Genomic DNA, 131566 nt, shown 5'->3' with positions numbered 1-131566 from the left:
GCAATGACTGGCACTGGCTTTGCAGCTTGAAAGCTCCCCAACCAGTGGGGCTCTGGCATGACTTGAGTGGGCTCCTTGTGAAGTATTTGGGGGGCCTCAGCATAGCTGGTTGGGCTGGGCCTACACTGGCTGGGGTTGGCAGGGCTGTGCTGGGTGTTAAGAATAGCTCTCTTTTTTGTTTTTATTAGTGTTTTTATTACTAAAATAATACACTGTCATAAAATTTCAAAGAGTACAGAAAGGCATAAAGAGAAAACTCAAAAGTAGCTTCCCACTCAGCCCACACAAACCCACTTCCTAGACGCAGCCACTATGATCAGTTTCATGTGAAATCTTCCAGATACTTTCTACATGTATGCAAATATGACAGATATAAAAATGGATTTTGAACACTATTTTCTTAAGAAAAAGGAAAGAACACATATGCACAGTTTAAAAGCCAAAACATTATAGGAAATACAAAACAAAAATCTAACAACCCAAAACAAAAAATAAATTTTCAAAATCCCTCTCCTAGACCATAGCATTCTCTGAGGTATTTTTCAATACCTTTACATAATTTTGCAGAAATGAACCCTATTTATGCTATAATGTATCCTCCCTTTATGCAAAATGATTTCCCCTCTTTCACTCAACACTATGATGTAGATATTTTCCATGTTCATATCTAGAGATCTAAATCTATCAAATCATCATCTCAACCAGCCATTGTAATATCCTGTTATAAATTTCTTTGGAAGTACTGGGGATTCAACCGAGAGGTGCTCTACCACAGAGCTATATCCCCAGTTTTTTTTTTTTTGTTTTTTTTTTTTTTGAGACAGGGCCTCGTCAAGTTGCTGATCCTAGCCTGGAACTTGTGATCCTCTTACCTTGCCTCCTGAGTCACTGGGATGTCGGGTGGGCACCACCATACCTAACTATTCTCTTATAAATTTCAGATATACTTATTGATAAAAAATTAATTTGAAAGTAGTTTTTTCCAATATCGTGTACAATGTTGTAGTGAGCGTATTTTTTTTCCTCCCTGGTGCAGTTATAATCTGAGGATAAATGTCTAAGTTTGGGAGCATCAGTAGCACAACTCAAAACCACAACGAGCTAGCAAGTGGAGCACTTGGGAGTCTTGGGAAGGAAAATCAGTGTTCTACTATCAGGTTAAATATGCTGGGTCCTGCTCAGACCCACCAGACGGAGAACTCTGGGGATGAAGTTCAGTACTCTGAGTTTTAATAAGCCTTCCAGGGGTTCTGATGCTCACTGAAGTTTGAGAACTGTTGGTCTAGAGAATCTCTTGGTTATCTTATGTGGTCATGATGTGTGTACAATTTTTTTTTTCAGAAAAAAAATGTTGTTCATAACAGCAAAAGAACTAGACACATTGCATTCCCTGGCCAAACAGTGGGGATAGGGAGAACTGTTCAGATTCTAGATTTATTTTGGGAAGGTCAAAGAAGGTTTTGGTGATGAAGTGGATATGGGGAGGGAGAAAAAGTGAATAGTCAAGGGTGATACCAAGGTCTTTGGACTGAGCTACTAAAAAGTATTATGGCCATCATCTGGGTGGAGTCAGCAAGAGGAGGAATATATTTGGAAAAGCTTGGGGCATTGAATATGATGCCTATTTAAAAGAAATGTAAAAGTTGTCAGAATCAAAATGGAGTTGCTTGTGACAACCCTAAACCCCAAAAATGTAAATTCAGGAGGTTATGAAGGATTCTTTTATAAAACTGCCTAATGGTAACTATCTCAAAAGACTTTGTCAGGACCATAAGCTTGCATGGAGGCCACTGCAACCTTACTCAAAAAGTACTTCTAAACCGGGGGCAGAGGCACACTCCTGTAACCCCAGCAGCTTAGGAAGCTGAGGCAGGAGGATTGCAAGTTTAAAGCTAGACTCAGCAACTTAGTGAGGACCTGTCTCAAAATAAAAAATAAAAAATACAGCCTGGGGATGTGGCTCAGTGGTTACGTGCCCTTGAGTTTAACTCCTGGTAACAACAACAAAAAAGTACTACAAGGACATCTGCCCACCAACTGTCTGTTTATCCTCAGACTAATGACATCCTTGTTATTAATCACTGTGGCCAAGGATTATTGTTTCAAAATATCACCTAATGAAATCATCATCAACCTCAAACTCTTTGAATATGCCCATAGATTACTAGGACATTTTGAATTCCCATTGCAATGCTTTGCTATTCCTAAATAAATATCAGAATTCTTTGGAAATGTTCTTTCTGATTGCTTTTTAGTTAGGTTGACACCTGATAGACTTGTAGGTGGAGATTCCAAGTAGGCCATGGGATATAAGAATGTGGTATTCAGGGAAAGGGTATGAATTAGAGATGTACATTTTGAAGTCATTAGCTCCCAGGTGATATTTAAAGCTACAAGATGGATTTGAAATCAAAATCACTATAGAAATTAGTATAATAGAGCAGAGTTCTGCAAACTGACTCCTGGATCCCTACAAAGTTAAGAAGTTTACTGGGAGAGAGAAGGGGGCCAAAGGAGACAGAAAAAGATTTATCAGTTTCAAATGCTGCTGATGTGTCCAGTAAAATGGGAGTTGAAAATTGACCACTGGATTTCGCAATACACAGGCCATTGGTGACCTTCACAAGAGCCATTTCTGTATAGTGGTAGGAATGAAAGAAAGATATATATAATGGGAAGAAGGGGTATAAATGGAAAGTAGCTAGAAGGGAATGTAGGGTGAAAAGAAAGGGGGATTTTATGGTGGGTAGAATTACAGCATGTTTCACACACTGATCAGAATGACCCAGTCAAGAAGGAGTAATTGATGATCCAGGAAAAAGGGGAAAATATTAGTGGTTGTCCCTGACTAGGAGACAGGAGATGAGATTTAGGGTATAAGAAAAAAAGTTGGCCTTTCATCTCAGACAGTATAAGTCGTGCCCAAGTACAGGGACAGAGGGCAGAATGCCTAGCTAATGGTGCTGGCTGTGAGTAGATGTTTATATGCATCCATTTTCAGTTGTACATACTTGAGGCAGGGGTGGAAATTCCTGCTTTCATTTGCATATGTTAATTGGTGACTCACAAGTCCCTTCCTTTGCTGGCCTATTTTCCTATTGGATTTATTTTAGGAATATTAAGCCTTTCCCTGTCATATCCAATGCATAATAACTCTTACCCATTTTTCATTTGTCTAATGACAGTTATGGAGGGTTTTGCCATACAGAAGTTTTTAATTTCTCCGTCTTTTCTTTTATGGTTTCTGGTTTTTGTGACATACTTAGAAAGGCTGTCCCCACCCCAGGATTCCTTCTAGTACTTTTATGGTTTCATTTTTTTTACATTAAATTTCTGAGCCATCTGGAGTTTATTTCAGCATGGAGTGTGAGGTAGGAAATCCAGCTTGTTTTTCCAAATAGCCAGTTGTTCCAACATAATTTCTTGAATGATACACTTTTAATCCACTAATTTGAAAGGCCACCTTAATCATACACTGTGTTTGAAATGAACTTTTATCCCTTTCCTCATGCATTCAGCAGATATTTTCTGCATACCCACTCAGGCATCATACCAGGGGGTCAGGGGAGGGTAAGTGTGAATTGTGTGACCTATGCCTGGGAGGAAAGGAGAAGGGAGGCAGAAGATAGTGATCCTGCCAGGTAATGAGAACTGGAGCATAAAGAGGTGAGAAAGACACCCCAATAGTTCTTAGTGGCTAGGAACATCTTCTTGATATAGACAATGACCTTGAACTGAGACATGGGTATGGTGATTAACCGGGGACCTAGCTTAACACTAAGGTCTAGAGAGATGATAAGGCTTAGATAGGAATCGGCAGGAAGTCAAATATAGACTCAGCATGCCAGGAGCTTGGAGTTTGAAGAGGCTAGAGCTATAGCTGGAACCAGACCTTAAGGGGAAAATGGAAGCAGGAGTCTCAGATGGTACCCCATTTTCAGCTTGGGCAGAGAGCTTAGGAGAAGACTGCTTGCAGAAAGTAGATGCACTGGTGCAAGAGCAGAAGCCGTAAAAGAAGGGAGGAGATAAACAATGATTCCAGCATGGCCTGGCATGATGGTGGCCATGGAACAGCAAGCACAGTCAGGTTCTGGATATGTTTTGTAGGTAGAGCTACAGTAGGGAATTGCTGATTGGTTGGATGTGGGTGTCATTGATGATAATCAAGACATGGTGAGAAGAGATGTTTGGAGGGCCTATAATGGGGGAAACAAGAGTTTCATTTTGAACAGTTTTTTTTTTGAGTGAACTCTTAGACATCCATGTGGTGATTTCAAGTAGCAAGATTTGCAACATCAAACATTGAGTACCTATTAGTACTCTATTCTAAGCTTATTACCTTAACAATCACCCACAAAAGTAGATGTTGATATTCTTACCTTTATTGTACAGGTGAGAAATTGAAACCCATAGAGGGAAAGTAACTTGCCCAAGGTCACAGAGTTGTTAGTTGGCACTCCTGGGATTTATACATAGATAATCCATTCCCAGAGTCTGTGCACCTAACTTTCATACCTTCAGAAAAGTAGGATGTCAAGAAAAGCAAGTTTTTCCAGAAGGAAAGAATGATCAACTATAACTAAGAGATAAGTGAGTGCAGAGATGTGAACTGGGTTTGGCAACATTGAGGTTACTGGTGACAAGAGCAACTTTAGGGGAGTGGTAGAGTTGAAATCCTGATAGGGATGAGTTTACGAAAGAATGGAAGTAATAGAGATGGTGAGTCTAGACAACTCTTTTGAGTTTTTCCCAATAGAGAAGTAAAGAAATGGAGAAGTCACTGGAGGTGGCACTGGGGTCAAACAATTTTTTTTAAAGTGTTAATGAAAATTCTCCAAATGAGATGGATTTTGTGTGTGGGAGGGTTCTGGGGACCAAACAAACCCAGGGATTTGTGTATGTTAGGCAAGTGCTCTACCACTGAGCTATACGCTCATGGAGACAGACATTTTTATGATCCAGAAGAAAAGGGAATGATTATAAGATAGAATTCCTTACAAAGATCTTAGGAAGGAGTAGGATCCAGAAAATCATCCATGTGGTAGATATGGGCTCCATTCTGAGTCCTTTGGACTTTGCCAGCCTGGTTCACCAACTTGAGGCAGGTGTCTAGAAGAGGGAGATGTTTAGATTTGTCCAGATTTGATGCTACATAAAGCAGAGGTGACAGAAGGAAAGTGGGGCAAGGAAGATTAGGATATTGATAAGACAGCATTGAAGTGATGGGTCATTGATGTTCAGTTGGATAGGGAAGGAGATGAAGAGAGGAAAGGGCTAATGAATGGAAAGAAAGTAGAGGCACAGAGCCTAAAGATCCTTGAGAACCTGTAAGCTGGTTATCCCAGAAGTAGTTGAACAAGCCTGCTGGAAAGAGAGATGGTTGGGGTAAGAAAGTGGAGACCTGCATTAAAGATTCTGGAAATAATGACAGCATGCAAGCTGCAGCTGGAGGGAGAGGTGGCTGCAGTGGAATTGACAGGGTCTTTGGAGACATGAGGGTGGGAAAACTGGGAAGCCTGCAGGTTGGAAATGGCTGGTCCACAGGCATGGGTGCCAGAGTCATGTTCCCACTAGTCTGCTTCACTGGCATCACCCCTCCTTCCAGTTGCTTTCACACACCCAGTGCAAAGGACAGGGGATCTGAGTCTCAAATAGGCAAGGTTTTCATCAAAGGACAGATTAGCCTCTCCTGAATTAGATGGGCATGGGAAAGGAACAGTCTCCCCTGGAGAAGGCTGCAGGGAGAACTCAATTGGCAGAGGGAGCCCAAATTCAGTTAAGGAGGCAGTAGAGAGCCCTCTCTCCAAATGGAGCACATAGAGTAGCACTGTGCTATAGAACTTTCTGTGATCTGGACATGTCCTCTGTACTATCCAACAAAGCAGACACGGGCCACATGGGGTAATCAAGTATGTGAAATTTGGCCAGTGTGATTGAGGAACTGAATTTCCAATAATATTTCACTGTAAATCCTTTAAATTTACATAGCCGCATGTGGCCAGTGGCACCTGCCGATGACCAGAAGAGCTGGTTACATATTACAGAACTGCAGTCCCCAAGGTCTGGGTTGGGACAGGTGAGGAAGGAAGAGGAAGAGTAGCAGAGGCCATGATGCCAGGAAGTCTGGAGCAATGTGGTTAAATTTATGGTCCCCAAGTATAGGTTACTAGGGCCATGTGCCATGAACAGGGGCCAAGTGCATACCCCCAGTCAGACTGGTCCTCTCCTCTGTGAAGAAAAACAGGGGCTGGCTTCCCTTGTGTTGAAGAGATTTGAGTTTCTATCAACAACAAGGGCTTTGGCTAGCAGCAACTGGCTGGAAAGGGGAGGAGGAAACCTGAAGATCTGACTTTGCTGCTGGTCTCTCAAGGTTGCTCCTTTGAGGAAATCAAGACAGCTTAGCACCCACAGACACTTCTGGAAAAGACTAATAAAGCCGGCAGGAGGTGAGTCACAATAACCTGCCCTCTCCTGTGTGGCATTTCCCAAGCACAAGGGCAATGCTCAACGAAAAGGAGTGAATCTGCAAATTTTGACACTGTGCAGCCTCTCAGGTGGCTATGGATTACCAGAACCCCTGGATTCAAAGTTGCCTCCCTCACAGGACACACGTAGCTTTTCAGAAGTTAGTGTTACTGTGTAGCCTGAAGCTCTCTGGTAGGCCTCCCAGTCCAGTGTCTCAGTCAGGTCTGGGGCCTCACAGACCCCAATACAAACAATGGCTTTCCCATTTCTAAGCAGGTAGCAGCTGCCACACCTTTCCTCTTCAAAGCCCTGGTTCACAATACCCAGAGGGTCCTAGGAACCTGGGCTGCTTCTGAGGCAGCAACAAGGCCCCTGGGGGGGGGTGCACATTTGGACCAGGTTCCAGGGAGGAGTCCCAACTGAAGCCAGACAGCCTCCAGGCTGAGGACAGGCCCTCAGCATGTCCCCCCCCCCACCCCGGCTGTCAGTGGCTAAGCTCAGCTTGGGGAATGAGGGGGCGCTGGGCAAAGAGCCCACTGTCTCCTCCTCATGACTTCCCTTCCTCCTCATCCCAGGAGCCTCCTTGCCGGCCAACTGTACTAAAACTCCGGAAAACCATGGCGGGGAGGTTTTCCAATTAGAACATTCTTTTTCCGATCTGTGGATGATTCTTAAAGCAGAAAAAAGCCATTCTTCAGGGCATGTGGGGATTATCTGCCAGCGAGGCCTTGGCTCAGCTTGTGCACTCGTGCTCTGGAGGCCTGGCCTGGGGATGCTTCAGAGCCAGAGACAAAAGGCAGAGTCTATTCTGGGGCATCAGGTCACGCAGACCAAGACTGATGGTGGAGTGCTTCCTGGACTTATTTGAAGCAGTGGATTTGAAGGGCAGCCAGAGTCAAGGTGCATCAGAAGATGTTAGAATGTGGTCCCTGTGAGGAGGTGCACTACTTCCTAGTCCCCTTACCATAAGATAAGGCCACTGGTCCCAGTGGGGCCATAGTCCACAGAACAAATGATCCCTAGGCATGGATACTGCACCTTGGAGCAGGTATGCTCTGCCCCCTCCCCAAACTGAGAACTATTCTTGTTCCAGACTGGGTCTGACTTGTCTCCAGGCAGGGCGGGGATAGCAGTGTGTGTGACGGGAGGCATTTGGGAAGTGAGAGTGTGTGTGCATGCCAAACAGGGGAGCCACGACCTAACAGTTGGGAGTACAAGCTGAGGATGTGGCAGGCAGCTCAAAGGCAAGACCTGATGGGCAGAGGCTTACCCCATATACTGAGACTCCCTAGGGGCCCACTCTGGGTGAGCCCCACCTGGCCTGAGGACCCCTGCCCCCAGGAAACCCACCCTGTTGGTTATCAGCAGAGTCACACAGTAAGTGGAAACTGGTCCAAGAGCTTAGGAGGATGAGGCAGTCAGGGTAGGTTCACGCCCTGGAAGGCAGAGGAGAGGAGCCCAACCCTCTCTATACATGAACCTGAGCACCCCAACTTCTATTCAGCTGGACAAATGCTCCATCCAAAGCAACAGGAGCCCCAGATTTTAGGCCCCTCAGACTAGCTGCAGGATGTTGGTTAGATCCTGTCCCACTCCAGGCCTACATTTCACCATTTGTATGACTTCAGTGTTCAGGTTTATGTTTTTAATCCCCTCTGGTATAGGGTCATTGCCTGGGGAAGCTTTGGGGCCTGATGACTTTCAGGATCCCACCCATCTCCTCCCACCCCAAGCCTGGGAACTCTTCAGCTAGACTGGCTGGACTGAGCCCTGCTCTCAGCTTCACAGATGGGAACAGGGCCTCTCTTGGAGCTTAGGAGAGCTGCTAGCCTGTTCTTTCAGACAGCCACCTGTCTTTTTCTCCAGCTGTTGGTTTCAATCTGGCCTTCTAGAATCCATCCCAGTTGACTGCTTCTGAGCTATGAGCCCATCAGCACAGTATCACCACTTGCTACTCCCTACCTCTACCTTTTAAGCCTCTTGCCTCCCCTGGTAGCCTAGTCTGCCCCTCCAAGCCTATGCCTCTTAGAGCCAGCACCTGTGCCCTAAGAATAGTGCCTTTCTGAGAGTCTTCTTAGTGAGAGGGCTGCCCAGTCCCATGAAAGTGGCATTGCCACCCAAACTGGGGTCTTCAGGAGAACTCTACAAGAGTCAGGCAGTGGATGAGAAGGCTGACCAGTCCTGAAGTTGGAGCTAGGGACAAAGGCACAAAAAAATAGGAAAGTAGGGAGGGACAGGGCCAAGGTCAAGCAAGGTATGGAGTAGAACTCAGTCTGGAGGCAGTTAGCAGAACCTTGGACTACGACTTGAAGGGGCTCCAAGGAAAAGTTCATGAAGAAGATGCCATGGCAGCTGAGCGTGAGTGGGAAGTCACCTGCTATCTCAAGAGAAGAAATATTGGGCTGGGGATATAGCTCAGTTGGTGGAGTGCTTGCCTAGCATGCACAAGACCCTGGGTTCAAACCCCAGCACCACAAAAAAAAAAGAGAAGAAATATTATTCCAAACAAAGGGGACATCTTGTGTAGGGGCCTAGTGGTATGAGAGCACTTAGTATATTTGCATACATGTCACCTGAGCATGTGTGGTGCCCAAGGAGGCTGAAGAAGCTGGTAGGAGTCTGGAACCCTGGCTGAGGTGACTGGAGGTGGCCCCAGGCAGGGTATGGGGGTTGAAAACATCATTGGAAGATTCTGTTTGGGCAGTAAACAGGTGGGCAGGGCAGGGCAGGGCAGTTACCCTTCGAGTCAAACCCGTTTGTAGGCAAGATCTGCTGCAGGGCCTGGCAGCCTGGCTGGGAGGGAGGAGCTGAGGAAAGGCTGGTTTCTTTGGCTGGAGTGGTTGTGACCAATCTGGTCAGGGTAGGAGTTGAGTCACTTGGGACATGGGAAGAGCTCAAGGCCCCAGGGCAGCTCAGCCTGGGGCAGCCCTCACTGACCAGATACTCTTGGACACCACCACTCTTGCTCATGTTCTTCAGCTGGCCCACCCTGACTCTCCCCCTGGTGACCTTGGGAGAGAAGAGGTACCATCTTCCCCATCCCTACGTCTTGCCCATCAATGAGCTCTACGTTTTACCTTTGTAGGCTCTTGATGGGGCCAGCGGAGTATGATACACCCTAGGTCATATAGTGAGTATGTTTAGGAGCTAGGATGCTAAGCTGAATCCATGGCCACCATAGCCACAGTTAGAGAAGGGTAGACTTTAGATGCTGGCTACCAGACTGGGTTATTCCACATTAGAAGCAGAAAAACACTTGTTGGCAAGAGATAGAGAAGAGCAAAAGTGACTTTATGTAAATCTCTACCACGAAGCACATAGGGTACCTCCTCCCTAGCTGATGAACCCCATGAAGAAAAAAAGGAGTACAGCTTCCAAAATCTCAATTACCCCCCATCTCTTCCTTCTGCAAGTGCCTCAGATCTTCTGGGTTGGTCTTTAGGACCCAGTGATGAATCAGACAGGCCCTGCCCTCCCAGAGTTCACCATCTAGAACAATAAAGGGTGATGGCCACTGTTGTCAGATGGAACTAGGGGAATGCACTGAAGAGTTCAGGGACACTTGAGTGAAGTATTGATGCATGACTGAGTTCATTAGCCAGATATAGGCTACAGGGAAGTCACTGCAGGGAATGTGAGTACCAGGAACAAAAACCCACCCAGAGGTGACAGGACACATGATGTCTTCAGAAGACAGGGGGAAGCTGGTGTGAGTGCTAGTGACAGCAGCTGAACACCCTCAAGTCATCTTAAGGAGTTTGTTTCCAAGAGCAAGGAAAAGTCACAGAAAGGTTGTAAGCAGAGTAGCAACTTGGTCTTATTCACACATGTAAGTTCCTAAACTGACTTTCGTGTAGAGAGTGGAGTCTGAATGGGAAGGAGAGATGGAGACAGGAAAAGAGCAAGCAGGCTCATCCTGTGGACATAGAGAGAAGTGGGTGAATTTGAGGGTCACTAAGTTACAGAACTGGCAGAGGAAGGAGGAACTGTTGGTCGGTTCTTTCCATCCTGGCCAACTCTATGACCCTGCTTAGACTGACTTAACCGCCCCCTCCCCTGGGAGCCTTACCTTGCCTCACAGGCAGGGTCAGGAGCTTGTTTTTTTTTTTTCCCTAAACATTTATTTTTTAGTTATAGGTGGACACAATATTTTTATTTTACCCTTATGTGGTGCTGAGGATCGAACCCAGTGCCTCACACATGGCAGGTGAGTGCTCTACCTCTTTGAGCCACAACCCCAGCCCCAGGAGCTTCTTTTTAATACTCCCTCCATCCTAGTTTCTAGCTCAATGTCTTGCACATAGTAAGGAGTCAATAGCATGAATGAATGACATTTGTGAAACTGTACTGGCTCTAGGGACCTAGATGTGTCTCCTAGCCCACTTTACGAGGTGGCCCCATTTGCTGTGCTTTGGGAGCCCCAGGTGTCCCTAGGATGGCCTTCCAGGATGAGAGCTATCCTTATGCAGAAGGGAGCAGCTCCCTCGCCTTCTCCTCCTTCCCAGCCTCGGAGACTTCCTGGATGATCTCAGCCGCCAGCCCCCCTCCCCTCTCCCCGCCCCTGTCTGGGATCTCCATCTGTAAAATGGATCTAGGAACAGTAGTTCTCGACAGAATTAACCCGACAGCATCTGTAGAAGTCGTTGGCCCAGAGCCTGGGCCAGATCTCGTCGGGCGCGGGCAGGGGCGCAGCTAGGCAGCGGGGGCCCTTCACGTGGCGGAGGCCTCCTGCCCCGGGGGCCCTGAGCCCAAAGGAATTTGCCTGGAAGTTTTCCACCGCAGCCAGGCCTTTTGGAGATTGTTCTGCCCTGGGCGAGGGGAGCCCCAGCCTTGATTTCTCCAGCAGCCCCGCGGGGCGGGGCTGGAGAGGGGCGGGCGGACAGAGGACACTGGCGGGAGAATGTGCGGAATGTGCCAGGCGCATCTACCTACCCCAGGAGAGGGCAGAGGAAGGGGGCCGGCCGAGGGGAGGGGCGAGGGGCGAGGCTCCGGGCGGCTGGAGAAAACCTGTTTGTTCTCCTGCGGGCGGAGCCCAGTCCGCGCCTCCTCGCCTCCCAGCGCGCTCCCCGCTGCGCCCCGCGCGCCCCACGCCTGCTGTCCCGCACTGCCCCGCCAGGCGCTGCCCACCCCAGGGAGCCCGCGCCCCGTGCGAGCCCGACGCTCCGCCTTCCCCACGAGCCGGGCACCTGTGCCAGGTAGGGCTGTCGAGTTGCCGTCGGATGCGGCTCTGAAGGAAGGCATAGAGGGGCAAGGGGCCCCTCCCTGCTGGAGATGAGCCAGGGCCTCAGTTTCCCCATCCATAACCCTTACCCTCTCCAAGCATCCCTCCTGGAGTTCCCTCAGGGAGGCAGTTCGCTTGGTTTTCTGTTTTCCACTGTTGAGTAAAGAGCCGAACAGGCAGAGAAGGCCAGCGTGCTGACTAGGGAAGTGGCCCCTCCCTGGCCTAGTCCCTCTGTCCTCACCCGTTCTGCATGAGACGATTTGATTGTTAGGGCATGGTGTGGGGGGGGGGGCGGGCGGGCAGGGTCTTCCAAGAGGTGGTCGTTGCTAGAGTCAGGAAATCTCAGATCCCTCAGTACCCTTGTCCATTTTCTAGGTGAGAAAACTGAAACCCAAAGACTGGCTCACCCTGAGGATCCCTTCATGGGCCTGGAGACTAGGGCAGGAAGCTGTCTGGTGGCTTGTGGTGGACATGTGCTGGGCATAGGGCGATCTCAGGGAGGGCAGTGGGGACTGGAGCTGCTCATGCTCAGACAGAAGGCGCCGAATCAAGTGTCTTTGAGGTGTTATCAGCCGGATCTGCAGTGGACCAGCTCTGTGGCTGGATTGTTTTGGTGGGAGCAGGGGGAGCCAAGAGGCTTGTCCTCTTTAGAAAGGCAGAGTGATACCTTGCCTCAGAGAAAAGCCAAAAGCTCAGGTCCTCGGTCTGTTCAACTGCTTCCAAGCTGCAGGCACCTGGGCAGCTGCATTGGTCCAAAGGGGTAACAAGGTAGACTACCTCTTACCCAGAGTTGCTGGGGGCTCAGATAAGGTAGGTGGTGTGTGTGTGCCTGGGCTTTGGAACCTCTGAGGTGCTGTAGGAGCTGTGCTCTCTGTGGCCCATTTGCACATACCCTTGTCAATGTGAAAAGTGGTACAGGAGCATTTCAGGACCTGAAGCTAGCAGGGTGGGCAGCTCTATCTAATACACTCTGGGAACCTTGAGAGACAGTTTCTCCTATACCATCTGGCAGTGGGCCAGGTTTCTAACACTGGTTTTAGTCTTGCCTTGCTCTCATGTCCCTTCAGACTTCTGGTCTTGGCACCTGGATGGGCATAGGCAGCAGGGTGTCACAGGCTGATAGCCCTGAACAGTGGGGAGGCTCTAGGGTTAGAGTGGCCTAGCTCTATACCCACTGCTTCTTCTCTAGCTCACAAAGAGCTTCAGAAGAGACTGGGGGGGGTAGTTTCCCACCTTTCCAGGGTTTCCACTGCTTCATCTGAAAAAACAGGGCCTGCCTGGAGGCCAGCATGTGGCTGGACAGATGCTCAGACCAGGGGAAGCTTGGTGATTGTGCTTTCCCCTACCATCCCCAGAACACTCACTTTAGGATCTAAAGGAGCAGAGCCATCTCATCAGCCCTGCCCCTCCTTCCATCAATTCTCAGTTCCTGGCTGGGGCTCTGTACTCATGGGGTGGAGCTGACAGGTCCAGGCACACAGCAGGTGCATAAAATCTCTTCATATTCATGAGTCAGCGACAGAGGTGGCCCACGACCACATAGTGTGCTGTAGCTCTGAGTGGCATAAAAGCATTAAGGGCTTCCTACACCTAGAACAGGGAAGCAACCATGGCTGGGAAGGTCAGTGAAGGTTTCCTGGAGGAAGGGGACTTGGAAGCAGAAGGAGGAACTCAGCAACTACAAGGTCAAGACCTGTGCATCCTTTCAGACTACTTGAGTCTAGCCTTCCCTGTATTCCTGAAAGACCAAAGTATGTTCCACTCAGAGCCAGGCAGTGGGGGCCAGAAGAGAGATTAGCCCTGTGCCTTGCCTGGAGGAGTGACAGTCTATTGGGAAGATGGAACACTCAGTGAGAACCTGCCATCTGAACTGAAGTGCTAGCAGTGATTGCCTCACTTTCTGCTCAGCTCAAGTTCAGATTCCATGCAAAGCCATCCTGACTTGAGGGAGTGGTCTCAGGGGCAGCCAAAGCCTTCCCTCACACTCCCTCAGTGATCTTTGTGCTCCCACCTTTCTGTCTGACTCCCCATAGCCTTCTGAAGCCAGGAGGCCTAGGGACTCTGAGCCCACAGCATTGTGCTGATATTGACCTGGCTGAGGTAAATATCAGCACCTGTTACCTGAACTGTCTTCAGTCGCATGTCAAGAAAATACCCCCAACTCTAATGCAGTGCATTCTGAAAGCCAAAGGCCTTCTTCTTCCTTTCCTGCTCAAACCTCCACAGGTAACTGATCCATTTAGTCTGGACCTTGCTTCAAGCCACACCCCATAAGATGCCAGGTCACATGTAACACTTCTTGCCTTCTGCTTGCTGATATATGAGGCTACCTTCATTGCCAGGCTCCTGGAGGCATGAGGTAGGACTAGAGCAGAGGAAGAGGAAAGTGGCTTTCTAGAACGCCAGCCCCCCATAAACCCCCCTGGTTGGGAGCAGATCAGTGGCTCTGAATTCATCCCCACTGTGCCCACGGAGAACCAGCTGATGCCAGGACATGGGAAGTGCCCTGGGGGAACTGGCAGTGAAGCAGTGGGATGCAGTGTTCAGCATCTTGCACCTAGTAGGGTGTGTGGTTTGTGAGGGCAGCATCTTTACAGCCTAGTGGATAAAAGAATGACCTAGAGGTCAGTCTGGGTTCAGACTCCAGCTTAGCCACCATGTAACTGTGCAAAGCTGAGAGTGCCACATGACCTCTTTAGACTTCGGTTTTCTCACTTATATGAAAGTGCAGCTGATGTCACAGGCAGCTAGGTGCCTGGCATAGACGTGGTGCCCTCTTAGGGAGACCTGCTGAGCCAGGACTAGAGTGCCTTCCTCCAGGGTTGTGGGGGCAAGGAGGGGGGGTGCTAGGTTGGGAGAAAGAAGCTGTTTGGGATGTATGTTCCTACCTGAGGAGAACAGTTTCTAAATCTCTGCTAGTTAAGGCTGGAGATGCATATGGTGTCTGCCCAGTTACACGATCTGCTACCAAATGCTGAATTTTCCTACTAAAGTCTGATTTGTTTTCTTTCTTTTCTTTTCTTTTTTTTTTTTTTACATTTTATCCTTAACTTTCTTATCTTGGATTAATTTAAAACTCACAGTCAGGGGCTGGGGTTGTAGCTCAGTGGTAGAGGTCTTGCCTAGCATGTGTGAGGCACTGGGTTCAGTCCTCAGCATCACATAAAAAAAAAAAAAAGAAAGATACTGTGTCCATCTATAACTAAAAAATAAATATTAAAAAAAAAACTCACAGGCCCCAGTGGTGCCTGCCTGTAATCCCAGCAGCTACAGAGGCTGAGACAGAAGGATTGCAAGTTCAAAAGGCAGCCTCAGCAGGGCATGGTGGTGCACATCTGTAATAGCAGCAGTTTGGGAGGCTGAGGCAGGAGGATCGTGAGTTCAAAGCCAGCCTCAGCAACAAGGCACTAAGCAACTCATTGAGACCCTGTCTCTAAATAAAATACAAAATAGGGCTGGGGATGTGGCTCAGTGGTTGAGTGTCCCTGGGTTCAATCCTAAGTACTACACCCCTGCAAAAACCAAAAAACAAAAACAAAAAAATAAGAAAAAAGAAAAAGAAAAGTAAAACTCACAGAAAAAAAAAAGATGTAAGAATAGTGCATGGAATTCTCAAAACCTTCCTGCTGCTAACATGCTGCCCATTGCTTGTGGCTGCTGAGAGCTCAGGAGGTGGGCAGGGTTGACATCAGTTCATTTTTCCAAAGGGAAACTGAGGCACAGAGAGGGACTTGCTCAAGTTTTCATTTGAGGATCAGGAACAGAGTGATGCTAACTTCTCATGGATACATAAGCATTTGGCAAGCACGTTCTGTGCACTTTCCCTGTTGGGCACTGGGCGCAGGGATGATGGAGAATTGAGAGGGCTTGGACAGGGAAGTGGGAAGGGTAGGTATGGGTAGAGAAGAGACTGGAAAAATGAAAGGACAAGAGGCCTTACAGGTGTCCTTCTCCAGGGCTAATGTGCAGACTCATACAATGAGGTGGGGAGGCCGGAAGGAATCTGCAATTTAAGCAGATGTCCCAGGGTATTTGGTTGCTGGAGGGACCCAGAGGCCACTTTCAGAAACACTGGGCTTTTCCTATGGGGAGTGTGCTCATTTTGCATCTCAAGAGGGAGTTGGGAACTAGGAAAGGTCCCACCTAGAGCAGGAACTGGGTAGTCTCTCACCCAACATCAATTTTGTCAGCTGAGTTGCCCTTCTTACTACAGAGCTGTCCTTGGGGTTACTGACAGTGACCTGAGATGACTATGGAGCTCTGGAGCCACACCCTGGGTCCAGAGAAGAACTGGTCTCTGGGGACAGTGGTAGACAGGCCCCAAGCTACTGGTACTGGCTGCTGGTGGTCCCCAGCCTTGGCCCTATCTGTGGGCACACTTTTGGGGCTAGATCCAGCCCCTGTGGTCTGGTCCCTGTGATCCTTGGCTCAGCACACCACTTTCTGATGACTAGGTCAGTTTCCCAGAGAGCTTGATGTGGCAGAGGGTTGCTATGGAGAGAGCAGGCACAAGGATTCCAATCAGAGGAACGGGGATCCCAGCTGAAAATGCTTACATCAGGCACTGCCTGGTTTAGACTGGAAAAAAAGAACCACAACAAAAACTGAAAAGCAGAACTTGCTTCACCACTTCTGCCCGCACGAGCTCCTACTCACTCTTTAGTACTTTAGGACCAGAGCCAAGGGCAGGCACATCCTCAGGAAATATAGTGCTCTGGCAGGGCCCCTCAGGGCTGGTCTCCCCTCCTCTGGCTCCTGTATGTCTCCCCAGCACCCAGCCTGGCCTGTAGCTTTCTGTAAATGCTTGTTGCAGAAAGGAAAATGTGACCTTGGGAAAATGCTTTCTCCTCTCTGAGCTTCCATATTCTTATCCAAAAAACGGGGCACTGTGATAGAGGGAAGGGTGGAGTCAAGGGTACTCTGGGTCTGGGCTGGACTGCAAGGTGAGAAAGAGACACAAAGGAGCCTGGGAGGGGAGGAGGCTGCAGCCCTGCCTTGGGGCTGGGGGAGACATTTTGTTTGGGTGGGAGAGGGGAAACTGGGCAGTTCCTTTCCTTTTGATACTGACCTGGTGATCACCTGCAACTAGGATAAAAGCAGTTAGTTTTGGCCAGTGTTAGTCAGGGTGACTTCCTGTCACCAGACCTGTTCTGGCAAAGGCTGAGCAGGTATAACAGTGAGAATGTGGGGCATTCTTGGAGTTAAGGGGAGAGGGAGTGACTTTGGGTGGGGCAGGCTTCTTGATTCCTCAATCTCCATTTGACCTCATTGGCTGCCTTGTCTGCAGAGGGGATAGCATCTCTGTGTGACTAGGATTGGCTTGAGACCTTGGTTCCCAAGGGGCAGAGACAACTGGAAATGTGTGGAGGACAGAGATATCAGGGCCTTGTGGGAGGGCCTCCAAGGTCCTCTGGGCCTCTGTTCATGATGAGGAGGTAGGTTCTAGCAGCAATGGGAATAGCTTGGGCCAGGGGTTCTGTTTGGAATGAGGGCACATGGACTCTGCCGTCCCCAGAATGTTGGCCTCATCTGTACTCCTCCACAAAGACACCTCAGAGGGCTCTACCCAGCAGCCCTCGCTGGCCATTGAGTCCCAGCCATTTCTGAGAAGTTGCTTTTATCCAGCTCTCTGAGAACCAGGATAAGTTCCAAGGCCCCAGGAGTGGCAAGTGGCTGTGGCTGCCTTCACCACCTTGGGAGGGAGCTGACCTGCCTTAGACATCTTCCTCTCTTGGTCCTTCCAGCACAGACGCCAAGAAGTCTAGATTCTGGGGTGTTGGGGGTGGGCAAGGGGGAGGTGAAATTCCAGACTTTCATGCAGAAGTCATTTACCTGTAAAGCACATTTACAAATACCACCCCCCATGCATTCTTTTTCCATATAACATTTTTTCCCTCTGCAACCCAAGTCTCTTCCAGCTCTTTTTTCCACTTGTGCTTCTCCTTCCTGCCTCCGCCTCCTTGGCCTCCAGGCAGGAGCCCCAGGGACTGGAGCATCACAGGCAGTTCATGTGCTCCAGCAAGAGGGGTCCAGCCTGTGGCTCCTGGGAGACTCCAGACGTGATCCAACTGCTCAGCAGTTGCTCTGGAGGACCTAGCCCTGCCTGAGGGCTCTGAATCTTACCTTTGAAGGGCCCCTTCCTCCTGCATTGCTGTAAAGACCCTCAGGATATCTGGGTCCCCTGGAGTGGGCAGCAGCAAAAGTGGGGGTGCTTTTTTTGTCCCCATCTAGGGGCAAAGAAACATATTTGCCAACTGCTACTGAGACTCAAGTGCAGGAGACTGGGAATCAGAGTGCCTCAATTCACAAGACCTGGCCTCAGGAGGCTGCTTCATAAAAGGGACATTTCATCATTCCTGATCTTTTGGCCCAGAGAATTAGGCTGGCTTAGGTCAGCCTGGGTCCAAACTGAGTGGGCCAAATACGTGCCTGAAGAAAGAACTGGATGAGGGTGTCCAAGCGGAGGTTGGGGATTGTGCTCTCTGACTTTTATCATTCCTCAGCCTCCTCGCACTCCAGGCCTTGACCTACACCTGAGCCCCAGTGCCTTTCCCACTCATCCTAGCACATGGATCATGTGGGCTGGTCCTTGCACTTCCCACTGTAGCCTCTGGGGGAGTGTGTGCCACAGCCCAGGATTTCCCTATTATACTGGGTGCAAAGGCCAAAAGCAACAGTGCAGGATAAGCAGAGGGGCTGCTTTGAAGCCTACCCCTTCCCCACAAGACGAGGTGCTGGCATCAGGGAGCATTTTGAAAACAGGGCTTCTCTAAGGCCATCCCCTCCTCCTGCTGGCATAGGTTGAGTTTGGCAAGAAGTGGTGTGGGGGGCCCTTGGGACTTCGGTGAGGGAGCTACCTGGGCTGGCTGGGCTATAGGGCTCAGGAAGCTTGGAGCCTCAGGCTTTTGTAAGAGGGCCAGGGTGATATATATATCAACCGGGATCTCCCTTGTAGATTTTCTTTGTTCCATTGTTTATCTGTGAACTCTTATCCAGTGGTGAGGAACCAAAGACTCATGGTGGGGAGAAAGGATTTGCCCAGGGAGACAAAGCTGAGATAGGAATGCAGTTTCTTTCCTACAGGCCAGCCATCTTCTCTGAGGTATTGGCACAAGCTGAGTCCATCTATCTCTATGAACAAATTCCTGGGAGACAGGGGCTTAGTGTCATTTTTCCACTGCCCTCGGGACCACACGGGACTGTGTATATTTCTGCTACATGGAAGGGGAAAGCCTACAAGCTTGTCCCCAGCCATATTCTGAGCCTCTGCCTCTGTCAGGGCAGATAAAGCTTTTGCCCCAGAGCCTCATGCAAATGCTTACAAACACAGTTTCCCTAAAACCTGGCCTGTAATTGGGCAGCTCAAGTCTTGATGACTTCATCCAGATGCCACCTGCTACATCTGTATTTGGCTACTGGACTGCATGCTCTTACCCTGTCCCACCACTTCCTCATGCCAATTCTTGGTCCACACCTAAGGATTCTACCCATAGTTGAGCTGTGTACTGTGGTTCTAAGACCTAGACCTGTGTGTGATCCTTTAAGAGCCTGCCTGGCCCCTCTGAGGGCCTTGCAGAAGATTGGCACACATGGAGAGGTAGAGTTGGGCTCCCTTGCTCCTGGGGGTGCTTCTACAAAATCTGCCTTTAGGAAAGAAGTTATTTGCCTTGCACCTCTGCCCTTGGCACACTTCTTGCAAGCATCCAACATCTATGCCCCCCCCATCAGCCTCTTTTTCTTATGACAGTACTCTTTGGTTCTCCTGGACAGCAGTGCTAAACCTGTTTTGCTCCTCCTCCCTCCCACTTTATGTAGAAGGCCCCTCCCTGCCTGGCTGCCAGCATCCCCTCTCTATAACCTGGGATCCATCCATTTCCCTGCCACCCAGGTTGGGAGAAGGCAGTTATTCAGTCTTCTCTGTCCTTTCACCTGAGTCCTTGCCACAGAGAGCCCATGTCAGGATCTTATGGACCTAGGGGCTGGCATGGGCCTGGTGGGATTGAGGGCTAGCTATCAATTGGGCAGGCCTAGTTTTCTTGTCCCTCCCTCTGTGTTTACTGCAGTTCTTTGCAAGAGGCCAGCCCATTCCAGCTGTGGAAGGGGGTGCCCAGGAAGTAAGGGGCTCTTTATCTTGGGTGTGATGGTATGGAGGCAGCAGCAGAACTTGAGTGAGGGCCCCAGGATGGGGTGACCCTGAGAAGGCCACTAGGACAGATGTTCCTCTATGTACATACCCACTGAGGTCCTGCTCAGCGTCCAGCAGGAAGAGGCCTGTGCTTGGTCTGGAGGCTGGCCCCTCAGACTACTTGATCTCTCTCCCTAGACACATGTCCCTTTTCTCCTGTGGTTTCCTCTTCCTTACATGTTTAGTATAGTATGATCAAGAGTGGGGCTCAGCTGTATTCCTGAGCCAGGGAGCTGTAGGATATAAGAGGTCCTCTGGGAGTTGCCCCTGCCCCATGGGGAACCAAGTGGCAGGGGGAACTCTACAAAATTTTTTCTGAGTTATTTTTGAAGACAGAGCATGTCCTTTTGAGGTGACAAGGTACCCCCTTCTGCTTCTGTCTCCATCTCTGTGTCCTTATGCGGCAGCCAAGCATTTGTGTCATTGCAGATGCCCCTGATGACCTCCGTGGGCTTTAATCTGCATATGTTACCTCCTGCGTGTGTCACTCTCATTCTGACTCTCCTCCTCTGACAGCATATGATGGCATCAGTCTTGCAGCCCCATTCATTGGTTCCTTGTCTCTACCTATCCAATAAGGGTGAGGGCCCCTTCCCTAAAGAAGCCACAACAGCAGGGAGGAAGGTGGAGAGAAAGCATGCTCACTGGTACTGAGGCTATCTGAATTCCCATCTCCCTCACCCAGCCCTGCCAAGGACACTTCCCTGATTGATCCCTTGGCTACCTCTGAGCCTACCTGCCTCAAGAGGTATCTGCATTGTAAGGCTTTGCTCAGAGTTGGTACAGAAGGGGTACTGTGTAGTAGGCCCATATCTAGTGGGGCTCCAGGGGTATGTCATAGGGGACAGCTGGTGTGGAAGGAGTCAGTTACTTGTTCCTTTGATCATCCAGGCGAGGCCCTGAGCAGTGATATGGCAGCTCTCAAAAGACCAGTGTCTTTTCCCAATCAAGGTAGAAATGTGGTCTATGGTACTGAAAAGGTCCAAAGAATGGCTGAGTTGACTATATATGTGCTGATGACCATGGGCTTTGGAGCCTTCCCTGAGTGTATGTGTGAGGTCAGGGCATGACGGAAGGGATCTTCCCAACCTGGTCAGCAGGGAGAGGAGCCTTCAGGGGGCATCATGTTCACTCTAACTCCATATGTCTCAGTGTGCCCCCTTGCATGTTTGAGTGAAGAAGCTGCCTTTCTCCTCTGAGGGGTGCCTCTGCTGCCACTGATACTGCTGCAACCACTGCACAGATCAGGTGTCAAATGAACCCCTATCAAGATCTGTAGATGCTCAAGTCCCTTATATAAAATTGAATAGTATTTGTATACCCTATCTACATTCTCCCATATCCTTTAAATCATCTCTAGAATTTTTCTTATATAATGTCATTGTGTAAACAGTGTTATACTGTTTACAGGAGGAAAAGGACAAGGAAAAAAGTTTGTGCATTTTCAGTACAGCATTTTTTTTAGTGTTTTTGATCTGAAGGAAGTTCAATCCACAAATGTGGAACCTGTGGATATGGAAGACTGAGTGCTTATGAAGGCACGTTAAATACTCTGTGTATAAGTTGTAATAGCTTCCTAGTGTTTGCTTGATTGAATCAACTATTGGGCTTTTAAATTATTGCCAAGTTTTCACCATCACACTCCACACTGGGATTGCCCCCTTCATGTGTACCTCTTGGTTTAACTTGTGCAGTTTCTTCCTTAGGTTAGATTGCTACTGGGGAAACACTAGTTCACCTTCCCACCAATAGCATGTACAGGAGGCCCATGACTCCCCTCTGGCTGAGTGGTAAGCCACCTATTTACCAAAACTGCTCACAGCTACAGCAGGAAGCTCCCAATTTCCATTAGGGCACCACCCTCCAGCAGCTAGGTGCTAGTCTGTGAAGGCTGGGTGTGAGGGGTGCCTGGATTCTGTCCTTTATGATGCTGCTGGAGAGGCAGGTCTTATCTGGAAAGACTTCGGTCAGCAGCTCTAAGGTGCTCAAGACTGCATGGCTTTGGGACTTAGGGACCCAGTACGAGCAGGGTTGACTGGATGGGCTGAGTTCTTAGGGAGATGCAGGAGGAACTGGGAGGGCCTCCAGGTGGGGAACCAACATAAGCAAGGATAGATGAAATTATTTTAGGAGAGATACCATCCAGGGACTCTGAGGTACCTGGTCTTCTTGAAGCACAATATTGGCATTGAGGAGGGCTGGTGAGTGAAGAGGCCAGATGAAGGGATTGATGAGTTTGCCTTCAGTCTTAGAAGCAGTGGGGAACTATCAGAAAGTGAGTGAGAAACAAGGACTGATGTGGCCAAGTGGGATTAGAGGCAAATGAGTGTTGCTGGAAGGAGATGCAGATGAAGGCAAGAGAAGCTGGGAGGAGGTCGGAAGTGATCCTGGCCTGAACCAAGGCTGGGGAGGGGAGAAACTGTAGAAGAAGCTGCCAGTTCTCTGTCTGAGACATAGACACAAACCCCATTTGTCAATCCACCTGGCGAGGCTCATCACTTTAAAAGCTCCCAACCCAAAGAGCTACCCCACTCTTTAGTGTACTTTGGCAGTGATCTTTGTGACTCTTCAGATTTAGTGACCCATCATAAAAGAAATCTGACTTCTGAGATGCAGCCAAATCTGAAGGAAAGGAGCCGATGCAGAAGCGTCAGCCCTGGTCTTTGGCAGATGTCCCTGCCCCTTTGGCTGGGGAGTTGCCAATGGCCCCTCTGTTTCTGTCATTCTGCACATGTGTGACTCCATCCTGATTGGAGAAGTAGCTTATTTGGTTCTGATTTGGCAGGAAACTTCTAGGCAACGAGGGAAACTAATGAGTTTCTGGGCCTAGTAGTGTGGCTGGGATGGCTTCAAAAGCTGTGGATGACCTTCACCTCACTTGTAGGAGGCCCACAGAAGGTAAGGGATTCTCCAAAGGTTTCATAGTCAGTGGCATCAGGAGATGGAAGAACCAAGAGTTCAGACTATGTGGGCCTGCCTGCAGGCACCAACTCTACCACAGGCTGCGGGATGGGGACAACTGGACCTCTGCAGTAATAGGATCTCCTATGGAATGAGCTCCACTCAATAGAATTCTGACGTGGCAGCCTCGGTGCAGGGCTGGGCACGTGGGACTCCCATTTGCCATGATGAGGTGCCGTTCCTGGCATGCAGCAGGCTCAGGTTGCCTGGAGTGCTCTTTCGTTGTGGGAGAGCCAGCCCTTGCTGACGTGGTAAATTTGGTTTGCTCTTGGCCCCCTGCCCTGCCCCTTTTAGTGTGCCCCTGACTTCCACGGAAACATGTCTGGGTCCTGCCAGCTGGCACTTTTTCTGAGCTGGTCAGAGCCTAGCCCTGGAGGAGCCCAGAAGGTGGCAGACCCTGGAGAGGAAGGCTGCTCTGCCTCAGGATTATGCCAGCACAGCCAGCCCCTGCTTCATGTCCTGCCCATGTACCTGAGCACCCCAGCCCCTCCCTTGAGGCCCAAAGGGTCACCAGTGCCTGCCAAGAGCAAGAGCCAGACCCACAGCCTGGGCTGTTTGTCTCCCCACAGCGCTGGCTCACTCCCAGGCTAGAGAGCTCCTTACTCTAGGCCATCCTCTACGTAAATAAGCCTCATGACACTGTGAAGGCCACTATGACACCACAGCCCTCCTTCACTGGCCCTACCTGCAGGCTAGAGAGGAAGCAAGGAGGGAGAACAGATCACAAGGCAGGTGTGGGCCAGGGGGTCAGTGGATGTCCTTGCCATATCTTCACATTCATCTAGTCCCAAGGGCCACTAGGAGTTAGCAATGGATCCCTAGGCTTTCCTCACTGTAGGTGGAGCCAAAACCTGAACAAAGAGGGTTGCACATCTCCAAACCATCCTTGTACTGATTGGAGATTGCTAACTATCCCTCTTCCAGCAGAGACAGGTTGAAAGTTCATGCTACTTGGCTTCTGTCCAAATGCCCAGGGATGTTAGTGATCTTTCCTGTTCTCATAGCAATCCTGAAAGGAAGATGTTTTAACTCCAATTTTTCAAATGAGGAAACTGAGGCAACTCAAAGAGATTAGCAGACCTTTCCAGGGTCTCTCAGACAGCTACTAAGTGATGAGGAAGATAATCCAACTGCCTGCCCTGAAGGAGTTCTGCCTGAAATGTGCGCTAGTTCCATCTTCTGAACCCCAAAGTGTTGACTGACCCTACACTGGTTTCTGTGACACTGTGGAGGCTCCCCTGATGCCAGATCCTTCCCAAACTCCCTGGGGCCAGACTCTGGCCATTAGCAATCTAGAAGGTTTCATGGCCTATCCTTATCAGACCACTGCTCCATGTTATCCAGGTGAGCAGCCCTAGGCAGATAGGAGGGTGTGCCACTTGGCAATGGCAGGTCCAGTGAGTACCTGCTCCTTGGCCACTGTCCTTCATTCAGGAATCCACCACCAATTGCCACCCCCAAAAGTCTGAATGATCTTGGTATTCTAGGGACAATATGGTTACTGGAATAGTCCATTTTTGTTACCATAATGAAATATCTGAGGCTGGGTGCTTTATAAAGAAAAGATGTTTATTCAGCTCACAGTTCTGGAAGTTCAAGGACATGGTGCTGGTATCAGCTTGGCTCTGGTGAAGACCTTATGGCTGTTGGCATCAGTGTCAGGAGAGCATGTGACAGGAAGAGCTCCCATGGTAAGACAGGAAGCCAGAGTGAGATCAGGCCTGAGGCAAGCTTGCTCTTTGATAACAACCCTCTCACCAGGAAAAAAAAAAAAAAAAAAAACAGTGTCCCATGAGAATTACATCAACGTCTTCCTAGGGCAATACCCCTAATAACTTCATTGCCTTCCATTAAGCATCCCCTCTTAAATGTCCCACTACCTCTTAACATCGCCACTCTGGTGGCCAACCTTTCAATACATGAACCCTTGGGGGACAAACACCATCAAAACTGTAGTGTGACCCACAGCCATTACAGATGCATGAAGTGACAAACATGTGCTTGCCTTTTTCTCAGGAGCCCTATTGACTCAACTGAGAGAGGACCTGCAGAGCCAGCACCATGAGTATCTCTGCTCTGGGAGGCAGCACCAAAGGTGAGGCCTGGGCTCCATGTATCCCACCCTATTCCACATGTTCCCCAGGAAGGCTGTGAGTGCGGCCTGGAAAACAAAGGGAGAGCAGCATATTGGGAGGGCTGGAAAGGAAGCCTCAGGGTCCTGGACATGGGATCCCCTTTTGAGGCTGCTTGGCCTTGGCCCTGCCAGGGAAGTCTTTGCCACCAGGCGAGGAGGAGCGCAATAATGTCCTCAAGCAGATGAAAGTACGCACCACACTGAAGGGGGACAAGAGCTGGATCACCAAGCAAGATGAATCCGAGGGCCGTACCATGTAAGTCTAGGAAGCCAGAAGGGATGGCAGCAACTGGGGCAGGTGGGGGTGGGTTGCAATTCATGGGGCCTGACCAGACCTGGGGATGCTGAGAGGCTTCCAGCATTTAGAGCTCAGTCAGGCCACATGGCCATAGAATATACAGGGAGGATGAAGCGTGGGAAAGTCAAAGCAGCTAAAGGTAAGATCTGAGCAAAGTCTAAAGATGGCAAAGCTCTCAGGCACTGGGGCATGTGTGTATACACACATCTGTGGAGGAAGGCTGGAGTAGGAGAAGGAGAGGTGACAATGGTGAGGCACTGCAGGCATCCTTTAGGATGGAGACTGCAGAGTGGCAGGGGGCAGGGAGGTTGGGAGGCATTCTTTCAGGATCCCTCTTTCCCCAGAGAGCTGCCTGCAGGCCGGAATCGAGCCACATCCTTTTCATCAGCTGGGGAGGTCTCAAAGGCCAGGTAAGAGGTGGAGCCAAGGTGGCTCATAGGTGGGCCCTCGGAACTCACCTGCAGCATGTGGCTGGCCCTGTAGTAGGACAATAGGGGATAGATAAGGAGCCCAAGCTAAAAGGAGCATGAAAGACCTGTAGTGTATCATTTAAAATCCACAGGAAGGATGAGCTCTTGTGCTGTGTTTTCCTCTTGGGAAAGGGAGGGTAGGAGTCAATGGTCCAGGCTCCTGGCCTTGCTGTGGGGTCATAGGGCTATCTGACACCCCTGAGAGCTTCCATGGCTCCAGTGGCTCCAGCTGTCAACTGGGATAGAACTTGTCATTCAAAAGAAGACTATTATTCCGTCTCCTCCTTCAGGGAATGAGATAACATCTCTGAGGTGCTCAGGCAGCTTTGAGTCACTTGTGACTCACTCCTGCAGGGGAGGCTTATATGTTTGACCTCAACTGCCCCCAAGGTCATAATTCCAGCTGGTCAGTGGAACTGGCCTCTTTCTATTTTCAATAACAATGTCCAGGGGGCTTTGAAGTGTGAGCTCATCCTGCTAGCATCTGGAGGAACTGATCATGAGAGAAATGGGAACCAAGAAATAAACTGGGTGGTCCTTGACCCAAACTGCTGGCAGTTGACAGCATGTGCAGAGCAGGGGATTTTCAGGTGGTGACAGGCAATGGCAGCAGCTGATGCATGGGGTGATCTCTGGTTATAGTCTTGCTCAGTGCCCCAAAACTGCCAGGTCCTGTGCTGGGCCCAGAGGCTATAGTAGTTATCAAGACCTAGGCCTTTTCCTGAGGGGAACTCACATTCCTGCAAGGGACATAGATACCTAACAGATGAATGCAAAAGAGAGAATTGTAAGTTGAGACAAGTATGGTGGATGACATTGATGAGTTTGAGAGTCATCAAAGATAGTCAACTTCTTATGGAGCTTTTTGACTTTGGAAGATGCAGTTCTCACCCCAGCCTGTGGTTTGGGGTATGTTTGGAAAGCACATTCTAGGGTATTGTGCATCAGGGATCAGAATGGTGCTACCTTGGGGCTGGGGTTATGGCTCAGTAGCAGGGCACTTGCCTAGGATGTGTGAGGCACTGGGTTCAATTCTCAGCACCACATATAAATAAATAAAGTCCACTGACAACTAAAAAGTTGTTATAAAAAAATAATGGTGCTATCTTGAAGTCTACATAAAGCCTGCCAAAAGGCCCCAGTCAGAAATGCTTATGTGGCTGGAATAGGTGTCACCCTGTGTTCCTGCAACTTGGCCACCTCCAGGAACCTGTCCCTTCAAAGAGTCTGTAGGGATGGAGGATTCTGGGACTCTTTATTACCCTTAAACCTCACCCCACTGCTCTAACCCAAAGCCCCTCTATTCCTGGACAGTGGTATCATCTGCCTTGACTCCTTGTTTCCTTGCCCAATTATAAGGAAGACGCTTAGGAGATAGGTGCCTTTGTCTCCTGTCCCTGAGCCTAGAACTTATAGTCCCCACCATCCCTGGAAATGGGTACAACAGAATAAGTACCTTGGCCAGGAAAATGGGAGTGGCTACCTCTGCTCATGTGTGCTACACTGGGATACCTACCAGCCAGCCTACTTTGCTATAGGTGGAGACAGAATGAAGCAGGGAGCCTGAAGCCTCCAGCAAGGCCCTGCTTCACTTTGTACCTCCTTTTCCCTTGGCAGGGCTCCAAGCACAAGAGCTCCCACTGGCTATATCATCCGGTAAGTGACATGCACCTGCATCCCCATACCACCTGTGCTGCTCCTTGACTTCTCATCATCTCCTGGGTTCTCTTGTAGGGGTGTGTTCACCAAACCCATCGACAGCTCATCTCATGCCCAGCAGCACTTCCCCAAAGCCAATGGAGCTCCAAAAAGGTATGTCCATAGGTCACTGGCCAGTTGGCCACTGGGAAAGTGTGAGGGCCTGCTCCAGATCCATGGCAGGGATAGGGCTTTGCCTGTAAGCAAGGGGCAGTGCCTATCCTGGCTCGCTCTGTTTACTGGGGCAGAAAGGCACAGGGAACATACTGGGAAAGCTGGGCCCAGAGTCCCCCTGGTTTGGCAGTTGGTACCTCGTACTTGCTGACCATATTGGGCTGTGTGCTTTAGTCTTCCTAGCAGGCTGAGGGGGCATATTAACTAAACAACCAGGCCTCAGGCAGAACTGGGGCTCCATTGGAAAGGAAAGGCCAAGGGGACTTGGAGCAGGAAGAAAAACACAGGCAAGAACCCACTGGGTTTTTCTTTGAGGCTCAGTGGGGTCTGCCTATGGCAGGAAGGGCTGCCTACTCAGGGTGTCTGGCAGTACTGAATTAAAAAAAAAAAGCTCCCAGTGACCCCCTGGGCCACCCATCTCATGCATGTTGGGCTGTGTAGGCAAATCTGGGGATAGGAATGGGATTTTGGGTGGGCACATGGAAACTCCTGGCCTTTGCAGTGCTGCCGCTCTGGGGAAAGCAGCTACCACTGGCCCTCCCCGCCCCACCTCCTCTGGCTACAAGATGACCACTGAGGATTACAAGAAGCTGTGAGTATGCAATTTCCAACCCAAACATAGGACCTGCTGAGGATAGCTGGCCACTCTCCTCTAAGCACAGCCTAGGGAGAGCTAGTCTGACTGTCCCAACACCCCTGACAGTTGTGGCTGTGGCCTGGAGCCCACCAGGAGGTGACAAAGGCCCAGAAAATTACATGACCATGCATAATATGTTTCTGATCTGAGGCAAAGCACAGTCTGCAGGAAGCTTCTAGGAGGAGTACATAGGTCTGGAGAAAGGATCATGAATTGTGGCTATGGGGCTGCTGCTGGCTGGTTGTATTTTGGGGGCATGCCCCTTATACCAGCCTGGGCCATGGACTCAGTCTGGGCTGTACTGGGCTGGGAGTCCAATGCTCCTTGGGATGCTGCTGGCTCTAGCAGCCTATCAGTGTGGGCATTTTGTGCCTAAAGCTGAGTTATTTCTTGGGTGTAATTCTTTGGCATCCCACACTGGAGCTCTCCTTGAGGTCCCTTTCAAGACTTTTACCCTGCATGCCAGGGAGGGGGGCTCTGGACATAGGTTCCCCAGAGGCCCCACATTTTTATATTGTTTGTCCTTTGTCCCCATTAGCCAGTGTCATGGAGCACCTGGAAAATCTTTCTGGGGAAGTGATGAGGCTTGAACTGGAGAGGAATATGACAGGGAGTGTGGGGTGTGGTATGGAGGTAGAAGAGCTGTAACCACTTCTTCTCTTCCTCCAGGGCACCATACAACATCAGGCGCAGCTCCACATCAGGGGAGGTGGAAGAGGAAGAAGTTCCTGTCTCTTCAGATGAGCAGAAACGGAGGTAATGGTGCCCCTCAAGGCATGGCAGGGTCCTCAGTCTTCACTCAACATACCAAACTTAGACCATCTTTGGAGGTTTGTGGGGTGTGGGTATAGCTGTCATTCCATGAGTCTGAGAACTATTTACTCAGTGCTGGACCAGCTGAGAACTAACTACCAGCTCAGCAGGCCCTCTAAAGCACTTGCTTATGGGTACAACCTAGGTAATGCAGGCCCAGGCAAAAGTCATTTCTGGAGTTTTCAGGACTTTAAACCATTTTGTTAGAACAGGTCCTGAGAAAATTGGGTAAAAATTTTCAGGGTAGGATCCCTGGAAGAGGCCAAGTGGCCACCTGCACAGTTCTCTCTATGTGTGAGCTGTGCATACAAAGTCCCAGTAAGTTATACACACTTAGAAGGCAGGGGATGGGCTCCATAATTTCAAATGTCCCTTGCCCACAAACAGGCCTGGCTGTGGGCCATCTTCTGCCAATCCATTTGCAGCTCAGGAAGCACAGAAAAGTCCTCTTGCTGAAGGTTCTGAAAGATGGGCAGCCATAAAGGCATGAGTCCTCAGGCCTGGGGAGTGCAGCTCAAAGAACCAGGAGTTCTGAAGCTGCCTAGTATTAAATGCCTGCTCTTCCACCTGCTAGGTGTGTACTCTTGGGCAAGTAACTAGATCTGTCTAGCCTCAGTTTCCTCATCTGGAAATCATGGTAGGATATTAGCACCTTCTTTCCCGAGTTAGGAAGATTAATGAGCAAATATGGTGATGTCAGCATCGAGGGCAGGGCTGGGCACACAGTGTGTGCTCAGTAAACATAGCTGTCCTTCCCTCAGTTTCCATGTTTCCTTTGAATAGTCTTTGTAGCATATGCTACATTGGCTTCTCCTCACCTCTCTGGGGTGGTTCCTAGTCATCTTGAGGACATCCCTGGTTAGGCTGGCAGAGTGTGTACAGCTTGATACCCATCAGTTGTCCCCCACCCCATGTTGCCCCAGATCAGAGGCTGCAAGCAGTGTGGTGAGGAAGACAGCTCCCAGGGAGCATTCCTACGTCCTGTCAGCAGTCAAGAAGAGCACTGGGTGAGTTGCACATCAGGGAACTCAGCAGGGCAGGAGGCCTGGTCTCTGAGCCTGGCATGGCCGCCAACTGGCTCCATGTTGTGGAATAGTTCCCCTCTTCTCAGGGTACCTTGGCCTGGTGAAAGGGTGAATTGAAAGAATACTCCCAAGGGCCCTCCTAGCTAGACTTTCTCAGATTCATATGTATTTTCTAAAGAAACTGGGGGGTTTGGCTGCTGCCATAAGGGCAGGTGAGGTGCTGGGAATAGGAGAGAGTCTCAAGACTCTCTAGAATAGAGTGATTGAGTTGTCTTCTGTCCATAGGCTCTGACCAATATGTCACCTTTCTGATTCCTTTCCAGAAGTCCTACCCAGGAGACTCAGGCCCCTTTTATTGCAAAAAGGTAAGTTTCATCCAAGGAAGCCTTGGAAGCCTGTTGCTGGCCACAGAGAAAGCCTCCTTTCAGCAGGAATATAGGGAGAGGGGAGGTAAGGGTGGGGGACTGCTGTTACCAAGCAGAGATGTGAGAGGCCTCAGGCTTCTGTCCAGAGGCCAGGCAAACACCTTATTGACTGTGGAGGCACATGTGGTCCTAGTAGCCAGTTCTGTGAAGGCAGCAACCTGGCTTATGGGTGAGTTCTTTCATTTGCCAATAGCTAATGACTCCTAAGATGGAGCTATAGTATTTGTGAGGTCCTCTGAGGATTTGAAGTCAAACTACCTAAAGATTACAAAGGAGCTGTTCCCTTCACCTCCTTTCCAGAGTTTTGTGACTCAGAATTCCTGGCTTCCCAGCCCTTGGAGGGGCCCTGGCTCCCTCCTTCAGTTGACCCCAGGAAGAGTTCTTTGCTCTCACCCAGGATCAGGGCCACAAGGAAAAATTCCATGGGAGGTGATTATGACATTGGAGATGGGTCCTAAAGGAGAAACCGAATGGTCAGGATGTCAGATTATCTGGACAGTCCAGCTGAGTGGGGAGAAAAAATATTGGAGGGAGGGTAGGGAAGAAACTTATGGAAAGTTGAATTTTAGGTATCTTTGGTTGAGTGGACAGAGAAAGCATTCAAGATAAGGTGGTATGACAAGCTGAGAACTGACAACAAGGAAGAGCCAGTATGCCAAGTGCAAAGCTGTTCCCACCCTCTGCTCACTGTGTTGAATGACCAGAAAGGCTTACTGGAATGCAGTGAGCAGGGAGTGGTAGCAACACAAAGGACATGACATAATGGCATGTTCTTGCTGGCTGTATTAGTTTCCTATGGCTGCTGTAACAAAGTACCACAAACTAGCTGTCTTGAAATGCCAAAATAGCTTCTCTCATAGTTCCAGAGACTAGTCTCTGATATCAAAGTGTTGACAGGGTTGATTTTTTTCTCTGGAGCTGCTGAAAGAGAAGCTTCTGGTGGCTGCTGACAGTCCCTGCATGACTTAGATTGTACCTGCTTCACTCAGGTCTGTGCCTGTATTCACATGGCCTTCTTTTTTGTGTCTGGGTCCAGAGTTTTCTTGTCTTAGAAGAACATTCGTCATTGGATTTACAACCCACCCTAACTCAATGTGACCTCATCTTACCTTGATTACATCTCCAAAGACCCTTTTCCCAATGATAGTCACAAATTCCAGGGCACATGAATTTGGGGAGAATACTATTCAACCTCATATGCTGTCCTTATCTTGAGCTGGAATGGTTGAGACCTCAACCCTGAACCACCTCATCATCATCTCAATTGGACATCACTGAAAGCATGTCCTTCAAAGGCCAGCAAACTCCAGGACAGTCAAGAAAACCATAAGCACAACTTTTCCTCTTGTCCACAGGGTTGAGGTGATAGATGAGGATGGGCCTTCTGAGAGGAGCCAGGAGCCACCTGCTCTATCAAGACCTACTCCTGGATTGAGCAGGTAATGAATCACTAGTCTCTCTCTGGGGATGATCACTGCTGGGCCTGCCTGCCTCTCAGTAACTGGAGAATCTCTGTCAGGCCACTTCCCTCTGGCCCCCAGGGTCACTGTCCCCAGGTGCCCAGTGGCAGGATGGGGTGCAGAAATCAGTAAGGGCTCATCTGGTTGAATGTCCCAGGATTTAAAAGAGCAAAACAGTGTGGCCTCCAGGGAGAGTGAGCTTGGCTCTTGTCTGTTTAGTATTTATCTGTGTCACCTTAACCCTTGCACTGCTGAGCCTGGTGGTGGCAAAATGTCCTGAGAAAAAGTATCATCTTTAGGGTTTAAAAAGGCCAGGTACTGTGGCCATAGTTTTCCATTATTAAGCATGCTCATGGCATGCCTATAAGTTGGCCAAGTTCAAACTGCCCAGGAAGGAGGCTCCGCAGTCCCCAGTGCTGCTCACAGCTGCCTTCTTTGCCAGTGCGGATGGAGGCAGAACCCAAGTGTCTCGGGCGATTTGGATCAAGCGCATGCCGAGTGTACCTAGCCCCTCCGGGAGCCAGGAGCCCAGGTGGGTGCCAAGAGCTGTGAGCTGGTCAGATGGTTTCTCACTAGCCTGGCCAGCTGGGCCTGCCAACCAGGGAGGGTCCAGCAAATGGTGTGACAGGGCAGATGCAGTCTGAGTCCTGCTGATCTCACTCCAGGTGGGGCTGTGATTGCCCTGATTTCTGAGTCCCAAGTGTCCAGGGAGATAATGGTGCTCTCTTGTCTGTGGATGAGGAACAATCAATACCTCCTTGTACTTCTCACTGAATGGTGCTGAGTCCCACAGAGAGCACCACTGCCCTGTTGTTGCTGTTGTTAAAAGCACCTGCCTGGATGGACAGCTTTGCCCAAATTCAGGTCTGCTAAGAGATGCACCTCTATGCCACCTTGAAAGACCTCTGAAGCCAGAAGGGGAGAGCATCTGTCCCAGGTCACTTCCTGGGCCCCTAGGGTCTATTCCAGCTCTCCTAATTCCATTGTAATCCCCCAACTCGAGCTCCATAATGATTTGTAGACATGTGACCACTATCACCTTGACCCTCTCTGTTGTTTAACTGTCCCCATAAGAATTTCTATCCATCAGAACCTTTGAGGATTTGGAAAGGAAGATTTCAGAGCTCTTTATGAAGCAGTATCTAGAGGTCTAGAGGATTTGGTGATTAGATGGATATGGGAGTGGGGTAGGGATAGCACAGCAAAGTACCACAAACTGGGTACTTTAAACAACAGAGTTGTTCTGGAGGCAGGAAGTCTAAGATCAGTGTGTGGGTAAGGTATTTTATTTCTCCTGAAGCCTCTCTCCTTGGTTTGTAGATGGTCATTTTCTTCCTGTGTGCTGTGTTCTTATGAGGGCACCAATTTCACTGCATTAGGGCCCACTGTAGTGACTTCAGTTTAATCACCTCTTTAAAAACCCTGTCTCTGGGGGCTGAGGTTGTGGCTCAGTGGTAGAAGAATTCACCTAGCACATGCAAGGCCCTTGGTTCAATCCTCAGCAGCATATAAAAATAAATAAACAAAATAAAGGTATTGTGTCCAACTACAACTAAAAAACAAATATTAAAAAATCCCTGTCTCTGAAAACAGTCACCTTCTGAGGCAGTGGAGATTTAGGAATTAAACATGAATTTTCAGGGACAAAGGTAATGAGTGGTTTCAGATGCTTTTTAAGAGATAATGTAGGTAGAGAATTAGATTGCACTGCATTGTGGATCTGAGAATCATTTTTACATTTATTCCATGAGATTCCTTTCGGTGTTTAATACCCATCATCTGGCTGACACAGAAAGATGGCTGTCTTATTTGCTATGACTGCTAAAAAATAGTATCACAATTGAATTAGAAAAGCACTCTGAAGTTTAGGGTTGGAGAGATAGATGAAAGGCCTGCTGTGCTCAGCCTGGAAACAAACTAACTCAGGCAGCTGGCCACCCATCTTTACAACTCTAAAGAATTGTTATGGGTACAGAGAGCAAAGTCATCTTGCTGGAGTGGCCCTCTGAAACGAAGCAGATCATGGAACATCCTAGACACTTGAGGTATCTCACAAGGGGACAGGTTCCCTCAGGAAGGAAGGGAACCCCTCATCAGAAGTGTGCAGTAGGGTTCAAGACAGGTCCACACTCCTAGTAGAAGGCTTACTTAGTGTGATGCTTCTGTTAGTTCCACACTCAGATTCTGCAGTCTCAAAATATTTGAGACACCTTCCAGTTGCTTCCATGTGAGCTTCTGGCTTGTCCTGAATCTAAGGAACCTTATTACCTGACCCCACTCCATCAGGACTGCACTGGGCCAGGCAACCACCGTCAGTTCCCCCATGCTTAGTTCCCGTGCCCTTATCTAAGAAGCCCATTAGGAGCAGTGACTTAACCAAACTTTGGGTCCTGAAACATCCCCAGAAAAGGCTGGATTTTGGCAGAGTTGGTTAGGGGGTGATTATAGCCTTGTCCCTAGCCACAGCCTCCCCAGACTTGGCCTTGTCCTGTGTGCCTTGGCTATAATCTATAGGTCAGTGTCTCATGCCTCATTCCTCCTGCCTATCTGTGAACTGAGCTCACTTAGCTACCCTCTATGGCACACACTGGCCCTGCATGAGCACCACTTTTTGATCCTCCCAAGCCTAGCTACTTTCCCCATCACTGCACTGGTCATGCTTCCTTGGCTCTGTGCCTCATCAGACTAGGGCAGGGCCTCCTGGGTCCTGGGCCTTGGCTGTGACATCATTGTGCTTTCTGGCAGAATAGCTGGGGTACCATTTGTAGGAGCATAGCTTCTGGCACAAGATATAACCCTGGTTTTGCCCCAGATTGGCAGTATGTCCTTGAGCAATTTCCTTAACTTCTCTGGGTCTCAGTTTCCTCATGTGTAAAACAGAGAGGACAGTAATACCCACTTCCCAAAGCTATCCCCAATACTAAGTGGAATAATGCCTATGAAATACAGATGCCTGGGTGCCAGTATCATTGTGTGCTCCTGATTATAGTTTGCTAATTTATGGGACCCTTCTTCAATATAGGAAGAGACCAATATTGCCACCTGCTGGCATCTGGAGGATATGCAACTAAGGGCAATGTAAAGGAGGACCCTTTCCCCACCCTCACCTAATACACACAGGAGCACAGGAGTCTCTTCTCTTCTGACAGATCGCTTTCCTTCACATTCCCGCAGGTGGCTAGGGCCACAGTGGATGTGCACTGATGGGTTTAGGGTTTTGATCTTCAGCCCTGTTGAAAACTTCAAACTGAAACAACTTGTGGCCAAGCGGCTGTGGAGGTGATGAGGCTGGTAGGGTGATGCAGGGGAGAGAAGCTGGAAGATCACTGTGTTCTTTTGCTGCCGCCACCAGAACACCATGCCAGATATTTAGCTTCTCCCAATTCTGGAGGCCAGAGGTCTAAGATCAATGTGCCAGCAGGGTTATGCTCCCTCTGCAGGTTCTGGTGTGTGGGTGGTGGGAGGGATGCCATCACCAGGCACCTGGAGAAGCTGAGGGAAGTGCAGAGCCCTGGTGAGACCAGGCTGGCCTAGAGCACCAACTGGCTGCTCAGAAGCCAACCACAACTTGTTTCAAACCCTGGGTAGTTTTTCTTGTCCAGTGGAGCCGAGCAAGGTCGGGCTTTGGTGAGTGTGGTGGTGAGGTGGAGCAGGAACAAGCCAGTGGTCTCTCCCTGAGAGACCCAGGACTCAGGTGTCCCACTGAGTGTGGCTGCTGCACACAGCCTTCTGGTGGGGAGAGCCAATGGGCTTTCTCATTCTCATTCTTGGACCTTCCCTGAGGTCCCTGACCATCCCACCTCCTAGATGGTTTCCTGGGGCTGTCAGAACAAAGTACTACATTCGGGGAGTGGGGTGTAAAAATTGTACCCATGTATTTTCTCCCAGACCCGAAGCTCCTCTCACCTCTCCTAGCTTCTGTTAGTCGCCAGCAACCCTTGGCTGGCAGCTGTATCCCTCCAATCTCTGCCTGCATCTTCACCTGGCTGCCTCTCCACTGTGTGTCTGTCTGGCTCCAAATTTCCTTCCTCTTATAAGGACACAGTCATTGGCTTAAGGCCCGCCCTACTCCAGTATGAACTCACTTTACCTTGATTACAACTGCAAAGACCCTATTTCCAAATAAGGATACCTTCATGGATATTAGGGCTTATGACTTAAATATAGCTTTTGGGGAGACACAGTTCAACCCCATAACAGCCCATCTAGAAGAGGTGCCATTTGAGCTGGACTTTAAGAAGACATTGCTCATGGAAGTGACACAGGAGGAAGAAAGTGTTGAGGCAGTGGTGCCAGCCTGGGCAAGAGACAAAGGGATATGGAAAAGTTGATACAGTCTGGAGTGACCCTTCATTCCTATTTCTTCTCTCACACAACCAGAAATGCCAATGAGAAAATATGTTTCACTTGCCTGTGACATTCTCAAGTCAGTCGTGTTCCTGTTGCTTGGCACTTAAATCTTCTGATTTAAATGAAGCTGTCAGGCCCTGTATGCTGTAATCATAAATTACATCATTGTTGATAATGATGTTACATTGTTATCATGGGAAGAGATGGGCAGAAATCAGAGCTGTCTACATATATTAGGCCCCCTTCTGGTTTTTATGGTGGGGAAAGCCCCTATCACTTGAAGTCCTTGATTTTCTGTTTCCCTTTGGTCATCTCCAGTGCTCCAGGCCCTGCTCAGGGTAGATACAGAGGGACGGAGAGATAAGTAGTCACTGACCAAGCCCACCGTAGGCTTCTGGTTTAGGTTGGTGCCAGAAACCAGGACCAACTCCAAGATTGGCTGAGATCCAGGCTTGCATCAAGTGAGGAACTATCTGTCTCCCTGACTTCATCCTGGCCACTCTAATTCCTCTTTCTCCTGGGACCCCTGAATAGCTTTTCTAAAATGTCAGTCTGATCATATAAACTCCCACCCTGTACTTCAAGCTGTCATCCCACAGCTTCCCTTTTCTAGACCAGATGTGATCTCATTTCTACTCAGAAGGTCTTTTGCTGTGCCTTAGGGAGGGCTGAGCTCAGATGGGGGTGGGAGACGGGGGAAAGACTACTTTGCTCCCCTTTCTCTGGGGCCTGCAGGTTAGTGGCCTGAGTTCAGTTGGAGAACCAAGAAGGTTCAAGGCCAAAGAGCAGATGAGAGCAAAAACAAAAGCGGGAGGGTGATGGGTCTGGTTGTTGCACTAGCACCAGAGGGACAACATCTTTGGACACTGACTCAGGTGGGAAAGGAGAGGCTTTCCCTAGTAGCACCTCTCAGATCTCTCCTTTGGCCCACAGCTCAAGAGGTGAGGAGATTGTCCGTCTGCAGATCATGACACCCAGGGCAGGACTCCGCCTGGTGGCTCCAGACCTGGAAGGCATCAGGTACAGAGGCCCTGCTGCTGTACTGTGTCCCTTTAAATCATTCTGGTGATGGGGCAGAGGGCCAGGATGCAAAGGATGAGCCTGGGGACTGATTCTGTCACTGTGGGAGTGACAGGTTGGTGGAAGATATGATCTGCTCCTATCTCATTCTTTCAATCAATAATTTTTCTAGAATGAGCACTTGGTCCTTGTGAGGCAATAGGCCTGGCTCTGGGATCCAGCTGTGACTGGGACCCCCTGGGCCAGAGTTGCTGAATTTCTTCCTGATGAGGGAGGAAGATGCAGACATGAGCAAGGTCACTCTGGTACTGACTGCACTGTATGTTATGAGCCCCCAAGACTGGCCAACTGTGCTGAGTGGGGACACTGGGTCTGTGCCACACCTTGAAGCCACTGAGGTAGTTCATTTGCCTGTGTGAAGGGGTACTGGGAATAGGTTGGGATCCTGGGTCAGCCTCCATAGCTCATGATGCCACAGTGTCCTGTGCTGGGGAGGAGGAGGTACAAGGGGACCACAACCAGCTGGGAACACAATGGGTTCAGCTCCTACCCTGGGGGAAGCAGGGCCAGACACCCAGGTGACAGGCAGGCTGGATCACAGGTATGGACACAGATGGGGAAGCAGCAGTCTCCTGCCCTGGAGGAAGCAGGGGACACTGGGAGTTGGGCCAGAGGGAAGCTGAAGTGGAGGCTCAGAGAGATCTAAGCAGAAAGACTGGGCCCCTGTCTTTTGTGAAGCCAAAGGTCTGAGGAGAGAGGTGGGTGTGTATACAGGAGGTAATCCCTTAATCTGTAGAGCAGCAGGGGCTGAGGGAAATCTTCCTGGAAGAAGTGATGACCAAGATAAATCTAAAGGGAATTATACATCCCTTTATTTTCCTTCTTGGTTCCTCTCTCTCTAACCCCATATACTCCCCTGTCCATTTTATTTTAGAGATATTTTCATTTCTACTACCCTCCCCTAGACTCAGGCCTCCACCATTTTTGGCCCAGTTATCTGCCACCATGTCCTACTGTCCCTCCCCAGACTGTCCTCCATATATCTACCTGGGTGACTTTTGGAGGTCATTATATCAAGGTGACAGTTTATGCCATGTGAGGAGAGCAGGAAACCCAGTAGGTGGTAGAATATGCAAAGCGGGGAGGAACACTGGGGACACCAATATTTAAGTGCAACATAGAAGATAAAGGTGAAGTAGATAAAGGGAGGTAGAAGGTGTCACAGGACCAAGGGAGTAGAGGAAGCAAGTAGGAGTGGCCCACTGGGTCAGTGGTACTGATGGTGGCCTGAGATAATGAAGGGACTGACTATTGGATTTGACAACATGGGGCTCCTCAATGAACTCAAAAGAGAACAGAGTGAGAATAAGTAAGCTAGGATCAGGCTTACAATGTGAAGAAATATAATCCAGAACTCTCAAATCAGACTGCCTGGGCTCAAATTCCTAGCTCTTCCTCTACTGTGGAATTTGGAGCAAGTTACTCGGGTTTCTGTGGCTCAGGTTGCTCATCTAGAAAGTGGGCATAGATGACAGCATTGCCCAAGGGTTGAGATAACTGTCCCCGCCAGAGTGTGGGTGGATAACAAGTGGCTAACTTATAACTGTTCCCTCCATAGGTCTTTCCAAGACCACAAAGACAAGGAGTCCCCCTGCTTCAGAGAGCTCAAGAGAGACTTGGCTGGTGAGACCTTCAAAGATCCCAGCACAGATTCTGAAAGGTAACTCATGGCAGGGAGCAGAGTCTTTATCCCCAGAATATGGAATCCACATCTTCATCCAGGTGAAGGTTGGTAGATGTTGCTGGCAGTAGGATTGACCTATCCTTGCTATCCCCCTGGGATAGTATAGGTCTTCAATGATTATCTGTTGAAAGGATGAATGAATGAGGCCTGGAGAGGGACAGACCCCTGCCAAGATCCCTGAGGTCACTGGTTGCAAAGCAGGACCAAATTCTAGGTTAGGCTAGCCCTATCCCAGCACTTGACCTTCACTGATTTCCTTCAATTCATCTAAAGCCACCATACTCACTATGCTTTTATTCCAGGAAAAAGCAGCCTTGTGAATGATCCATTCAAACCAAGGCCAGCAAGTTGTACAAAGGGAGGATGGGGGTTGGTTATCTAGAGGAGATGGTTGTGCATATTCATCCTATATCCCGCAGACCTAGCCTCCAAGTCAGACCAGGAGAGAATGGATCTGGTGAGCAATGGCTATAGATTGGGCATTTGCTAGCCAGAGTCTGGTAGCCAGGAACAGATTTGAACCCACAGATCTGCCTTCCCATTATGGAGCTCTGGAGCCCCTACTTAAGACTTTGAGCCATGGGAATAAGGGAAGGGTGTCCTGGATGGCTGGGGTAGCCTTATTTCTACCCCTTTTGGCTTATTAGCAGCCCAGAATGCCTTGTTCTTTGTCTGGTGGCCATCAGACCCCAAAATACCTGCCTCCTGAGTCTCTCTGTTGCCCTCCTGAGTCTCTACTGTTTCTTGGCCCCACTGATACTCATCAAGTTTTGAAGAAGTTTTGCTGTTAGAGTCTGCTTGGGCTTCTTTTTGTTGTGATCAGGCAACCAAGGTTCTGTTTCTGGTCCTTGAGACCCACTCTCAGGATATTGGAGTTCAATAAGGTTAAAGCCCAGTTAGAATTAGCAAACACTTCTCTTTGCATCACAGATCAAGTGCACAATTGAATGATGGAAATGTGGGATCAGGAGCCATGGGGTCCCCACCATAAGGCTTGGCTGGAGCAGACATCAGCTCAGAAATAGGAGGGTGAGGTGCTTGTAGGAGACATGTGTCCCTGGTGACAGGCCACACTCAAGTTGCCAGACTACTTGGGTTGCTGGGGTGAGGCACTGGTCACTTCCTGGAGCTCTTGTCTGCTGCTTTACCCATACTCCCTCCCTTCATCACATCCCTTGCCCTCATATTTTACATATTTCCTTTCATTTACCTATGCTCCTGCCTTGTTCCTTCACCTGCCCACTCCCTCTACTGGCTTGCAAGTTCCTCCAGAGCAAGCACAAGGCCTCACTCACATTTGGAGGTCCAGCCCTCACCAGGACTGGCCCTGGGCAGGTGGAATGAACATGTAGGGAATATAGAAGGGACAAACTAATTAATGAGTGACCAAATGATGGATGAATCCATGCCTTATTACTTCTTGGCTGAGCTGTGAGGACCAACTAGGAGGCCTTTTGATCCTACCATCTCCCTTTCCCAAAGAAGAAGAAGCTCCAAAGTCCCCCTTTCCTTACCAACTCTGCTCTGAGGGTCAATGAGAGGAAAAGCAGAAGCCCAGGTGAGACAAGCTAGGAGACAAAGTTGTCCAGGTTGGTTTTGGGTTGCTGGACCTGGGTAGAGTCAGAAGTCACTTTCTCAGATGATTTGGGGAGTGGCAAGGTTCCACCTGTCCCCAGGTGGTTCCAAACCAAGCATGAATCATCCTTGGGGCAAAGGCTAGGAATGTAGATATTGACACAAGTAGTTCAGTTCCAAACTGTACTAGAGTCCTTATGGGTCAGAACTGATGCTAGACAGTTGCAACTGTAAAATGTCTGTGTTCTCATGCAAATCTGGCCAGGAGGGGTCTCGGGAAGGATGCCCTGCAGGTTGCCTTCCCCAAACCCCTCCCAGTTGCCCCTACTTCCACAAGCCCACCAAAGGCCCCTTCTTCTAACTTAACTAGTTACAATGGGTTACTAGAGCCAGGTCCAGGAGCACAAGCCAATGTGGGAATAACACAGTAAGCCCAACCTCTGAAACCACTGTCTCTGAGTAGGTTCAGGAAAGGCCACTGTGCTGGGGACTCAGTTATTTGAACTACTACTAATGGGAAAAACTGCTACAGCCCTGCCTAAGCAGCTTGCATCTTTTTGCTGTCTGCAAAGGCAGCAGAAAGATCTTCTGAAAAAATAAATCAGATCACATTTTCCCCCTGCTTCAACCTCCCAGTGGCTCCCCACTTCCTTTGGAATAAAGTCCAAACCCCTTTTCCTGGTCCAAAGGAAAAGGGGTTTGGACTTTATTTTGGCCCCCATCAGCATTGCCTCCTTCCCTCTCCCACAGTGGCACACACTGATTTGATCTGTTGTTGGCAACCATAGAAGGTTTCTGCTCCAATGTGATTGAGTCTGGTTCTGGGTTGCTTTGTCTTTGAATATCCATCTGTATCATCCTTCCTGCTTATGTATCTTCATAAAAGGAAGTCTTTGCTTTCTAGTTTCTTTAAAGAAAGAAAAACCTCAGCAGGGTATGGTGGTACAAGCCTGTAATCCTAGCAACTCAGGAGGCTGGGGCAGGAGGATCACAAATTGGGGGCCATCCTGGGAAACAGCCAGGACCCATCTCACAATAGAAAATAAAAGGGGCTGAGGATGTGGCTCACTGATAAAGCACCCCTGGGTTCAATCCCCAGTACGAAAAAATAAAAATAAATTTAAAAAGCTAAACTTCAAGGTAATTTGCAAAATATTCTGAAGAATCTCCTAGATTTTTTAGGATATTTAGCCCAGTTTTTTAGCTGCTTATTTATACTTGGTTTGACATTGATTTTTAGAAAACTCCTTTACTATCTTTCCAAAGTACAGGTTGTTTCTCCTGGAACTACCCTTCTTTTCCATTCATTTTCATAAGTTTACTCAACAACTGAATTTGGTGATTGTGGTTGCAAGTACAATTGGCATAAACAGGCTGGGGAACAAACATGAAGGACTCATTATGTTACCACCCAAATGGAGGTTTTGGGCTTGTGTGGGTGATGGGGTGCCCTATGAATATCTTTTCTTCCATTTTATGGAGACAGAAAATGTGGCTTAACACTGGGAAGCCTGGGTAAAGGAGAGCCACTAAATCTCCATCAACTGGGTGGATACAGATGGGCTGCTTTTTATAAGCAGCCCCAAGAACAAAAATGTGTTAGCATGTGTTATGGCCCAGGTATTATTATGTGAACGTGAATTCACTTACTCTTCTAAGAACATCTATGAGGCAGATAGGATTATCATTCCTATTTCACCAATGATAAAACTAAAGCCCAAAGAGGTCAGGTAATTGTCATGCCTGTCCAGCTGCCTTGGGATATAAGCTAATATTGAGACCTAAGCATCCATTTGAGCAAATCCACACTCCCCATCATCTGTTGGGGTCCTGAACCTGGACCAGGCATGACCTCCTTCAACAGGGAGGGCTCTGCTGCTACCTTCACCCCTTTTCTGGACGATCAAGATGTGGATGATGCCATCTCTCATTCCTGCAAGCCTGGACCAGTAGCTATCAGGTAAGGGTGTGGTGACTTCCTCAGTGACCAGTCCTATTGCCAGACACAGTACTCAGAGCCTAACCTAAGTTCCAGTGCCCCAAGATCCCCTCAAACTTCTCAGCTCTATGTCACCTTACATCAAGTGTCACAGGACAGGGTGTCAAAAGAAGGGGCCAGGGGCTGGGGATGTGGCTCAAGTGGTAGTGCGCTTGCCTGGCATGCGTGAGGCACTGGGTTCGATTTTCAGCACCACATAAAAATAAAAATAAAGATATAGTGTCTACCTAAAACTAAAAAATAAAAGAAAAGAAAAGAAGGGCCCAACTTGGAACTATACACACTCACTAGGGACAGTGGGAGAAGAGAAACAGGGGTAAGTCTGTTGGCCCAGACATTTCAGCACCAAACTTTATGGGCCCTGAGGTGGCAGGGGACCAGAGACAGAATGGAGGGCATCAGAAAGCCCAGATTAGAAACAGATCCTGATAAGAGGTCTCAGTGCACCTCTCCTCTAGGGACTGCTAACTGATCCAGCAAGCAGGAATCAGGAAGAAGAATCTCAGGGACAATCAGCTAGCACTAGAGGCCGCAGTCCCAAGAGCACATAGCGTGTGGTTGGGAAGGACAAATGGTTCCAGGGACATAACTGAGAGGCCAGCCTTTACTGGCAGATAGTTTCCTTTTCCTGTTAGAAGGTATCTGGGAAATGGGAAGATCTGGGCCCCCAGCTTCCTTTGATCTGAGCTTCAGCAGGACCATGTGCTTCCTTCCCTCAGCTCCAGTACCACTTTGGCCTCTGCTGTCCTGGATGATAGGAAGAGTGACAGCACAGCAGACCTGGAAGAAACAAAGACAGACCCTAAGGGGTAAGGTATTAGTAGACAGTGGTAAGTTTCTGGGGTAGAGACAAGTAGCTCGAGTATCCTTTGGGTAGGAAGCCAAAGCCATCTAGGCTTGTGCGCTGGCCCAAGGCACATGGCAAGGACAAAAGTACCAGCTTGGACCATCTGGCTTCTGCCTCTGGGGACAGAGCTTTTTGCTAAGCCCTGTTTCTTCTAGCCTGGTAGTAGAGGTACTCTATAATCAGGAAGGATCACTCTTCCAGTCATCAACCACTGGGATGGTACCTACCCTTTGATGCAGGTTGGAGCACCCACACAAATCAGAATGTCTCTGCTTTCAAGGACTCTTAGGCTGTGTGTGGGTGAGAACAAAGCCTGGCCCACATTGGAAGAACACATCATGCTAGAGCAGGGAAAAGTTGGTACAGCTTCATGGGGATGTGGTTTCTGAGTTGTATCTTGAAAGGTATAGGAGTCCTCAAGCTGAGGGAATAGATTATACAAAGTGCTCAAAAGAACCTGGTGTTTCCCGGGCACTGCACAGAGCTAATTGTGGCCAATAATGAGACTGTATGGGGGAGTGGTGGAAGAGGAAGCTTGCTTAAGTAGGAGGGCTGATTGGCCTTTTGTTCCATGCAACAGCAACTTAAATTTGGGACACCAACTGTGTGCACAGCCATGTATTCATGGTGTTTCATACAATACTCCCTAGTCTCACAAGGTTTTAGTGAAGAGCAAGGACTCAGAACCTAGGTCTCTAAGCCCCATGGGAAGGTCAGTGCTCTGAAGAAAAGAGCCAGGGTGCTGAGATAGAAAGAGGTGGCATTGAGGAGAGCTAGTACTTAGGTGGGTGAAGGGTGGAAATTCAGGCACACAAAGACAAGGGAACCAACTCTATAGAGGGGAGACAGGAGCTGCAGATGAAGAACTGCAAACCTGATAACATAGTGGTGGGAATGTGCTTACCATGTTCCAAAGTCTAGAGTGGAGCCAAAGCAGTGATGGGGACTGCAGATGGATAGGGCCTTGATTAACCATACATAATAAGGAGATATACTCTTCTTTCAAGTTTTAAGTCAAAGAGGAGCCTTGTGTGATCTAGGTGTTTAACGATGAATGCACATTTACATTTTCATATTGCACTGCAGTTGCTTTTAAACTTAAACAAGAAGGGGGGCTGTGCAGCAGATCTCTAAAGTATGAAGCCTTATGTGCCTTTTTTTCTGTTTAAAATTCCACTGACAATTAACAATGAGGGTGAGAACAGTAGCTAACAATTACAGTGTGGTATGCTTACACTTGCATGAGATGGATAAGATGGGGAAACAAGCAGAGAAAGGTTAAATGTCTTATCCAAGGCCTTACAAGTGGCAGAACTGAGTCCCAAAGAGGAGGCTCAAAGAAAAACTTCAGGAGAAAACTACAAATTTATGAATTATGTTTGGAGCAAATACTCACAACCCAGAAATAGTAACTTGCAGGTGTTCATGTGTAAAGAACATTGTGTGGTTTCATCTAATGTTCTCCAAACCCTGCAAAACATCAGATTTCTGATTATATAAGTTGACAGAGGAGGAAACCAAGAGATAAACTCCTGTAAGGAGCAGAGCTGGAAATAAAAGTCAAGAGCTGGCCAACTCTAGTGCCTAGGGTCAGAAGTACTTTCCTCTGATGTGTAAGTTTGCAAAGTCAACACAATGTTTGTTGATGAATGTTTCACAACTTTGGTTGCATTTGAGCATTATCTGGGAAGAGTTTAAAAACAAAGGTCTTCCTGAGCTCCAGGTGTATGTTTGGGTGTGTTTTTTCTGGGGTGAACCTCTGCCATTGCGTGTCTCTTTCTCTCTCTCTCTCTCTCTCTCTCTCTCTCTGAGTATGGAACCCAAGATCTCATGCATGCTAGGAAAGTCTCCACCAGTGAGGTCCTCTCCAGCACTAACTGTTCTCTTTTTAAAAGCCCCAGCCTCTCCTGTGTTTATTGTCTTCTTCAGTCTTGGTTAAGAAGCATTCTTCCAGCAGGGCCGGGGGCCTAGTGGTTCAGAAGGAGGGGCATCCCCAGACCTCCCGACTCCCGTTTGGCTGCCATGATTGAGGCTGGGTGGTACTAGGTACTGGGTTCTAAAGGGCACAGACCAGGTGCGTTGCTCAACATCCTACAGGGCACCCTACAGCGCCCAAGCCCGCAACGCACAGGGCAGAATTATCCGGCCCAAACGTTAATACCGCTGAGCTTGACGACCCTGCTCGGGTGCGTCATGGCGTCTTTGGGAACAGAACTTTAGGAGGAGTCCAGAGGCCCGCTCAGGCTACAGACTCCCAGACCAGAGCAGCGGACGCTGAAGCGGGGCCCGCGGAGCGGGAAGCCGCAATAAGAGTGTGCCCGCGCATGCGCGCGCCGCGGCACTTGGGCGCTCGCGGTCGGGCAGGCTTGGACCACGGCGAGTGCGCCTGCGCACGCCGCCATTTCCTGCAGCCGCCGGCCGGGAGCCGAGGTGGCCGCCGGGAAGCGCGCCCCTCGGCCGGGCGAAATGGCCGCCAGGGCGAGGCGGGCCTCGGCGGGCCTCGGCGGGACTGGTCCCGAGGCCGCGCCCTTGCTGGCCGCGAGGTGGCGCTCGAGGATCGCGGATGGGCCTGGTCGTCCGGCTGGGGCTGTGCCCGCCCTTCCCCCACCCCAAGGCCCCGCGGGTAGAGGTGGCCTCAGCAGGCTGGTCTTGGGGTGGCCGCGTGTGCACGGCTGAGGGGCGCAGGGGACCGTCGCCTCCGGACACTGCACTGTGGGCTGCGGAGGGCAGGGGGCGGCGGGGCGGGGGGGTCCGTCCAGCCACCAGAGCCCTGGGGCTGGGGCACCAGCTTGGGTGCGCTGTGGCCCTCAGTGGTTAGCGTTGCCTGCGGGAGATTCAAACCAAGCAAGCCCCTGCCCCTCTGAGAGCTCTCACCCTAGTCTTTCTATTAACCTAGTGAGTTCCACAAAGCAATGCCTGTGCCTCTCAGTGGTTATGGACTTAGTTCCCTTTGAATTTGATGATGAAGCACAAAGTTATTTCAACAAAGTTATCCGAAACTTTAGGAACTTTACCCTATCCCAACTAGGTTCTGCTCCATCACACATATACGGAGAATCCGTATAGTACAATAGGTTGACAGCATGGACTCTGGTGCTTGAGTTTAAATCACAGCTGTCACTTACTAGCTCTGTGGCCTTGGGCGTATCACTCATCTCTGGGCCTCAGTTTCCTTAAGTGTAGAATAGTAGTAGTAATAACTTTTACTATATAGGGTTGTTGTGAAGGTTAAATGAGTGTATATGTAAAACATGTAAGATTTCTTGGCACGAAGTATTTTATAGATGTAATATTTCTTGGCATAAACTACTGGATAAATGTCAGATGCTGGTTATCTGATAAAAACTTCAAGCTAAATGAAGTACCTTCAGGGGATAGCTCCTTCAGCCAAAACTATTCAAGGATCCTGGGAAAGCTGTTCTCTTTTTCACATGACCAGCTTTATTGGCCTGATTTCATTTCACAAGACATTGTATCTCATTTCCTTCCTTCTGAAATTTTGATATCAGACTTTACAACTAAAACAGATGCTGTTTTCCTCTTTGTTATTGCTTAAGTGTGGGCTTTTCAAATTTATGTTTTTCCTACTTGAGGAGCAGGGGAATTTTAGGAACATTCACTTACTGCTGTCAACTGTTGTCAACCAGTGGAGGAATCTAGTGGAGGTCTTACAAGAGTAGAAAAGGACATTGTCTTTTCTATAAAGACTTTGGTTGTTTTAGGAATTGGTCGTTGATGTATTATGTAACTGGATCTATGATGTTACATTTCTCAACAAGTCTTCCTGGGAGTATTCAACCAAGATTTCCATTTCACAACCTATATGAGGTACATCTGTTAAAATCATAGAGACCCTGCTACCAAGGCCTAAGATGAAGGCTTATTCTTCCATTTGTTCCTTTGTTGCACTGGAACCCAAATTACTCTTTGTGGAGAATCTTGGCTCCATTTACCAACTTGGTGAGGACAGCCTCTATCACCATACTAGTTCTACAAAGGACTCTACACTGCTTAGTGCAGCTGGAGGTGGAAATTGATTTTATGTCCCTATTGGGAAATTGTTGTAACTCTCCACATAAGTTTTAAGAATTGCATTATTTTCAAGGTATGCTCCCTGAAAACCATATCCATCACTCCCATTGGTATTCCAGCTTGAATTTACAGAGCCTGATTTTATAGAATTAATGTCCATAAATAAAGAGTCCCAAGGATGGTGTAAATTGGTAGTATGTCCCTATCTTGGGGTTTCCCCCAGCAGTTATTAGAAGCAGACTGATGATACTTAAAAGTTGTGTTTAGGGTGACCCAAAATTCAGGTGATGCTGAATATTTGAATGCTGGGCTCATGCTGTGAGTTACCCAATGCTGTTTTTGCCCCTGGCCGAATAATTCCTGGAAGCAGTACCTTGCACCTTGGGGCAGGAATGATGATGGAAGGAGTGTGCAAGTGGAGCCTTGGCTCACTTTTTTTTTCCATTATTTTTTTACCTGCCCTTCAAAATCTGCTGCCTGGGACATCTGGTGAGACAACCCCCTGTTGCAGGATTGGCTTTATTTATTACACATTAGAGGCTGACTTTTAGTGACAAGGAAGCAGGGGTGCTGAGGTCCTGTGGAGGAGGATGCCGCCCACTCCCTTAAGATGTTTTTTTCTGGCTCCTCTGTGTTCTTCTCTCAAGGACATGAGCCCCTCCATGCCCAGCAGATGTGACAGCCAGCGTGCAGAGGGTGAGCACTCCCTTCATAGTGTGTTCATTCTTCCTCAGCATCTCAGCGGCTTATGAAGAGAAGAATGTGGCCACCAAAGTCTGTGAGGTCTTGCAGGAGACGCCTGAAGTCCTGGGGGTTGGCCAAGGAGACCCAGCTGCACCCACTCCACAACCTGTAGATCTCAGCATCCTAGAGTGGCAGAATACCCCTGCTGCACCTGAGCAGCTTGTTGAACTGGAGAGCTCTGCCAGCAGGTAAGGTCTAAACTCCACTGGGCTCCTGCTGTCTGCAGCCAGGGCTTTATAGGGGGCATCAAGGCAAGACAAACACACAAACTAAACAGGTCTGTTAACCCAATGCAGGTGTGAGTGGTTAGGAACCACAGTGAAGCAGACCACAAATAACCATCCCAGGGGTAGGTCTCCAAAGGTTTCAACTTGGAACAATAATAGCAAATTCATTGGACGAAGCCCAGCACAGAGAGCCATGTAATCTCATATCCAGTTAGAGCCTAAAAACCTGTTTTGGGGTCAGTATTCAGGGTACTTTTGCCATTCAAGGACTTAAAAGATCTCAGGAACATATGTCCTGCTGTGTATGGGACTCACTGCCAGAAGTAAAGGCTACAAGTTTGATGACAGCTTTCATTACCATCATCACCAGAATAACCATACATAGGACAATAACTCACTTCCATGGTGATGACCTAGGGTTGTGCACTAATTGCAAAACGCTAGTAATACTAAACCAAAGAAATAGAGTCTGTGAATTTTCTGAGACACAAGATGGGCCAGTAAGGAGCAGGACACCAGGGATCACTCAGCACCATTGCTATGCTTTCTTGTAAGTAGCTCACATTTCCCAAAGGGGTAGTTTTCTGGCTCCTGGCCTCAGTAAAGCAGTGCCTGTTGACACCAAATCACAATATTTCCAGCTTCGAAACCTAGATAGCTTAAACAATATTTTTTCACATTGGAAAATTAGCTCTCTGTTTTTTAAACTATGTTTTTGTAAGAAATCTGCTAATTAATTGCCCACTAGCTGGGCACAATAGCATACACCTGTAATCCAAGCAGCTTAGGAGGCTGAGGAAGCAGCATTACAAGTTCAAAGCCAGCCTTACTAACTTTGCAAGGCCCTAAGCCACCTAGCAAGACCCTGTCTCTAAATGAAATATATAAAGGACACAGGATATGGATCAGTGTTTAAGCACATATTCTGTCTATTTTCATTTATAAAAATACGAGGAAATTAGAAGTTATTGGATCAGACAAGTGTGGTCTCAGAAAGGGCTTCACAGCTGACAGATCAAGATTAGCAAGACAGAGAGCAAGAGAGAATGTCATGATTTGATGACATTCTTCCCATTCCTGCCAGGTAATCTTTATCTCCATCTCTGGATAGAATTTTCTGTCCCTCACATTCATCATTCCTAGGAACCCACCATTGGCTCCAGATCCATCATTATATGTAGTAGAGGTTTCTGATCCAAGGCAAGACTTACCTTATTTTCAAGATTGCTCATTTCTTATGTATTGTGTCTTAAGCATGTCTTATGCATTTCCTGTCCCCTTACCTGATTTTGAACTACTTCTTGCTCTGACCCATCTCAGTTCTAGGAAGTGGCCAACAGGAATTAGAACCCAACAGAGACCAGAGACTGCACTCTTAATTACCATGATATTCATACCACCTATCTATTCATGATAATCCCAGAAAAGAAAAAAATCCAGTACAGTCACAGGGAGGGGTGCAAGCAAAATACATCATATCCACGATGGTCAGACAAGGATTTTCTGTTGTGGGAATAATTCAACTAAGACCTGAAGGAGTTTACTTTTCAAAGATCTTGGGAGAAAGCAACATGGGCAGAGAAGAAAGGGAAGAAGGCCTGAAAGTTGGTAGGAAGTTATGTTAGCAGGGGCAGGAGCTGGGCTTTGTGGGGTCTTGTAGGCTAGAGAGAAGAGGCTGTTGGTGGGGGGGATGTGGGATGTTTTCTAGGAGCACTGGAGGGCCCATGCTGCTAACAGTGTAGTTCTAGAGGACTCCAAATGGAGGTGGTTTTTTTTCTTTCTTTTTTTTTTTTTTGGCCTTGCCCTTTCAGTTCTGCTATCCCCTCAGCTATTCCCCAGACATGGATCACAGCATACCAGAAACTTGCTAATTGTTTAGTCAGTGGAGGATCTTATTTACCCTTGTAAGCAATTCGTTTTTCTTTAGCTCTGCATTTTATTCCTCATCTGTCTTTCCAGGTTCCCATAAGAACTCCTTTTTACATCCAGTGCACTTCATCTAGTCTCTGTGGTGCATTCCTGCATCACAGGGTGATGTAGGAATAGGTGCAGTGTGGTTGGGTGCATTGAGATGGGGTGTCTTACACTATCCATGGTGGGAGAGTAGGCCTTCACTTGTTATCTATAAAGCCATGATAAGTTTCGTACACCTAGGAAACTACATCTGGAGCTTCAGTTGCACATGACATTTTGATAGTGTAAGACAAAAAGCTAGGTAGGTGATACGTCATGATTGTTCTAATTCCTACCCCCTGTTATACTAGTTGAGATCTCAGGCCCTGGATTCTCTGGCAAGGGTGTTGTACCCCAGATTGTGGGCCAGGTGGTTGCAGCCATATCCATAGCACAGTGTGATTGGCAGTATGTTGCAGTGAAGCTCAAATCAGGCCAGGACAGTGAGTATCATGTACACACCATGGCCAGAGGCTGCTACAGGATGAGCTGGAAGAAAAAAATAGGTAATCACTGGTGGTGCCTAACAGAATGTCTTGAATTGCAGTGGGCATTTGTGCTGACTTTGGGTATGGGACTTGTGCCATGGGGGTAAACAGAGTGAGAGCCAATAGGGGCCTTTCCAAAGAAGGGCCTTGTGAGCTGCCTTGGGGGTGAGATTCCCAAACAAGGCTGGTGTTGCAGCCAAGGTGTGAAAGTTCAAAAAGCCATCAGATCTGTCAGTTTCCTGTCTCTGCTAATGGTAAAATGAGGTGTACCTGACTTTCTTACTCATCAACATCTATTCATTTGGCCTTCTGCCCCTTGATTTCATGTACTCCTGAGAGTCCTCTGCAGGATAGGGGAAGAGAAGCTGATGCTAGAAAATGGAGTGTCTCCTCTAGTAAGGAGGTGACTGGGCTTAGCCTTTGGGCTGGGTTTTGTCTTCCTCTTATGCTTCCTCCTGATTGTTGCATCCGTGGCAGCTGCATGAGTGAATCACATAGGTCAAAGCCCTTGGTAGTAGTTAGGAATTCAAAGTGGATATTGGAAGATCAGGGTCTTGCCACTGACTCACAGTGTGACCTGGGCCATGTCTCCACTTGCCGGGTTTCTGTTCTCACAACTAAAAAGCTCAGGGGTCACTCTAGTTAAACTGGGCTAATTGGGCTGCACAAAATAACCCCACAAGAGACACAAATACCTTTTTCTTTGGGGTTGCTGTGATGGCTCCTCTGACCTTAAGGGTCCGCAGAAAGAGAGAGAGCGAGAGCACATGCTGACCCCTTTTATTGAGGAGAAGCTATTCAAATGAGGCAAGGGGTCAGGTTTCAGGGGCTGAGTCTATCTTCATGATGGCCACTGTCAGCAGGTTGACTGACACCTGGGTAGGCCACACCCAAGGGCACAGTAAGAGGAGGGGACACACACAAGGCACTTCCATGGAAGATTCTATCCTAAACAGGGCAAGGGGTTATATTACAAAGGAACAGGTGAGCATAGCTTCACCCATGGGGCTGTAGCAAGACACACCCATTTCTGTGACTGAGCGCCTCAGCACCTAGCTGGGGAGTGTAACTCAGTCACCCGTAAGGTTGGCCTCCCACATCCACTCACTTTGCCTGGGGTTTGTCATATGCAAAATGAGAAGTTCTATTCATTGATCTCTCAGAAGCCTTCAGAAACAAATGATGAGTCAGGCATGCTGGTGCACACCTGTAATCCCAATCATTCGGGAGGCTGAGACAGGAGGATCACAAGTTCAAAGCCAGCTTCAGCAACTTAGCAAGGCCCTGACCAGTTTTATGAGGCCCTGGCTCAAAATAAAAACCAAAAAAAGGGGTGGAGATTAACTCAGTGGTAAAGTGCCCCTGGGTTCAATCCCCAAAAACAAAAACAAAACAAAACAGAAATGCAGAATATGAGTGATTTGCAGGTATTGTTTCAAAACTACCAGCATTCATTAAAACTTATTGAAGTGGGAGTTTGAGATTAGACCACATTTAGCTCAGGAAAATGTCATGTCTCTGTGTTGATATGCTCTCCCCTTCCTCCATCTATTTCAGGGTGAGAAGTCCTTCAAACTGCATGGTCACTGTTACTGTCACTGGTGCTTCTGAGCAACCTCATGTTTATATTCCAGCTCCCCCAGTTGAATTGGACTCCAGCTCAACCACGTAAGAAGGGATACCTAGCAACCTAGGAGATGCTTTCTGAACACAGGGGGTTCCCTATTTCTTCTTTAGAGGTAAAACACCCAGATTTTTTTCAGTGTTGCTTCCCCTGAAATGACTCCCCCAACTCCCAGCACTCGCCACTATATAAACTCCTACTGGTAGCCTGGACACAGTTATAGCATACCCACACCTTCTTCTCCCTAACCCAGTAAGAAGCTGAGATGGTACTTCCCAGGGATTAGTGGATACAGCCAGCAGAAAGACTCTTTCCAGAGGACCTTGATAACATGCCTGTGCAATTGGCGTGGGGTGGTCAATGAAGGCCTGTGAATGCCAGGTCTATGTCTGTTTCTCTCATGTGCCCTCTACCTTACCTTCATTTCTGGCTGCCTCTTAGCCTGCAGGAATAGATGACATTGCAGGGAGCTTATTGAGAGAGTTACATATGTGTCGAGTGGGGACCAAAGGGTTCTCTGCTAATATCAGGTCAGCAAGCTGAAATGTGCAGGATGGAAATGAGGGCCAAATTTGGGGCAATGCTGAGCCCAGCATGAAGCATAACTTGTTTCCAATGCTGCCGGAAACCTTCCCGAATAAGATGACTTCTTTGGCATCTGAAACTCCACAAGTGAGAAGGGAAAGGTGAGATTTGACATGGAGATTTTGTACTAGCTGAGTGCTTCCAGGAAGGGCACTGGCTGAAAAGGACTGACACTCTGCATTTAAGTCTTGGAGGATGTCCTGGATATGGGCAGAGAGGATAGAAAGCACAGCCCCAGAAAAGGGATTGAAAACCTGTTGGACTAAAGTGCAGAAGTCTGGGAAAAGGGTGGGGTCCTGAGATCTGAACAAAGAAGGTCATGTCACTGTTGATTGTAGGGAGCCTCATTCTAGAGCTCTTGGTCCAAACACAAGGTGAGATGAGACTTTTTAGCCCCAGTCCACAATAGTGTCAGCAGCCTAGCAGGTCTATCTGCTGCTGCCTTGGGAGTCTGGTGTATTGGGCGGGGAGCCTACCAGCACCTCTATGCTAGACCTTCATGAGCTTCTGCAGTTCCTTCAACCCAGCCTGGCTGGACTGACCTCCACCATGGGCCAGACTCAGTCCTCTGGAATCTTTTGGTATACCTCTTTCTGTTCTACTCTGCTCCTTGTGCAGCAGAGGGATTCTTTTCGTGAAGGAGTACATGAATGCTAGTGAAGTGTCTTCTGGGAAGCCAGCATCTTCATCTTATGGCAGGTAAGAGCAAGCCTCAGATCCTTCCTTGTCATGGCCTTTTCCTATATTTCCTCCTCTCCTGTATTTCCCCCTTCCCCAGTATCTCATCAAGGGCTTGGGCCAGAGTAGCTTCTGTGTAATCACATGTTGAATGGGTGACTAGAGCAATTATCTTCAGATGTGATTTATACATTTTCAGGTGTTCTACCTGAAAAGGTGATTTTTGAGTTTTCCTGTTACACTTAATTTATCCTGTACCTCATTTCTATTTTCTGTCTCTATAACCTTGTTTATAACAGGGAGGGTTTGAGATTAGGAATAATGTTCATGAAGCCTCCAGAACAGCAATGGGAAAGCTGTCTTTGCCATCTGGTATTTGCTTCTCTGAGAGTCACTTGACTGAACTATGTCCAGCTTCTGCTTTTTGTTCTACTTGTCCCACCAGTCTGTTAAATTTAATTCTCAGACTCTGACAACTAAATATATTTTAAAATTAACTTTAACCATTAGTCAAAATATTGTCTTATGAACAAACCTATAGACTTTTCTTTAGTGGGCAGTGAGAAATGAGAACTTGGATTGAAAATCTAGCTAACCCTTTATTCTGAGTATAACCTTAGGCACTCTGCCTAGCCTCTGAGCAGCTTTTTCCTAACTACCTCATAGGGCCACCAGTTGACTCCTAAGGGAATGGCAGCTTCATTAAGGATTATCTCAAGGCTTGTACCTATTTAGTCGTCCTTCCCTGGCAATACTTTTTAACCATCAGTTTTTATATAAATTGCAATATTATTGAAAATGAGAATACAAAATTTTAAAAAACCCATTTTACCCCTACTCCCACCCGATAACCCAAGGACAAGTATTATATTAAATCTTTCCTTCATTTTTTTTCCATCCCCAGTGTCTGATTTCTGTTGTGAGTAGGCTTCTAGTGACTATCACATTGTAATGCAGACATATATATGGCGAGAAAAGTTCTGTTTCTGTTGGTCAGTGGACCTGAAATTCCTCATGGTATACACAGCCTCCAGAATTACAACCACCGCACCCTTGTCATCTCCCTTGCCACAAGGGGGGTTCTTTATGCCCCATGAAAGAACTCTTATCAAAGAGAATTATGCCTCCTTGGTACCAGCCCCTATAGTATCAAGTACCATTTAGGATCAGAGGTGATGGTTGTCAATGTAGTCACATCTGGCTTGTGGCCAGAAAGTTAATTGGAAAACTGTCCATTATGCATCATGATGATAGTGATCTGGCTTCCATCTTCTTTCCTCCTTTTCTCCATCATACTCTGCAGTGTCAGCAACATCGAGAAGTCATTTGACATGGAGAAGAAACTTCTATATGACAACACATCACACTCTGAGAGGTATGTCTGCTTTCATACTAGGGAGCTCCATACCATATGTGTTTGGTTTTATCTGGTGATTTGCAGCTTCCAACATATTTACAGGATTGTCACAATAGTGCAGGACACTGGAGGGTGGTACCTACCTTATCAGGATGCCACACTAGAGACAACTAAAGCCTTTGAACCCAAGTAAGAGCAAAGGGTAGACAAAAAAGGTTACTGGAAAAGGAAGTGGTGTCTGAGAGCACAAGGTGCTCATGTCAGCAGTAGTGATTCCTCAGAGTAGAACCTAATTAACTAGTACCTCTAACCAGAAGTCAAAAGAAAAGAGTAACTACAAAATAATGATGAGGGGGATTTTTAAAAAATGGGCTGCTATTATTAACAAGGCAGAAAACAGACAGAACTAAAAATGCAAAGTGGTGTGGAATCATTGAATTGAATGAAGGGCACTTCATCCAGCAGTTTCAAAAGTCATCATTAGATGTCAGCAGAGTCACAAGATAATATTAATGACAAGTTCTATTTTTAAATTATTGGAATAGAGTGTTAAAGAGTCTTTGAGATTGAATCTATTCAGGTTACAGTGAAGGAAATTGGTCTGGTAGGATATGTAACATACCCTTAATTCACACAGGGAGTTAGGGACAGAGCCAGGACTAAAGCCCAGGTTAGAGATGTTTGTACTCTGACACATCCCTTCTCATTTATTAAGCATTTATTATTTATTATTCTCATTTATTATCTGAATCCCAGATAACCACATAAATTACATCACCAGATAAAGTGTTAGTAGAGAAGGCCAGTGTCCTAGTCCATTATATGTTACTATAACAAAATACCAGAGGTTATTGTTATTTTATAAATAAAAGAGGTTCACTTAGCTTACAGTTTAGGAGGTTCGGGGGTATGGCAGTAACATCTGTTTGGCAGTGGTAAGGGATCTCATGGGAGGTGAGACATCATAAAGGCAGGAATATGTGTAAGAGTGGCAAGTGGCATGCTCAGAAAAGGGATCCAGGGGAAGTGCCATGTTTCCTTATAATAACCCATTCTCATGGGAACTAATCTGATCCTGCAAGAACTACATTAATCTCTTTTGAGGGTAGTGTCCTGCCACAATCCTCCCACTATTCCCCAAATCCTGAAAGGTACCATCACTGCCACATTGCCACACTGAGGACTAAGCTTCCATCATATGACATACTCAAATCATAAGACTACATGAAGCAGGTTGGTTAGAAACCTGAGAATTAGCCAGTTCCACAGGAACAAATGAAATGAGGTATCCACTTTAGCAGTATGGCAGACCAGATACCCTGGGGGGTCCCCCTTTCCACTACACGTCTCCTAAATCTAGAGTCAAATGTTACTGTTTAATTGCTGGGCTTAGAGAGAGAAAGGGAATTCTCCAAGGAGATCACCCTAGTCATTTGCACACTTCATACATGCACACATACACAGACACACATGCACAGATAAAAAACACAAGCTGAAAGTGGCGATAATATACAAAGGAACAGGGTGCAATGAGGGCAACAGTCTGTAGAAATGCTTCCATCCAGAGTGTAGACTCTGAGCCAGCTTATGGTAATACTAGGCCTTGGAAAGGAATTAAAATGGCCCCAGATTGCTAGCACTACCCCAGCCACTGTCAGAAGCAGGCCTAAATCTCTGGAAGTAGGTACTCCTAATTTCAGCATATAGGAGGAGAGCAAACAGGCACCCTCATAGGTCCTGTCTAAGGAGAAGAGGCAGAGGTGACTCTTGAGAACAAAGCAAAGATCCTGGGATGTGGGAGATAATTGACCCAGAAATCAGTACCTAGAACTTGAGCATAAGTTCCAAGTAGTCACTACAGGCAGACTTAAGGTAAGTGTGGGTCTAAGAGTATTGGGGCTGGGGACCAAGGCTCAGTGGTCCCAGGCATAAAGAGAAGGGACATCAGGACTCGTTTGGGGGAGTAGTGCAAGAGCCTACAACAGCCGAGAACTGGTCTAGCTTGTATCTCTGCTCCCAGAAAAAGATGTCAGGCTGGGAATCCTGACAGCAAACTGAGGCCTGGCTGTATCACATCAAAAGTCTGTATGCCAGTGTGGAAACTGGGTTTTTGTTTTTCTTCTCATAGAACAACTGGAGGTATCTGTACTTACTGCAGCCGAGAGATCCAAGACTGTCCAAAGATCACCCTAGAACATCTTGGCATCTGCTGCCATGAATATTGCTTTAAGGTAAGAAAAACAGGTGGTGCTGCTGAGAACATCCTACAGAGCACTGGAGTCTCATGGGTTCAGAGAATGTGAAGAAGTCTTGATTCCTGTGCACATTTGTGCACAATCTCAGAGACTTTGCAGGGCTAGAGAGAAAAGCCTGACTGTAGTGGGCTCAAGAGATAATGGAACATGTGGAAATGAAGAGATCTGGAGGACTTGCTTGAGAGAGCAGTCAGGCAGTGGAGGAAGACCATAGCATGTGTTGATGCTGATAGGCATGATCCAGTGTAGAGCAAACACTGATTGTGCAGGAGTAGGACATCCTCATGTAGGAGAGAAGGATGGGTACCTGTTTGACACAGCATGGTTAGCAAAGGCTGACTATGTGGGTCATGTGCAGAGAGGTTCCCTGATTGAGTGGTGGAAGAACAAATTTTATTTAGCAGTTGTTTCCTATTTTCTCAGTTGATGCAAAGCATGTTCATATCTCTGAGTGAGAGAAGGCAGGTAGTGCTGGAGGTTAAGGAAAGAAGAGAAGGGAAGAAATATCACCTCAGAGAGTGGGAAGTTAGATGGACCAGAGAGAAATGGAGGCCAGGTGGTGCCCACTTGCAGTGAATGCTCATGAACTCCTACCTAGAACAATCAGCAAGGGGCTTGCATGGACAGGGTAGAGATTTCACCAGGTGAGGCTGATGAAGCAAGAATGAGACTGAGTGCTGAGCAGGGATTTTAAACTGGCCTAGTTGGGTTCACATAAGGTGTGTGGAAGTTGGAGCTGTGGAAGAACAGTGGGGCCTGAGATGGTTGGGGGATGCCTGGAGGGCAAGTTGAATGCTTGAGTCACCACATAGGCAGTGAACACAGGTTAGAGAGGTCACAGAGCTATTTAGAACCCAAGGATCCCAAACTCAGATTGTGATATCGGAGCCAGTGGCATCCCAGCTGCATTCTTCTGCCCCCCCTCCCCCAAACCACCACATTGCTCAGGGTCATTCATATAAACTGTTTCTTCAGTGAATTTTTGTGCAATTTGATTAAATTGGGAAGAAGCAGCTAGAATTGCTTCTCTGCCGGTTCTGTAGGAGTGGTTATACTTTATAGAAAAAGGCAGATCATATACATTTATAGATTTAGCATGGCCCTGCTAGTGAGAGAACACATCACTCTCATCTTCCTTGGTGCCACCAGGCTAGGGAGTAGATTTTCAGTTTTCATTGTTAGCATAAGGAAATTTGGAATGCAGAAAAGAACTTGTCAAAAGTTGTTTTAATTTTAAAGAGGCACTATTTCAGAAAGATAGGACACTCATGGCCTGCAGCATCATAGCAGTTCTTCAGGATCCCCCATTTTCCACAGCATGAAGCATTTATAATAAGTTTTCTGTGTATCCAGAGGTGATCAACTAAATAGATAGGTACTATCAGTAAGTTAAGTTCAGGTTCAAGTCCTTGTTCACAAAAACTAAAATTATAGAAACATAATATATGCAGTAGAGGGCTAATTGATTTATAGTGAGAATTAAAATTGACAGAAGGATTTTCAAATTAATTGAAAAGTAGAAGTAGCTAGATTATCATCAGAAGGGTGCTTGACAAGAATGAACAAAGGGAGTTGGAGTAGCTGCGAAATTGTTCTTTGTCCTTCCCAGCACCTTTGGAAAGGTTGAAACCAGAAGGCTCAATCTGGGGACCTGGAAAGGGCTGGAGACCAAGACATGTGTGGATTCTTTGGCTCTTCTTGTTTGAGACTATCTACAGGCCACACTGCCTCAACAACCAGTGCCAGGAAGGTTCACCACTGGCATGCCTGGGGAGGCAGGTTTGTGAGTCATGAAGTTGGAGGGGCTGGACTGCTAAAAGATCCTTCCATTTTGTAGGACTCCCATATCACCTTCCTCTGGACCTTCAATTTCACCCTTAATGTTTCCAGCTTCTCTTACAAAAGCAGAGACTGCTGGCACTTACTGAACACTTTGCTTATTCCTGACCCCAGGCTGTGTGCTGTATGTGGCCTATGCCTCTGAATGTTCTTCATGAGCTTGAAGAGTATATCTTGCTCATTTATAGATGAGGAAATGGAATAATGGAAGCTGGGAGAATTTCAGTAACTTGCCCAAGTTCACCCAGCTAATAATTTGTACAGTCAAGATTTTAAATGCAGACTGAATTCTGAAACCTGGGCTCCTAACCACTTTGTCATCATCCTGCCAGCTAGTTTTTGTGTGTTTTTTGATTTGAGTCTGAGTTTTGCTTCTGTTTTTTGCCATTTTTTTGGTTGTCTGCTTGGAAGTCCAGAATGCAGCATTGGCTCACAGCATCTGCCTCCTGCCTTGCTCAGGCACCCCCTCCTCTTCCACTCATTCATGTTGCTTCACTTTGTGTGTTGATCTCCACCTTGCTTTCTCTTTCAGTGTGGAATTTGCAGTAAACCAATGGGTGATCTCCTGGATCAGATCTTCATTCACCGAGACACTATCCACTGTGGGAAATGCTATGAGAAACTCTTCTAGGTGGGTGTTGGCGTTTCAAGGGACAAGCAGCCAAGAGATTCACTGGGGGAAGAAATCTTCCCTGATCTCTCCCTGGGTTTTAGCCCAGGACCCTGCTATCCCTCCAGCCTTTTTGTTCATGAGGCCGAGTCTTTGTGTTCCTATGTCTTATGACACTTTGAAGTCTTAATTGACATGAACAAAGTCCCTCCCTGAGGACTCTTCCAAATTGTCAGAGTCACAGTCTCTTCCTCTCTAGAAGCACCTTACATAAAACACCCCAGCTGAGCCCTCTAGCTGTCCTGGAATGCTACTGGGACTCTATTAGCATCAATTTGTAGCCAGGAAATAAAAACTTTGAAAGGGAAGGGGTATGGAGGAAACACCTAGTTGGCTTATGGTAGTATCAGGACTTAACCCCAGGTCTTCAGATTCTGGGCCTGAGCTCTGCCAGTTGCTTTGGACCCCTTCTACCATTGATTAGCTTCAGATCAGTACTCCTTAGCCAAGGTAGTCAGTAAAACAAGCTTCTAAGTTAACAGACAGTGGAATTGCCCCCAGTGTCTGAGCATGGAACATAATATTTCCCTTGAAGGCAATCAGAATGGATGCAAACCAGACTCTCCCCTAGCTACATGCAGGTTATCTTCTCAACAGGTGACACATTTTAATTGGACTCTAGTTCCTGATCACTAGAACAGTGACACACATCAAGGACCTCTGACTGATTGTTGGATTGAACATGTATTTCCAGTTTTATGGCTACTCATATTTTCTTTTAGCTTCCCCAAGATGCTCAGAAGCTGATGACTCCCGGACAAGTTTGGCTGTCCCCAGTTCTTGGATCCTCTCCCTTCACTTCCTCCCTATGATTTCCTCATACTTCTTCCCTTCTTAGGTTGAACTTGCTTACATCCAGTATTGTATCTTACTGATGCTATGATAATTACTTGTGTGTGTAGCTTTTTATAGTTTAGGAGGCACTTTACATACATAATCTCATTTCAGGCTCCATCAAAGACTTGAAACGAATTCCATCTTAGCATTCCTAAGACAGACTGGCTTTCTGATGAGTATAGGTAGCCTAGTGTGTTAGGCATGGAAAGAAGCATGGAGTTCAGTTTGTGCTGACTCCCTTGAGGCTTCTGAGGGGCCAAGTTAAAGACTGTTGACGATCCCTTGTGGGTAAATTGCAGGCATTGAATGCTAGGGGTTGGCATAGGCTAATGTTTACCTTGTCTATTTGCCATATATATGTTTTAAAGTTTCCATACATTCTTTGAAGTAGTTAGTTGTTTTTGATTGAGTTATATAGGAGATTTTAATTCCCTCTTCCCATCCACCTTTTGCTATATTGGACTTTTTCCCTAAAGGTGTGTGGGCGCATATTGGTAAGTTAGGATCAAATTCAATAGGATATGATTTTAGGAGGCTACTGACCAAAGAGATGTCTGTGTATGTTTGAATTTTGATAACTGATTAGTGTATTTGCCCTTAATTCCTGCTCCCTGGGCCTTACACAGAAATCCTCTCAATTGGCTTTCAAGGTACATAGATCAAAGTAAGATTAAGAGGAGAGAAAAGTAGTTAACATCTTTGAAGCCTCCCTACATACCGTGCATCATTACAAAGCAATGACATTAATTGCTGTAATAATCCTGAGAAGAGAATATTCTTGTCTCCATTTTACAAATGAGGATAGTGAGACTCAGACAGGTGGTCATTGCCTTCTGAAGAACACTGTGCAACACTACTACTGTCCCATGCTCTCTCCAGGAACAAAAAATTGATTTAGTGCTTAGAATGTGCTCACCACTGTGAAGAAGATATCTGAATCCTGCCATGTAACACTACCCCTTTGGCCTCCACCAAGGCATACTCTTACAAAGGGGCAGGATGTGAAATCTCAGTCCTGTGGGCATCCTGGACCCCCACTGATGCACCATAAGGGCCAAATTGCCCTTCTTTCCTCTCCCCCAAAGCAAGGTGCTTTTAACCAGGGATAAATTTGACTCACAGAGTTCCCATAGAGAACCTCATCAACCCAGGGAAAGCTCCAATCAGCCAGCTACTCTGAGTACACACTCTTTAATGCCTTCCTGTTTTCCAGTCCAGACTCAAGCCAGCAGCAACTACTGGGGCCCAGGTTCTTAGATCATGGGAACTCATTGTCTGGGAAAATAGAGAAAGATACAGGCCTGTCCATGCAGTTAGCTGACAGTCTTAGATTAGCCTAGGTTACTTGTCACCTGCAAACTTTGGGCCCAGCACTAATTTGTAAACTCCTCAAGAGGTAAAACCACCTTAGAATTTTTGGATAAAAAAAGAAGGCCTCTTGATTGAATTATAAAATGAGCCTCCATCTTTCTTTAGTTTGTGAGCCCTGTACATGTTGGCTTGTAGATTTGTTATTTCTGTCAGATGATCAGAGACGAACATTCCATTTATTTGATAGATGTGAGTTGGATTTACTCTGAAGGAGAAGAATAGTCCCATATGCCATGTACCAAAACTAAATATTAACTAGTCTTCTTGAAGTCTAGCTCCAACATGGGACTTAGTACATGGTAAGCACTAACACCATGATTGAGAAAGAAGTCACTCCTTTGGTGAGAGGTGCCATTACAGAGTCTCAGTACAGGCCTCCCAGACATAATACAAGGTAAAGAAGCCCAGGATAGGCTAGTTTCCCCACCCTAAAGATATATTCTTCCTTTAAGGTAGTTTTAGAACCAACCTGCAAGATATTGAAAGACAGCTTGTAATGTCAGTATTGACCTTGATCCAAAGCAGCCTCTTTCAGAAATGTCTTAAAGATACAGAAATCTTCAGACTTAAGGAAGAGAAATGGTTGTATTACATTGTTGCTTTTATAAAATTTCTTAGTTTTTCTAGTTGTGCATGCTTAATCCACAATAGTGTACACAATTATAATAAATGTTAAAATGTACATGTCAGTGTTAAGATTTCCTTTTTTTGAGTTTAGTAACTTGGTGTACTTGGCTGTGTGATTTACCTGAAGACTTCCTCTAAAAAAGCAACTAAGTAAGTACTTACAGCAAGATCCAGAAACTATGTAGGCAGAGGAAATATAGAGTTCTAGGTTCAGCAAACCTTTTTTAATTTTTTCTTTTATAATTGCAGATGGACAGCATGCCTTTATTATTTATTTATTTATTTATTTATACGTGATGGTAAAGATCGAACCCAGTGCCTAACACATGCTAGGCAGATACTTTGCCACTGAGCTACAGCCCCAGCCCATCAGCATATCTTAATATAGAAAATCATATTCTTTTGGATACATCCTTCCCTTTATATCCTTCACAGACAGGTGACCCCCCTTTTATTTTTACACATTTTCAATGATCAAGAACTCCTTCCTCTCCAAGCCCATACTGTCTATGGACAGCCTCAGTTTTAGAAAATGCACTTCAATTGAGTTAAATTGTATTTCCCTTTAATTGGTCACCCAGTGGTGGTCTATAATTCCTTTCCTAAATGCCAGCCCCTAAAATAGATGAAGATACTTCTCAGGGTCTGTCAGTCAACTCCTTCCATTTAAACACTCCTGGTTCCTTCAACTCTTCTTGACATTGATTCTGAATATATATTTCTCAAAGGCACTCTTCAAAGCTGCTCCCCAACACACACTGGATCTCATTACTCCAGCTGTGTACCAAAGGCAAGACTGCTTCATCTTGCTCCTTAAGGCCAATGTTCTAAACTTTCAGGATCCTATTGAATTGTCATTCTGCCTATGAAACCAGCCATGCTTCCAAGTTTCACATCATTAGAAAATGCAGTTTACATATCATCTAAGTCTTGATCCAACTCAGGGATAGGAAGTCCAAAGATGGAACACATGGCACTAGTGAACTCTTCCCACCACTGAGCAAGGTCCTGGGGGCCATTGTATTAGTGTCCTCACCCCACCCTCAACCCAATTTTGGCTGCAGTGGATGCAATTAGGCAAAGAGACCTACTAATGCAAGAGAAAAGGATTGTAGTGGTAGCTCATAACTAGGTATTTCAGTTGATGATAATGTATGACACAAAAGAAAACATGGTAGTGTCATTGTGAAATCACCTAACAGACCAGGTTCCTACCAAGCAAGTTGGTCCCAGTTATTTGACCTCCTGTATTCCTACTCCCATTTCCTGTCCCCCATCCTGAGTCAATACCCATAAGGTCCCCTACCCATGCATCCCCATGTGTAATCCTCTGAGGACTGCTCTTTGCTTATGAATGTCTTTGAACTATAAATTTCCTCCACAGAACACATTCCTCTGGTGAAGCTTCTCTGCATGGTGTCCTCTCACTGGGAATATCCCAAACCTACCTCCAAGTGCATTCTTACCATTGTTCTATTTCTTCTGAATGCCTTATGCTCCAGGGGCCTTTCCAGGGCCCTTTACTTTCAAATTCCTCTGAACTTTCGTAGTGAGTTCTGTCCTTATCACACTGCTAATGAGGCTCATCCCATGAGTGCCTTTACCAAGGCATACTTTGCTTAATTGATCTTGCTAAATCGGTATTGATTTTATTCCTTTTAAATGAAAACATTTACTCTTTTGTTTTCTTTCATTGGTTTTTCTATTATTTTATACTATTTCATTAATATCTGCTCAAATATTTATTACTTTGTCCCTTCTGCTTACTTTGGATTCAGTTTGCTTGTCTTTTTTTTTCTTTTTTCCTTCTGCTCTCCTAAGTGTCTTGAAGGTGATAGTTTGTTCTTTTTCTAGTTCCTTAAGGGGTACAATTAGGTTTTTTACTTCAGATCATTTTTTAATATATGCATTCATAACTATGAACTTTTCCTCATCACTGCATTAGCTACATGTTATGTTTTCATTGATCTGAAAAGATTTTCTAATTTCCCTTGTGACTTCTTTGTTTATTTAGGAGTGTGTAAACAATACACTTGTTACAGAAATTAAAGAAAGTAATTCTCAAACTTACTTTCTGTTACTGATTTTTAACTTTATTACATGCTGGTTGGGGTACATATTTTGCATGACTTCAATCCCTTTTAATTTTTGGAGACTTGTTTTCTGGCACTGTGCTTAGCTTTGAATGCGTGCTTCATGGGGTTCTTCTTGAGCAGCTGCCTTGGGTCCCTGCCCTGATCACTGTCTACCCTGCCCTCTGCCCTTGCAGGCTATTTGTATGTTGTATTCTCCTTGACAACTGCCTCTCTCTCTACCTGCTCCACCTGGTTCATCACCTCCAAAGCCCACTGTACACTGTGCTCTGCATAAATGCTCTCTTTCAATGAATCTTCTCAGACCAACTTCTGCTTTACAAGCCATCCAGTTTGTGTTGGTTTGGTATGACATGCTGCTGCCAAGTCAACTCCTTGTCTGTCCATTAGAGCTTTCTTTTGGACCAACACCTTGATGTATCACTTGGTCACTTAATCTCTAAACAAGCATTTATTGACCATCTGTTTTCTACCAGTGTGCTAGATGGATATTCCCTCCCAGTATTGCAGATCCAATTTAAATCCTCATGATGGTTATAACATACCATGGTGATAAGTGCTCTGAGGAAAACATACAGAGTGGGTAAAATGCTATAATGTAGTAAACTCTTCTGGGCCAAATGACCAGCTTTTCCTAAGGAGATGATGTAAAACTTAAGTATGAGTTTGCTATACACAAGAAGGCTATCTTCCAGCCTCTCTTTTTTATGGTGTTCTACAGTCATCTCCATCCCCAAGGCATTTAATTCTTTCTGCATCATGTCAGGTCTTGCATGGGGCACAGGGATTTGAGGGATCAAAAGAGGCACAAACTATTAACTCACAGAATGGTGATTTCATGGGGAGAAAGACAAGGCAAAAAAATCCTATTTCAGTAGTAACTGCTAAAGGAGCATAGGGAAAAGCTTGGTAACCTGGATTTTGTAGTTAAGGATGGTGTCCTTGGGGAGGGGACATCTGAGTTGAAGTTTCTTATTTATCCATGTAATAATTTAAATATTTCCTGAGCACTCACTGTGGGCCACACACTAAACTACACCATTACAGAATGATGTGTGGCATGGTGAGAGTGGAGCCAAAGCTGCAGTGGAGACCCCAGAAAGTTAGAGATGCAAGAAACATGGAACACTTGCCAGGGAAGCTATAAGCAGCATGCAAAACCACCTCAAGAGAGTGGCCAGGTGGGACACCAGTACTTTTAGAAATCAATTTGCCAGGGGAGCCCTGGAATCATTGAAGAGTTCTGTGATCATTCTTCTCTGTAGGCCAGACCTTGCCCTGGGAATCATAGCTACTCAGCTCTGGATCCTGAATGCAACAGCAGAAGCAAAGAGGAAAACCAGAATGGTCTGACTTGCTCTGACCTACATATTTTATGGGCTGATCATGGTCTTCATGGGCATGCAATAGATAGGAAACCTATTAAATTCTTAACTTGATTTATATAAGCAGCAAAGTTCTAGACCAAGGAAACAAAATCTGACTTAAATGACAAAAACAGTTGTAGCAATCAACCGATTCTCAGATTTGAGACAATTTATAGACTCAAAATCCCACATCCCACATCTGGTTGAGGAATGCCCTCAGTTTGCTAACAATTTTTATTGTTAATCTTTCTCCTGGCCTTCTGCAAAATGACCTACAGCCTTTTACCAGAGAAACTGTGCTTTGGGGAAAAGGAAAAATCAGACATTTCAGAGAGTGACTATGAATTGTTGCTGATTCTAAGAGAAACAAAATGTCACTGTGGCCCACCAGTCAGAGTAGGGGTTTACAGAAATCAGGTTATTAATAGAATTTTAACTCAGATCTGACTCAAAGGGAGTCCTGAACCTACCTTGTGGTTATTTCCTCAATTCCAGAATGTATAAGTGGAGTAGAAATGCTTAGCAGCTGGAAGAATTCCCAATCAATTCCCTTATGTGGAGTGGGAGCTATTGTGGTGGAAAAGGCCAAATGGAAGGCCAAATGTTAGAGGTACCTACATCTAGGAAAATAGCAAATCAAAAGTAATACAGCATTTCTATAGGGATTGCAAAGATCTGTGCCACCATCAGGACTTGAAAGATGCACAGGTGGGGATCCCCACCTCACCCCTGTGTAACTCTCAAACTTGGCATGTGCTGAAGACAGATGGATCTTAAGAGAATGACAGAGGATAATTGTAAGCTTAACTAGGGATGACTCCAGTTGCAGCTGTTGTAACAGATGTGGCTTCAATGTTTGAGCAAATTAACATATGTCCTGGTATCTGGTATGCATCTATTGATCTGGCAAATGCTTTTTTCTCTATACCTGTCAATAAGCCCCACCCAAAGCAGTTTTCTTTCATCTATCAAAGCCAGAAATATACCCTCACTGTCATATTCTAGAGGTATATGAACTCTCCAGGCCCATGTCATAATTTAGTTCCAGGAATCCTAATCACCTTTCCCTTCCATGAGGTATCACACTGGCCATTGCATTGATGACATTATGCTAATTGGATGGCTCAAGTGTGAAGTAGCAACTACTCTGGACTTACTGTTAAGACATTTGCAGGTCATAGAGTGGGAAATAAATGTGACAGATTCAGGGGCCTTCTACCTCAGTTAAAGTTTCAGAGGCCCAAAATAGTAGGTGGCATGTTGAGATAGCTCTTCTAAGGCAAAGACTGAATTGTTGCTTCTGGCTCCTCCTACAACCAAGAAAGAGGAGACTCTTCAACAGATCCAGGCTGCCGTTTAGGCTGCTTTTACCCTTGGTCCATAGGATCCTGCATACCTAGTGGTGCTTCAAATGTCAGTGGCAGATAGGGCTTCACTTTGAAGCCTTTGGCAGGCCCCATAGGTGAAATGGCACAGGCCTTTAAGGGTTTTAGAGCACTGCTTTGCCATCATCATTATCTACCCTTCTTTTCAGAGACAAGCTTTGGCCTACTAGTGGGCCTTAGTAGAAACTGAACTCTTTTTTAAAAATATTTTTAGTTCTAGATGGACACAATACCTTTATTTCATTTACTTAGTTTTACATGGTGCTGAGGATCAAACCCAGTGCCTCACATGTGCTAGGTGAACGCCAGACCACTGAGCCACAAACCCAACCCCAGAAAGTGAACTCTTGACCATGAGATTTACCTCCCCATATGCCATGTTTCTGCTAAAACTACCATTTGTGGGCTTAAATAATGCTTTAGCCATCATCATTTTGTTCTACACAACATTGCTTCTGGTCAAGGAACCCTTTAATAGTGAAAATTGTGAGACAGGTTTTCATGCTCATGGAATTCACTGGTATTATGTTCCCCACAATCCTGAAGCAGCTGACTTGATAGAACAGTGGATCTTTTTTGGAAGACTCAGTTACAGTAATTGCTGTGAGACTTTGGATGGAACTGAGGAGGGGTTCCTTCCTGCCTCAAGTTCCTGCAGCCTGTTGAGCCCTCTGTACCATTGATCCAGAAATGGGATGGTCCTAGGGCTCACTCAGTCTAGCTGCTGCTAGAGAAATCCATCCACCCACCCCCATCACCAGGTCATGAAAGGGATCTGCCTGGGGCCTGTTCTCCCCTCTTTGCTGTGGAGACCATGGCTTGTAGTGAGGACCTAGGGATATAAGGACCTGTGGATTTCTGCTGTAAGAATTTGATCCATGAATTTGAGCCAGGCAGGCAGCTGGGGCATGGTGCAGGGGAGCTGGAGGTGCTGGCATACAGAGCACTTGCAGGTCTGCTGTGTGCAGGAAGAGCAGGCCAAGGAGGCAGACACATTCAAGGCTCCAAGAGGAGAGAATAGGGTCTGAAGAATGTGCCCTTTGGAGAAGCTGTATACCAAATGATGGAGGATTCAAATGGGAAAAAGCTCAGATGACAAGAGTTTAAACCCAGGTGTAGATCCAGCGTTCCCAGGGAGAACCTGGAGACACATGGCTCAGGACTCCCTAGCCCCAGGGGACCTCCAAGCCCAGAGAAGCAGTGATCCAAGTACCTGGACTTTGGCCCTTATGTAACCCATTCTAAAGTAAAGGAGCCAGGGATCTGGGTGGAGTGTTCCATGAATGGGCCAAGGACAAGAGAAGAGAGACAAGCTCACTCATCTCATTCTAATTTATCCTTCTCTGTGGTAGAACACTGTGGGCTGAGAATGGGATGGCCCTGTACCTGCTGATTCCTAGGACCCATGGGAGGCCAGACTGCCCAGGATGTGACCTTTATCCTGTTACCCCTGCTATGGATGCTGGGAAAGTGACTGCCCCACAGCATCTTCCTCTTGGTGGAGAATGAATATTTTCACATGCTCCAAGAGCAGGCAATCCAAAATTCAGGAGCAGGTGGAGATCAGAAGCATAGAAAGGCAGGGGAAAGGGCTGATGGGAGAATGTACCAGAGTTCCCAGCTTGGCCTCTAGGCTGTCTTTGTCCTTCATATTCATCTGTGACATGATAAACGTACAATTACAAGGTGGTGGATCCACACATGTAAGTAAGCACCTGGGTGGGCCTTTGTATCTACAGATCATACACAGCCCACCCAGAGCACCTTGTGAGCAATGTGCATCTGAACACACTCTGCTTATGGGAATGTGCCAAGGCCAGATAAGGATGAAAGGAACAAGAGGCCTCTGTGTAGGGCTGGTGGGCTGGAGTCCCTCAAAGGTCTCACTGCTTAGTGTTGGTGGGGAAGCAGCTTTCCCTCTCAACTCCCTCATTTGGTCCTTTAAGGAAGTGAAACCCACCAACCATCCAATATACCTGCTCATACCCATTCACTAACAGTCAGTGATGCACTCACATCACAGTACACCTACAAGTTCTCACACATGTTCAATGGCATGCAGTGAAACACATCCACACAAAATGATACACGTTCACATTCAATGATACACTCACACACAGGGACTCATGATGTCAGAACTCCTACTCTAACACGTACTCCATGACACTCATATCCTCATTCATACACCAGTGACATACACCCATTTAATGACACACATGATTTCTTATGCATTCATTCATACTGTGAGAAATACATGCTAACACATGACCACACACATGCCCACACACATACACACAGTTATACCTGCTCAGTGATCAAAGTATACATGGGCCAACTCTGAATACAGGACAGATCAGAACAAGGAAGCCTAGTGTTCTGGCTGGGAACAACCCCTTATTCTACTCATTTTCTCCTATCCCCATCAAGTTTGGAGGAACTCCTATAAAGTGATCAGTTGCCTTGGCCCTGCTGAGACACACTGCATTGCCTGAAGGAGGCAGGGAGAGCAGAGTTCAACTGGAAGCACCACCCCTCTCCTGCAGGTTGTCCTGATGGGACTCACCCCCAAGAGTCTCTTGAGATGCAGGCCAAGTCCTGAGTGCCAACCACTCTGCAATTATGATCCACTGACATGCCACCTATCACTCATTCCACTTGCACCCCCAGGACACCCTCACGTTCTGTGTGTGCCCAGGTCTCTGAGGGATCTTCTGTTGGTGCAGCTCCACTGTCTGCAGCCTGATGTGGCTGGGTCACCAGATGCAGACTCCAGTATCTGGCCCTGGCTCTTGACTACTAGAAGACTGTGTCCTTCATCTGTACAGTGGAGGTGGTCAGAGGTTCTGTCCCTGAAAAATGGCTGGAAGACACCTGCAGACAGACTGAGGAAGCCTCAGACACTTCCATTTGTATATAAATGGTACCAAGGGCTCAACAGATGAAAGGACACAGCAAAGGAAGAGACCCCTCCCCAGGCCGATCCAAATTCATTGCTTAGTACTGCTCCCAGGACCCAGGGAAGGCCCCCCTCCCAGCTCGTACCCAGTGTGTAATACTCTGTCTTCCCACCCCATGGCATGAGAATATGGAAGCCCTGGTATGTCCACCCTCTTCCCAATGACCAACCTCCCAACACCACTATCCCTAAAGGTCCCTCAGTGGCTACATTAGCACTGGCCATCTGTTAGCTGCCTGAAGCAGGGAAAAGCAGGTGGGGTGGGTTAGAAAATGTCACCCCTGCCCTCCTGGTCTTGCACACAGCTCCTGCTGGGGACATCTGACCTCATGCCAGGGCCCTTCTACAGCCCTTCCCTGACCTTGTCTGCTAGCCCGGGAGCACACATGTGGCCTGTCTGACCTGCCTGGATGCCCTGATTCCCACTGCCTCCAACCCCGTGCACTGCTGGGAATCCTGTGGTCTTGTGCCTTCCCTTCAATGCCTAACCCACTTATTCCCAAGTGCCCTGGGGAGCCAGAAAGATAGTGCCCACCCACAACCAACAGCATCCTGTTGCCCACTGGCCAGCTGAAATCACAACAGCTCATCATGGACCTTGCCTGAATGCACCCAGCATTTTGGCCCAGCCACCACTGTCCCCCCTACTCCACCCTGTCCCATCTCCAACCAGCATTCCTCCCCCAATTTCCCTCACTATGATAGAATAAGCTGGAACATTTCACAAAATTTATTAAACAGAAACACTGAACCATTGAAGAGAAGGGATGACAACACCTAAAGGGACTTTTCACGACCACTCGAGGCCACAGGTCCCGGGCCTCCCCCTCCTGGGGCTGCAGACGAAGAGCCGCCTCTGTCTCCACGCTGGGGCCCTCCCACCACAGTCTCCCTTTCTGAGGACCCCAGAACTGCCTCTTGCCAGGACAATGGCCTCTGGCAATGAACACTCACTTCCATTCCGGGAGCCCCCTGAGGGGCTGACTTGCTGTGGGGTGGCCCTTGCCCTATGGCTGGCACAGAACGGTCACAGGACAGTGGAAAGCATAACAGGGAACACCCCCCCCAAGCCAAGGAAACTGAGTCACAAGGAACAACGGGGGTGGAACGTCCAAGCACAGTCCCTGGCCCTGCCCCTCCATCTAAGGTCCAGTGCTTCCTGCCCGAGGTGAGGCCGCGGTCTTGATCACCGAGGGGGTGAGCGTCCACCACGCCCTAGCCGTCCATCCTTCGCGCCGGCTCCCGCCTCCGACTCCTGGGGACTGGGCTCAGGGCCTCCTGGGAGGAGCTGCTCAGATAAGAACACACACACACACACACACACACACACACACATCTCCACGAGAACAAGCGGCAGGCAGGCAGCTGGCCTAGATCTACACCGAGAAAGCAGAGGTTGAGCTCACGACACTGGACAGGAGCGAGCAGAGCCTTGGCTCGCCCGGAAGCTCACGGCACGTGCCCGGGCCTGGAGGTGGCTGGCCGCGAGGGCACGGTCCTCTGCCTGGGGTTGACACACACCTCACGGCTTTGCACAGGAACGGTGGCTAGCGTGGGGGTGGGCGTTTGCTTGAGGTGGGTCACTATGGGGCTTACAGACAAGGTGGGCCTCCAGGGACAGGGACAGGAGCACCCTGCCCCAGGGACGGTGAATCGGGTTGGGGTTTTGCCTGTTGGGAGAGCCAGGCAGCTGGCACCCTTGAGATGGACTCTCTTCCCCGACGTCTCCCAGTCCGGTGCAGGTGGCAGGTGTACTCAGGTGCCCTCATCCAGGCTATGGATGGCCGCTGAGTAGTGCTTCAAGGCTGGCCACCCTAGGCTGGCAGGGCTTGGGGCTGACCCTGGGTTGGCAGCTCTTGAATTGTGAGTTGCCAAGCCAGGCCCCACTTCTCCCTGCTTGCTCTCTCCACTTCTCCAGTGGTCCTGCACAGACAAAACAGAACAAACTGCCCCCCTCCAAGTCCTCCCTCATACTCCTCCCACTCCTTTCCTACCTCCTCGTGTTTGGAGCAAAAGCTGCCTTCTATATCCAATCACACCTAAGCCAGCTCTGGGGGCACTGACCTAGTGGGTGCCAATGCCCCCACCTGGGGGTCTTCTTAGTCTTTGGTGTCCTTGCCCGTACAGCCCTGTCAGGCTGCAGGAAAGGAAACTGCCTCTGGGATGGTGCTGGGCTCCCAGGGCTTTGGGGTCTGGAGACCCGGCCTTTATGGGCGGAAGGGCTCAAGGGTACTGCCTTCCTGGGGCTCCCCTAGAGCAGTGTAGATGATCCTGAAGACAGGTTGGACCCTGCGACCTCCCCTGCGGAGCATTACTTCTCTATCTTGGAGCTCTTCCTCCGAGGAATTGGCTCCTTCTGACACAGATGGCCCCAGGGCAGGCTCCTCCACGCTCCATGTATCCTGGTGTCTGGTTGGCATCGTTAGCTCTGAGTCTGTAGTGTAGGAACTTGGAGGTGGCCAGATGACATTGCAGACATGCATGTCAGAGCCCACCGTCTCACTGTCTTCATACTCTGTATCGCTGGGGTCTCTGTGTGAGGCTTGAGATTCCCATGTGCAGGGTGTGGCAGCTCCCTGCTTTGGTCTGTGACACTTCCTGCGGGCTCTGCACTGGGCCTTCCCTGAGATGCATGTGCTTTTGTCCTGTTCGATAGAGTCCCTTCCCACTGGGAAAGGGAGAGGAGCCTTGACCTGGGCCTGCTGGCTATATCCTACCTCACTTGGGTCTCCTGATCTTTGTCTGGGCTGTTCCTTCCCCTTTTTAAGATCTGTCTGCTGCTTGCCAGGGAAAGGAGTGCCTGGATCTCCTGAGCCTGTGCTTCCTAGGGCTTGGGGTGGCTCATGCCCCCAGCCCCTTCCTCGTTTCCCGACCCTTCTTCAGCAATTTTAGGCCTCAGCATGGGTGGAGATTGGTCCTCAGCTTTGGGACATTCTGCCTGGCCATGGCCTTTTCCCATAGTACAGAGTTCACATGACAGTCGCCTGCGCTTCAGTGATGGGGACACATCTTCCTGTGCAGTCTGGGTGCTGTTTTCGCTGAAACACCCTGCCTGCATGGTGACCTGAACTGCAGAGTAACCTACTTCTGCTACTACCTGCCTGCCAGAGGCCCTGCGGCCCCTTCCTACTTGCCTCTGTTTCTCTTTCATCACTGCCATGGTGGTCTCCCACTCCTCTTCATCTCGAATGAGCTTCATTAATTCCAGAAAAGTGGGTGGGCACCCTCGCTGATCTAAGAGCTCAAGTTTGCCCCGGAGGGCAGCAGTCATGGAGGCCCGAGCTAGAATATGTTTGAGGCGAATCATGTCTGTGCTTTGCACTGACAATGGGCTTTGCTGCACAGCTTTTTGCAGCAGGGGCTCTAAGCGCAGCAAAAAAGCAGAGATCTTCTCTGCAGACTTCTGGGAAGTCTGAAGAAACCTGAACTGTGAGGTTCTACAGTCCTCTTTATTCCCAAAGATCTGCTTTAGGGCATCCAGGCACTGCTCCACAGTCATGGAGTCATTATTAGCCAGGAGCACCCGCATGATTGACAGTGCGGGACCACGCAAGCTCTCTAGCAGGCGACGCCTCTTCTCTATCTCTGACACCTGCCACATCTGCATCATCTCAGTGACCTGCTCTAGCCAGGCTTCAAAACTCTCTTCCCCTGAACCTGGGAGAGCACCTCCTGAAAACACTTTCAGCTTTCGGTACCACATGTTTTCCCTCAGAGGCTGAAAAACTGGTGGTTTGACTTGGTCCAAGTCCTCTGGCTCTATGCTCTCAATGGGAAGGGTGCTATACCCCAGAGTTTTGGCCACATCTACCATTCTCCGGCCTTCATCTTTCAGGAAGTAAGTCAGCCTATTGATAAATTCATCATCTGGGTTCCGAGGTTTTACCACTACTTCCCAGGCACCCCCTTTTCCTGGTATCTGACTGGGTATAGCAGCATAGTTGACAGTGTCAGCCAATTCAATGAAGACTGCCTTAGCATTATCTTCCCTCCTGAATATTCTGCCTAGCATCCTGTATGTACACAGGGGATGTAAGCCTGCCTTCAAGGTCTCCTTAATTTCAGCCTCAGTACACTCCATAGGGATGCCCACAATTAGCAGGGCTTTCCTGGGATCCAGGTCCATACCCTTGCACCAATCTTCTAACAGTGTCACAGCCATTGTTCCCTCTCTATATACACTGATCTAACACAAGGGCAGTAATCACTCAGAGTTTTATCAGTGCTCAAAGAATTCTGAGCCAATACTAAGTTGGGTAGCAGAAGTGTCTCAAGTTTCCACAAGCCTGTAATGCAAATGGGGTAAGAACATTGTTAATGCTTGCCCCCCACCCCCACCAAGAGTCCCTTCTCTGTCCCCATCTCTCCTCAGATATTTACTCTGTGCTTCCCAGGACTCCTGCAATCATTTTGTACAGGGTCTCCCCACACAAAGCTACCTACCTCACCCTTTCCTGCTGACCTCTTCCTGCTGTGGGTTCCTCTTTGGAAGTCTGAAGACTCTGCTGTGTGTGACTCAGGTGCCTGTGGTGAAAAGGCCAATGTCAGGAGTTAGGGCCTGGTGCCTGGAGGCACTGAAGCAGCCCTCCTGGCAGCAGAGGATAGGAAATGCCCTGCTGCCTACTTGGAATTGTGCCGGTCCCAGTCACCGAGAGCACTTTCCTCAGTAAGGGGAAGAGTGGAAGCAGGAGATGCAGAGCTCCCCGTTTCTCAGGAAATGCCTGGCAAATGAGAAAGATGGCCGGAGCTCTGTGCAGTGTAATGAGAGTGGTGGGTGTGGAGAATGTGTAACAAGCTGCAGTGTTACCATAGATACCCAGAACAGCGTGGACCATGGGTTTCTATCATAGCAGAGTGTCATGTGGTAAGGTTAAGGCCCTTGAGGAGCAACAGGTGATGTCATTTGCCTCCAGCCAATGAAACCTCTTAGCAACAGAGAGAAAGAGGGACAGGGAGGTGGAGTATGAGGTGAGCAGTGAGTGAGGAGTGAGCACTGAAAAAAACAAGAGCTTATAGTTTCAATTTGTGTGGAAGCTGGAATCAGAGGCAGAAAAGAAACATAGAAAGTGTCTCCATTGCCACACTACAGGAAAGACAACTCTCACCTTAGGTGAGGCCCTATGCTTCAGAGTCTGTGTACCCTGGCAGGCAGACACTCCCCTTCTACTGTTTGCCAGGGTTACAGAGGCCCTTCCCAACATATCTCACCTCACAGCTGCTCACCCTGCCGCCCAGGGCCCCACTGGAGTGCAGGCGTTGTGATTTGGTTGGCACTAGACAATCAGCCTTCTCTGTCCACTCAGACAGTTCCTAGCCCATGGGTAGTAGATCCTGCTCCACTGGATCTGTCAAGGCAAGGTATAGGTATTTTTACTGTGTTTCTATCCCGCAGGCCTCTGCACAGTGTGAGCTGTGCAAATGTCCACAAGGACCCTTGTGCAGTGATATATGAGAAACTGCTCAACTCGAGGCTTCCCTTAGGTCCAAAAGGATCCTATCACATGGCTGAAGGGATCCTTGTGCAGGGCTGCTTCCCTATCCTCACTGGAAAACCCACCCATCAAGCCCCGCCCCTCAAAAACCCGCCCCTCCAGAAACCCCACCCATTTATGAGCCCCACCCAAATCCCCTCCCCGTTGTAAGCCCCACCCATTCTGAAACCTCACCCATACTGAAGCCCCGCCCCTTCCACAATGTCCCGCCCTTCTAAAGCCCCACCCATTTGAAGTCCCGCCCCTTCCAAAGCCCCGCCCTTCTAAAGCACTACCACTTTGAACCCCCATCCCCTTCGAAGTCCCATCCCTTCGGAAGCTCCACCCATTTTGAAGCCTCATCTCTACACATGCTCAAGTTCTATCTCCACCTCCACTTTTCTGAGCTCCTCTCCTTCCCATTATCTGAAACCCAGTATAAAGCCAGTCACAGTGGAGAACACTGGTAATCCCACCTACTGCAGAGGCTGACGCAGGAGGAGTGCTGGAGCCCAGGCAGCAACAGAGCAAGATCCCATCTCAAAAAACAAAAACAAAAAACACCCATATGGCCCATACTGCTTCAAATACATCCCCCACTACCTCACATATCCCCCATTCCAGATTAGGAACACATCTAGTCACTGGTACTGGGCAGAGGCTAGGAGGGGTCAGGGCTAAGTGCAATAGGTCCCCCTGTATTTTCCACGCTTGTTGCACTGCTAGAAATTTTAGAAGGCCCCTGGGGTTCTGGGTCTGGTATAGTGGGATCCCACTTCCAGAAAAACCTTCTGACCACTGACACCTGGAATGCTGTGGAAAACACTAAGGGTCACTGGGGACAGTCCACTGTGATTTGGGTTGCTGTCTGTGCCTTGGGCCCAGCACCATACCTACAGGCCAAGAGTTCCTCTAGATGTAGCCACCATGCGTCTGCCACCGCTTCCGTGTCCAAACAGAATGGAGCACGAGGGTGTGACGGCAAGAACATATATAGGGTGACAGCCCCCCTCCCACCCCCCAGCTGCACACGGCCCTCTGGCAGCTGCGCCCTAACAATGTCACCCTCACCACTCCCCATCCCCCCAAAGCAGGATCCTCACTTTTACTCCCCCATCCCTTTACATTCAGTACCTGAGGTGGATAGGAACTTCAAAATGAACAGAGGACCACTTACGTTATGCAATAGGTCCAGGTCCAGTTGTAGTATTGGCTCAAAAGAAAATGCGTGGCCTGCCACGTGACCCATCAGACCCAGCAACCATTGCGTCTACTATTGCACATGTCACTCCCTCATTGGATGGAAGATGTAGCGTCATAGCCACCACTCTCATTTCTATATTCAAATCGCCAGCCCAGGGCCGGGTGCAATGTATATAGCTATTTGCAAAGTATAAGGTCGAGTGCAAAATACAAAGCTTTGTGCAAAATACAAGGCTGAGCGCAAAATACAACGCCGCCAAGCGCAAAATACATGGCTGAGTGCAAAGTACAGGCCCAGTGAGTGCTTACTAATTAAAAGTCATATTCCTTGTTTATTTTTATTAGGATTTGTTCTTGAGAAGAGAGGGAAAAATACAGCAGCTTCCTGCATTTCACAAGGGCATGAAAATTTTCAGGGTGCACAGAGACAAAACTATCAAAAGATTGCACAACCAAGTATTGTTCAAGTATTTTCTGCCAGTGCCCAAACTGCTTCCTTACCTTTCCCAAAATGGATTTAAGACTCGGATATTTGCTCAGTGGCCCCAAAGCCTGTTCTGGAAAATTCTGTGGATGTAACACAAGTAACCAACTGCAAATTGAACATGAATCCCAAGACATTGTGATGAAAATACAGTCTCTGAATCAGGAGGTCTGGGGCTGAGCTGAGAGTTTTCTAAAACTTAGAGACTGCATGCTGTGGATCCCTGCCCATACTTTGTGTAAGAGGCTCTGGAGCCTGAGATTACATTTGAGAATTAAAAGTTGTGGAATTTTGGTGAAAGAATGGATTTGTACTCGTATATTTGAGATTTAAAAGAAAGGGCTTCAACGAATCCCACTATTAAGTTTAATTATAACACATGAATAAAAAGAAAAATAACAGGCTTTTCTAGAATTTGTTGATAAAAATGTGAAAAGCAGAAAAAAATTTAAATTAAAGGTCACTGAACAAGATGTCTGTGAGCATGGTCTGTTTTCCCACCTTCTTATTTTTTATAGTGCTGGCCATGGAAGCCAGGCTGTGCATATGTTAAGCATGTGATCTACGACTGAACTGCATCTCCAGCCTCTAACTGCAGCTATTTTTTATGTCTGAGGAAACCATGGAGTTCATGAAATCAATATCCTTTACAATGCCACTCGAAGAGATCACACTCACCTCTGGAATACTCAGCTTTTTTTGCTACTGCTACTAAAAGACCCAACAAGAACAATTTTAGAGGAGGAAAATTTTATTTGGGTGTTCATGGTTTCAGAGGTCTCAGTCCATAAACAGCAGGCTTCATTCTTCAGGGCTTGAGGTGATGCAGGACACCATGGTGAAAGAGTGTGGCAGAGGGCTGGGGTTGTAGCTCAATAGTGGAGCACTTGTCTAGTATGTGTGAGGCACTGGGTTTGATCCTCAGCACCACATAAAAACAAATAAATAAGACAAAGGTATTGTGTCCATTTACAGCTAAAATAAATGTGTGTGTGTGTGTGTGTGTGTATATATATATATATATATATATATATATATATATATATATAGAGAGAGAGAGAGAGAGAGAGAGAGAGAGAGAGAGAGAGAGAGAAGTGTACAGAGGGAAGTAGCTCACATGATGATCAGAAGGCAGACAAAGACTTCCTCAGTGGTCAGGACTTCCCAGAGATTGTGTGAGTATGACTGAAAGCCCCTTTTCAGAATCTTGAGACCATACCCAGGGGAGTGGGATGGGGTATGTGCAAACAATCCCCAGTAAGGGGGATTGAGCACAGAGGGTCCCTGGGGTGTACAAGAAACCTATAATAAGAGGGTTTGAGTACATAGGGGGAATCTCAGTTACAGGAACCTACAAAAATGGGGAATAAAATTTCTAGGCCCAGGGTCAGGGAAGGACAGTGGAAAGATCCCATATGTACAAGTCTTCTTTGTTTTCCTTTGAAGAGTCTAAGTAGGGAAAATAAACTGGTGATGGTGGGAGTCAATCTGCTCCCGTGGAGGACGTGTAGCCATCTGGACCTTTGATTTCAACATCCACCATGGCTGACAGATTATTCCTAATGTTCCAAACCACACAGGCCCTTTTCACGTCTGGGTTATACTGTAAAAATCTGTGACAGCCTCTATTTTAATCTGTGTATTGTATGGATGTCTATGTATGTGCTGGGTCTATATCATGTACGTGGTACCAAAATTTAGATAAATGAATAACCATGATTTAAATAAAACTTTAACAAAAAGGGTCAATCTAAATTGTTAAGAATGGGCTGGGGATGTGGCTCAAGCGGTAGCGTGCTCGCCTGGCATGCGTGCGGCCCGGGTTCCATCCTCAGCACCACATACAAACAAAGATGTTGTGTCTGCCGAGAACTAAAAAATAAATAATAAAATTTAAAAATAAATAAATAAATAAAAATAAATTAAATGTACAGATAATATTCTAAGACAAAGAGCAACAATGTCAGTTGTAAGTTCCTCCCAGGAAAAGAAAACAAAGCCTGCTCAGCTGGAAGTCTACTAAAAGGCAGTAAGATCATTTGTGCCAAAGGTACCCTAAGAAAGATGATCAATGTTAACCAAGATTTTGTTTAAGGAATTGAGTCAGCTTTGCCAGACACTATAAATATATCTGACTAGAGACATGTATAGATCTGAAAGTTTAGGAGAGCACTTTGCCAAGCTGGGGTTCTCCAAACTGAAGTTGTCTGTAGTGGTAAATTTTTTTCACATTCATATAAAAATATCAAATTTAATTGGGAATTTACTTATGTCATTTAATGTTCTGAAATTCGATAAAGGTAACTTTTTATCAATAAGATGTGTGTGTGTGTGTGTGTGTGTGTGTGTGTGAGAGAGAGAGAGAGAGAGAGAGAGAGAGAGAGAGAGAGAGAGAGAGATTTTGTGTTACTCTTTTCACTGGTATGGGAATTTAAATGTATTTTTGAAGAGTTATAAGGAGAGTTTAAGTGAGGAGCTCTCATAGCCTTTCTGTTTGAAACATGGTTTAGATGTAATGGTGTATTATGCTAACTGATATTCAGATACATTCAGGAAATAATATGTGAGAACTTTCTAAAATAATATTTAGGAAACAGGCAAAGATCAACTTCAGAAATAAAGCATTTTACCTAAGGTTTGTCAAGAGCCCTACCTTACCAGACATAAGGCTCTACTGATCACCCTACTCCATGTTAGAATGGCTCTAAAATAGACCAGTATTAAGCAAATTTAAAATCGTGTTCAAAGATAGATTTCCTTGTTGAAAAGATTACTATCATCTCAAAATAAACAGGAGATATAGTACATAAATAAAGGTTTGGAATTATAGAAATCAAGTTTTTTTTTTAAAAAATCATAACCATGATACAAACTGAATGCTTTTGCTCTCAACTCCATTTTGTAATTTTCTTGTAAACTTTATAACTGTTGCCTAGTAGTGTTTTATAGAAGTACTACTTCTAATAGGACAACCTGAGTTTATTTGAGACAATTAGCCATCACCCACAGGACAAATGAGATTACAGGAACAGTACTAATGCTGACGCCAATTAAATGGAAGGGGTAATTATAAAATTATAGCTATTGAAGTTAAAACCCAGTATCCCTACTTCAAGACTGGTGATACTGACCTGCTGGGTATATTTAAAACCAAAACTTGGAGACCAAAGTTAAGGAAGTAAAAGAGCCAAGGAAAAAGCAGGCAATATTTTGCCCCTGTACCTCTAAGATCAGCCAGAATCCAAAGGAGGACAGCACCCTTCTCAGGGCCGTGAAACTCCAGTGAGTCATCTGACCTCCCCAACAGGGGGATTGAGATGACCCTAGAGAACAGGAAACCAACCAGGACACATTCTGCAAGGGGATGGGGCCATTGGAAAGAGAAATATCCCTGATGCTTCAAAAGGAAGCCACACGTGGTCAGCAAGACCTTGACTCTTTGAGTATATGCTAAGGACTGGGATAAATGGGTCAAAAAAAGCTGATCCACAATAAAAGGTAGGGGGTAGGGAAGAAGAGAAGTTTAGTAGATTAGACAAAAGGAAATGAAGGGAAGGGAGAGAAGATATGAATAAGAAAGACAGAATAAATATAACATGGGCTGAAGTTGTGGCTCAGAGATACAGCATTTGCCTAGTATGTGTGAAGCTCTGGGTTTGATTCTCAGCACACATAAAAATAAATAAATAAAATAAATATATTGTGTCCATCTACAACTAAAATGTATTTTTTAAGACTAGAGATTTTTTAAATACATGACAGCAGAATGCATTACAATTCTTATTACACATATAGAGCACAATTTTTCACATCTTTGTATATAAAATACGTTAAAAATATTTTATTAGTTGTTGATGGAGCTTTGATTTATTTATTTATGTGTGGTGCTGAGATTCAAACCCAGTGCCTCACACATGCTAGGCAAGTGTTCTACCACTAAGCCACAACCCCAGCCCCTAAAATGTATTTTTAAAAAAGAACAAATATAACATAATTTTCCTATGTACATAAATGAAAATACCTAAGTGAATTCCATCATCATGTACACCCTCATGAATGGAGTCCTACTTAGAATAAGATATATTTTATGCTTGTATAACTATATCATAAGGGATTCTACTGTAATATATATCTAAAAATAATCGATAAAATAAGAATCCCCATAGTCTTAATAGTTTCAGCATTGCTCAAAAGCTGAAGTACAAAGTTGCCTCAGAGACACAGGGCAAATTCTTAGCTGAAAAATTTTTGTAAAAGTAAAAATTAAAAAAAATCAAGTTACATATTTCCAAGATACAAAAAAACAGGATACACACTCCCATTACAAAAGGAAGGAATAGGGGGATAGAAAGGAAGCTTGGACCAAAGCAAGACCAAAATCCAAAGGACAAACATTAAATCCTATAGCACCATGTTTGGAATCTGGGGCTTGTGGTGGTGTGATGTGAGTTCCAAAGGGTTTGGACAGCCCTGCCACTCTGGCCTTATTGGCTTCAGCCCACATGGCCACTCTCTTGGGCTGGTTTTGCTTGTTGCCTACAGTTTTCCTCAGCAAATGTTCCACATTCCTGGCATCTGTAGCTTCCTGGGGTCTCCATGGCAGCTTTAGCTTCACTCTCTCACAACTTAGTGCATTGCCCTTTCAGAAGTTGCCCATAGGGATTCAAATTCTTTAATTTTTCATGCCTATAAAACTAGCAGCACACAGACAATGCAAATATATGCTGCCAGTGGAAGGAGCTGGGGACTCTGCATGCCAGGATATCTGAGCACAATGAAAAGAATCTTGGGGAAACAATTTCCTAGGCAGTCTTGTGAGAGCAGGGCACTCCGGGATTTTTTTTTTTTTTATCAAAGCAAAGTTTTGCAAACAGATTTATAATTTTATACTCTTAAGCCTTCCATGGTGTACTGTGGCCAACTCCTGAGATGCCCTCAAGGTATATTTCATATTGTTGTAGGGCAAACTAAATGATTTATTTTTTACGACTAATTTCTTTAGACACCATACTTTCTATGGCTGCTTATATAATTGTATTTTTAAACATACAACTTTCCTGGCCAAATTACAAGTTTACCAAATCATTTCCCTCTTCTTTCTGCTATAGATTACCACAGCAAATCTGGCTAAAAGGAACCAGGGATACCCATTAATGCTATGCTGCCAAATTATTTAATCAATCATTGAAAGGAAAGTGAGGAACTGGGAGACAAGTGAGGGAGAAATGGAAGACAGTGACCAGGTATAGATACACCTGAGAGTTTCTCAGAGCTGAAAAATAAAGGCATATCTCTCCATAGATGGAGAGAGGCAAAACAGACTTGAGGTTTGGGCTTTTATGGGGCAGGCTCAGGGATTAGAGCCTGGTGGGTCTACTGTGTGTGGTTAAGGGTGGGTTGGTATGAGGGAGTGGTGAGCCTTTCTCAAAAACACTGTTCGGCAGGAAAGAGAAATTTTTCTTAAAATGGTGGCTGTCAATTAAGATGGTCATCCAGATGCTAAGCAAGGATCTTACATCCCCCCCGCCCATTTTTGTTGGTTATTGGGCCCCTTGAGGGACAGAGGTGTAGATCAATCTTCTATAGATTTTTCCTGCTGGGAAGGGGCAGCGTCTGGACCATCGTTAGGGGTGTGGGTTATCATTGAGTCAATGGTAATGGTCAGGGGGTGCCAGGCGATGCTGAGTCCAGATGGCCCAATTTTGGTGAGGGGTTGGAAGACCTGTAACAGAAGCTAGTTCACAGTTTGATTAGAGATCCTTTGCATCTGGTCTCAAATAAATCTGATGACACAGGGGGCAAGCATTTGCTAAAGGCCTATGATGAGGAGAGAGGTCAGGAAAGGAAGTGCCACTGGAGAAGGGGGTTCCTTAGCTGCCATCCTCAGTTCCAGTGCCAGTGGGAAGCTCTGAGGCCTGAAGGAGATTGGAGGTAAAGGGGGCATTAATAATTGAGGTTCCCTTGGTAGTAAGGAATCCACACTCCATCCAGATAGCAGAGTGGGAGAGAAGTATGTGGAAAGCGTATTTAGAGTCAGTGTAGACATGGAGGGAGCCTCCCTTTGCCAAAGTGAAGGCTCTGGTGAGTGTGTTCAGCCTGTTGATTGCATGTATTATTGAAGAGGGGAGCAGCTTCCACAGCCAAGGTTAGAGAGACTGTAGCATACTCTGCCTGACGACTCCCTCCTGAAGGAAGGAGGAACCGTCTGTGAACCATGTGCATTTTGCCTGGAGCAGGGGCCTTCCTGTGTGGGGGAAGGATGTGGAAGAAGCTCCTCCCGAGTTTCAGAACATGAATGGGTGAGAGGAGGAGAGGCGGAACAGTCCTGAGGAGCAGGGAGGAGAGTAGCAGGGTTTAAAGATGAGCATGTGTGGAGAGTAAGACTGGATCTTCCACCAGGGAAACCTGCAGAGATCAAAGGTGATGGGGGGGGGAGGAATGTAAGCCGGTGTAGGTGAGGAGATCCTTTAGGTGACCAACGGGGAGCCAGGGTGGTGAGTGGGGCCCCAAGGGTGAGTTTCTTTGACTTGTTAATGAGTAGAGAGGCTGAGGCCAACATTCACAGGCAAGGGGCCCAAACAGTAGGGTCAAGACCCTTCAATAGATAAGCCACATGGGGCAAAGGTTGGCCCCAGCATGTGTCCGAGGACCCCTAGAGCAAATCCCTGTTTTTCAGCAACCTAAAGGTGAAATGGGCGTGTGAGCTCAGGGAGATGGAGAGAGGGCCCTGGAGGAGGGCCTGCTGGAGCCTCGTGAGGGGCTTTGTAACAGAGTGCAATAGGGGTTCAGAGAGTGGGCCGCATCATATACAGGCTTAGCCAAGATGGAGTAGTGAGGAATCCTGCCATACCCAGAAAGGAGAGAATTTCTTCCTTAGCAGAGGGCGTTGGTATACTAGTGATAAGGCTCTTTCTATCAACCATAATGGCTGTGTGTGTAGGGATCAGGAGGAGGCCTGGGTCTGTCACCATTGCCAAGGAGAGCTGTATCTTGGACGGAGAAACCCTCTAAGCACAGGCAGAAAGGAAGTGGAGAAGTTTACTCGTGTCCTGATGGCTGACCTCAGGGCAGGGACTGCAAAGAGGGAGGTCATCAACATACTGTAGCACCGTAGACTGAGTGAGATCTAGGGACACTAGGTCCTTAGCCAAGGCTTGTCTGAAGACAGGAGGGCTGTCTCAGAAGCCTTGGGGGAGAACTGTCCACGTCAGCTGAGTGGAGTTATAAGACTCAGGGTCTATCCATGTAAAGGCGAAAAAGTCTTGAGCGTCAGAGTGGAGGGGAATAGAGAAGAAGGCATCTTTCAGGCCTCGTACTGAGCAGTAAGAGGTCCTGGAAGGAGTGGTGCAGAGAAGGGTACAAGCATTGGTTACCACGGGATGGATAGGGACGACTGCAGAGTTGATGGAACTTCGGAGCTCTTGGACCAAGTGGTAGGAACCATTAGGCTTTTTTACTGCCAAGATGGGGTGTTATAAGGGGAATGAGTAGGTCTAAGGAATCCTTTTCACCAGAGGTCTTGAATGATAGGCCCAAGAGTTTTTGTCAGAAGAGCAGGTATGGTGATTGGGCCAGAAAATGGAGAGGTTCTTGAGACGGATGTGGATGGGCTCGTGGTGTGAGGTGATAGCAGGACTTGAAATGTCCCAGACAGTAGGGTCCACCTTGGACGGGGGTAGTGGGAAGGCACTGGCAGACAGAATAGGGTATGGTCCTAAGGTCAGGGTGAGGATCAGGGGAGCAGCTGGCGAGTCTGGATGGAAGCAAATATGAGGGTAGAAGGAAAGCATAGCCCCAACTTTGTGAGGATGTCCCTTCCCATAAGGGGAACAGGGCACTGTGGAGTGACCAAAAAGGAGTGAGTGAAAATTAGAGAGGCAAAGGCGTAAACAAGGCTAGGTGTCTGTAGGGTTGGTAAGGTGTACACTCTACCTCAAAAATAGAGGTCACAGAACGAGTAGTAGCCCTCAGAACTCCTTGAGGACTGAACATGTCGCCTGGTGTCTAGGAGGAAGGAGACAGGGCCACCTGAAATACAGAGTTACCCTGGGTTCCCATGGAGGGATGGTAGTGGTCAGTGATGGGGACCTGGGCCTCGTCGGTCCTCTGCGGCCAGTCCTAAGAGTTGGAAAGGGGAACCAGAAGGGCCAGATGGCTGGGGGCCGCTGTGGGCTCAGGGACAGTCAATAGCCCAGTGTCCCTTCTGATGGCATTTAGGACAAGGGTCTGGAGGCTTGTGAGGCTTGGGACATGTACGAGCCCAGTGACCCATCTGACTACACATGAAGCAGGGTCTGGGTGGTCCAGAGGGACCCTTCTGTGGGCCAGTGGAACCAGGGACAGATGCTAAGGCCAGACAGACGGCTTGAGCAAGCATCTGATATTTCTGCTTCTGGGCCTTCTCGTCTCTCTTGTTATACACCTTAAAGGTCACTTCCAGAACCTCAGCTTTGGGACTTAGTGGCCCCGTCTCAAGGCACCTTAGTTTGGCCTTAATATTGGGGAAACTCTGGGAGGAAAAGTAGATCATTAGTAGTGGTCTCCCATCTGGAGTCTCAGAGTCCAGGTTAGTGTATTGTAATAAAGCCTTGGTCAGGCGGTCTAAAAATGTGGAAGGTTTTCATTCTTGGAAGATTTCCCGGAGGCTTTCATAATTGATAGCCTTATGGGCTGCCTTTCTAAGTCCTGCCATGAGGCAAGTAATGAATTGGTTTCTACTAGTTACTCCGCCAGGCGAATTATAATCCCAGTTGGGGTCCCAATCAGGGACTGCCTCAGTGCCAATCGAACGGCAGGGGAGGTCTGATGTAGCTCATCAGCATAATTTCTAGCTTGCTCCCAAACTCACCTGCACTCCTCAGGCAGGAGGGTGTTAGACAAGATCGTATAGACATCATGGGAGGTCCAATCATATGATTGAGTCATGTACTGAAACTCTCTGATACATGTGGTGGGACTTGAAGTATAGGACCCAAGCTGCTTTACTATCTGTGAAAAATGTGACCAAGAGAAAGGCTCATGAACCAGGATTACACCATCTACCCCAGCCACCTCGCATAGCGGACACAGAGATGTGGGTTGGGCAATGGCAGCCTGTGAGAGCGTGTGGCAGGAGGAGAAAAGGGTGGAGGGACCACGGGGACAGTTGCTATGGAGGCTCCATTAGAAAGAGAATTGTGATAGAGCAGAAGCACACCCACTGGGTCAAAGGAGATCCTACCCAGGATCTTCTGTCCCTTTGGAAGCAAGCGTAGGGGAGGTGAGAGCTAAGAGGACTTGTGCAGGATAGCCACAGTTGCAGAGAGAGGGCTCAGAACATAGAGAGGAGAAGGCCTGAACGTATGATATCTCTTTCCATTTTCTCAAACCCTCACAATAGTTGAAAAGATCCCTGGTAATATGGGGATCTAGAGTGCCATCAAGTGGCCATCTAGAGTCCAAAGAACATTGAGGCCAGATCTGATTACACAAGTAGATAAGTTTTGGGGGGTTTAGGTCTGGGGTGAAACAGAGAGAGAGACCCCAGGTTAGCCAGGAGGCAGCCTAGGGGACTAAGGGAGGGAATGGATGAGGAGCCGCCCATGGTGAGACATAGGAGGTGAGTTTAGAGGTGAGGTGACCCCAGTCTCCAGTATCACCTAGTCGAGAGGATAGTATGCTCAGGGGGTCGTCACCACCACTGGGTAAGCATTAGGGCAGGAGCCCATAGAGGCACTTGGGCACCCGACTGGGACTATGTAGGGGCAGAAACTGTAGAGATTAAGCCAAGGCTGAGAGGTCTCACCAGGAACAACTCTCAATCACCCTCAGTAGTTTTTCTCAAAACCCAGGACCCAAATAACAGACAAATTATAGACCCAGTTGACAGTAGGGATCAGCTGTAGCTGTGAAAGCTGTGACTGGGGATGCCCCTGACCATATGGTAACCCTGGGAGTTCCAGACAATCGGTGGTCAGTTCCTTGGACCTATAGGTCATTTAGATTGACCGGAGACAGGGATCCAATGGTGGGTGCAGAGAGGGCATTGGCAGAATGGAGGGCCTGGTCCCATGATGGAATCCAGATCTTGGGCTAGCAATGCTTAGTGACCCTTGAAGAGGGGAGCAGGCACACTGGGGAACCTGATCCTGGGTCTTGGCACCAATAAAAGGAAAATGAGGAAGCAGGAGACGGGTGAGTGAGAAATAAAAGAGACCAGGCGGAGATACATATGAGAGTTTATTTGTTAGAGCTGACACATAAAGGCCATCTCTTCATAGACAGAGAGAAGTGACAGAGGCTTGGGTGCTGGAACTTTTATGGGGCAGGCTCAGGTATTAGAGCCAGGCAGGTGGGTGGTGGGTGGTTAGGGGTTGGGTTGGTATAAGGAAGTGAGTGGTGAGCCTTTCTCAGAAATGCCCATAGGTGGGAAAGAGAAATTTCTCTTAAAATGTTGGCTGTCACTTAAGATGGCCATCCAGATGCTAAGCAAGGACCTTACAATCATCTTCAAACTTAGCCTCACACAAGGTCTCCAGTCATGGATAAATTGTAAACAAGTTCTTTCCCAGAATGTAATATGAATAACCTCTACTCAAATTCCCAATAGAGTATTTCCATCTGGAATCTCATGAGCACAGTCTTTACTTTTTGCAATCCTATTAGTATTCTGGTTTTCTGAGCTCACACCAGATTCATACATTAAGACTCCCAACATTCTAGGGCTCCTCTAGCCTGCATCTCAAAACCTTTTTAAACTTCTCCCACAAACCATTTCCAAAGGCTTCTGAAGCTATGGTCAGAATCATTACAGCAATGATGCCACCTCTCTGTACCAATTTTATTTTTTATTTTTAGCACTGTGACAAAATACCTAAGAAAATTAACTTAAAGGAGGAAAAATCTACTTTGGTTCAGAGTTTCAGAGGTTTTAGTCCATGGTTACTTGGTACCATTGCTTTGGGCCTTTGGCAAGGCAGAATATTTTAGTGGGTAGGATATGGTGGAACACATATATAATTTACCTCATGGTAACTAGAAGTGAGGATGGGAGCCAAGGACAAAGAAAACTTCTCAAGGGCACACCTTTGGGACCTATTTTGTCCAACTAGGCCTACTTTCTAATGTTTCCACCATTTCTTAACAGCTCGAATAGCTGGGGTCCAAGCCTTCAGCACATGGCCTTCAGGGACAATTTAACATGTAAAACATAATAGAGGGGATGTAGAAAAAAGGGAACATTTGCACAACATTTGTGGAAATGTAAATTATTGCAACCATCATGAAAAATACTATGGAGATTCCTAAAAAAGCAAAAATAGAATGACAAGATTAACAAATCACATTTGTGTGTGTGTGTATGTGTGTGTGTGTGTGTGTGTGTGTGTGTGTGTGTGTGTATATATATATGTAATAGTAAGGGCACAATGTTCATTTACATAGTTACATGCTGTTAATTAGAACAAGGATGTCAACAATTTTAGCACAGCACTTGTGTGCATGGCACATAGGATTTATACTACTGTTGTGACTGCAGAGGAATGTTTCAAAGCTGTCTCCCAATCAGTGGCATCATAACCATCAGAGGAATTTTAAGCAAAACCAAACTGCAGATTCCTATGCCCACTCCCTCAAGTTCTGATACAGAAGGTTTGAAATAGGCTCTATAAATCTCTATTTCTCAAAAGTTCCCTGAGTTATGTATATGTACAACCAGGCCCTGAGCCACCAGTGCAAAGGACAGTCATATGCCGATTGGATCTATGTGGCTGACAATAATCAAACAACCAAGGTAAAGCACACAAATTATTTTGAAGCCCTGAAATTACAGATTTAGTGATAGATGTTGAGGTCTGTGGTCAAAAGCATTTATGCAGTGTGGTTATGGCTTGAGAACACCATGAGCTTTTCCCAGGTTGTGGGTGGCCTTGTTGTCCAGAAATTCCATCTGCTTGTCACTTGATCTCACCATGTTGTTCATCTTTGTCCTGCCACAGTCACCACAGGCACAGAGTGCACACTGGCCCAAGAGTCTGGTAAGGACTCAAAGAATTTCCTAACCAACCATTCACCTGGGTGAGATTCTTGCCTATAACAGAACTCCAGGCCTAAGTCCTGAGTAGCAATCAAATTTTAATTCTCCAACTCTGGCTTCTACTTTTCCCTTCTAATTATAAAAAATTACTTGACCTATCAGCTCCTTTAGAGGACAACAAGTTGAAATATTTGTACCCTCCAGCTTTTGCCAGCTCTGCAGACTTCATCACATAATCTCAGTCAACATGAACAAATTCCTCTGGCCCAGCTTTGTTTCTGGTGGTACCCTGGCAACTGAATTCAACATCATGACCTTGAAAGGCAGAAGCATAGTCTTCCAATTTTTTAAAGTCCACCAGTTCTTGATTCACATTTTTATAAGCTTCTTTCTCAAAGGGGAGCTTCTTCCAGCCAATCAGAGTGACTCTGGAAAACAGGTTCTGTTCCAGGATTTCTTTTAAGATCATTTTGCTGGTTTCCCTGCTGGTGCCTAGTATAAAGACGGATTTATTCTGCATCTTTAAGTCTTCTGGAAGCTTTAGCAGTGCCTCTATCTCTGCCTTGTCAGCTTGGTCTTCTGGGTGACTTTCTAAGGTAAATCTTTAGTAAAGAAGAATAGTTAAATTTTTTTTCATTTAATAAAAGCAGCTATTTTTCTGAGTCAACATTTTTTTAAAGAGAGAGAGAGAGAATTTTTTAATATTTATTTTTTAGTTTTTGGTGGCCACAACATCTTTATTTTATTTTTATGTGGTGCTGAGGATTGAACCCAGCTCCCCGCGCATGCAAGGAGAGTGCTCTACCGCTTGAGCCACATCCCCAGCCCAAGTCATCATTATTAATTATGACACAAGTGCACATATTAATTTTTCCTCTCATGTTCATCCAGACTCACTATTCAAATAACCTAATATTATATCTATTAGATATTTATGTTTACAAAAAATAATAAACTTGAGTTTAATCAAATTGACTTATTCCAACAATCTTCATTTCCATAATAATTATGTTTCATAATATACTTACAACATTTTTCCAATTTTTATGGTTAATTAAATTGTAGGCTATACTAGGTTAAGCAATGAATTTTTTTTTTTAGAGAGAATTTATTTATTTTTTAGTTATCGGCGGATACAACATCTTTGTTTGTATGTGGTGCTGAGGATCGAACCCATGGTGCTGAGGATCGAACCCGGGCCGCCCGCATGCCAGGCGACCTCGCTACCGCTTGAGCCACATCCCCAGCCCCAATGAATATTAATTAAATATATCAGTTACTTGTAAGTGAATTTAAATTTCTAAGTGAAAAACACCAAGCAAAAATTTAGGTTATATACTTTTTTCTTCTTCTTTTTGTATAATACAGGGAAAGTCTCTTACAGATTTGAGTTTTGTTATAGTTTGGGTCTAGAACATCCCCCCAAATGCTCATGCTTTAAAGGGCCTGTTCCCAATGCAGCAATGTTCAGAGGAGGGGCCCTTGAGACTTGGTTGGATCATGAGGGCTGTGACTTCATGAGTAAATCAATGTACTCATGAGTTGACAGTTTCATGGTATTATTGGGAGGTGGTTGGAGTGGTAGTAGGTGAGGACTAGTTGAGGGAAGTTAGTCACAGGGGACATTTCCTGTAAGGATGTATCTTGTCCCTAGCCTCTTTGTTCCTCTTTTTTTCTTTCAGGCTATCATGTGGTAAACAGCTTTGCTCTGCCACCATGATGTTTCTATTTTGGTGTTAGTGGACTTTGGACTGAAATTTATGAAAATGTGAGCAAAAATAAATCTTTCCTCCTTTAAGTTGTTTATGTTATGTATTTAGGTGACAGTGATGAAAATTGACTAACACAGGTATTATGGTTTGGAAGTGAGGTGTCTCCCAAAAGCTCAGGTGTGAGACAGTGCACGAAGGTTCAGAGGAGAAACGGTTGGGTTGTGAGAACCTTAACCCAACCAGTGAGTACATCCCCTGATGGGGATTAACTGAGTGGTAACTGAAGTGGTAGGGTGAGGCTGGAGGAGGCAGGAATTGAGGCATAGCTATGGGGTATATATTTTGTATCTGGAGAGTGGAGTCAGTCTGTGGTGCTATTTCTCTGACCCTCTCCCTATCCCACCCCCTCTAGGTTTTCTGGTGGCCATGTTCTGAGCCTTCTTCCTTCAGCACACTCTTCCACTGTGATATTCTGTTTCACCTTGAGTCCCCAGCAATTGAGCCAGCTTCTATAGATTGACGTCTCTGAAACTATGAGCCCCCAATAAACTTTTCCTCCTCTAATTGTTCTTATCAGGAGTTTTGATCACAATAGCAAAGAAGCTGACTAAAACAAAAAGTTTGTTAATAAAGTTGTTCTTTTTTGGGTGTACTTAGAAATCATATTGTCAATAAATCTTTGTCTATAAACAATTGTGAGGTGTATTCCATAATCCTTGCTAGTCTGCCATAAAATATAACTAATACTTTGAAATGATTTATTCCCCGATTTTCTCTGTAAAACAAAAGTTACTAATGACTAAAAATCTTAATCAGTGTATGTAAATGAAACTGCTATGAGCAATAAGGGCAAAATGAAAGAACTTTGTTAAGAAATTGAAGTAACATCAATAAACAAATATGGCTAGAAGAACAAACCAGATCTCAATAATAACCCTAAATGTTAATGGCTTAAACTCACCAATTAAGAGACACAGGCTAGTAGAATGGATCACAAAACAAGACCCAACAATATGCTGCCTACAGGAGACGCATCTGATAGGAAAAGACATACATAGACTGAAGGTGAAAGGTTGGGAAAAATCATACCACTCATATGGACTGCGGAAACAAGCAGGAGTGTCCATACTCATATCTAATAAAATAGATTTCAAGCCAAAATTAATTAAAAGGGATAAAGAAGGACACTTCATACTGCTCAAGGGAACCATACACCAACAAGACATAACAATCATAAATATATATGCACCAAATAATGGTGCAGCTGTGTTCATCAAGCAAACTCTTCTCAAGTTCAAGAGTCTAATAGATCACCATACAATAATCATGGGAGACTTCAACACACCTCTCTCACCACTGGACAGATCTTACAAACAAAAGTTAAATAAGGAAACTATAGAACTCAATAACACAATTAACAACCTAGACTTAATTGACATATATAGACTATACCACCCAACATCAAGTAGTTATACCTTTTTCTCAGCAGCACATGGAACCTTCTCAAAAATAGACCACATATTATGTCACAGGGCAACTCTTAGACAATATAAAGGGGTAGAGATAATACCATGCATCTTATCTGATCATAATGGAATAAAACTGAAAATCAATGATAAAAGAAGGAAGGAATCATCAAGCATCACTTGGAGAATGAACAATAGGATGCTGAATGATCAATGGGTCTTAGAAGACATCAAGGAGGAAATTAAAAACTTCCTAGAGTTAAATGAAAACACAGACACAACATATCGGAATCTATGGGACACATTGAAAGCAGTTCTAAGAGGAAAATTCATCGCTTGGAATTCATTCCTCAAAAAAAGAAAAAACCAACAAATAAATGATCTCTTACTTCATCTCAAAATCCTAGAAAAAGAAGAGCAAAACAACAGCAAAAGAAGTAGAAGGCAAGAAATAATTAAAATCAGAGCTGAAATTAATGAAATTGAAACAAAAGAAACAATTGAAAAAATTGACAAAACCAAAAGTTGGTTCTTTGAAAAAATAAATAAAATCGACAGGCCCTTAGCCAGGCTAACGAGAGAAGAAGAGAGAGAACTCAAATTACTAACATACGGGATGAAAAAGGCAATATCACAACAGACAGTTCAGAAATACAGAAGATAATCAGAAATTATTTTGAATCCTTATACTCCAATAAAATAGAAGATAGTGAAGGCATAGATAAATTCCTTAAGTCTTATGATCTGCCCAGATTGAGTCAGGAGGATATAGACAACCTAAACAGACCAATAACAATAGAGGAAATAGAAGAAACCATCAAAAGATTACCAACTAAGAAAAGCCCAGGACTGGATGGGTATACAGCAGAGTTTTACAAAGCCTTTAAAGAGGAACTAACACCAATACTTTTCAAGCTATTTCAGGAAATAGAAAAAGAGGGAGAACTTCCAAATTCATTCTACGAGGCCAACATCACCCTGATTCCGAAACCAGACAAAGACACTTCAAAGAAAGAAAACTACAGACCAATATCTCTAAGGAACCTTGACGCAAAAATCCTCAATAAAATTCTGGCGAATCGGATTCAAATACATATCAAAAAAATTATACACCATGATCAAGTAGGATTCATCCCTGGGATGCAAGGCTGGTTCAATATACGGAAATCAATAAATGTTATTCACCACATCAATAGACTTAAAAATAAGAACCATATGATCATCTCGATAGATGCAGAAAAAGCATTCGACAAAGTTCAGCATCCCTTTATGTTCAAAACTCTAGAAAAATTAGGGATAACCGGAACATACCTCAACATTGTAAAAGCAATCTATGATAAGCCACAGGCCAGCATCATTCTGAATGGAGAAAAATTGAAGGCATTCCCTCTAAGATCTGGTACAAGACAGGGATGCCCTCTCTCACCACTTCTGTTCAACATAGTCCTTGAAACACTGGCCAGAGCAATTAGACAGACGAAAGAAATTAAAGGCATAAAAATAGGAAAAGAAGAACTTAAATTATCACTATTTGCAGATGATATGATCCTATACCTAGCAGACCCAAAAGGGTCTACAAAGAAGCTACTAGAGCTAATAAATGAATTCAGCAAAGTGGCAGGATATAAGATCAACACGCATAAATCAAAGGCGTTCCTGTATATCAGCGACAAATCCTCTGAAACGAAAATGAGGACAACTACTCCATTCACAATATCCCCCCAAAAAATAAAATACTTGGGAATCAACCTAACAAGAGAGGTGAAAGATTTATATAATGAAAATTACAGAACCCTAAAGAAAGACATAGAAGAAGACCTTAGAAGATGGAGAAATATACCCTGCTCATGGATAGGCAGAACTAACATCATCAAAATGGCGATATTACCAAAAGTTCTCTATAAGTTCAATGCAATACCAATCAAAATCCCAATGGCATTTCTTGTAGAAATAGATAAAAGAATCATGAAATTCATATGGAATAATAAAAGACCCAGAATAGCAAAAACAATGCTAAGCAGGAAGTGTGAATCAGGTGGTATAGTGATACCAGACTTCAAATTATACTACAGAGCAATAGTAACAAAAACAGCATGGTACTGGTATCAAAACAGGCGGGTGGACCAATGGTACAGAATAGAGGATACAGTAACCAATCCACAAAACTACAACTACCTTATATTTGATAAAGGGGCTAAAAGTATGCAATGGAGGAAGGATAGCATCTTCAACAAATGGTGCTGGGAAAACTGGAAATCCATTTGCATCAAAATGAATCTGAATCCCTATCTCTTGCCATGCACAAAAGTTAACTCAAAATGGATCAAGGAGCTTGATATTAAATCAGAGACACGGCATCTGATAGAAGAAAAAGTTGGCTACGATCTACATACGGTGGGATCGGGCCCCAAATTCCTCAATAGGACACCCATAGCGCAAGAGTTAACAACTAGAATCAACAAATGGGACTTACTCAAACTAAAAAGTTTTTTCTCAGCAAAAGAAACAATAAGAGAGATAAATAGGGAGCCTACATCCTGGGAACAAATCTTTAATCCACACACTTCAGATAGAGCCCTAATAACCAGAATATACAAAGAACTCAAAAAATTAGACAATAAGATAACAAATAACCCAATCAATAAATGGGCCAAGGACCTGAATAGACACTTCTCAGAGGAGGACATACAATCAATCAATAAGTACATGAAGAAATGCTCACCATCGCTAGCAGTCAGAGAAATGCAAATCAAAACTACCCTAAGATACCATCTCACTCCAGTAAGATTGGCAGCCATTAGGAAGTCAAACAACAATAAGTGCTGGAGAGGATGCGGAGAAAAGGGCACTCTTGTTCATTGCTGGTGGGACTGCAAATTGGTGCAGCCAATTTGGAAAGCAGTATGGAGATTTCTTGGAAAGCTGGGAATGGAACCACCATTTGACCCAGCTATTCCCCTTCTCGGTCTATTCCCTAAAGACTTAAAAAGAGCATGCTACAGGGACACTGCTGCATCGATGTTCATAGCAGCACAATTCACGATAGCAAGATTGTGGAACCAACCTAGATGCCCTTCAATAGATGAATGGATAAAAAAAATGTGGCATTTATACACAATGGAGTATTACTCTGCATTAAGGAACGACAAAATCATAGAATTTGGAGGGAAATGGATGGCATTAGAGCAGATTATGCTAAGTGAAGCTAGTCAATCGTTAAAAAACAAATACCAAATGACCCCTTTGATATAAGGGGAGTAAACAAGGACAGGGTAAGGACGAAGAGCTTGAGAAGAAGATTTACATTAAACAGGGATGAGAGGTGGGAGGGAAAGGGAGTGAGAATGATATATAAGAGGAAAGGAGGGGTAAGACAAGATAATACAAATGGAAGAAATGATTTACGGTAGAAGGGGTAGAGAGAGAAAAGGGGAGGGGAGGGGAGGGGAGGGGGGATAGTAGAGAATAGGACTGACAGCAGAATACATCAGACACTTGAAAGGCAATATGTCAATCAATGGAAGGGTAACTGATGTGATATAGCAATTTGTATACGGGGTAAAGTTGGGAGTTCATAACCCACTTGAATCAAACTGTGAAAGATGATGTATTAAGAACTGTGTAATGTTTTGAACGACCAACAATAAAAAAAAAAAGAAATTGAGTAATGATTGTTCAAAATGAGATGAGGGGCATTGGGAGCTGTGACAGTGGCTGTGGCGGCGCCAACAGCAGCTCGTGCTTGCGGGTCAAATGGAAGCAGAGGTGGTGAGACCATGGCTGGAGGTAAAGCTGGAAAGGATAGTGGGAAGCCAAGGCCAAGGCAGTCTGTCATTCACGAAGAGCTGAACTACAGTTTCCTGTAGGCCGCATCCACAGACGCTTGAAGACTCGCACCACAAACCACAGACGGGTGGTGCCACTACTGCGGTGTATGTGCTATGATTGTGGAGTACCCTCACTGTCGATGTGCTGCAGCTGGCAGGTAATGCTTCCAAGGATCTCAAAGTAAAATGTATTGCTCCACGTCACTTGCAGCCTGCAATCCATGGTGATGAAGGATCGGGTTCTCTTACCAAGACTACGGGGCTGTGATTCTCTTACTGTAGTTGGGGGCAGTTGTGAACCCTCATATCCACAAATCTCTGACTGGAAAGAAGGGACAGCAAAAAACTGCTTAGAAGGTTGCTTGAACCAACCCTCTTCCTCCCCAGCATTGTACTGTACCTGGGACAGAAGATAACAATGAGGATATGTGAAAATTTTAAAAACAGTTATAAGGAAAGGCATAGACAGTTAACTTTGAATGTGCTAACAGAAACATTCGTTAGCATATTCTTAGACTCCAAGTTTGATAAAGTACCTTTTCATGTGGTGATAGTTGTATATTGATTGGCTAAGTACCTTTTCATGTGGTGATAGTTGTATATTGATTGGCTAGGTTTCTCCAATATATTTTACACAAAAAATGGAATTGATTTTTTACAAAATTGATCATCTCAAACTGTTCTATTCATGATGTATTGGAAATACTTTGCTCAGCTTTAGAAATTGTTTTAAATAAAAGTAATTATTCAAAATGATCTTTCTTTAATATTTATTTTTTAGTACTAATTGGATACAATACCTTGATTTTATTTATTTATTTATTTTTATGTGGTGCTGAGGATTGAACCCAGGCCCTTGCATGTGCTACACGAGTGCTCTACTGCTGAGCCATAACCCCAGCCCTAAAAATAATCTTAAAATAGAAATTGGGAATATAACTTTATCATGATTGATATGCTATGTTATATTGAATATTAGATGCTATGAATTTGTAGTACTACTCCATTATTTTATTGTATACCACTAAGGAAGGAAAACTCCTTGAATTAATGGCATCAATTACAGGATACATCTCAATTTCACAGATGATTGAAAATGGAAAAATGTGCATTTAAGACTAAAATGGGGTAGTAGATTTACTGCAATCCTTTACTGAGCACTTATCATATGCCAGGCCTTGTTTTCTAATCAAGAAATTTTGGGGATGGGGATGTGGCTCAGTGGTAGAACACTTGCCTAGCATATGTGAGGCCCTGGGCTTGAGGCTGAGCTCCACATAAATAAATAAAACAAAGATTTTGTGCCCATCTACAACTAAAAATATGTATTTTTAAAAAAGAAATCTTATTATCCTTGCTTTATAAACATTGCGCCTGAGGTTCACAGAAATTAAATGATCTTTCAAAAAACATTGGGAACTAACAGAAAAGAGCACAGCTAGGGTATACACTTACATCTTACTGACTACAGAGCCCACACCCTTATCTAAAATTAATGTTAGATTTATTAAACCTTTCTGATTTTGGCTTAAAATTCCAACTTGTGGTAGTCTTTTGTTAATATAGTAACATAGTAATTTGTACAATCTTTTAAAAATTCTTTTTCACTGTCAGTGTCTATGTAACTGTTAGAAGATTTAAGTTAATGTACTGATTAATGGTCCATCAGAAAATTCTATTTTTCTGCCTGCAAATCTTCATTAAAGAAGGAAATTTTGACAGGCTGTAGTTGTGGCTCAATAGTAGAGTGCTTGCCTCACATGTGTGAGGCACTAGGTTCAGTTCTCAACACCATATATAAATAAATGATTAAAATAAAGGTCCATCAACAACTAAAAATTCTTTTAAAAAGAAGGAAATTTTCTGATGTTTTATAGTATAACACTATCAAAATAAAACTCAATTTAAAACATATTTTATGATGGAAATTCTCACAAATATACAAAACTAAACAGAGTAGTATGATTAAAAAATGAGATGATGAAAATGAAGTGAAAAAACCTGACTGGACACAGAAAGTCATACAAATTTTATAAAAAATAAATTTTGTTATTCAGGTTCAAAGCTGGGTAAAATCTTAACAGTTTGTATTCATTTTATTTTTTTTTAATAAAAACAGTTTAGTATCAAATGAAAACTAGAATTTGGGGGGTTTCTCTGTTAAAATAATCATGGGTTATTGGTATGCCCTTAATAGTAGGTTGTAAAAGTTTTTTTTTTTTAAATTGAGTAATCTACTTTGGAAAACAGATTTCTATTGGGATAATTTTCTGTTTATGGTGACTTTATTATTGTTTCAGTCAGTTCAGGCTTGTATAAAAAATACCATGCACTGGGTATCCTAAACAAAAATTTATTTGTAACAGTTCTAAAATCTGGTAGATTTAAGATCAAGGAACTGGCCCACCTACATACTGTTTTCTGAGGGCTGTCTTCATGATCTGAAGATGGCAACTTTCTTGTATCCTCACATTGCTGGGAGAGCAACTACTAGTGTCTCTCTTTTTATAACAATACTAACTCCATCATGCTGGCCACATTCTTATGATTTCATCTAAATCTAATTGCTTCCCCCAAACCCTACCTCTTAATACTAGCCCATTGAGGGTCAGAGTTTCAAAATATGAATTTTATGGGAACATAAACATGCAGTACAGAACAATCATGTCCTTAATTACTTAAGGGAAGCAAGTTTCTTGCTATTAAAGACCTAAGTGGGGGCTGGGGGTGTTCCTCAGTGGTAAAATGCTTGCCTCTTACATGTGAGACACTGCATTCAATCCTCAGCACCACATAAAAATAAATTAAGATACTGTGTGTTCATCTACAACTAAAAAATTTTTTTAAAAAGAACTGTTTTTTTCTATGATCATGTTATCTCCTATATTCTTTTAGAATATCTTTTTATTGTCACCTCAGTTGAATAGGTGGTCAAGGAGTGTTTTTCAGTGTGCATGATACTATATAACCAAGTATTCAAACCTCTGACAACTTTTGACATTTTTCCTCTAAAATTAAATTTTAAATGATGTCTTCTTTGATAAAAAAAATCATCTTTGAGACTTTTCAGAGAGTACCTGGAAAATCACAAAGAGTTTGTTCTTTTCTCTTGGAAAAAGGGATGATAGAATAATTAGGGTTTGCATTATATGAGTTAGATGAGTTTTTATTAAGGAAGTGTTATTAATATTAATATTTCACAAGGTCAATATGTTTCCTCTGTAACATTACAAAGGTTCTTTCATGGCCAAAGTATTTACAATCATATATACTTTCCACCATGCAAATACATACCATGGGAGGCAAGAGTACATATTACTTGCCTTGTTATTTGCATATACTAGACCTAGATGGTCATAGGTATGATTTTACCTGATACACCAGAAACTATAAACAATAACCTAATATTTCCTCTTCCTAACTAGATAAGACAACATCTTCATCAAAAGGGATCATATGAACTCCAAGATGAACATTCCCAAGACAATGATCTCCATGAGTCCTGGATAGCACCTAATGACTCCTATTCTATTTGTGATAACTGTACCTAATGGTATATGTCTGCTAATCAGATGGGATCCTGTTATTTTTCCTTACTAGCCCCTATTGAATATTTAAAAAAAATTTTTTGTAGTTGTAGATGGACAGAATGCCTTTATTTTATTTGTTAATTTTTTATGTAGTGCCGAGGATCCAACGCAGTGCCTCACACATGCTAGGCAAGCACTTTGCCACTTAGCTACAACCCCAGTCCTCCCTATTGAATCCTTAGACTGCCTACTTTTCTCACCCTTGCTACTCTATTATCTTTGATTTAATTTCTTCAAGCAGTAGAATATTCAAAAGAAATATGTCACAGTTATAAAGTTTGGTGTACATCCCATCCTTAGAAGTCTGTGATCTCCTTTTCTCACCCAATTCTCAAGATATCATTGAACAAAAGTCTAAGAGATTGGGAATAAATTTTAAAGACTTGACCACTGTGGTAAATCATGCGTGGAGCTCCTGCTACAGGCCACTCAGGAAATTCACCACGACCATATTTTACAGACTTTGCTTTTGGAAATATCTGTGACTCTGAACTTTCTTACTGAACCCACTTCAGTAAGAAGTCCAGGACATAGTCATGTAAAATCATCTGGCATTGGACACAATTCTTGCTTCTCCAAGGAGCTGCTGTGATTTGGATGTAGTTTGTCCCTGCCAAAATTCATGTGGAAATTTGGTTGCAAAGGTGGCAGTGTTGGGAAGTGGATATTTTAAGAGGGATTAGTATCTTTCTCATGAAACTGGATTTGTATTCATGGGAATAAATTAATTTGTGTGAGACTAGGTTGTTATAAACTGGATTAACTCTTTGTCCTCCTCTTCTGCTCTTGATTGCTTCCCCTTCCAATTTTCCACAATATATGAAGCAGCATGTGGTCCTCACCAGAAGCTGAGCAGGTGCTAGCACCATGCTTTGGGACTTCCAGGACCATGAGCCAAAATAAGCCTCTTTATAAATTTATAAATTACAGAAATCTCCGGTGCTCTGTTATAGCAATAAAAAAAAAGGACTATGACAGAGATATGTGCAGTCATCAAAACTGACCACTGTCTATGGGTTATCCAAAACCTCTTATGTCTATACTGTCACCAAAATATTCAGACTTCAGATGGGGAAACTTGTCAGTTGCCAGTGTCATTCTCACTCCACCATCTGAAGATGCTTCAGATCCAACAACTAGAAATCTTGACTGGCTTGCCCTAGAACTTAACATCTTCCTCTACCCCAAGAAAACCATGGTGCATTTCTTACTAGAGGCTGGTGTGCTAAAAGTCTAGTTCTCAGGGGTTTATGTTTTATGCACCCTGTGTAGTGAGCATATATATCATTGTACTGAGTTCCAACCATCTACTCACTTCTGTTATCATATCACTATTCACTGAGTCTCCTATTTCCGTCAGATGCTTCTGCTACTTTTCCCTACATGCCACCACACAAGCTGTGATATATGCTTCCCTAAATGATCCTAGGATAGGAGAAAATTGTAACCATAAATATGTTCAGTGCTGCCAGTCTGTATCATTATCATATAGTATATTTAGGAAACACTAAATTTATATATACAGATGTGTGTGTGTGTGTGTGTGTGTGTGTAACAATTTGGACAATAAAAATGAATATAACCTTTGTTCATATCTTAGGAGGAAAGAATTATTTGTTATTCAGCTCTTAATTGCACCTCAACCAGGGAGCCAACATCAGTTCCCAAGTCTGGCTGTGCAATGTTTCATTATTTCAGCACTCTACATAAAAACTCAAGAAGATTGTTAATAAAGTAGATGGGATAGGGTGAAGGAAGGGGAACTTCTAACAATCAGATGATAATCCAACATGAATCTCAGAAAAATATGCAGTGAACTAGGTCTATTTATACATGTTCCCATTGACAAATCTGGTGCATAATTCTGTCTACTTACAATTTTCCCACCCAGGGAGCAAAAACAAGCTAGCATTATCAATTTCCCTAGTTCTTTAGAAATATACATTAAGGAAATTATAAATCCATTGGATAACTTTCCCTCTGCTGCCAAAATATCACATACACAGGATACTCTTTGTGTGTGTGTGTGTGTGTGTGTGTGTGTGTGTGTGTTTTGTTTGTTTTGGTACCGGGGATTGAACCCAGGAGCACTCAATCACTAAGCCACATCCCCAGCCCTATTTTGTATTTTATTTAAAGACAGGGTCTCACTGAATTGCTTAGCGCCTTGCTTTTTGCTGAGGCTGACTTTGAACTCATGATTCTCCTTCCTCAGCCTCTCAAGCTCCTGAGATTACAGGCGTGTGCCACTACATCCAGCTCCTGCTATGTTATATTGTTCTAGTGTTTAAAGAGATGCCATTGGGATGAGTTTTATCTCAGTATCTCAGTGATACAGCATGTGCTTAGTATGTGTGACACCTTGGGTTCAACCCCCAAAACCGAGAAGAAAAGGGAGTGTGATCATTTAAAATGTCTCAAGAGCAAGAAGTTCCTTTGTGGATCTGGAGAAGGCTTTTTTTTTGACTTCTGGTTAGAAGGTAGGTCCTGAAAAACCACTGATTGCACTATAACAAACTGCAAAAATATCAGATGATAAAAATGTCATTTTTCTACATTTTTTAGTTGTAAGTGGACACAATACCTTTATTTTATTTTTATGTGGTGCTGAGGATTGAACCCGGTAACTCATGCATGCTAAGTGAGCACTCTACTACTGAGTGACAACCCCAGCCCCAATGTCATATATTTTTGAAGGACATCTGAGAGTTGTATATTTAATGAATTCTAAAGTAACTACATTCCAGAGAGATAGAAAGAAAGAGACAAGCACATACCAATGATCATTTTCCTCCCTGGCAACATGGGCTTGGAAAACAGAAGATTGGTCCAGCCATTGGTGGAAAAATTGCTGGGATAAGGACTGTTAATGATTGTGTGGCCTGAGTAGAGAGATTAGAATCTGTAGGAATTCCAAATGCATAGTTAATTCTCCCCATCTATGTATCCTCCTAATGGGTTTATTTTATGAGTGCAAAAGGACAGAAAATATGGCTGAGACTGAGGGAGGTGAGAGGAGGAAAGGGTGGGAGGTGAGACAGAAATTCATTCACTGTGGTGTTTAGACCCCAAAGTCCTGCTTGACTTTAGCATCTAAAGGCAGCAACTTATAATATACATAGGACAGATTCCAACTTCAAGGCACTTGGAGCCTGATGCTAAATGATCTAAATTCAAGTCATGCTGCAGCTCAAATCCTGATTGTATTGAATTTATATATCTCAGGTAAATGAGTGCTTGACCATGGAAAGGATGTACCCTCATGGGGTGTGTGTGTGTGTGTGTGTATATATATATATATATATTTTTTTTCTCAGTGTAGTTCTTTTAAACACAATGCCTGGCATACAGTACAAATCCAAAAACATGTGACGTAATGGAACAATGTTATCCATGATGATAGTAATAAGAATTCATTGCACCTGAAATTATATTTTCCAAAGCAGTCCCTAAAGCAGTCTAGATTCCTGAGATGGGGAAATAGACTCCATCTTGTAATGGAAATAGTTTTGAAGTCGTAATATAAAGGGTGTTGATACGGGGAAAGTGGAGAATCAGGGACATTAAAAAATCAATCTAACACAGGAATTCATGTGCAAGTTCTTCACCTCCACTGTGCCTGGAACATCAGATATATTTTGCCTCTGCCAACAGCTACTCCACTGTTCATGTTTGTGGTCATGAAAGGTCGGTACTCAGGGTTGTAGTGGGGCCCAGTCTTGGGGAACTTTCAAGGCTGCTACCAGATGGACAGCCAGTCCCAGACATGACAGAGATTGGCTGAATTTTCCCAAAGGCCATTCTTGACTGACATCTGCAGAAAAAGACCCACAATGTCTCACCTCAGCCAATCCTTTGTTTTTTGGGGGGAAAGCAGTTCCAGTGTTTCTCGTCACATCACTTTTTTCTTCAGAGCTCAGACCTAGAACCACTGGTTTCCTGCTCACTTTGATTCTGAAGTTGTTGTGATTGCCCCAGGAAAAAGCTGCCTTCAAAAGTGGCTGCAACAACCAACTTTCAATATCCTCACCATTGTTGGCCTCATCACCCCTTTCTTTTTCTGGGCCCTTATGGTCATTTACTATGCCCACTGGAAGGTAAAGTTCCATGACAACCATGCAGGAAGGGTGTTCTTATTGCATATTTATAGAGGAGGGGCAGAGATCTTCAGTGATTTGTGTAAAACCACTATTTAGCTACAAAGTGAACACAGCTTTCAGGGCTGGGGGTGCAATTCAGTAATAGAGTGCTTAGACCCTAGGTTTGATCCCTAGCACTGTCAAAAAGAAAAAGAAAAAAGTAAAGTGAAGCCATAACATGAAACTCATCATTTCTTCAGTGTAATGGCTTCCTAGGTGATGAAGGCTGGCTTTGTAGCATAAGGAGCTGCGATGAGGCCCTTGAGTCAGGGAGAATTAGCCTCTGCCTGTTGTAGAGGGCCTTAGAATAATGTGGTAGACTTGTAAATACAGAGTGACACTGGGGACCCAGTCTGGAGCCCCAACACTTAGCTGTCCACTACCTCTAAGCTTCCAGCCCCAGCCCCCCACCATGAGCTTTCTGTTTTCCAGCTACCCCTCCCCCCTTCTCCCTGCACTTCCACTAGGCCATCTTGTTGGTGGAGGGCCAATGGATGTGCCTGTTGATCCTGGAGGCTCCAGGCCTTGCCACGTCAAGCTCTTACCACTGCAGATCCTGTCACCACTGGCAATACTGACATCTCAGTCTGTCCAGCCATTTGCCCTACACAGGGGCACTGAGATCTTTCTCTCTCATCTACCTGGAGCTTCTGGGAGAAGTGAGAATCTCACTAGGGTCTGGGAGACCACCTCATCCCTCTCCTCCTGCCAGCGGACTGCGCAGCCCCAGGAGGTCGACTGAGGTGTTCTTGGACCTCCTGCTGCAGGACTTTGAGGCGACCGCCAGAAACAGCTCTGCAACCTGAAGGCGGCATTTCCCTGGGGGCATCCACAACATCAGCAGAATTGAAGTGAGCAGGCAGCCAGGGGCTTTGCTCGGAAGGGACCCCACAGTGACTGCGAATACCCTGGGAAGAGGCTAGATTGCCCCGGTAGGGAGACGGAGGAAGGGGACATAATAGGACGAATGCAGAGACCGGAGGTGGTGCAGCCTCCCGGCTGCAGGAGTCTGATAAGGAAGAGCTCCTGGCTGAAGCTTTGGGGCCAGCTCTGGCTGCAGAGATGGAGGTGACAGTGGGAGAGAAAGAGGCTCCGGCTGTGTGTGGGGAGGGGTCTCTTAGCTCGGGATAAGGGAGTCGCGAGAGGGTGTTGCCAGGTAGCAGGGATCAAGGATCCAAGATCGGAAACTCTAGATCCCGCGCTGGGAAAGAGGAGCGGAGACCTCCTAGCTGCAGGGTTGCAGATGGTAATGGGAGGGGCTTCTGCTGTTAAGGTCGGATCGGCGGATGTCAGCCAAGGTGAAAGGGGTTCTCACTACAGACATGAGACGTATAGTCAGGGACTCAGTCGCTGCATTGCAGGACCAGAATGGGGGATTCTGGCTGCGACACGGGGAAGGAAAAATGCTTTAGGCTATTGCTGGGGAGGGTGGTGGCAGGTCTCCAGTTGTCCCTGGGGTAGGGCTGTCTGGCACCCACATCCCTTTCTCCCCTTTGTCCTCACAGGCTGCAGCAGAGACTGCCACCCTCAGCTCACACCCTGTCGGATCATGCTCCCTCCCACCAGGTCCCCTGCTATGGCGCTGGCGATGCTGCAGGACTGGTGTCAGTGGATGGGCGTGAATGCACAATGCTCACTACTCATCCTGGGCATCCCTGATGACTGCGAGGAAGATGAATTCCAGGAGGCCGTGCAGGCTGCCCTCTGGCCCCTGGGCAGGTACCGAGTGCTGGGCAAGGTCTTGAGGAAGGAGCTTGGGTCCAGGGTAGCCTTGATTGAATTCCGTGACACTTTAAACAGAAGTTTGATCCCCCGACAAATGCCAGGCAAGGGAGGACCCTGGACTGTGGTCTTCCTGCCCCCAGATTCTGATGCTGAATTACAAGAGAGACCCAATTTCACTGCACAGTCTCAGGGGCAAGAAGTGGCAGCAGCTGCAGGTGAGGTAGGAGCTTCAGGTGGCAGAGTTGCTGCAAGTGAGGAAGGAGCTGTAGTTGAGGCAGAAGTACGTGAAATAGGAGTTGCAGATGAGGCAAGAGCCTCAGATGAGGAGGGAGCTGCCGGTGACATGGGAGTTGCAGGTGTTCTAGGAGCTTTGGGTCTGGTAGGAGCTGCAGGTGAGGCAGGAGCTGCAGGTGACGGAGGAGTTGCAGGTGAGGCAGGAGCTGCACGTGGGGCAGCAGCTGAGGCAGAAGCAGCAGGTGAAGTAAGAGCTGCGCATGAGGCAAGAGTGTCAGATGAAGAGGGAGCTGCAGGGGACATGGGAGTTGCAGGAATTATAGGAGCTGTGGGTATGGCAGGAGCTGTAGGTGAGGGAGGAGCTGCAGGTGATGGAGGAGCTGCAGGTGAGGCAGGAGCTGCAGGTGAGGGAGGAGCCGCAGGTGAGAGAAGAGCTGCAAGTGAAGCAGAGGAAGCAGGTGAAATAGAAGCTGCAGATGAAGCAAGAGAGTCAGATGAGGAGGGAACTGCAGGTGATATGGGAGTTGCAGGTGTGATAGGAGCTGTAGGTATAGCAGGAGCTGCAGGTGAGGCAGGAGCTGCAGGCGAGGCAGGAGCTGCAGGTGAGGAACGAGTCTTGGATATGGCAGGAGGGACAGATGACGCGGGAGCCCGGACCCAGCAGTGGAGCCAGGCCCTGCAGCCTGTCCTGGAGAACATGGCCTATGAGGAGCTGAGAAGCTTTTCTGGGATTGAAGAGCCAGCCTGTGGGGAAGACTCCTTCGAGAGCTGGCTGGATCATGCCAACGACATGCTGTACCTGTGGCGCCACATATCCGAGAGGGAGAGGAGGAGGAGGCTGGTGGAGAGCTTGGGTGGGCCCGCCCTGGATCTCATGTGCGGGCTCCTGGAAGAACACCCAGACACTCCTGCACAGGACTGCCTGGCCGCGCTGGTGCAGGTGTTTGGGAACAAGGACACCCGGATGACCGCACGCCTGAAGTTCCTGACTTGCTCTCAGCGGCCTCAGGAGACTCTCTTTGCCTATGTGATGCGCCTGGAAGGCCTGCTGCAGGTAGCCTTGGAGAAGGGGGCCATCCATCCGGCTATTGCTGACCAGCTGCGAGCCCGGCAGGTGCTGATGAGGGCCCGACCAAACCAGATGCTCCAGAACAACCTGAGGAGGATGCGTCTGGAGAGGAGGCCACCCGGCTTCCTGGGGCTTCTCCGGCTCATTAGGGAGACTGAGGCATGGGAGGCTGCCCTACCTAGGAATGAGCAGGTGGAAGGTGAAGAGGGAGCTGAAGTACAAAGTGAAGACCCAGCTGCCTCCCAGGATGAGCAGGCCCATGGAGAGGCTGCTGAGTCTGGCCCTGCCACCCATGACCCCTCCCACCCCTACCCAGGTAATGAAGATGCCAGTGCAGTTGCTCCTGAGCCTGAGCACCCTGCAGAAGACAATTCGGATTCTGATGATGCCATAGCATCCCCTGCCATTCAGAGAAGAGAAAATGCTCAGGTCCCTGCATTCCTAGACCAGGCAGAACCCAATGAGGCACCGGGGGCCCCCACCCCAGGCCGGATGGGCAGGGTTTCTGATGCCAGTCCAGGAGGGCCTGGCTGGATGCCAGAGAGTCTGGCCCAGGAGGAAGAGCGGGAGGCCTAGGAGCCCTTGCTGGAGGCATCAGGAAACAAGGATGGGGCTGGACAGATTGGCAACCCTGAGTTTTCCCAGGCAAATAGGTTCAGAAGACCTCTCCTTTCAGGCAACAGAGCCTTGGAGGGAGGGCCAGGGCAGGCCAGGGCCTACTGTCACCCCACATCAGGAGCAGGGCCCAGGGAAGGGCTCACCCTGCCCAAACCAAGCCCCTGGATCCCCCCAGCTTCCCAAAGGGGCCATGGCCACCACCGCCACCAGACTTTTCCAGTGACCCCAAAGACCATATTTTCCACCAGATGGAGCGAGGAGAGGTGCCCCTCCTCATGGAAGCCCCAAACCCAAACCCTGCCAGTCTAGGGCTGCAGGCCTGAAAGTGGGGAGAGGGGCTGAGGTCACCTGCCACCTGCACCGGACTGGGAGACGTCGGGGAAGAGAGTCCATCTCAAGGGTGCCAGCTGCCTGGCTCTCCCAACAGGCAAAACCCCAACCCGATTCACCGTCCCGGGGCAGGGTGCTCCTGTCCCTGTCCCTGGAGGCCCACCTTGTCTGTAAGCCCCATAGTGACCCACCTCAAGCAAACGCCCACCCCCACGCTAGCCACCGTTCCTGTGCAAAGCCGTGAGGTGTGTGTCAACCCCGGGCAGAGGACCGTGCCCTCGCGGCCGGCCACCTCCAGGCCCGGGCACGTGCCGTGAGCTTCCGGGCGAGCCAAGGCTCTGCTCGCTCCTGTCCAGTGTCGTGAGCTCAACCTCTGCTTTCTCGGTGTAGATCTAGGCCAGCTGCCTGCCTGCCGCTTGTTCTCGTGGAGATGTGTGTGTGTGTGTGTGTGTGTGTGTGTGTGTGTGTGTGTGTGTGTTCTTATCTGAGCAGCTCCTCCCAGGAGGCCCTGAGCCCAGTCCCCAGGAGTCGGAGGCGGGAGCCGGCGCGAAGGATGGACGGCTAGGGCGTGGTGGACGCTCACCCCCTCGGTGATCAAGACCGCGGCCTCACCTCGGGCAGGAAGCACTGGACCTTAGATGGAGGGGCAGGGCCAGGGACTGTGCTTGGACGTTCCACCCCCGTTGTTCCTTGTGACTCAGTTTCCTTGGCTTGGGGGGGGGTGTTCCCTGTTATGCTTTCCACTGTCCTGTGACCGTTCTGTGCCAGCCATAGGGCAAGGGCCACCCCACAGCAAGTCAGCCCCTCAGGGGGCTCCCGGAATGGAAGTGAGTGTTCATTGCCAGAGGCCATTGTCCTGGCAAGAGGCAGTTCTGGGGTCCTCAGAAAGGGAGACTGTGGTGGGAGGGCCCCAGCGTGGAGACAGAGGCGGCTCTTCGTCTGCAGCCCCAGGAGGGGGAGGCCCGGGACCTGTGGCCTCGAGTGGTCGTGAAGAGTCCCTTTAGGTGTTGTCATCCCTTCTCTTCAATGGTTTCTGTAAATGTTTATCTTCAATAAATCTCATGGATGTTCCAGAGGACTCTCTTGCTAAGGGCAACTGGGGTCAGGGAGTGTCCCTTTTCATTATGGTGGTAGTGTAAAGACACTGGACTGGTGCTCTAACCGGAGAGTGGTTTGGGGGTATGGTTCTGATATGATCTGCTAGGGCTGTGGGGTACCGTAACTATCAAAATGTGGTGACCAAGCGTGACTGGCTTTTAAGTGCACACAAAGATACCTAGATGATCTGGCTAGATTGTCAGTATTCAGCATGTTGGTGGGTGAGTGTAGTGGTTGCCGGGATCACCGTGCCTTATCCCATGGCTTTATAATATTTTTAATAGTTTTTTAAGAACTATTTTTAGTTGTTGATGGAACTTTATCATTTATTTTCTTATATATGGTGCTGAGAATTGGATCCAGTGCCTCACACACCTTGGTAATTTGTTTACCACACATCCACAACCCAAGCCCCCTCATGCCTTTATAAAATAAGTCGGTAAGACAGTGAATCTAGCATAGGGGACACATGGCAGGACTGCAGGTATATATTACACATTGAATATATATATATAGGCCGGGGGCCTAGTGGTTCAGAAGGAGGGGCATCCCCAGACCTTCCGACTCCCGTTTGGCTGCCATGATTGAGGCTGGGTGGTACTAGGTACTGGGTTCTAAAGGGCACAGACCAGGTGCGTTGCTCAACATCCTACAGGGCACACTACAGCGCCCAAGCCCGCAACGCACAGGGCAGAATTATCCGGCCCAAACGTTAATACCGCTGAGCTTGACGACCCTGCTCGGGTGCGTCATGGCGTCTTTGGGAACAGAACTTTAGGAGGAGTCCAGAGGCCCGCTCAGGCTACCGACTCCCAGACCAGAGCAGCGGACGCTGAAGCGGGGCCCGCGGAGCGGGAAGCCGCAATAAGAGTGTGCCCGCGCATGCGCGCGCCGGGGCACTTGGGCGCTCGCGGTCGGGCAGGCTTGGACCACGGCGAGTGCGCCTGCGCACGCCGCCATTTCCTGCAGCCGCCGGCCGGGAGCCGAGGTGGCCGCCGGGAAGCGCGCCCCTCGGCCGGGCGAAATGGCCGCCAGGGCGAGGCGGGCCTCGGCGGGCCTCGGCGGGACTGGTCCCGAGGCCGCGCCCTTGCTGGCCGCGAGGTGGCGCTCGAGGATCGCGGATGGGCCTGGTCGTCCGGCTGGGGCTGTGCCCGCCCTTCCCCCACCCCAAGGCCCCGCGGGTAGAGGTGGCCTCAGCAGGCTGGTCTTGGGGTGGCCGCGTGTGCACGGCTGAGGGGCGCAGGGGACCGTCGCCTCCGGACACTGCACTGTGGGCTGCGGAGGGCAGGGGGCGGCGGGGCGGGGGGTCCGTCCAGCCACCAGAGCCCTGGGGCTGGGGCACCAGCTTGGGTGCGCTGTGGCCCTCAGTGGTTAGCGTTGCCTGCGGGAGATTCAAACCAAGCAAGCCCCTGCCCCTCTGAGAGCTCTCACCCTAGTCTTTCTATTAACCTAGTAAGTTCCACAAAGCAATTTTGTAACTGCTTGAGAGGTTTGTTCTACTCCCCTAAACACCTCAATTACGTAAACAATGAAATATTTTTTGCCTTATTGGTGTGTGTATGTGTGTTGTTATCAGTGTCACCATCCAAATCAGCTTTTGCAATGGGGTCTATTTGTCCTTGCAGGTGACTCCAACATTTAGGAAAACCATGGAGGAGCCTGTGAACCTGCACCATCCCACACACATATATCCAGGAGAATATGTTGAACCTTATAACAGGAGGCACAGCAGAGATTAGAACCACTCCTAAAGATATGGAAGATATAGGTATGGTGGTCATCATCTTCATTCAATTTACTACTCTCTGAGTTGCAGTATTCGGATGGGTTTGGAAGAGTGTACACTACCCACACTTCACTAGGTACTAATCCCAGGTGGAGATGTTGTTAAACATGGTACAATTTTTCTAGCACATTAATAAGGTCTTATGTACATTGCATATGGCCATTGTATTGATGAAAATGTTCCTTTCCATTTCAACCAATCAAGCAAAGAAGATAGACATTTCAAAATCATGTGGACAAAAATATTTATTTGCACTTTGTCCCAGGTATGTTAACTCTGCTATCTTCTGTCATAGTTCAAAAAGATATCGATTATATACATAACCCATAGATCATCACCCAGATCCATTACACTGTTGCTGTGGTTGCCAGGATAGATAAGAGGCAGCCAGCTCACTGGAGATCCTCGTAAGGTATACTGGCTCCAGAAGGTGTGAGAAAAAACTTAAGAATATCCAGGGACCTGCCACTTCAGTGAGGTTCTTAAGGGATCAGTAGTCAGAGGCATGCCACCATCTGCATCAAAAAAAAAAAAGTATATGACTTTTAGATATAGCTTATGGTATGCTTCTGGGTCCTGGTAGAAATAACCATGACCATGGAATACCAAGTGAATGTGTGTATAGAACTTCTAATGAGCTAAGTCTTCTCAGCCCTATCAAATCACAGTCAGGAACCATTAGCAATCTATTACAGGAATGAGCTGGTGCATCTGAAATACAAACTGGGTGGGGACAAAGATATGAGTAAGCTGTGTAGGCACTAGCTCAGACCCCCATGTTACCCATCACAGTTACTTCAGTGCCCCTTCCTCAGGTCACAGCTTTGGCCATGTGATCTTATATAGCTACTTGAAGGAAGAGGAAAAGGCCTGAGTTTGGCTTATGGTTGAATTGTCTTGGTATCTGAGTATGATTTAAAATGGATATCAGCTTCATTTCATTCATACCCACCCTAGGATGCCCCCAAAAGACAGAAAAGGAAGATCTTTCCGGTGGAGCTTTGAGTGGTATGCCTTGTTATTACTTCACGTGAAAAGAGAAGTGGTACAAGATAGGCATATACACAGATTCCTGCACATTGTCCAATGGCCCAGTGAAAGGCCTAGAAAGAAAAGGATAGGATAATTGGAGATAAGGAGGTGTGAGGTAGAGGCAATATGGATGAACATATGAGAGTATATTAATGACCAGCAGAAAACATAAAAAATTGAAGATGAACTGAACAGTGAAGCAGAAAATAATGACTCAACAAAGTTGACATTAGCTACTTTATTCATCATCCAGTGGAAATGGACACATGAACAGGGTGGCTATAATATGAGAAATGGAGACTGATGGTGGGCTCAACAACATGGAATCCTCTTCAGAGAAGCCTTTGATGCTGCCACTGGCTCTGAATGTCCAATGTGCAACACAGATCAATGCTGAGACCCCCAATATGACATCATTTCTCCAGCTTGAGTCTCTTTTCTCTTTCAGGAGGGCCATTCTTCTTTCTTACAAGAATGGAAATATATTCTGAGTATGAGTTTTCCTTTCCTTCTGGCAGAGCTTCAGTTAGCTTCACTATTCAGGGGCTGCTGGAGTGTATAGTCTGTAAACATGAAATCTCACAAAAGTTAGAATCCTATTAGTGGACACACTTTGCAGTGAAGCAGGTATATAAGTGGGTCCATGAGCATTACATTATCTGGTGTCACACACCACATCATCCAGAAGCTGCTAGTTTACTAGAGTATGTGAGTGCACTGCTGAAGGTGCAGTGGAAGCATAACCTTAGAGGCAATATTCTGAAGGATGGGGTGTCATCCAGAATGCAACATATGCACTGAATCAGAGACCTCCAGGTGGCACTGGGTTCCCAGTGGGAAGAATATGTCTGGAAACTAAAGGATTGAGGTCACAGTGGCCTCACTTTCCATTATTCCTAGTGACTTACTCGGGGGGGGGGCAACTTTATGATTACCAATTCATCAGCTTTGGGCTTTGCAGAGGTTCTGGTCTCTAAAGAGAATTCCCTTTCACCAGGAGATACAGCTAGGGTTCCATTGTACCTATAGCTGTGACTGCTGAATAGGCATTTCTGAAGTTCCTTGTGTATAGAAATCAGTAAGCAGAAAGTATCACTATTTTGGTAGGAGTAATAGACTCTTATCAAGGAAAAGAAAGAACTACTGTTGCAGTACAAATGGGAAAGAATATGTGGGAGGCCCAGATGATCTCCTTGGGTGACTCTTGATATTCTCTTGCCTGATTGTGGCTATGCATGTGTTATGTAGTAGTTAGTAAGGAGTTGTGAATACAAACCAGTAACAGAGCAGGGTCACATCACAGGGTTTCTTTAAATTGCTTGTAATGAATAATTGAGTAATTTACAGGAAACCAACAGGTATGCTAACCCTGAGAATAAACAGGTAGAAACAAAGGGAGCCAATTAAGAAATACCTCAAAAAGGAAACATCAATGGGGATAACTTTTTAGGATCTACTGGGATAACTGTAAAGTGAGGATTTATGGCCATAGGTTTCGCAATGTATATCAGAAGGGAAATTTCTTTACTAGGGGACTGTAGAACTACACATAGAGATTCAGACCATGGGACTCTTCCTATAACAGAGGAATTGAAAGAGAACATGAAGGGGAAGCTTTTTATTTCCACTGTGAGTGGATTGTGAGCTAGATAAAAGGAGGGTAATGGTGGGTAGAGGTGATGGGATCCTTGACATTTTAGGGAGCACTCTAGAGAGACTGCTCAATCACAGGTCAATGGTTCTGGGAACCATATGAATAATCACTCATTTAATGGCATTCTAGTTGTTGAAATGCATCAGTTAGCATAGTGGTACACAGGAAATCCAGGATGATGGGATGATTATGCATGGAAGGACGTTGGCTACACAGGGGCAGAGACTGGCTGAAGATCAAGAGGCTCTAAATGGTTTTGGAGGCTATCTGTGTCTATGTGCATAACCCAGCAAAATGGAGCAAGGTAGGCATAAATTACAGACACTCCTTAATGTGGTTAAGTCCTAATAAACTTACAATGAATAGAAAATATCCGGGCTGGGGATGTGGCTCTAGTGGTAGCGTGCTCGCCTGGCATGCGTGCGGCCCGGGTTCGATCCTCAGCACCACATACCAACAAAGATGTTGTGTCCGCCGAGAACTAAAAAAAAAAAAAAAATAAATAAATATTAAAAATTCTCTCTCTCTCTCTCTCTCTCTCTCCTCTCTCACTCTCTCTCTCAAAAAAAAAAAAGAAAATATCCAAAGTAACACTTAACCTATAGAATCCTAGATTAGCAACATTATACACTATAAAGTATTTCCTCCCTCTGCACATATTGTAGGGCTGACTGGTAGCTGTACCTTGCTGCTGCTGCTGTGCAGATTTAGGAGGGAGGTATGTACTACACATTGCTAGCCCAAGAAAAGAGCCAAATTCAAACTATGGGTTCTACTAAATGCCTATAACTATTCCACCATGGTAAATTTGAAAAATCACAAGTTGAACCATCCTTAACGTGGGAACAAATTTTATTCAATGTTATTTATAGATTGTTTAATACCCTCTTTATCCATTTTATGAATTTGAAAGCAGCTAATTACTTATTATTATTATTAGTAATAATAATAATGATGATAATGATGATGCTCAAGATTCCCTTCCTACTTATGGATTTAGCAAAGTAACTTTCCCCAAACCTTTACATGACCATAACAGTAGCCAAACACAAACATTTTTATTAGTGCATTATACTTATACATGATATTGTGGTTCATTTTGACATAATTCTACAAGCTTTAGATATAATTGGCTATGATTCAGTTCCAAGTACTTCCCATTTCCTCCCACCTTTCTTGCCTTATTCCCTTTCCCTTATTCTACTGATCTTCTATTTATTTGCAGCCTTTAATTAGTGCTTTCTAGAGATACATAAAGGTAAAATTCATTGTAGAATATTTATATATACACAGAGAGAATTTCATCAGATTCATTTCACCATTCTTGTTTCCTGTCCCTCCTCTCCCCAACTCAATCTACTTCCTATACTCCAATAATTTCTCTTCTATTTTTTATTTTACTTTTTAATAAATTATTAATTTGTTCTAATCAGTTATACATGACAGCAGGGTACTCTTTGATTCATTGTACACAAATAGAGCACAATTTTTCACTTCTCTGGTTGTACACAAAGTAGGTTCACACCATTCATGCAATCATACATGTACCTAGGGTAATGATGTCCATCTCATTCCACCATATTTCATATCCCATGCCCTCTCCCCTTCCCTCCCTCCCCTTTGCCCAATCAAAAGTTTCTCCACTCATCCCATGCACCCCTTCCATTATAGATTAGCATCCACTTACCAGAGAAAATTCAGCCTTCAGTTTTTTAGGATTGGCTAACTTCACTTAGCATGATATTTTCCAGCTTCAACCATTTACCTGAAATGCCATAATTTTATTCTGTTTTATTTCTGAGTAATATCCCGTTGTGTATATACACCACAGTTTCTTTTTCCGTTCATCTATTGAAGGACATCTAGGTTGGTTCCACAGTTTAGCTATTGTGACTTGTGCTGCTATAAACATTGATGGGACTATGTCACTGTAGTATGCTGATTTTAAGTCCTTTGGGTATAGACCAAGGAGCAGGATAACTAGGTCAAATGGTGGTTCCATTCCCAGTTTTCCAAGGAATCTCCATACTGCTTTCCATGTTGGTTACACCAATTTGCAGTCCCACCAGCAATGTATGAGTGTGCCTTTTCCCCACATCCGCGCTAACACTTACTGTTGTTTGTATTCTTGATAACTGCTATGCTGACTGAAGTGAGATAAAATCTTAGAGTAGTTTTGATTTGCATTTCTCTAATTACTAGAGATGTTGAACATTTTTTTCATATATTTATTGATCAATTGTATATCATCTTCTGAGAAGTGTCTGTTCAGTTCGTTAGCCCATTTATTGATTGGGTTGTTTGTTTTTCTGGTGTTAAGGTTTTTTTTTTTTTTTTGGTTTTTTTTTTTAGTTCTTTATATATCCTGGAGATTAGTGCTCTATCTGACATGTGTGTGGCAAAAATTCACTCCCAAAATTTAGGTTCTCTCTTGACCTCATGGATTGTTTCTTTTGCTGAGAAGACGCTTTTTAGTTTGAATCCATGCCACTTATTAATTCTTGATTTTATTTCTTATGCTTTAGGAGTCTTGTTAAGGAAGTCAGGGCCTAATCTGACGTGATGAAGATTTTGGCCTACTTTTTCCTCTATTAGGTGAAGGGTCTCTGGTCTAATTCCTAGGTCCTTGATCCACTTTGAGTTGAGTTTTTTTAAAAAAATATTTTTTAGTTATAGATGGATGCAATATCTTTATTTTGTTTATTTTTATGTGGTTTTGAGGATCGAACCCAGTGCCTCACATGTGCAAGGCAAGTGCTCTGCCACTGAGCTTCAACCCCAGGCCTTCAGTTGAGTTTTGTCCATGGTGTGAGATAGGGGTTTAGTTTCATTTTGCTGCATATGGATTTCCAGTTATCCTAGCACCATTTGTTGAAGAGGTTATCTTTTCTCCAATGTATGTTTTTGGCTCCTTTGTCTAGTATGAGATAACTGTATTTACATGGGTTTTTCTCTGTACCATTAGTCTACATATCTATTTTGGTGCCAATACTGAAAGACCCCCCAGATCCCCCAACCCGGAATGGACGACGTGAGACACTGGATGCAAACCGAAGGAGGGTTTATTCTCACACAGGCGCCTGTGGGTGCACAGCAAAACTTCAGCCGGAGCTTCGGTGACTGGCACACCCGGGCTCGGGGGTACAGAGTTTTTATAGGAAGCAGGGGGCAAGGTTTCAGCCTAGCACAGTAACAGTTATTCTATTGGTTTATCTAAGTTCCTCTAGGTCCAGCCCCTTAGGTCACCTGGGGGGTAAACTTGTTTTTTTCCACTTTATGTTCTCAGAAAAGAAACCCATAAATTGCATCCTATTCTTTTAGTTCCTGCTTTTACTCTATTTGCTCAAGCTTGGCCTTCCCAGGATTATCTATATGGAACATCTGGTGGTGGCATTGTATAGAGCTTGGAGTGTTACGTGCAGCTGGGAAGTGCTACGTGCAGCTTGTGGGGTTTTAACATGGGGGTTGTACATGGGAACATCCTGTAGGGCACAGGGTTAGAATTCCTGACGTTGGGTTTGGGGCCCTGTAGTCCTTCAATACCATGCCATTTTTGTTACTATATTTTGTAGTATATTTTGAGTTCTGGTACTATGATGCCTCCTGCATCACTTTTCTTGCTAGGGATTGCTTTGGCTATTCTTGGTCTCTTATTTTTCCAAATGAATTTCATGATTGCTTTTTCCATTTCTTTAAGGAATGACATTGGGACTTTAATTGGAATCGCATTGAATCTTCTATTTTTATGGGATTCTCCGAACCCCACCCCCCTTCTCCTTATTTTGCTCTAGATTCCACTTATGAGAGAAAACATTTGAATATTGACTTTCTGCATCTGACTTAATTCATTTAGCAGGATGTGCTCCATTTTCATGTATTTACGAGCAAATGTCATAATTTTATTCTTCTTTAAGGCCAAGTAAATCTCCAATGAGTATATATACACCACATTTTCTTTATATATTCATGACTTGACAGGCACCTGGGCTGATTCCAAAACTTGGCTATTATGAATTGTGCTGCTATAAACATTGATGTGACTGTATCGCTATAATATGCTGAGTTTAGTTCTTTTGGATAAATACCAGGGAGTGGGATGGTTTTTTGGGCACCCTTCACACTGCTTTCCAAAGCAGCTGTATTAATTTTCAGTCCCACTGACAAAATATGAGTGAGCCTTTCCCCCCACATTCTCATCAGTATTTATTATTATTTGTATTCTTGTATTCTTGATAATTGCCATTCTGATTGTAGTGAATGAAGTCTCAATGTAGATTTGATTTGCATTTCCCTGATTGCTAGAGATGTTGACCATTTTTTTCACATTTATTGGCCATTTGTATTTTCTTTAAGAAGTGTCTGTTCAGTTCTTTTGCCCATTTATTAATTCAGTTTTTTGTGTTAAGTTTTATGAGTTCTTTATATATTCTGAATATTAATACCCTGTCTGAGTAGTGGCTGATAAAGATCTTCTCCCATTCTGTAGGCTCTTTCTTCATGTTCTTGTTATCTTTTCTGTGCAGAAGTTTTTAATTTGATGGTCTCCAACTATTGATTCTTGGTTTTATTTCTTGAACTTTAGGAGTATTGTTGAGGAAGTCAATATATGTGCCAATATGTTGGAGTGTTTAGCTTACATTTTCCTCTAGCAGTTGCAGAGTGTCTGGCCTAATTTCTAGGACTTTGGTCCACTTGAGTTAACTTATTTGCATGGTGACAAAGCAAGATTTAGTTTCTTTCACACACACATACACACACATATATTTATATATATATTTACACACACACACACTATATATATATATATATATATATATATATACACACACACACACACACACACACACACACACACAACGTTTTTCCAGCACCAAATGGTTATACACCACAAAATATGGTGTTTAAAAGGTTATCTTTTCTCCAATGTATGGTTTTGGAAGTATCAGATACTTTGTCAAGTAGCAGATGACTCTATCTTTGTGGATTTGTCTCTATGTTTTCAAGTCTATTCCTTTGGTCTTCATGTCTGTTTTGATCCCAATACCATACTGTTTTTGTTACTATAGCTCTGTAGTATAATTTGAAATCTGGTATTGTGTTGCCTCCAGTATTACTCTTCTCGTTCAGCATTGCTTTGGCTATTCTGTGTGGGTGTATTTTTCTTCCAAATGAATTTTAGGACTGTTTTTTAAATAACACTTTTAGTTTGTTTTTAAAATATTTTAAAATGCAGTACTGAGAATCAAACCCAGTGCCTCACACATGCTAGGCAAGGGCTTTACCACTGAATCACAACTCCAGCCCTAGAACTGATTTTTACCTAGTTCTGTGAAGAATAACATTGATATTTTTTATGGGGACTGCATTGAAGCTGTATAATGCTTTTGGTAGTATGGCCATTTTGACAGTATCAAGTCTGCCTATCCAAGAACGTGGGAGGTCTTCCCAACTTCTGAGGTATTTTTCAATGTCTTTCTCTAGTGTCATGGTAGAAGTCTTTGCCTCCTTAGTTAGATTTATTCCCAAGAATTTATTTTATATTTATTTTATTTTATTGTGAATAGGGAATTTTTCTGTTTTCTTCTTCAGCAAAATCACTGTTGGAGTATAGAAAAGATATTGATTTGTGTGAATGTTGATCTTTTATCATACTACTTTGCTGAACTTATTTGAAAGCTCTAGACTTTTTATTTTAGAGTTTTTGGGTATTCTAGCTATAGAATCATGTCATCAGAGATTTGTGACTTCTCCTTTTCCTATTTGTATTCATTTACCTTCTTTCCCTTGCCTGATTGCACTGGTTAGAGTTTCACAACTATATTGAGTAGGGTGGTGAAAGTCTACATCCATGTCTTGTTACCAATTTTAGAGAGAATGCTTTTAGTTTTTCTCCACCTCAATGAGATGTTGACTTTGAGTTTTTCATATATGGTCTTTATAATGATGATATAAATTCTTCCATCCCTAATTTCTCAAATGTTTTTTAAACATAAATGAGTACTGGATTTTATTAAAGCCCTTTCTGCATCTATTTAAAGGATATGATTCGGGCTGGGGATGTGGCTCAAGCGGTAGCGCGCTCGCCTGGCATGCGTGCGGCCCAGGTTTGATCCTCAGCACCACATACCAACAAATATGTTGTGTCCGCCGAGAACTAAAAAATAAATATTAAAAATTCTCTCTCTCTCTCTCTCTCTCTCTCTCTCTCTCTCTCTCTCTCTCTCCTCTCTCACTCTCTCTTTAAAAAAAAATAAAGGATATGATTCTTGTCCTTAATTTTGTTTGATGAATTACATTTATTGATTTGCATATGTTTAACCAATCTTGCATCCCTGGAATGAAACCCACTTGATCATGGTGTATTATCTTCTTGATGTTTTTATGAATGTGGTTTGTTAATATTTTATTAAAGGATTTTTGCATCCATGTTCATCAGTGATATAAACTTTCCTCTTAGAACTGCCTTCATACTGTCCCAGAGATTTTGATATGTTGTATCTCTATTCTCATTTGTTTCTAAGAAATTTTTTCTCCCCTGTGATTTATTCTATGTTCCATTTCTCATTCAAAAGTGCATTATTTAATCTGCAGGTATCAAAATGTTTTCTGTTTTTTATCTTGCTGCTGATTTCTGATTTCATTCCATTATGATAGGACAAGATGTAAGGAATTATCTCTATCTTTTTGTATTTGATAAACATTTGCTTTGTGGCCTAAAATATTATCTATTTTAGATAATGTTCAATGTGCTGCTAGAAGAAAATGAATTTAGTTGTCAATGGATGAAATATTCTATAGATGTCTGTTAGGTCGATTTGACTAATAGTATTTTTTTTTTGTTCTGAATAGTCTAATGGTGAGAAAGGTATATTATAATCACCCAATATTATTTTATTGTGATCTATTTAATTCTTAATATTGAGAATCATTTGATTTATGTACAAAGACGCAACATTGTTTGGGGCATAAATATTTACAATCATTTTATCTTGTTGTTGTATGATTCCCTCAACCAGTATGAAGTGAACTTCTTTGTCTCTTCTGATTAATTTTGGTTTGAAGTCTACTTTATCTGATATAAGAGTAGTTACCATCTTTTAATTTTTGTTTCCATTGGCATGTTATTTTTTTTTCACATCCTTTCACCTACAGTCTGTGGATGTCATTGCCATGAGTCTCTTGTAAAAAACATATGGTTGGATTTGGTTTTTAAATCCAATCTTCAAATCTATGTCTTTAGATTGAAGAGTTTAGACAATTTACATTCAATTCTATTATTTAGAGAGGTGATTTTAATTTTATGTCATTTTGATTTACTTCTAATTCTTATTTCAGACTTGATTTTCCTTTCATTGACTATTTTACTGCAGCTCGTCCCTATGCTGTTTTTCATTTATTTTTCATGAAATATTTGTTGAAATATTTTATAGTGTAGGTTTCATGGTTATGAATTGTTTCTTATTATTGAGGAATGTTTTTATTATATGCTTAGTTCTGAAGGATAGTTTTGATGGATATAGTAATTTTGGTTGGCATCTATATTCTGTTGAGAGCCACAGCCAAGTTGGGATGGCACCTGGCATTTTGCCAGAAGGAGTGGTTGAGAGGTGCTAGGGAGCCATTAAGATGGTGATAATTAAGTTAAGCTGTGTATAATTGCTGTGACTGGATGATGCTGGATTGAAACAGGCTGTGTATTCAGTCGTGTATATAGACCCCTGCTGTCCGGCAATAGGGCGGCTCCTGCTGCCTCAGGTGCCTGCTACTTTTGAGTTCTCTCAGAGTTCCCCGTGGAGTTCCTGTTGAGTTCTCACGGAGCCCGGTAGAGGGCGAGGAGAGTTCCCAGGGAGTGCGCGTGGAGTGCCGGTGGAGTTCAGGCAATAAAGTAGTTCCTGTTTGAACCTACAAGTGCCTCGTGGTGGCTCGGTTATTTTGTGCCCAGCCAGAATGAGGCATTTTCAATTCAGTTCTTGGTATATATTATTCCAAGCCATCCTGGATTTTAGGGGCTGCGTTGAGAAATAGTTGAAATCTGAATTGGTTTACCTCTAAGTGTGACCTGCCATTTTTTTTCTGGTGACTTTTAAAATGATATCTTTGGCATTTAAAAAAGTTTTTTATTTGTTCTTTTTAGATATACATGACAGTATTATTCTATTTAGGATCCCATTCTTGTGGTTGTGCATGATGTGGCATTCCACTGGTTGTGTATTCATATATGAACATAGGAAAGGTATGTCCAATTCATTCTTCTGGCTTTCCTATTTCCATTCCCCCTTCTTTATCTTCATTCTCCCTTGTCTAATCCAGTGAACTTCTGTTCTTCTCTCCATCCCCTTGTTGTGTGTTAGCATCCACATATCAGAGAGAACATTTGGCCTTTGTTTTTTGGGACTAGCTTATTTCACTTGTTATCTTTTTTTTCACATCCTTTCACTTACAGTCTGTGGATGTCATTGCCTATATCATGAGTCTCCAGTTCCATCCATTTACCAGCAAATGCCATAACTCCATTCTTTTTATGGCTGAGTAATATTCCATTGTGTGTGTGTGTGTGTGTGTGTGTGTGTGTGTATGTCTATTGTGAATGGGATAGTTATCCTAATTTCTTTTCATCTGATTCATTATTGATTTATAGGAACATCATGATTTATGTGCATTAATTTTATATCCTACTACTTTGCTGAATTCATTTATGAGTTCTTAGAAGCTTTCTGGTGGAGTTTTTTGGGTCTTCTACATATAGAATCATGTTGTCAGAAAATAGGCATAGTATTGCCGCAGTTTGGCTGGGCAAAGTAACCAGGGGGTGACAAGCAACTTGTGAAGGTTGATACAGCGAGAGCCACTTTATTTAAGGACAGCAGGGGTATATATACATAACTGAATACACAGCTTGTTTCAATTAACATCATCTAGATACATTAATCAGTCATCAAGGAATCTTCATTATCTTAATAATTACACACAGCTTAACTCAATCAAAACCATCTAGACACAGCAGTCATTCATTAAGAAATCCTCTCATCCTAATGGCTCAATGGCGTTACTTCACAAACCACTCCCTCTGGCAAAGTGCCAGGTGCCATCTTGACTTGTCTGTGGCCCTCAACATAGTATGAGCTCTCCTTTTATTTACTATTCATATTTATTTAATTTTTTTTCTTTTTTCTATTTTCTCTGATTAGGTTTTTTAAGGACTATGTTGAATAGGAATGGTGACAGAGGGTATCCCTGTTTTGTTTCAGTTTTTAGAGGGAATGCTTTCAATTTTTCTCCATTTAGAATGATGTAGGCTTTGGGGTTAGCATAGATAGGTTTTACAATGTTGAGATATGTTCCTATTATCCCTAGTTTTTTTTTAGTTTTGTGAGCATGAATGGATGCTAAATTTTATCAAATGTGTTCTCTACATCTATTGAGATAATCACGGGATTCTTTTCTTTAAGTCTATTGATATGATAAATTATATTCATTGACTTCTGTACGTCAAACCAACCTTGCATCCCTGGGATGAATATGTTTGTGTATGCTATCTTCCAGTGTTTTATTAAGAAATTTTATATCTATGTTCATCAGGAATATTGGTCTTTCTTTCCTTGGTGTGTCTTTGTCTGGTTTTGGCATCAGGGTGATACTAGCTTCATAGAATGAGTTTGGAAGGGTTTTTTACTTATCTATTTTGTGGAATAATTTGAGGAGTGCTGGTGTAAGTTCTTCTTTCAAGGTCTGATAGAACTTGACTGAGAATCCTTGTGGTCCTGGGCTTCTCTTTCTTTGTAGGCTTTTGATGGTGTCTGCCAAAGTCTGGCTGGGCACAATTCAGGAGCCACTTGTCAAAAGAAACGAACTTTATTTTTAGAACTACGCACACCACACCACACAGCTCTTCAGGAAAACCTTCAGAGCCCAACTGCCACCACTAGCTTCCCACAAGCCTCTCCACCTCCCCCACTCCTCCTGCTCTTGAGGCCAATTGGCTGGGTTGCGTGGGCAGAGCCAAAAAAGTCCCCCAATGAGCAGCTCCGTGGTCTGAAAGGGCAGGGAAACAGCCCAATGAAATCACCGCAGAGGAGCCAATCAGCTAGATGTTGCTGGGGCCGCTGTGAGCCAATCATCAGCTGGCAGCTGGATGTTTGCTGGCAGCTGGAAGTTTGCTGGGGCCCCTTCGGCTGTGGCTCTCAACAGGTATCTTCAATTTCATTGCTTGAATTTGATGTGTTTATATTTTATATGTACTCCTGATTCAATTTGGGTAGATCATATGTCTCTAGAAATTTGTTCATGTGGTTATGATTTTCTATTTTATTAGAGTATACATTTTAAAAATAGTTTCTGATATTCGCCTGTATTTCAGTAGTGTCTGTGGTAATATTTCCTTTTACATCATGAGTTTTAGTAATTTGAGTTTTCTATCTTTTTCATTAGCTTAGCTAAGGGTTTATCAATTTTATTTATTTTTTCAAAGAACCACCTTTTAGTTGAATTTTTGAATTTGTTTGTTTCAATTTCATTGATTTTGGCTCTCATTTTACTGATTTCTTGTATTCTATTGATTTTGGTGTTTCTTTGTTCTTCTTTGCTAGAGCTTTGAGATGTAATGTTAGGTTATTTTTGGTGACTTTCTATTCTTTTAATGAATGAGTTCAATGCAACAAACTTTCATATTAGCACTGCCTTCATAGTGTTCCAGAGGTTTGATATGTAGTGTCACTATTCTTATTTACCTCTAAGCATTTTTAAATTTCATCCCTGATTTCTTCAGTTATCCATTGGTCATTCAATAGGATATTATTTAGTTTCCAGGGTTTTTAAATCCAACCTGCCAGTCTATGTCTTTTGATTGGTGAGTTTAGGCCATTATTGTTCAAGGTTATTTTTGAGGATATAATTTGTGTTAATGTATAATTCCCTTAAACAACATGAAATGGCCTTCTCTGTCCCTTATCATTAACTTTATGTGACATGAGGATAGAAACCCCTGCTTATTTATCAGATCTGTGCATCTTGAATGGTATGGTTTCCCCCATCCTTTTACCTTCAGTCTGTGGATGTCTTTGCCTATGAGGTAAGTCTCTTGGAGACAGCATATTGTTGAGTCTTGGTCTTTAATCCAATCTGCCTGACTATGTCTTTTGATTGATGAGTCTAGGCTATTTACATTTAATGTTATTATTAAAATATTGCTTTATTCCATATAATTTTGAATTATTTCTGCTTTTTAATTGAATTATTTCTCCTTTGATTGACTATTTTTCTAGTGTAGTTCCTCTCTTTGCTAGTTTTCACTTTTATTTTTCATTTCTTCTTCATGAAATAGCTTATGGAGTTTGTTTTGTAATGCAGGCTTTCTAGATGTTAATTCTTTTAACCTTTCTTTAACATTGAAGATTTTTATTTCATCTTCAATTCTGAAGCATAATTTTGCTGGGTATAGATTCTTGTTTGGTACCGCTTTTCTTTCAGACCTTGGTATATATTATTCCAAGACCTCCTAGCTTTGGGGGTCTGAGTTGAGAAATCAGCTGAGATCCAGATTGGTTTTACTCTAGATGTGACCTGTCATTTTTTTCTCTAACAACCTTTAAAATTCTATCCTTATCCTGTATGTTAGGCATTTTTCCCAATAATGTACCTTGGTGTTGGTCTGTTGTAATTTTGTATACTTGGGGTCCTAGATGCCTCCTGTACTTGATTTTCAATTTCATAATTAAGGTTTTAGGAATTTTCAGATATTATTTCATTGAAAAGATTTTTCATTGCTTTGGTTTCTATCTCTGAGCCTTCATCTATCCTGATAAATCTTATGTCTGGTCATTCTATATTATCCCATATTTCTTCAAAGTTCTTTTTATGGTCTTTTAGCATTTTTTCTCCCTGGTCAACTTTGTTTTTAAGATTATATATTTTGTCTTCATTGTTGTGAGATTCTGTCTTCCAAGTAGTCTAGTCTGCTGGTGATGCTTTCCAATGAATTTTTAATTTGTTTATTGATTTATGCATTTTGAGGATTTCTGACTGATTCTTCTTCAGGATCTCTATCTCCTTATTGAAGTGATCTTTCACTTCTTGCATTTTCTGTCTGATTTAATTTTTTATCTTACCGTTTACCTCATAGATTAGTTTAACCATGAACTTTTTGAATTCCATCTCTGACATTTCTTCCACTGTGGTATCAATGGAGTCTGTTGTTGAGGTATTATGTGTTGTTTGTGACAGTTTGTTCCTTTGATTTTTCATATTGTTTGTGTCTCCACCCATCTATCTGGATGGATATGAAGCTACAGAGTTTCGACTTAATGAGTTGATAGTGTTCCTGTATGTTACTAGTACCTCACAGATTGGGGAGAGCCCAATAATAATAACAATCTATGCAAATAATATTTAGCAGTATACTAGGTACTTAATTCCTATTTTGATATCTACAGTGTTAATTGGTCCAATATTCAGAAATAGTAGGAGGGGTAGTAAGTAAGGAGAGCTCAGAGGTATTGGGGATGGGCCTTTTGAGGCTCATCACCAACCTGGACAACTAGGGAAGTGCTCTTCCCACAGGATTTTGAAACAGAAGAGAATTCTCACAGATTCATGTGAAGAGTATGTGTGCATGGTTCATATACTGTCTGACTGTGGGCAAACCACAGTCCTTCCAAATTTCCCAACCAGAGTTAAAGTGGATTTAGCCAAATTACAATGCTCTGTAATAGCCTTTTACCTGCTGGAGAACACAGAAGGGAGACAAAGTGGAAGAGAAGTGTAAGCACCCAGGAAAGAGAGTTCTCTGCATCTCAATAGGAAGAAGATGACTTTATTTTTCCTGTTTTCTCTTTTGAGAAATCAAATGGTTGTTTGTTGTGATAGCTAAACTTACAGGATGTGTTTCCATCTCCAGATGGCTTGGTCGCCAGTAGCCACTGTTGACATTAGAAGTAATAGAAAAATTTAGAAATGTTACTAAGACAGTGAAAGGAGTGTTTGGACTGAAAACCACACTGGTCTGTGAATTCAGCACCTCTTGCAAAATGACATCTAAAAAATGAGAAACTTAAGGTCTTCTCCAGTGTCTTGGATCATTTCTCTTGCTATAACAGGATATCACAATTTATAAACAGTAAAGATTTCTTCAGCTCACAATTCTGAAGGCCGGGCAGTCCAAGGGCATGGTTCCAGTATCTGGTGAGGGTCTTCTGGCTGAGTCAACCCATTGTGGAAAGGCAGAAGGGCAAATGAGTACCTGTGAAAAGGAAAGTTTGAGGACTGGATTCATTTTTTTAACCCACTGTTGTAATAACTAACCCATTCCATGATGACAGCATTAATCAGGGACAGATTAATGCTGTAAACCTGGAGAACACTAGAGTCTGACTTGAAAAATAAGTAATCAGAATTCTTGAAAATTTTAAACTATGTTGCCCCAAAATAAGAACAAAACTTAACAGAAAGACTGATGACTGTTGACTAAATTAAACACCTTGAAGTTAGCATTGAGGAACTGTCTCAGAAAGTGCAAAAGATAAAGTTGAAACCATGAGGCAAAGAGCAACAACAGGACTTCTCAACAGGAAAATAAAAACATAACAAGAAGAAAGACAACTTTCTCTTCCTCAGATGTGGTCAGCTGCCTCTTCTGGGGAATCTTTCCTCATGACCCAATCAGCTCTCATTAGGGTTTACTTACCAATACCACTATATTGGGATCAAACTTCCAAAACTTGAATTTGGGGAACATATCCAGACCACAGAACCCGATGACTAACAAGAAATCCAGTATTTCTAGTTTACGTGGTGCACTACACAAGAGAACCAGAAAGGAAAAGTCAGACACCAAGTTTATACCAACCCTGTACCTCCTATATCTTCCCCAGAAGTGTCAAGGTCAACTTCATTCATGGGAACCCTCCAATTATTCTGTGCTTTAGAATGGCCATCATGGTGATCCCAACTGGCCAGACTGAAATAAGGAGAAAATCCATCTACTTTCAGGACAAATACCAAAGGCCCCTGAAGTCCAAAGCTCTTACATAACCCTGCAAATTGTATGAAATATAATAGCACATGGTTATTATACAAAATATTTTGTTCTTGTTTTTCATGAAGGCAAGTATTTGAGTGAACCTGTATTCTATTCCTCCATGTTTCTCTTCCATGAAACCATTGCCCATTTTTTTCCTACTTTGAAACAGTTCAATAGCTAATTTTTATTTTCTGCTTATTTCTCTTCATGATACATCTAAATATTTTTTCAATAGTACCTCCATTCTAAGCACTATTCTGGACTCCAGAGTACTGAAATATAACAGTTATATGCTCCTCCCCATTCTGCAGGAAAATGATTGAAACCACAAAAATAACCTCTCAAATTTAGGAAGATTCAATATTGTCATGATTTTATTTATTCCCTACTTGACATATTGATTCAATACTATTCCAATCAAAGTACTATAAATTATTTTGTGGGTATCAGAAAAATGATTCTAAAGTTTATATGGAGAAGCACAAGACCCAAAATAAACAGCCATCATAATATGAAAAGAGAAGAATAAAGTCAGAAGCCTGACACTATCTGACTTCAAGGTTTATATCCCTCATGATAACCAACTGAAATGGATTATGGACCTAAATATAAGATGCAAAACTATAAAACTTATAAAAGATAACATATAAGAAAATCTTAGGTATGGCCATGACTCTTTAGATACAACACCAAAAGCACAGTTTATGTAAGAAACAATTGATAAGCTGGACTTCATTGAAATTAAAACTTTGTGCTCTGTGCTCTGTGAAAGAAAGTATAAATAGAATAAAAAGATAAGCCATAGACTGGGGAAAATATTTGTAAAAAATACATCTGATAAAAGACTGTTATACAACAAATACAAAGAATTCTTAAAAGTCAACAATAAGAAAATGAACAAGTCAATTAAAAAATAGGCACAAAATGAACAAGTACCTCACCAAAGATGATATACAGATGGTAAGTAAGCACATGAAAGGATGTTCATCATCATACATGATTAGGGACATGAAAGTTACAACAAAGATGAGATTTATTACACAACTCTTCGGCCCAAATCCAAAACACTGACAACACCAAATGCCAGCAAGGATATAGAGTATCAGGAACACAATCATTGCTGCTAAGAATATGAAATGCTGCAGCTACTTTGGAAGAGATTTTGGCAGTTTCTTACCATCTGATCTGGTAGTCATACTCCTTGATTTTTACCAAAATGAATTGAAAACTTTTGTCCACACAAAAGCATGCATGTGGATATTTATAGCAGCTTTATTCATGATTGCCAAAACTTGAAAGCAACCAAGATGTCTTTCACCAATGTGGTGATTGGAATAGCATTAATCTATACGTCAATTATTATAGATTAATAAACTATGGTGCATCCTTACAATGTAACATTATTCAGCACTAAAATGAAACATGATTAAGTCAGGAAAAATATGGAAGAAACTTAAATGCATATTACTGTGAAAGAAACCATTCTAAAAAGGGTACAGACTGTATGATCCCCACTATATGATATTCTGGAAAAGGGAAATCTATGGAGAGTGTGAAAAGATCAGTGATTTCCAGGACTGGGAGAAAGGATAAATAGGCAGAACACAGAGGATTTTTAGGGCACTGAAAGGATTCTATATTATATTACAGTGGAGGATGCATGTTATTATATATATAAACCAAATCTCACAGAATATACAGCATCAACAGTGAACCCTTATGAACTTTGACTTCATGACAATGTGTCAATGTAGGTTCATTATTAGCAACAAATGTACCACTGTGGTACAGGGTGTCAATAGTGGAGGAGGTTGTATGTGTGGGCATAGGGAGGTATGACAACACCTTCTTTTTTCTGTTCAGTTTTACTTCGAACCTAAAACTGTTAAAAATAAAGTATATTGATTTAAAATGAGAACTATGCTCTTTTAAATTGGGAGAGAGAAATTGCTAATTCTGGAGTTACTTGACTGTTACCAGAAATATAATGTTGATTTACTAAAGATTAACTGGAGCCCAGATGTTTTACAATCCTGTTAGGTAAATAGGGTATCATTTTTCCTTGAATAGGAGAAAATATAACAACAAAGTTCCATTGTCTTATTGTCTCATGTTGGACATAAGTCAGTTTTGAATCTGACTTAGCAATTGATCTCATCATTCCTTTCCCCGCAAACATGAATTCTTCACATCTTTTTTGAACCAGCTTTTTATTCTTTCCCTCCCTTTGACACATAATGAATGAATGACTGTCTGCATGGGAATTTTATGATTTTAACAACTTCATGATTGTGATTCTATACCATCCTAAGGTCCAGAATGGCCTTTTTCTCATGGGCCTCTGGATTTCTGTTGGTCAGGAACAGAGAGCACAATAAGGCAAATAAATAGGCAACCAGATAGTACCAATCATGACTTCCATCTAATGTGCAAAAGATTCTTCTTTTATCACATTAATATTCTTTTGCTGTATACTAGCTCTTATGTATCTTTATTATTAGATACTTATACCATCTATTACTCATTCTAGTTCATAAAACTTTCAGCATTTTACCCTTAGACAACGTGGGGCTTAACTTACTGTTTCCTAAGGTGGCTATACCAAAGTGCCACTGTAGGTGGCTAAAACAACATAAATATTTTGTCTGGAGGCCAGAAGTCCAAACTAAAGATATTGGCAGGGTTGATCCTTCTGAGGGTGGTGAGGGATCATCCCTTTCAGGTCTCTTTCCTAGCGTCTGTATTTTTAAGGGCAATCTTTGGTGTTATTTCCTTCATCTTCACGTGGTGCTTATTTGTGTGCATTCCTCTGTGTTCAAATTTCTCCTTTTTATAAGGACACCATATATATTAGATTGTGGGCCTGCCCCATACCTGTATGACCTCTTGTTAATTTATCTAATTACATAAATAATAACCTTATTTCTAAATAAGTTCACATCCTGAGCTACTGGGGGTAAGGACTTCACCTTATGAATATTAGGGGGAGATACAATTTGGTCCATAACAATTTTAAATTAAGAGGGACACTTTCTGTCCATCTATGTACCCTCCCACAGAAATTTCTTCAAGTCCAAACAAAAATCTCCACTGATTCAGAAGGAGCTATTGTAATCTGAACATCTGTAAAAAATAAGATGCTCTTAACTGTGAGTACCAAAAATATGACTCAATGCCATCCATGGGAATGAACCATCTTGGGTGTCCATCCCAGTTGAGCATTAGACTGTTAATTCACATTTACTGCATCCACATAAGAGATCCCAAAATATAACTACCCAGCTAAACTTTCCCCTGATTCTGACTCATGAACTTGTGAGAGTGGATATTTTGATAAATTGGTCACACAACAATAGGAACTTAATGGGAAGAAATATCCAGACCAAATGAAGAATTCCTATGAAATAAGAAGGAATCTTATTGAGAAATGTGGGAAAGAAACTACTAAGAATTTCAAACAGAAATGTCCCCCTAACCAAGGTATTAAACTACATTCATAAACAAGGAATTCT

The 131566-nt window shown here is 45.1% G+C and overlaps 3 protein-coding genes and 2 pseudogenes across 7 annotated transcripts; 3 read left to right on the top strand and 2 right to left on the bottom strand.

The window, feature by feature from the left end:
* Positions 1-11469: 11469 nt before the first annotated feature.
* On the top strand, positions 11470-78218 carry Znf185 (zinc finger protein 185 with LIM domain). Of its 3 annotated transcripts, none has more exons than XM_078034098.1 (23): positions 11470-11660; positions 24849-24927; positions 25099-25222; positions 25609-25674; positions 27352-27390; positions 27469-27546; positions 28109-28198; positions 28913-28999; positions 29980-30063; positions 30405-30446; positions 31862-31945; positions 32409-32498; positions 37250-37336; positions 38955-39056; positions 42520-42615; positions 43374-43463; positions 48268-48465; positions 52503-52613; positions 53773-53853; positions 55136-55207; positions 57318-57420; positions 59816-59914; positions 77609-78218. In XM_078034098.1, exons 2-22 carry the CDS (start codon positions 24894-24896, stop codon positions 59912-59914), a joined length of 1857 nt encoding a protein of 618 aa, XP_077890224.1. In that variant the 5' UTR covers positions 11470-11660; positions 24849-24893; the 3' UTR covers positions 77609-78218. The 3 variants fall into 3 exon arrangements, with proteins under 3 accessions (XP_077890224.1, XP_021591068.2, XP_077890225.1); XM_021735393.3 differs by lacking the exon at positions 77609-78218 and adding an exon at positions 60676-62843 and having other exon boundaries at positions 11471-11660; XM_078034099.1 differs by lacking the exons at positions 32409-32498; positions 77609-78218 and adding an exon at positions 60676-62843 and having other exon boundaries at positions 11472-11660.
* On the bottom strand, positions 71305-75433 carry Pnma5 (PNMA family member 5). Its single transcript, XM_040286814.2, has 3 exons — positions 75214-75433; positions 75033-75113; positions 71305-74875 (listed from the first exon to the last, which is right to left on the bottom strand). The coding sequence occupies exon 3, from the start codon at positions 74749-74751 to the stop codon at positions 73414-73416; it is 1338 nt and encodes a 445-aa protein (XP_040142748.1). The 5' UTR covers positions 74752-74875; positions 75033-75113; positions 75214-75433; the 3' UTR covers positions 71305-73413.
* Positions 78219-89607: 11389 nt separating the features above from the next.
* On the bottom strand, positions 89608-90793 carry LOC101970788 (protein HTATIP2 pseudogene; annotated as a pseudogene).
* A 5921-nt stretch (positions 90794-96714) lies between these two features.
* LOC101963859 (histone H2A.V-like) lies at positions 96715-97184 on the top strand (annotated as a pseudogene).
* Positions 97185-104958: 7774 nt separating this feature from the next.
* Positions 104959-109541, top strand: LOC106145309 (paraneoplastic antigen Ma6E). Of its 3 annotated transcripts, none has more exons than XM_078034097.1 (2): positions 104959-105426; positions 106000-109541. In XM_078034097.1, exon 2 carries the CDS (start codon positions 106044-106046, stop codon positions 108096-108098), a length of 2055 nt encoding a protein of 684 aa, XP_077890223.1. In that variant the 5' UTR covers positions 104959-105426; positions 106000-106043; the 3' UTR covers positions 108099-109541. The 3 variants fall into 3 exon arrangements, with proteins under 3 accessions (XP_077890223.1, XP_021591067.2, XP_040142778.2); XM_021735392.3 differs by having other exon boundaries at positions 104960-105345; XM_040286844.2 differs by lacking the exon at positions 104959-105426 and adding an exon at positions 105449-105562.
* Positions 109542-131566: the final 22025 nt, after the last annotated feature.

This window comes from Ictidomys tridecemlineatus, chromosome X (assembly GCF_052094955.1).
Source record: "Ictidomys tridecemlineatus isolate mIctTri1 chromosome X, mIctTri1.hap1, whole genome shotgun sequence".
Taxonomy (NCBI): Eukaryota; Metazoa; Chordata; class Mammalia; order Rodentia; family Sciuridae; genus Ictidomys; species Ictidomys tridecemlineatus.
Note: the sequence above shows the minus strand (reverse complement) of the source record. Positions and strands in the feature narration are given on the sequence as shown.

Excerpts from the sequence above, each read along its gene's own strand:
- Znf185 (XM_078034098.1), top strand. The coding sequence starts at position 24,894 with ATGAGTATCTCTGCTCTGGGAGGCAGCACCAAAG. Across the intron at positions 32,499-37,249 it reads TCCGGGAGCCAGGAGCCCAG|CTCAAGAGGTGAGGAGATTG; the intron begins GTGGGTGCCAAG and ends TTTGGCCCACAG. Across the intron at positions 43,464-48,267 it reads ACAAAGACAGACCCTAAGGG|CATCTCAGCGGCTTATGAAG; the intron begins GTAAGGTATTAG and ends ATTCTTCCTCAG.
- Pnma5 (XM_040286814.2), bottom strand. The coding sequence starts at position 74,751 with ATGGCTGTGACACTGTTAGAAGATTGGTGCAAGGGTATGGACCTGGAT.
- LOC106145309 (XM_078034097.1), top strand. The coding sequence starts at position 106,044 with ATGCTCCCTCCCACCAGGTCCCCTGCTATGGCGCTGGCGATGCTGCAG.